The sequence below is a fragment of the Dermacentor variabilis genome, unplaced genomic scaffold (genome assembly GCF_050947875.1).
Source record: "Dermacentor variabilis isolate Ectoservices unplaced genomic scaffold, ASM5094787v1 scaffold_13, whole genome shotgun sequence".
NCBI lineage: Eukaryota > Metazoa > Arthropoda > Arachnida > Ixodida > Ixodidae > Dermacentor > Dermacentor variabilis.
Window position 1 is genome coordinate 34,999,009 of NW_027460291.1, and position 144,179 is coordinate 35,143,187.

The window sequence follows — 144,179 nt, forward strand, 5'->3', positions numbered from 1 at the left end:
TCTTCACGAGAAATTGAGAGTTAGTTAAGATATGCAGAAGTGTTGCCATTATTTTGTGGTCCACTCGCGCGAAACGGGGTGCTCTGTGAAGTGGCAGTACTTTCGACCACTTTTTTTTCCTAAGAGTGAGAGTTCCGCAAATCCTTTGGTTATCCTACTGCGGAAGCTTAACTCGTATGGTTTCAGAGGTGCAGCACAAGGACGTGTGAACTTATTTAGATTCTCCTTATAAACTCACTTATCTCCGGCGTTTACATTCTAGCAAAAGTTCCCTAAAATATGACACTTCACAGAGATCAATACTAGGTCCGCTTTTATTTATGTTATAGAATAAAGGTATAACAAATATTCAAAATAGGGTGATTATACGCTGATAATAGGCGTAATAATGTTTTCTCTAGACATAACTTGAATTAGATTCAAGCAAGGTCATATACCTGGTAATAGTAATGAATTTAATTTGAACTAAATATAGAAAAAGCTATGTTTCTTTTGTACAAATAATAAACAAGTAGATTACAACATTAAAATACGATATAATTGTTTTTCGCGGCACAATTGCGTAGCAAACATTATCATTGGCGGGTTACGTTACAGTCTACATTTAGTTACATTGGTCATTGGACATTATAGACTTTTAATGATCTATAGACGCTCTTCACAAAGTGACGAACATTATATTTGTTATCTGGCCAAATTTGAGAAAAACACGAATATCTTGTAGACTAGACATGAAAAAATTTGGTTAGTGCCGACGCCTAGGGCATATTACACCGAGCAGTCTCTTTCTTATTCTCTTCCAGTATTATTAAATAAATTAAACAAAGAATTGTTTGGCCCCTTTGAGCATTCAAGTGATGTTATTAAGCGATTTTTCTTAGCAAGATTACGTAATATTGCACTCAGTTTAAAGCTATACCTGTTATTATTTTTTTCGTTTCCCCATGACCAGTTATTTTTCTAATACCTATGTTTGTGCTGCAATGCATAGCGCTGCTTTTTACAAAGTGTTTTGTTATTTTATTTCACTGTTTATTTGGAAAATTGAAAATCTCTGCCTGTTACTGTACTGCCAAGTTGATAAAGGGGGCAGGACTTCTGTCAAGCTTACGAGCTTTTAGTCCTGTCCCCTTCTCTGCCCAAGAGAAAAAGAAAGACTGAATTGAATTGAAATTGAATTGAATGTCAACAAGGTTAAAATTACAGTAGCGAAATTAATTGGTTTATTATACCAGCTTCGTGCATGCGTACGTGACTTATAAGACAAACATATTTCTCTTCTATCCAGTCACAGCTTAATTAGTGTCTGTTATTATGAGGAACTTTAAATAAAACTTAGGAGGACACGTTTTTCACTTTACAGGGAAGGGCCATGCGATCACTCATGACTTCGTACGCTGAAGACATAAGGGTGTGTATGCGCGTTCATAATATTCACCTCGTTAGCTAAATTTACGGGATAAAATGTTCAGTGTATGTGTATCAGAAGACAACCAGAAATTATTATGAAGTTACACCTACTTATCTGAACAAGAACGCTGGTCACAAATTGTGTAAAATATCAGTACGGGTAAACTGAACTCGAAAAATATCATGGCAAACAAAACGTTCACAATCACGTTACGTTCTTGTGCAAGAGTATCCTTGTATAATTGATGTAGCGAAAGTGTGCACACGCCGCCGCTTCAAACAATAAATTCGATGCCTCTTTATCATATTGGTTGGTGGTTCTAAAAGTCTAATATTGTATTACTCCTCACTTGTCAAAAATGATATTAAATTTCATGGATATTCACGTGCAAGTGTTATATTGTCTCACTTCTTAATGCTATTGTAAGCAATGTTGTGCCATGTCATTTTCCTTTTTTATTGCACAACAGTTACGAACAAAGACCTTTGCGAATACAGCCCAGGGGTCGAATTCATAAAGGTTTTTATTGGCATGTAGCCTTTACCATTGAATAGCCGCCTCGCTAAGAACTTATCCGGCACCTCGACTGGCCACAATTTCGGTCACAAAGCTAGAGCTTTAAATTCGGGCCCCCATTTAGAGCTTCTCAGCGCCATTCCGACTTTATTTTCCTTCTTTGAACACTCTAGTTTGTCACAAAATATGACTTCGTAGATGTCCCACCAGGTATGTTTGTCATTTTTTAATAGACTGATCAGAGGGAAATGAAGTCCTCGAATTTCTCATCTCAGTCGGCATTAGATACCTAAATGGTTCGTTAGATGACCACCGTGAGAACGTCCTAATAAACACAGTAATAGCCACAAATGCTTCTGTCAGTGAAGAGAAGGCAAGAGGGGGAACTTATTCGCCATCATTGAACTGGTCTTTCTCCCTTCGACTGTGCTACTTTACACCAATATTTCAGGCATAGTTATTGGCGATCATTCTAGCTAAATAAAGCTTCTCATATCTGTTTCTTCAGCAGTAATTATAACTCATTCCTTGTCCACTTGTTCTGCTCTATCTGTGCCAGATTCATGTACCATTCTCCGAAAATTTTTATTAATTGATCCGCCAATGTTTACACCACATACTTTTCGTATGAGTACCAAGGCACACGGGACTCGCATACAAACGAATCAGCTAGCGGCAACATCTCTTAAAGGCCCAGTTTTGTGGATCCTCGGACCGTCGGCATTCATGACTGCTCCAAGATTTAAAAAAAAAACGATAGCGACAGAACGATGGGTATCTAAAGAATCGAGAGTATTATCAGTTTTTATTTGAGATATGCTGGGGAGATGACGGCTGTATTTTTGAGAGATGAAACAAGCGGCACGGTTTTTTATCGCTTCGATCATGGAAATTAGATATTTTTGATGAGGAGACCAGATTGATAATGCGAACTCTAGCTAAGGACGGGCGTATGTTAGGTAGGCAAATTTACGGACATTGGTCGGGCAGTTTCGTAAATTACGACGTAAATAACCCAAAGTTCTGGAAGCCTTGGCGCAAATGGTGGTCATGTGCAAGGCCCAGGAAAGATCATGTATTAGATGCACGCCTAGGTACTTATATGATGGAACTTGGGATACAAGTATAGTATCCAAGACACATGTAAAGTTAGAATTATTGCATTTGCGACGGAAGTTTATGAGCCTGCGTTTGGATAGGTTAAGGGACATAGGCCAGATTTTGCAGCAATAGGAAATAATGTTAAGGTCATTTGCAGAGTGACGTCGTCTTCGACATCCGTAATTGTACGATATATGATACAATCATCCGCAAATGAGCGCATGCATGATGATATGTTAAGCGGTAGGTCACCGAGATACGTCGTTTTGCAAGTAACTTGGCTAGCTCCAGATAGAAAATTTCCTTTCAGAAATTATCGCTCTTCTTGTTTAGATCGGTCTGCAAGAGGTGGTGGATTACTTAGATTAGTCTCAACCAGAATTTACTACAAAGCCAACATAGCACACTTTTCTCCCCTCAATTCAAAATTCTAGCAGGATCCTTAAGTCTTCCTTTATGTCGTTCATTGTCTATCGTGTATGTATACTATTTTAAGGGACTCACAACACGCGTCTACTGTATAGCGCAATTTCTATTAGCGGGAATGATTTTATATCTTAGGGTGGCTTTAGTTCTCTTCACCTGGCATGGGGTTTCAAAACAGATGCATGCGGCCCTCGACTGTGAGATTGGTCACAGGACAATAATATATCATGTGATAACTCAGGACGTCCTACTTTAGTTAGAAGCATATCTGCTTCTACTCTAGATTAGCCATTCCTAGGGTTAAGTCTTCACGTATCCTCTTGGACAACTATTGACTGTCAAAAATAGTGACCACATTCCGGTGATTTCTTAGATTATACGCCCGGTAACATCCTGAGTGTTTCAGCCACGAAGGTACATAAATTACAATAAATTTAAAAGCAATTTTTGGTCTTCATTGGCTTGCCTGTCTGAAGCGAATTCTAATGAAAAAAAATTCCTTTGTTCTCTCTAAAAGGATTCCTATACTACACCTGAATTTGAGCATATTTTAATTTGAGCGCAAGTTAAAAATAAATCCTCTTTGCGCTGGTGGAACCATGACTGCTCGCGTTATTATAGACGAAGAAAAGCCGCCTGGGGGAAACTGCTACATAACCAATGCCGTAAAAATAGCTCAGACTACAAATTATTTCCACGTAAGTTTAGACAAACTGTGTCGAAAGCAAAATATGAATATAACATAAATCATTTTTATTTTCCTTCCAAACCCATAACAAATGCGCTATATTTGGCTTTCTTAGATAGAGGAGAATGTTCCCCCCGTTGCCAGGAAACATATAATCTGCAGTTTTATCGCCACAAGAAATGTTCGACGGATTCATTGGAAGGTATTGTTAAAGGGCTGCAGCATCCCTTTTTTTCTACTGTTCATCTTCCTACCTTGAGTTAGCCTATTGACGAAGATTTTACGGAGTTATCTGTGGCTCAACTGTCCAATGCGTTACAGAAACTTTCGATGGTGGCTCAAAACACTGTGGAGCCACTTAGGGACATGTTAAAGGTCTTATATAGAGAGCCGCAAGAGGAACTACCAAACATAATAAATTATTCCGTCAGAGGGGCGTGGATTCCATCAGAATGGAGATTTGAAAAGATTGTACTCTTGCCTAAAAAAACAAACCGCAAGACGGTTATACCTTAGACATCAGGCCAATCGCCCTAACATCAAATTTTGTAAACTTGATAGAAAGAAAGAAATTATGTACTTGACGTGCCAAAACCACGATCTGATTATGAGGCACGCCGCAGTGAGGGACTCGAATAATTTGGATTACCTGGAGTTCTTTAACGTACACCTAAACCTAAGGACCCTAATGTTTTCGCATTTTTCCCCCGTCGAAATGCTGCAGCTGTGGGCAGGATTTGATGCCGCAACCTCGTGCTTAGCAGCCCAACACATTTGATAGAATGAGGCTTAGATATTCGTGTTACGAATGTTATTAATAATAGAATGCCTCTTAGCCCATGTCAAATTGGTTTCAGGACGGCGTGCTCAATGTGGAAGGCGCATATGGACCTCGAAAGTTGTGTAGAAGTTGCACCGCACCTAGGCTAGTATGCGGCATTGGTTATTCTTAGCATCACCAAGGCATACGATAGATTTGAACACGTTTTATTGGTAAGCCGCTTGGGAGAACTTTCCGAAATATTTACAAGCATGGATTATGGCATTTTGAAGTGGTAGATAATTTTATTGTTTTTGAGCGACTTTTCATCGCGTACACATAAGCAGGCAAAAAGAGTTCGACAGGGGGCTCTGCTATCCACAGTATTATTTAATATTTTACTGAGCTCCATCGCGTTCAAAGAGGACGTGCATACTTACGCGAATTCGGATGTCATAGCATTCTTCTCGCTTCAAACGACATTCACACACATTAGGAAAGCCTGCAAAGGTTTTTGTCTGTTCTAGAAGACTGGCTTAGGATCATTCATCTACCTTTAAACCTGAACAAGTTCTGATTGCTTGTATTTCCTCTGAAGGGCCCATTGCATCGTCGTGCCAGCTTGATATCATTTCACATGTAGATGCTGTCAATTTTCTGGATATATAATAGCTCTCTTCATGGCGTACGTACATAGACGATGTTGCAACAAAAGGTGTTCGAGCGATGGGATTATTACTTAGACTGAGCAACAATCGACCAGGGATGTGCACAGCCACCTTGTTATCAATCTATCTTATGTATGTACCCTCGATCCTGGAATTTTGGTGTTTGCTATATTCTGGGGCGCCGCCCTATAAGCCCCACCCTCTCGTCCATTTGGAAAAGGAAGCATTAAGACTGTGTTTATGGCTACCTAAATTTGTAGCAAATGCCGTTTTGTATCTAGAAGCAAGGATTCCTTATCTTGTCTCTCTGTTTCGAGTACTTACCCTACAAAACTTTGTAAGGGCGTACTGATCACCATTAAGACGTTGCCAAATAGTGTTCATTTCTGAGCCTGGTATTTTTTTCTATGTCGTTGACCTGGATTGTATGCACGTACAGTTAATTTTGTACAAATACTTCGTTATCGGTTGACCTTTACAATCAAGGAGGGGAATCTGATTTGCTGCGGAGAAAATTTTCTTCACATAAAATTTGGCAATATTTTCCCAAGTAATGCGAAACACCTGTCTTACCGAATGTCAAGTGCTATTTTACAGGATTATTTAATGAAATCACTGAAAAATGTGGTGATAGCAACTGCTGCCTCGAAAAACGAAGAGAAATGGGGTTTCGGTATATTCAGCCCTATTCCCGATTTGACATTTTCCCTTTTGCTTAAACACCTTGCACCTTTCTTGCAGAATTTTTAGCAGTAATTCTGGCCCTTCTTAAATTAAACCCATCAATAGATTCTGTAGTCATTGTAAATGATTCTTTGTCCATGTGTACTTCGCTCACAGCACCTAATGACTCTCAGGTTTTGTAAGTGTTAACTTCTTAGTACCTCAACACTTATGCCCATTTGGTCTAGGTACCTGGGCTTACGGGCCTAGCTCTAAATGAAACGGCAGAATCGTTGGCGAAGGCGTTGATAGTTGGCCCACCCATTCAAATTCTCCCTACATCAGCCTTGACCATAGCTGTAAGATTTTGGTGGCAAATGATGCTGCAAGAATTCTTTGTACAGTCTATAACAAATTCCTTGAATTTCAAACACTTATTTTATATATACCTCTGCAAAAATATTCTATGTCAAACGATAATTGAAGCAGCTATTAGTAGGCTACGCCAGCCGCATACCTTTTTTTTTACATTTTTATTCACACAGGACTGATCTAGCACCCTCACCGATTTGTCCTTTGTGTAGGGAAGATGAGACCACAGAACATTTTTTAAAATTTTGCGTCGACGATTCATTCGATTAAGAAAGCGAAAAACTTCTCCACCTCCTTGGATTAGATTTAAGTGCACAAAATTTACTATCTTTGGGTGGATCTACTCTTGGATACTGCGACGGGAAGGCTAGCGCTGCCAGCTAAGACTTTTTTAAGATCAATGAGATTTAAACTTTAAATCCAAAATTTTAAGCTTCCTTTTCTTTCAACCAAATTGAAATTGAACTGTTTCATTTTTATGGTTCTGGTGTATATTTTTTATTTTCTTAACATCGGCCTTTTCAATATCTCTTTTTCGATTCTAACTTCCCTATTAATAAATTTTATTCTTTCATTTTTTACATTGACCTACCTGGTTCTTGGTCAATCGCCCAGACTGGTGACGTGCGATTTCCAAGGATGTACATCTACATGTCCATCTACCATACGCAGGCTACTCTCACTTGAACTTTTACAGCGTGATCCTGTTGAACGTCACGATAAAGAGGGCTGCCAAACAGCATGATGGCAAGTGGGACCCCGCTGTCCCACGGCCAACACCTCGGAAGCGGTATGTCTGCAATAACGTCGTGATGACTCGTCCTGAGCCGGGTCGACCAAATTTTCCGCCGTGTACGCGCTCGAAACGTGAGCGCTTCCAAACACAAATGGCGCAACAAGAGCCACTTCCAGGCCGAAGGGTGGTGCCAGGACCTCGCCGAGCTTTGACAGCACGCCCCTGCATCCTAAAATACACCACTAAGGTTCCGAAGCAGGATTCTATCCCACCTGAGACCGGTCAGCCGTGAAGTCACCAGCGCAAGTAGCAGGTCATCAGTGCTCAAGAGAAATGTAATGCTGACCAAGATAAATATAACGAGTCAAGAGTCCGTGCGAGTCGTATTTTCTATATCTTGTCAGAGGCTTTCTCTGGAATGCCAAGAAGGAAATTTCCGACACATTTTGGGCTTAGGTGTCGGCTGCTGCATGTTGCTGTTTTCGCATCGTCGTTAAGATGCCGCATCTGGCCACGCTCGATCAAAACTTAATGCAAGCAAGATAAAAGCAAATATCAAGAACCATGACATTCACAATGGCGTAACGCGCCGGTAAAAGGCGCGTGGGATGGGATGCAATGCACACACCAGTGAACGTATTCACGAAAACTTCTTGCTCCATAACTATTCTTAAGAAAACATTCATGGGAATCCTGATGGCGGACATATTATTAGCGAAGGCAGCGGGCAAATGGCAGGGGCATTTACGAATGAAAAGCTTTATGAATACGGCCTCACTGCAAGGTAATCAAAAAGATCTTAAAAATAATTCCAGTTAAGGTACTACGCCCCACGTGAAAAAGTATTTGAGTATGCCTATGGAGTACTGCATACTAAATTCAGGACCTCTATAAGTGAGCGATTCCTTTCGCTCGATTTCATTCATTTCTTCAAAATACATAGGTCATGGCTGGCTGATCACTACGATCGGCCGGTTACTTAACGTTCCTTCAAGGTTTCAACGCTTCTTAACAAAAACGTTGGTCATTACAAGCGTGCAACGTCAATAGTGGTGAACAGACCGCGCACAAATTGTGGCAAGGAAACCATCAACTATTAACCTAGTTAAACTGCGCCTGTCTTCGTCTTCCTTTCTGTAGTGCCGTGGCGTTGCGCGCTATTTCAAGTTGGTTCTCATATTAAATTATGGTTTATGTAATTGATATGATAAAAGTCTGTACATGCCGCCGTCTCAAACTACAAACTTGGTCTTTCTTTAGCAGCTAGATTGGCGTTCCTGCAGTCACATATCTGGCACTGCTCCTCGCATGTCTGAAGATAATAATGAATTTCATTAGTTTTCCCGTACGCATCAATGTAATTGCCTCTCATTCTCTACAATGCTTTATGTAAGTGAATCTTTTATCACGCCGTTTGTCTGTAAAAAGTATGAAAGTTGGAAGATAGCTGTTGAATAATTATTGTTAAAGCAAATAATTAAAATACAGCTGTCAAACTTTCTGTACACGTTACCCATAAAGCGGCGCTTTTTTTTTGTACATATGAGGCCTCTGCCGTTATTCGTCCTTTAAGTAAAGCGCCGAACCTCCTTAAGGGTTTAATATAATGCCTCTAAATGCAGCGAGAACGAAAGAAAAATTACCAATTTTTATTTAACTCTTTATCGCACGCAGGCTTCAAGATTGCTCTGCATGTTGCTCCTAACGTTCCTCACATTTGCTTCAGATATAAACTTGGTGAGTATTAGAGTTATTTTTCAGAAAACCGTGAAAACTAGCATATAAATAACCTTTGCGAGCGCATCTAGTCGCAGTGACAGCTTCGGTGTAAAACTTGGAGTTTCCTTCCAGCTGTGGCGCGGAATGAATGCGGTCGGCGCACAAAACAGAATGTACTAAAGCCATTGTAGCGCAAAGAAACACAGACAAAAAGAGGACACCACGGGCGCTAATCCTGTCTTCTTCTTTGTTCATGTCTCTTAGCACTACAATGGCTTCAATACAGATCAACCAACTCGCCCAAGAAGATTTACTGAAGGGAAAATGTTCCACGTTTGAAACTTGAACGCGGCCAATCTGAACACGATAAATCTGAAACATTGCACTGATGCTATGCAGATACCGGCATGCATGTGAACGCTAACAGCGCTTGAGTGTCACCACAAAATTACATTTGATATGGCAACTGCTTCATCCATGGATCTACGCAGCAAGCCCCAGTTGCTTTGCTGTGGTTGGCGTCACGCATTTCCTGCGTGACGCGCAATGTGGAAGCATTCCGGCAAGGCGTTCAAGTACTAAATATACGGACAATCCTCCTTGAATATCAGGAACCGAATTCGCAAAGGTTTATTGTTCGTAAGTATACTTTGCCGCCAGCCCAACGCCTTTGCCAATAATAACATCAGTATCAGGATTGGCTGAGAATTCCTCTTACGAACAGTTCTGTCATGAGAGATTTTTGTGAGCACGGCCGCATATGACTGTATCGGGAAGGAATTGTGTATTGGGAACTCGGGAATTCTGACTGGTGTAAGTTAGTACTTGCAGGAACCTACGGTGCAGTGGTTTTCTAAAGGTATAATGCTTATTGTAGCATTCTTACTCCCGCATTCTAGAACCTTTCTTCACTGAACACTCTACCTTGACTCGAGAATGTAGATACGATAGCCACCCTTCCACAGAAGTGGAACGCGCTTCATGATCACTCACGGCGATTCTTGATAGTCAGTTGAAGGGCGGAGCTGCGCTCAAGTAGTTCGAGTGGAAGAAGAGCTTCGAGTCGAGGAGAATACGGAGCTCCGTCTGCTTTGTTGTGCCGTCTGCTGTCTAGCTCCTTGCCTTTCTCTTCGCTATTGAGCGGACAGAAAGAAAGCATTCATCACAGCAGCTGCTACTGGGTTCCGAACCCGTGTCTCCGCCTCGATATGTGTTTCAGAATCGGGAGCGATTACCAGTGCGCTAACACGCAGTTTTGGCACGCTGCTGCTGTCTGCTATCTAGCCCTTAAAACGTCGCCTTCGCTCACGAAACAATCGCACATGCCCAAGGTCACCTAATACAACACAAAAAAGCTGCGCGTTGCCCCCGCGATGACGTCAGTCACGACTATATATGAAACCGCTTACACAGCCCCCCTTGCTGTTAAGATATGCCACCTAATAGAATTTTATCACCTGTCGAGCTAGAATTAGAACGGAATCGACGCCTGAAGATGCCAGTCATCACAACAGGGGATTTCATAACGATAATCCACGTACTCAAATGTCTCATTTACGGAGTTTATGAAAGAGGCAATCGATGTCGAAAGGGCCTTCGAATAATTTGTACGCGCAGCAGAAAGAGAACGGGTCATCGGCCATGTGTTCGCTATGAAATTTACTGACATTAATGCACCTACATACGTAACACACATCACAATTCACAGATCCCTATGTGCAATTGGTAACAAATCCGAAGCAATGGAGGTCTCAGAAGGACCACTACAGACTGTAAACAAAATTCCCTTCAGCAATACGCTGTTGCTACATTGCTTGAATGCTAGTCGCGCAGACGCATCGAGAATTGGGTTCTGTTGAAATCATGAAGCGAGTCTTTTCTTTCCTACCCTTCTGGACTCGGCGTGGCTCCGTCGGTCGTCCAATCAAGTTCTTGACTCGTTGCTTTAGAACAATCTGCCGCGCAATAAAAAGCCGGCACATCTCACGCCCTGTGCGAATCGTTATGCAGAACAGTGTGCGGGGAGCCCACAAAGTTAACGAAACGACCATGAGAGCACCAGAATGTAGGCGGCTGTTTCATGACCTACATGACACGCATGTCATGACATTCGTGTAATGACCTATCACTTATGTTCGTCATACTCTTTTCATACTGTGCCAATTTTGGTACATACCAAGACGTAGGCGGCTGTTTCATAACCTACATGAAAAGCATGCCATGCCATTCATGTCATGACCTATCATTTGTGTTCGTCATAGCCTCTTGTTATAATATGCCAGTTTTGGTACACGCCAAGTTAACGAAACGACCATGAGAGCACCAAGACGTAGGAAGTTAGATACATATTGTCAAAGTGGCAAACGTTCGCCAAGAAATGCTTCGCATTTAGAACTTACGTGCCGGTTGGTGAGATTTGACCTCGGTTTCCGTAGCTCAGCGGCCCAGTTTTCTACCCATTGTGCCACGGATGCATACACAGAACGACACAACACTACCTTCCTTCGCCAAAGCTAGTGCTTGTAGACATTTTGCGCGTGCGCCGTGTCGTACACCGTTTTGCCTATGAAAGTGAGATTGCGCACTCTTCTATGTAAGGACGGAGTTCTTGCGCCGAAAAGGAAGAGTTAGTGAGGCACTTCAGACTCCTTACGGGCATTGAACGCGCAAGCAGTATAACTCTTTCACGCGATACCTTTCACTTGGACATGTGCTTGAATTGGGCAATGCCAATTTTGAGGATGGACCACTCAAATTTAGGGGGTAGGCCAACTCAATTTTGGAAGTGGGCCAAGTCGGTTTGGAAGGTGAGTGAACTCAATTTTTGAATTGGGTGAAGTCAATTTTGGGGGTGGATTAAGTCAATTTCAGGAGTTTGCCAGGTCGCTTTTGAACATGGGTCAATGGGCAAAATAAATTTTTTGGGTGTGGGCCAACCAAAATTTGGGGGTGGGCCAAGTAAATTTGGAGGTGGGCTAAGTTGGTTTTGAAAGCGGGTCAACTCACTTTTCCAATTGGGCAAAGTGAATTTTTGGAGAATTTGGCCAACCAAATTCTGGAGGGTGAGCCGAGTCAATTTTGTGAGTGGGCAAGGTTGCTTTTGAACGGGGGTCAACTGAATTTTCGACTTGGGCAAGGTCAATTTTTTGTTCACAGTGGGATTACGCAGTGCGAGCCGCAGCTGGTTCAGAGCCGGGAACGTCATCAGTTGGCCCCGCGGGTTTTGGTACCACCGGATGTTGACACCGGACGCTCGCCGGATTTACTGCGTCATGGTGCATGTAATGCTTCCGCATTATTAATCCCGTGCATCCGCCCCTTTATTCATTCACATCTACATATGCTGAGCTCCAATTTTGCAGTTTGAGTGCAACAAAAAAGGGCTGCTTTTAGCATGCCTTGTTTAGTAAAGCTTTCTTTGAGTCATGAGCTAGTTTATGCGCTGCATGTCTCACAATCTTATTGCAGTACAGCGAAATCTTTAACACTAGGCCCATGAGCCAATCAGGGGAGCCAACGTGAGGGGGTGTCAATCTTGTGACGTTAGCAATATAGGAAACGATTTTCAGCAAGTTTCGACCGTGCCGTCTGCCGCAGTAGCTAAGTGGCTGTGCGTTGCGCTGCTGTGTACGATGTCTCCAGCTCGATTCCGGCCGCGGCGACCACGCTCCGATGAGGGCGGAATCCTGTGCCACTCGTGCACCGTGCAATCAGTACATGGTAAAGAAACCCAGGTAGCCAGAATTAATCCGGAGTCCCCCACTAAGGCGTATCTCATATGAGAGATCGTGATTTTGGCAACCGACAATCTAACGTTACTTTTCTTCGAACGTAGATAATACCAACTACATAAATCGCTAAAAGAATCTAGGCGTTCTACTCCTGCAAACATCACTACAGCTCAGTAGGTTAAGCTCTCTTAAAGCACGTAGGCACGCAAAACTATAATCAATGTGCACGATTTACGGCGCCATGCGCACAGTACATAAAAGCTCACCGTCAATATAGGCGAGGAACCTTCCCACGTAAATTGTTAATACGCATCGGAAAATTTCCGCATTGGCTAGAGGTCTGCTGCAGTACTGTACTATAGATGCATATTATTAGATGCATAATACTGTGTATACATGAACATTATTGTCATTGTGGGCCATGCTATTTCAAACATTGCTGACGCACGAAATGAAAGCGCTCAAAAAGAACAACCCCATTGTCGGCATTTCGATGTATTTGCCCTTGCGGGTCATCGGTACGAACTTTGCAAATTTTCGCTATGCGATCACGCCAAGAAATTCATTTTGTAAGTCCCCAAGATGGCATTTACTCACCATTTTCAAGAACGCTGAAGCAGGGAGACGGTCATACAAAGTCTCGCGGCTGCGATACTATGTAGAAATCATGTAGCTGTTTAACACTGCCACAAGTGTTTCTGGAAGGTGCTTGTGCAACAATGAGTAAAGAGAGTAATTAAGTTTTTTTTTTATTTCCTGCTTCCTTGTCGGTGACATAACGCGGCTCCACACAAACCGAGGTAATCTCCCTTCTTTTTCCGCTTTCAAGCGCACAGCACAATAGGAAGGTTATCTGCGGTAATTGGGGCGTGCTCCCCCGTTTCATGGAGCGGCCTTTCCTTGATGTGAGAAAATTGCAGCCTTTGTATACTTTATTTCTTTCTGCGCTTGTGTGGTGGACGTTTTTGAGACATTTCGGTGATAACGCCGGCAGCTCAAAATCTAATGTCGGGCAACGCTTAGCATTAAGTCAGTACACACAGCGTGACCTGTCGAGTGTTTCAATGCCCAACGTATCGCGGGCAGAACGCTGCCTTCGACCCCTCACCAGCTCATGAATTAGCTTTGAGTCATTGTGCGTTCCTGGAAAGCGCACTTTAGTGTAACCTTGAATTGTGAAGAAAGTCCAGTTCAAAATTGTGGTATACCGACAAGCTTTCTATATATACCAAAGTAAAGAGCGCTGCGTGCTGATGCTAATCTGCCAATTTGTGAAAGCACCGCACGTTCGTTTAGAAATACAGTGTACTGAATATTCTACGTGCATACCGGGTCTCCAAAGTTACCCTAACAGTAATTTTATTAAAACTGCTATATGCCAGCTACCCAAAATCTCCTTGAACAGGTGGTCTGAGCGCCTTGCGACACAATTTTCGCGACTAATTACAGTCACCAAACACGTAATTAACAGAAAGCTTATTCAATATTTTTTTTGCGAATATCACCATTGTGGATATAGACATTGGAAAACCCGGCGTGTTTGCTCAGTGGCTATGGTGTTAGGCTGCTGAGCACGAGGTCGCGGGATCGAATCCCGGCCATGGCGGCCGCATTTCGATGGGGGCAAAATGCGAAAACACCCGTGTACTTATATTTAGGTGCACGTTAAAAAACCCCAGGTGGTCGAAATTTCCGGAGTCCTTCACTACGGCGTGCCTCATAATCAGAAAGTGGTTTTGGCACGTAAAACCCCATAATTTCATAGACATTTGAAAGGTTTAAACAATCATGTACGAAGACAACCTAACTTTGATGATGTGTGGACTTTAATGGCGGAACGGCCAGTTATGGCCAAAGAGCGCTAAACCTAACTTTAATTGTACTTGAGTGCTCCCGTTCCGAGATAATCCTCATCGAATTTCACGCTTAGTCAGCAAATTCCGCATTCAGAGGCGTGAATCTCGACACAACGTCAAGACTGACGATTACGCTGTAATGCGTGAGGAAAAGGGGAAAAAAAGCCAGCCGTTGCTTTGTTTTCACCAGTAGAAAGCAAGAGCGCAACTGTTATCAGCTTCGCCCAGCATGCATACGATGTGCCACACGCAATAAGCTTCGTCACAATGGGAGCTTGGCGTTGTGTCGAGATCCGGGTCCCTGAATATAAAATTAGTTGTCCGAGTGGGAAACTTGATGACGAATATCTCGGAACAGGATCAGTCCGGGAGCATCAAACTAAGTGGTGTTGCCTTCAAATATGATTGTACGCGTTTCGAATATAAACATATACTATATTCTTGATGACAGAAAACTTAATTACAATGTTTCTGTTAACTATGCGTTCGATCAGGCACGCATTCAAGGGAGACCCAGCACCCCGCGCCCCCTTGATATGAAATTCTTCACCTATTTTCGTAAAAGGAATACAAATACAACAAGCGATGCGTCCATTTCACAAAGAGCTGTGGGACAATGCCCTCCTCGACGGACCTCCCGAGGTCCTCCGAGCTGTGATACAACGGGCTCGAAACATCGCCGGAATCATCTTAGGGACCCTGTACTGAGGGTTCCTCCCACACTGCTCGCGCCATTCAAATATTATTAATAAAGATGTTTTACTCTCCCTCTCCCGCTAGGGATACGCACCTGCTCGCGGGCAAAAAAACTAATTTCCCTACGATATTGTCACAGGTAGGCATAAATATAGTTTTACCAAGAGGAAGCCGAATGCACCAACGTATGTACAACTATTTACATGCGAAAGGTCAGTGGCAAACATGCAGGCTGGTACACAGGTGTCAGCTCCAGCAAACAGTTTATCATTTCTTCGTCCCTCTCTTGCCCGCACGGCCCTGTCCAAATGCACCGCAACATAAACCGTACGTCCGTACTTCTTTGAATGATAGCGAACTAAATCAACAGTATGATTTTAAATGGGACACATGGACGATGTCACTTCGTAGCTGGTATGAGGACGGGCTGTCTTCAAAAGGGCGATTTCGTAATTTAAGTCACTTAATCTTCCAAATACCCGGCAGGGCCCGGTATAGCGCGGCAGCAGTTTTTCGGACAGGCCGGCGTGGTTACTTGCAGACCACATGAGAACGAGATTTTCGGGAGAGAAGTCAAAATTCCGGTGATGACAGTCGTAGTAATTCTTTTGGGACGCCTGAGACGCTGTAAGTTGGTCACAGGCAACTTGGCGAGCCATACGAGCCCGACCAACGACGTCATGGGCGTATTCCGTGGTGTGACGCGATACCGAAGGTAGTAGGGTGTCGAAAGGCATACTGGATGGCGGCCAACCAAAAGGTAGAAAGCTGAGAAGCCGGTGGTATCATGACGTTAAGAATCGTTCCGTAGGGGCCGATTCAGTCGTTCAGTCAGTCCATTCGTTTATGGGTGATATGCAGTTGTAAGCTTGTGTTCCGTGCGGCAGGAACGAAGTATGTCTTGAACAACTTGCGACAGGAAGTAGAGGTCACGATCTGTCAGCAGCTGCCTTACTGCGCCGTAGTCAAGAATCACGTCCGGAAGTAAGAAGTGTACTACATTTGTAGCACAGCTGATGGGCAGGCAACGTGTAATAGTACAGCGCGTCGCATAGTCTGTTGCAACGGCTATCCATCTGTTCCCTGTTATAGATGTGGGGAAGGGGCCAAAAAAGTTCATGTCGACACGAAGAAAGGCTCCGTGTCGGTATTGACGACATGGAAGAAAGGCGGGTAGGACTGGAATTACCGGCGTCAATCTTACGGGTAACAACAGAAGTCTGTCCCAGCGGGCGATCCTCAGAGTGAAAGACGTCGCGACAAGACGCTAGGACGCTACAAAGATCCGCAGCCTGTTCAGCAAGCAGGTCATGAGCGATCATCTTTGAAAATATGCCGGGATCGGACTTTGCGGAACTGATCTGACCGCAGGTGGGTGCAGACGAGGATGGAACATCTAATACAGAGCCAGCAGCATCCTCGGCGGCAGGAGCCACATGCTTTTCGGGACAAGTTGTGTACATAAACTAAAGTTTAAAACAGGGAGGAATATGTGGTTGTCGGCGATAGTCACAATGATATGAGGAACGGCACTTGTGCGTAGAAAGAGAACATTGACTATAGGAGTCAGCACATAGATGCCGTCAGAAACCAATGGGAAGCACGTCAAGATATATAATGCAGCTTGAGGCGTCAGCGGTACGAAGCCTACGAAACATAAACGGGGCTCAGAATATTTTGGAGGACAGTAGTGCTTAGGCAGCACGAGTTGGACGAGGTCAGCAGCGCCGTCAGTTAGTGCTGGATGGGAAGAAAAATAGTTGAGGCCGGAGATCTAGTCGGAACACCTTTTAAAAACGGCAAATAAAATGGAAGTGGTGAAACCAGCAACGCTTATTCGGGCCAAGAATAATGGTTGTTGCTTCATCGGTGACCCTGATAACACGAGATATGGCAGCTGTAAGTGCTCTCTTCAGCCCGTAACGATGCTGGTTGCTCATTACCGAATTACGGGCTGCAGTATCAACAAGCGCTGGGACATATACGCCGCCAACTGCTACATCGACTATATTGCGTCTAGTCGGCATGGTGAGACGCTTTCGCAGAGATATCGACAATGCTGTGTCACCTCCTTGAGCTGGGTCCTTTAGTTTTCCGAAGGTACGCGCCCAGGTAAGAAAGACGGCAACAAGCGATGAGACTGGGCTGACGTGGACAACTGGTGGCGACTTTGCGGCGAACGGGACTGGTGACTGCTCGGAGATGGCGAATGACGGCACCATGTCTTAGTACCGTCGGTGACATGCAGGTTAGGCTGAGCTTGCAGCTGGAACTGGCAAAAACTGTCATCTGAACAAGGGCTGTTTGAGAACGGCATTGACGACCAGCGGTTGTGACAGTATCGGGTGACGGTGTGATCATTCGGTGTTCGCCGCTCTGTCATGTTGCGAGAACTTCGAGGGAACCGCTGATTTTGGGTATGCACGAGCGAAGGACGTTCGGTCGGCCGGGAATTGGCCACGGTGCAAACTGACTGAAAGCCGACATTGGTGAGTTCTTGGCACACAATAGCGTGAATTAGGGGAACCACAGGAGCGCATGTGCGAAATCATGACTATAAACGCATCGTTTTTTGCTACTTTTCGACGAGCTGCATGCGCAGCTCGTCGCAAACAGGTTGAAATGCCACACTTGCGGTGTGGCATTTCAACTGCCTGTGTGGGAGAAAGGACGCGCATTGGGGTGTTGCACGTTGCGCGAGACACGTTCGCGACGAGCTGCGTGCGCAGCTGCGCTTCTCGCTGTCATGCCCACGCTGGACCGCGAGCCATGTATACACGGCCACGCAACAACCGCACAAGACAACGACGCTTCAAGCAGACAAGAACACATACACTCGCGCACAGTAGGTTTATACGAAACAACTTCGGTTACTTCGATTATCCTTTCCGATCGTTTCCGCACAAATTTCTCGCCCACAATAATATACCTCTTCTTGAACGGTGGTGAGGCGGGGGGAAGTGAACTCACTCATACTTCTATGGAGAGCATAGTGAGTCTAATCAGCCTGGCGCAGAGGCACGAGAGCGCGTCAGCAGGGAGGCCCTGCCATTTCAGAAAACACAGATGGCAGCGAGTGCTGCGCCAGGAGGCACACCAGGCTTTGTGCCAGTCACCGACTTGAATATTGGGCTCTGCTTTTATGCATGACCAAATCTAGACAACTGTAGGTTCATATACAGCACCAACAGCCGCAGTGAAGACTGCATGCAAGCTGTACGCGCTCGCAGTCATAAGCTGTCCATCTCCCCGCTCATCTACTCGGCGTTAAACGCCATGCCTTAAACAGGGCTTACACGTGGGAACCCGGTGGCTAAGGTGATGCGCTGCTGAACGGAAGGCCGCGGGTTCAATCCCAGCCGCATTTCGATGCCATGGTCGAAATGAACAAAGGCTCGTGGACTTAGTTAAAAGAGGCTCTGGTGACAAAGATTACCAAGATTATTCCAAAGTCCTCCACGTCCGCGAATTTCCTCATTTCATCGCTCCACCTAGAGTTCTGCCGTCCTCGACTGCGTTTCCCTTCTCTTCGTACCCATTCTGTAACCCTAATGGTCCAACGGTTATCTAACCGGCGCATTACATGACGTGCCCAGCTCCATTTCTTTCTCTCAATGTTGATTAGAATATCGGCTATACGCGTTTGCTCTCTGATCCAAACCGCCCTCTTTCTGTATTTTAACGTTATGCCTAGCAACCTCCGTTCCATAGCTTTTTGCGCGGTGCTTAATTTGTTCTCAAGCTTTTTTGTCAGTCTCCAAGTCCCTGCCCCATATGTCAGCACTTGTAAAATGCACTGATTGTACACCTTCTTTTTCAGTGATAATGGTAAGCTTCCACTCAAAAGCTGACAATGTCTGCTGTATGCGATCCAACCCATTTTTATTCTTCTATGAATTTCCTTCTCATGATTAGGGTTCCCTGTGAATAATTCACCTAGGTAAACGTACAGACTCTAGAGGCTGACTGGAATCATTCGTCCTAATGCGGTGATATTTTTTTTTACTACTTCGAAGTGTCCGTGGTGTGTTGCGCTGGCTGCAGCTGGTCATTCCATGTGCAGCACAAACAAACAGACAAATAGCACCGGGCGCTGCATATAAATATTTTTATTGAGGAAACCCCCTGTGCCAGCGCCGTCTATACAAAAGCTCATCGTTGACACCCTGCGTCACAAGCATGGCATGACATAGGGCCGCTGACAAGGAAGGCAAGCGAACGTTCGATGCGTGTCGAGACAGCATCATTCAACAAATGCTGCTTATCTCCTTTACTAACTCCAGTAGACAGAGGCGATTTCGCAGCACTGCCGCACACGTCGTGCTGCTGATGTGTGGTTGCTAGCGTAGGCTTGATGCCGAGCCACTCGCTAAAACAGCCGACGAGACCAAATAAACGAAATGCTTGTTGATTCGTACGCAGCCGCACTCAGAGGGCGAGCGACAGATTCAGCAGAAATGGAAGACGTCTGTTCTTCGCCCTTAAGGGCCGTTTATAGTCCGACGTAACGCCCGCGCGCGCGCACGCTACGTCACGCCGGCGAAAACGACCTCTCTATAGTCGGGCGCACCGGCGCAGACAACCGGCGGCTTCCGACGCGCCCCGACGGGCCCTGCGCCGATATGGCTCCTGGGCCATTCGCGCGTCGGGGTCGGCGGAACTCTCGCACCACAATGCATTGCGCGTGAAGAAAAAGGCGCCAACACAACTCCGCACACGGCTTTTGCGGACGACGCGCGACTTGGCGAACGTTCTGCGCATGCTTCGAAGATAGCAGCCGACGGCGCGCGCTTGAAGTATAGAGGGCATGTCATCTCGGCAGGCGCATCAAAGACACATTTGTAGTCCGACGTTATCGGCGCGCGGGCGAGCGTCGTTCGCAGTCAGTCACACCATATGGTCACACTGCGTCGGTTGCGCTGCGCCAGCCGAGATGTCGTGCCCTCTTGAGAAAGAAGCATACGCGCGCAGACGTGGGCGTATCAGAATAGCTTCTGAACTTGGTCGAGCTCCATGCCGACGAGCCGGACGGACGTCTCGAAAGCCCGGCTGGCCTCGCGCTTGTCCAGGGCCCTCCAGTTGACCCAATCTTCCTTGCAGTCGACTAGGTACTTGCCAGTACTTTCCAAGAACCGGTCGTCCACAGCCGCATACAAGACGGTCTGGGCTCCCTCCCAGGGCGTCTGCATAATACGAATTCCACAAAACCAATGTCTCTCAAAATATGAAACCCGCAAGTCTTTAAGAGAGTTCTAAGGTCTAAATAACTTTTCAGTGAGGAACTTATGTATCGCAGTAGCGAAATTTTTGGCCAAGTCTTTTTCAAAAACCAGCAGTTGCTGCGTATTCATGATCACGACAGCGCGAAAAGAAACAGGGCGAGCGTATTCAACTGTCCGTACGAATACGCGTTTTCTACGTCTTCTCAGACCAATCTGAATGAGAATGACAAAGATAATGCTAAACTGGAGTAGCTGCTTCGATTCATTTGGTTAGCCGCTAGTTCCCTCAGACTGCTATGTTTTGTGAAAACAGATTTTCCTAGAAAATGGACGGAAGGCGACAGATACAGGACGAACCGTGACTCTTCTCCAAGCGTAGCTATCCTGAGCACCAATCGCAGCTCGGCTTTCAGTGCAAGACTCGTGACGTTTTTCCGGCCTTTCGCTGCAATCAGTCGTAGTGCCAGGAGCATCTTGGACAGCAGGGCAAGAAGTCTCGAAGCCAGGTGGACTTTTCCTCTCAGTCTGGTCGCCTTACTTGCTACTATGGCTCTCACGTTGCCCTTGCACCGCTCACGTGCCATGCTTGGGGCGCACGTTGAAGAAACTCAGGGGGTCGAAATTAAACCTGACCTCCACCCCACGGCTTCTGTCATAGCCTGTGAGTTGCTGTCGCACTTTCACATTTAGTTACTTCTGTTTCTATTCGAATTCGAAGTATTGTGGGCGTTCATCTATTCCTCGTGGTGAGGTGTGCTGCTATCATGAAGCAGAACAGCAGCACCTGGTCAACTGGTTAACTTTTCATTTTGCGTTTAGGGACGCAGGTTGTATGTGTATGTCATCCCGGTGAAGACAAGCGCACGTGAGTTGAGTTACCAAACAACTTCCAAGAATAATAAAAAGTCTAATTCCAAGGTTTTGTAGTAGGCGTCAAGCAATCTTGTGAATTTTAATAGATGTACCTGGTCGTCGAATTGGAGTTGGACACAATAAAAAATTGGCCGTTCCTCCGTCCCGAATGGCAAAGCATGAAAAGCGATAGAAAAAAATTGGGAAGTAACCGAATTAAGATTCCTACAGATTTACCGGTCGTGTAAATTTCACTTAACGTTCGCTTACTAATTCCGCTAACGATCGTGGTGTCAAACGTGCACAGGCAAACGTGAACAGATCTCACTCGATGAGAGCGAACAATCGCTGTCACAACGCTGGTGTGGTGAAGAGCGGCAGCAGCGGCGAAGGAACGCTTCCTGTTGCCTTTAATTTCAACGCGTTTCCAAAACTCGAGATTATGCGACCTCCAGCCCCACAGAGGGGCACTCTCTGATAAGTGTGCGGAAAGCGACCAGTCGTGTCCGCTTACCTAGCATTTGAACCTGCGGCAGATTACCTCCAAGATAGCGCACGTCATGCGCAGCCATGGTCGGGCTCCCTTTTTACAACTGCTAGTAGGTACAGCGGGGCATGGCGCTTTTGATGGCGCTCGACGTTTCTGCGCAGGCGCGAGAGAGAAAGTCTGGGGGATTTTGCTCCTTGAATACATGACTCAGCCTAGGCACTACGGAGGAGGTTTCTTGGAGCGCGTTGTATTCGTTTGTCCCCTAGACATGCCGGCATTGCGGAGTGCGGTCGAGTTGGTTTATACGCTCCGCCATTGGCTCCCCACGCTGTGAGGCAGTGGGCGCGGACGTCGCTTGGTGATCGCAGTGTCTGAAGGGACAATGTTCTGACTGGCGTTGTATAAGTCGCGGGTTGTATTTTTCGTCGCGACGATAGATCGGATTTTTTGCAAGCACTGCTCCAGGAGGGCACATTTAACCGGCAAACGGAGGCCTCAGGAGAGCACCTGAGGTTATATTAAAGCAGGTAGCGCAGGATCTCCGGGGCACCCAAGTGGTAGCGGGGGGATCAAAGCTGGAAGCAGGGCGGCCCGTGGGCTGGGGCCGCAGAGGCTGAAGCGTGCCAGGGGGTGTTCACATAAAAAATTGGCTTTCCGCGACAGCGGACAGCCGATCTTATACTCGCCTGGCACGCGCAGGCCTCTGCGAGCACCAACCCACGGACCAGCTTCTAGCTTTGATGTTCCCGTTGCCGCTTTGGTGTCCTGGAGGCGCCGCGAATGATGCGAATAATGACACGTTCTTTTCATTAGTAAAAACATGATCGAATAAATATAATTGCGTCGAGCCGTGAACTTGCGATGCTAAGTTCAGCACTACCGCGCCCTGCGACTTCCGCCGGCACAGCTAGGGACAAGCGCATGCAACGCGCGCCAAGAACCTCCTCCGTAGTACCTAGGCAGAGTCGCATTTTCAAGGAGAAAAACTCCCCACATTTTCCCTCTCGCAATCGCTCTTAATCTCGCATGCGGGCAAACGTCCGTCGTTTCCGCAAGTGCCACGCCCCACTGTACCTACTAGCAATTGGAAATATGCGGGCGGGCTAGAGGAGGAGACGCAGGATTACCCGATCCTTATTCCAAGGTGCCCCCTAGCGCGATCTTGATCACGTTACCATAGGCGCTGAGAGGCGCGCCCAAAAGAGCTGAATAAAGTAGCGCCTGGTCCTCTCCCCAATCTCTCTCTCTCTCTCTCTCTCTCTATTTCTTTCTTTTGTTTTTCACTCTCGTTACTGCGTCCCCCCCGTGCCTTTGCACATTGGGCGAGCGGTTAGAAGGCGTGTATCGAAACACCATCCTCCTCGTCAAAATATCACTTTGCCTTACACCCATGTTATTGCAATTCGTCTTTATACAGAACCTCATGGCGATGCCGCTGTCGACGATTCAACGACGGTTTCCGTAAACAGTAACGCGAAAAACAAAGCAGGAACGTGACGAGCGACATGTACCAGAAGGACTCGTTGACTAAACTCTTGTAGCAAACCTGCAGTCATCTCAAGGTAACGTTATAATGTAAAGAATATGAGACCGCTGTACTTGTGCAAGCTCGAGCGATATTGAAAACAACAGGAAACAACAGCAACACCATTACGAGCGTGAGGAAGTATCCATAACGCTCACACCGCTGCCCAAGTTTGTTCATCCCAGTTGAAGAATGAGGTCAGTTTATACCTTTGAAGCCTGGCGTTTTTTGCTCACCATTGCCCGGAAACGTCCAATAATACCGCAAGTAAGCCCATCACTTATCTTGCCTCGATATGTTCTTTTAGGTGGGCTTTATAGCATCCGATGACAGTATAGGTGCAAATACTTTTCCAGACTTGCGTGCGTGCAACGTTTCTAGAGAAAACGCATGTTTATGTGAACAATCACGCCTGGTAAATATAGAATTTGGCACTCACTTTTCCAACGGTGTTGTAGAGGAAGCGAAGAAAGAGCGCCATCAACGATTCCCTGTCAGCGATTGTGGTCTTCACAATTCCCGGATGTACCACGTTCACCGTCACGCCTGCAAGGCAGATAGAAGACCATGACAGAAACATAACTTCTCAAGATGGTCCGAGCTTGATGCCAATAACTTTACGTTCCACGAAAGTCTCCACAAGTTGCAAGTCTTCATTAACGCTTTTTTTGCGTAGCGATACCGGTTTAGGCACCCCAGCAGGAGGGCCGCTCTAACTATTCAGCTTCTGTGACTTCAAAAAAGGTCCAATCCATGCATCCCTACATTGCATCATTTGCGGTTTTACCGTAGGCACCCATAGTCAACCAACCTACCGATCTTTGGTTAACTTCCAACTCCGACAAGATGTCAGATTCTAAGCACAGAATAGCCTTTTCAAACTCCCTATTTATTGTAGCCACAAAGTGCTGTATATTTCATTATTGTTGCATTCCGCTACCCGTTCGTTTTTAGATTATCTTGGAGGACGCTAGTGTAGTACTTTCATTCGTTTACGTATACACAAAGGTATATATATCGATTGACTATGAGATGACTCTCTATTTAATTGATACCACATTATCACTCGTCTCTTCATTAAAGATCATAATTCCATATTTCTCTGTGCTAAACTTAAAGCCTAGATTCGCCGCTGTACTGCCACTTATATTCGCGAGTCTCTATAAAACCCTTGGATTGTCAGCTAGTAGAGACAGAGAGAGAGAGAAGGGATGAAGGACAGGCAGGGAGGTTAACCACACTGAGTTCAATTTGCTAACCTACACGTGGGGTGGAGAATGGGGGAATGAAATAAAGAGAGTGAGAAGACGCGCGTCTATATCGCACTTTCGCATGCACTAAGCTAAGTACAGCAGGTCAGCAGCCGGGCACTCAAGTCTGTCGCCTTTAGCGTCCGCATGCCGACGGAGTCCTTGGCCAACACCGGCACCTCGGAGCAGTCACATGCGCACGCCGCATTGCACTTTTTCTTCTTTGCTGGTGAGCACACCTAATGGGACAGCAGGAGCAAAATCTGCCAGTGCGCGCAATCTCGGAGGCCATGGCTAATCCTTATCCATGGCGGTGTATGTGTGCCTCTCGCTTGTGTGCGTATAACTATTTATGAGGCCTGCGCGCCTCCGACGGTTGTTGTGTGGATGGCTGTGCGGTGGTTGTCCCATGGTTTGCGAATAAAATGTGTTATGTTAGAATAGGTTCTAATTGAGCTAGTTGGTTCGTAGCTAAGACGTGTTTTAAACAGATGAAATCAAAAAAAAGAGTAAGGGATGCAGGCAAGGACGTGGCTATGCTAACAACTGAATTTATTTTCGCGCTACGGTAGACACGCAATCCCCTGAAGATAGGTGGTTACATGTAATGACATCACCCATCACCTCTCTTTACGTAGCCGATACGAGGCGCGGACACTGTGTATATGTCTTTTCCTTTTTGCGCGTGCCCTTCTATACAGGGTGTTTCAGGAAAATTGTGCCAAGGATTTAAAAAGAAAAGTGCTAAGCCGCAGCTGAATGAAAGTAATGGCATATGGTTCGCCATCATGGGGCGCTCCTTAGAGTATCTTTTACATTCTGCTGAATTAGTTAACTAACTAAGATGAATTAGGCAAAAATTTTTATATTCCCTTTAGGGCCAAGCGCGTTTTGTTGTATTCTAGAGGGGGTTCAGAAACGACTGATACAATTTTTTCGTGGCAACATACATGCTGCCTGGTGATTTTTTCCCCCGTTTAAAGAAAGCCCGCGAAATGTGAAATAAAACCACGTGACTGCGCTCGTGCGCTAGCATACTGCAGCGCTTTCGATCGCGTTTCGTGCGAAAGAACCGTGGCGAATTGAGCGGCTGCAGCTCTAGGCATCGGCTTCACAGTGCGTCAGCATCTTTGGCCGTGGCATGCGGAAAGGAAGCGCCGCCGTCTCTGATAAGCGATAGGCTCGACGCACGGTTAAGAACGCTGCAATATGATAGCGCAGGAGCGCAGTCACGTGGTTTTATTTCATGTTTCGAGGGCTTGCTTTAAACGCCGAACAAAATCGCCACGCAGCACGTACACCCGGCGACAAAATATTACGGACCATGAAATCTGAGAAAAAGGTGAATATCTCCGCAACCTCAAAACGCAGTCTGGTATTTGCATTTCGGAACTCGACTAGAATATGCTAAGGACGTTGTCGTGTGCAGTTTTACTGGCTACTGCACAGGCTGCTCGGGAATTGAACGTTTTTGGAGATACCGTGGTCCGTAAACTTTTGTCGCCGGGTGTACGTTGCCACAAAAAAATTGGATCGGTCGTTCCTGAACCCCCTCTACAACACAACGAAATGCATTTGGCACTGAGGTGCATATTAACAACGATGCATAATTCATCTTAATTAATAGCGATCTTTGCTCCTGGCCTCCACCGTTCATGCGCCGAACATCGGTTTGCACGCTTTGCTGGGACTAATGTTCGGAGCATGCACGGTTGAGGCAAAAGACCGCTGCATGCGTCAAATGATCGAAGCCCGGCTGATTCGAAAAAAAGGGAGCAGACTGTGTTAGTACACCGTCAGTTAATCTTTCTGACAAAGAAATCGCGTTCTTGGACGGTAATGACGTGTTCATGCGTAGAGTGTGATTTATCTTTTGTATTGCAGTATCCTTCACACCTGCTTCGCTATATATTTGCCTCTGTGTTTCAATAAACGTCGGTTGCAAGTTAGCGCTGTCCTGTGTCTCTGTCACGTCCCTGTCTTTTTTGAATTGCGCTAAAGGCTTTGTCATTATGAGCATGACGTTCTTTGTTGCTCCGTTGCTCACCAGCATGCTTACCAGCAAGCCGCATGCTTGCTGGTAAGCTTCCTGGTTCTTTTCCTCCACTATCAATCGATGTTATTCCTCCACAAATAGCTTAACACTCTCCCAGCTCATATACCTTCTTCTATATTCCTCAGTTGTTGTTTATAATTAATTTTACTGTGCGCTTGACTCACTTCAAAACTTGTCCAGCCCATATCACCCTGCACAGCTTCATTTGTAGTCTTCCCGTGAGCGCCCAATGCGAGGCGTCCCACTGACCTTTGGTTGCCATCGAGTCCTGATTGTACCCCTGATTTAAAGCAAGCAACCACATTTACAAATGTAATTTCTGGAACCATTACACGTTTCCACATACCCCGGAGCACCTCGTACCTATTGTACCCACAGAGCGCTCTGTGCTTCATTATGGCCGCATTTCTGTTCCCCTTTACTGTTATTATTTTTCCTATGTTTCCATATATATATATATATATATATATATATTCCCTTCGTTTGTAAATATACCAAGGTAGCTACATTATTTTACGCGAGGTATTTGCTGGCGCTGCATTGTCAATGTTGGCTGTTTTCAATGAGTACCATAACACCTGATTTTTAACGCTAAATTTAAGACCTAACTTAACGCCTTCCTGCCCACAGATATTAGCCAGACGTTGCATATCGCTTTGCTTGTTATCTAGCTACACAATGTCGTCCGCAAAAAATCGAACCTGTAAGCTAGTGCTCTACTACTGTATCCGCCTGTTTGTACGATATGAAAGCTCACACCCGATATTATTTCTTTCTAGTGCCCTTTCCCTCCTCACCATGTACATCATAAACAGCAGTGGGGATTAAGGGCACCTCTGGCTCAGTCCATTGTTGATATCAAATTTTACCTCACTCCTCATCCCCTCCCATTCAGCGCAAATGGTATTTTCTGGGTAAATCTATCTCAAAAGCTGTATACAAGCGTCGCCCAAGCCTTCCCCTTCCATAATATCCCACAGAATGTTGCGGTATACGTTGTGATAGGTTCCTGTAATGTCTAAATAGGCCACATATAACGGCCTGCTTCCTCATTTTGATATTTCAATACACTGAGTAAGAACAATAAATTATCATCCAAACGTTTACCTATTCTGAAGCCATCCTGAAGTTCTCCCGAAATGCCATTATTGTCTGTCCATGCTTGCAGCTTTAATTTGATTGCCTGCATTGCTAGCCTTTATCTTACCGATGTAATGGTGAACGGTCTATACGAGTGAATTGTATCTTTCTCCCCCTTACCTTTTTAAATTAAATTCATTCTACTTCGTAGCCAGCTGTCTGGTATCCGTCTATAGTTTAAAGTTTTTTCCATTGCTTTCACCAGAGCTTCCTTACATTTTGGTACTAGTTCAAAAATCAGCCTAACGGGACCTTCGTTTATATCCCTGTGGCTGTGCGCTTAGGAATTTTATCTTCGGTTTTCTTGCGATTGAAATTTATCAGCACCAGCTCCTTTTCCATCTGGATCTTTTTCATGCTCTTTTCCCCCAACTACAGCCTAGTCATTGCCTTGGAAAGATTCGGCTGTAATTTTTCAAATGTAATTTAAAGCTGCTTCCCCTTCCAGCTTGTGTCCATCTTCGTCTAGGATATGTTGTTGTATCGTTGTTGATTTCGTGCCTAATAATGTTATATTGTCCCAAAATATTCTAGGTGCCGCCTTCTTTTTGTCACGTATTTCTGACAACCGACGTTCAGTTTCACCTGTTACCTTTGCTTGCATCACTATTCGACCCATAGACTTTTTCTCACGGTATATTTCCCATTTACTGGCTACTTCATCCTGCAGTAACTGAGCTTTTTTTTTGCCTGCCTGTGCTCTAGGGATGCTTTCTGTCGTTCGGCGATCGATTCTCATACCCGCGTCCCTGGTCCACCAGCTTCTCGGTTTATTTGTGTAGCGCAAAGATGCGCTACGCGGGTTGGAGTCGAGCATAGAGTTTCTCACTATAACACCTAGAGGGTAATCTGGCGCCACCGTCTATGGGAGTTTCTTAAGGGGGCACCGTGCCGTCATGGGAATGCCGGTATATGTGTCTGCGAGGCTCGTGTTGGCTGGTGTTCTAAGAGGCTTCGTCTATAACGTGGATATGGCTACGCAAATAACGCGTTGTCAAAGTAAAATCTTCATAAAATGTTTCCATTCACGCATATTACATCTTTACTCACCCACCGTGCATGACCAAGCGAAGAAAAGCAAGAACAGACGACCAACTGTTTCAAAGCGAGCGCGAACCTTGTCGTTTGTCCTCCAACTTTAGCGGCCCGCTGATACTTTTTACGTAACATGTAGTCATACACACAATAACAAGTTCTCATAGTTAAACAAAACATGTTTTCGCGTAATAATAAAGCTAAAACAGCTTTCTATGTGCTGTTCTAGTAGAAAATGAATCATTGTGACAGACGGAACGGTACTTGCCAAGCGCGTCTTCAAGGTGTCCTGTCTCTACGAGAACGATGCCAATCCGAATCCACAATATACCGGCATTCCCATGCATACCACAGCGCAGCAGCGCCAGATTTCCCTCTAGGCAATGTGGTGAGAAACTCTATGGAGCCGAGCTTCGCGTGCATCTGCGCCTGCCATACTGCGCATGTGGGAGAGCCGCGTGACGCCACGAGAGGCGCAGCTGCGTCGCCCTCGCCGCCGCGGCGGCCGCAGCCAGCGCGCGCTCCTCGCCGCCGCCGACTGCGGCGCATTCCAGAGGTGTGACGTCGCAGTCTCCGTAGGCCCGCCGGCCCCGTGTGCGCCCGCTAGTGCATTTACGATTGCGGCGCCGCGCGGCACTGCGCATGCACGAGGAGGGCTCACCGTCCGTATAAATGCGCGGGAGAGACGGTTGATGCAGCGCGCTCGACATGTAGGTCAAGGAGAGTCGAGCCGCTGCCAGTTGGCGCAAAAGACTGGAAAACCTAAATTCATCAGGCCCCGAGGTTGTCGCTTGGCAGTTGGCCGTCGAGCGTCGAAAGAACGAGCGTACAAAGGCAAAACGTGCGGTCAAGACACCGGAGCAACGCGAAGAACGCCTAGCGAAAAGACGTCGCCAAGAAGCTCAACGCTGTGTTATGGCCTCCCAACAACAGCGGCAGGATTAAGAGTGTCACAGACGATCCCAAGACTCGTCGGTGCACTGAACATGCTATGAAACTCGGTGAAAGTGCGAGTGCGTCTACACTATTCCTCTTGGACTTTGTAACAATCCGTTTGCATACATTTGTGAACAAGGCCATAGCCGGATAAGCTAAGGTTAGCAAGCAAGGCAAGAGATTAACCAAGCATAACCGTACCTTTACGCTACGTATATCCTGGCATAGCTGAGCTAAGCCACTGCCATTTTTTGCCTTTATAACGAACATGTTGCTTCTCTACGTATTTGTGTCGTTATTACACTTAGAAGATGACTAGGTCACTATATTCACACTCATTGCTTGGCCATTAGCCAAGTTCTTCCTCAACTCTTGTGACTATATTTGTTATGTGTTCAGCGTTCAAATTTGGATTGGCTATTTTGCCTTCCTTGCTCTCTTTTGCAACTACATATCCCATTTTCAAAATGATACGTTTATGGTCACTCCCTATGCTGCTATACCCTTCCTCGTCAATGACCATTTTTCTCAACTCATCATGAATTCCTTCGGTCGTCAGCCAAGAATCAATGGTAGATTTACGATTTTCCACTTCCCACATGGTCTGCTCGTCACACTGAGGCCCTCATGTTGCTAACAAAGATCTAGCATTGATTCCCGTTATTGTCGGTAGAGCCATCTAGATCCCGGATGTGGGCATTCGTCTCACCTAATGGGATAATTTCGGCATCATTGCCGAAACCCTTAATATCAGCACTTAGGCATTCCACTAGCTCTTGATTCTTCTCTGTGCAATTATTGCATGTCCATGAATACGTTACTCCCAGCCAAGTTTTCTTTCCAATCATTGTACCTGACAACAATTTTGGTGTACAGCGTCTCTCCCCACTGTGCTCGAATCAGCACAGATCGCTCACACAGAGTCCACAGCACCGAGGCGGCCTCGAATTGGCCTGCCGACCATCAGTTCCTCACCGGTCCTATCTCTGTCATAGGATGCAATGACACAACCAAGCGTACAACCCGCCCTGCGACCGCAACGACAAGCGCATCCAGCAAGTGTTTCAAGACTCGTCGTGCTGGACGCCACATTTTCGCCCGCCTGCGCCAAAGAAGCCACGCGTTCATGCGGCTCTCGTACCATGTGTCTTGAGCTTGTGCGCCAGGGTTCTCGTGAAGCAGACCATGGCCATCTTGGAGTCGCTGTAGGCGAGCGTGGGCGTCACCCAGGGGTGCGTGCCCCTAGCACGTTCCTCTAGCCGCTGCGTGTACCCCAGGTGGTGCAGGCCCGACGTCAGGTTCACCACGCGGCTCGGAGCGCTTTTCTTGAGCAGATCTGCGTGCATCACGGGGCATCAACTTCGCAAGCGCATACACGGGCAAGCCGCCCACAAAGCGTCGCACGTGATAGCTGACACTTGTTCTCGCATGCTTGCTAAAGCCTCGATGGGAAAATTAAAGCCATTTCTGACTGTTGCACCCGCCCCGGTGGCTCAACGTAGCTTGGGGATACGTGCCCACAGATTTTACCTGTACATTCAGGCTAAAATGTGACCTGCGTCTGTACCGCTGTCAGCTCGTTAACTCATGTCGATTTGGCTGTTTTTCGCCTGCCAAGCGGGTTGCCCGATTGTTTCTTTCTTAATTTTATTATTTTACGTGTGCTCTCTAATTGCACATAGCTAGTTTCCGTATGTACTGCTGGCAAAGCTAGGTGCAAGAAATCGGGCCCTCTCCAAAGAAATTCCGCTGGTGAATATATTGCTGTGTGCCACTTTCTCTCCGCCAGCCGTCGTCTCGTGTTGCACCATGCTTGCACGATGGAGGTCTATGTACTACGTCCAAATTCTTGTTCTGTTAAACTCTCAGGATACCGCATTGTAATCGGTACTAGCGTGATTCCCTGCGAATCTTCAGACCAACAACTCCCGTCCACTGACCCAGCTTCAGATTTCCGTACCACAGACACCGTCACCTGGCGTCCTGTTACAGCTGTTCGAGCTCCGACCTTGTTTACAATTCTGTAAGTTGGCAGCCCTGCGCAGCCCCGTTGCCATCAAATTTCTCGCTCACAGGTCCCATCCATCGCTCAAGCGCTATGCTTATGGATGGAATGCGCGTTGAATGTGTGTCGCGTTGTGCTTTTCTTAAGGCCTTCTCTCTTTCATTTTATATTAGGTCGTAAACTTTGCGCTGTCGCTGCTTCGTACTATAGAACATTCTCTATAGAGCAATATCTAAGGCAACTACTTCCTTTCGAGGTGCGCCAACCAAAGCGTAGTAAGTAATTGCGAAGCGGCTTACGCGGAGATAGCCAAATTACATCCTTTTTCTCGCGTTTATTGCAACTTCAGAGAAATGGCACGTCAACAGGAATGTTTTTATGGATGCTGAGCTTTACGAAGCAGACATGTTATAGAACTGTGGAACGTTTCTTTTGTTATGTAATTAAAGTAGAGGTTGGCGCCTTCATAGCTTCGGCTACGCCTTTGCGCAGGGCAATGAAAACTAAAACTACAAGACAAACATTTGCAAGGTTTCCTGCACGAGTAAAGAAAGGCACAGAAGAGACAAAAACGTCTCACATAGTTCCGTATGCAAGGCAGACTGCGCAGAAGAGTCGGAAAACACGCGCATGAGGTAAGTTCTTTGTTCTGGTTATTATTATTATTATTATTATTATTATTGTTGTTGTTGTTGTTGTTGTTGTTGTTGTTGTTGCATGCAACTCTGCATACAAGAGTGGATTCTCTACTTCTCCTGAAGACTGAATTTACTAAGCCTTCCATGAATGCTAAGGTACTAGAAGATTCGGTCTCATTTGTATCGAAGCAGTATGATTCAGTGGTGGAAAAGTTTAAAAGCTAACAAAGAGTGCGAAAGGCCCAGGGAGAAGACATTTTTCACTTGAAGGAAGTAGTCAGGGCCCAAGCGGTACAGCTTGAGCTTCTGCGGGATGTACAAAATGAGAACGAACAATACAGTAGGAAGGCTAACTTGCAAATTGAAGGCCTACCACTAGAGCAAGATTTCAAGTTAAGGCATGCTTTAACAGAGGTACCCATCAAGCTAGATCTATCTCGCTTTTTAAGCACTTATGTAGATGCAGTGTATCGCGTGCCCAACAAACGTCAATGGATCGCTATATTCCTGATATGGTTCACTCCTGTAGCAGCGAAAGAAGCTTACTTTGAATCACGAGGAAAACTGCGGCTTGTTACGTTTCGCCTACGACGCGCGGTTTAGCCGGCGCGGCTGCAACAAAGCGGCAGACATTTTGGCCCGTTCGGCGCCGCCGCTACGCCTCCTCGCCAAGCGCGTCCAGGCATGTTCCGATGCCACGTGTCTTCATGTGCGTGTGTGAGTGTATGTGCATATTGGTGCCCACGCTTGTCGAAGCGCGGCAGCCGGGGAGAGGAGCTCCCAACAACTGTGAAGCGAGGGGGTCTGACAGGCGCCGACACGACAGTATGAGCCACCTTCTCCTCCCCATTGTGCCCGACCGGCGCCGACACGACAGTGTGAGCCACCTTCTCCTCCCCATTGTGCCCGACCGGCGCCGACACGACAGTATGAGCCACCTTCTCCTCCCCATTGTGCCCGAACGGCGCCGGCACGACGGCTGCGTCACCTTATCCCATTGTACTCGAGCGGCACAGTCACGTGCCCGTCTATAGAGGGGTTCCTTCTTGCCCTCAACTGCGAGAGTGTAAAAGCAGCTGCCCCCGGACGCCAAAGAGGGCTCCGATTTCTTCTGTTGAGTAAAGTGCACTCCCGTCTCTCTACTTCGATCAACCTGACCGCCAACTCTTTGCGATGTTAGAATAAACAAGTTGTTTTGTTGTTACCAGTCGACTCATGCTTTGCCGGGACCTTCGGATGCTTCCAGTTGTACCCCAGGCCGCCAGGCCAACGCTACCCTTGGGGCTTGCGACCCAGGTGCAACAACGGGCGTCAACGCCGAGTTCCCAACAACTCGTGCCAGCGGTGCGACCACAACAGGCTATTACACCAGAACGATTCTCTACCCAAGCTGTTTTTCAACGATAACTTGACAAAAGCAAATCGTAGTTTGTTTTGGCGTGCAAGAACCGCGTCTAAGGAGAATGGGTACAAGTTCGCTTGGGTTAAAGGCGGCAGGATCTTTTTAAAGAAGGACTAAGGTGCGCCTTTTATCCGAGTAATTGGGCCAGCTAATATTGCTAAGATTGTGTAAACAGCATGGACTCTAGTTTGTGTGCGGTTCCTGATTTTATAAATTTAAAAGATGCGTTTGGGCGGAAGCCACGACATAATTTTACTCTTATTAATGTAAACGTAAGAAGCCTCCTAAAGTATTGGAATGAATTTAGAGAGATAGCGGAAGGGGCTAGCAATTACGTTAACGCCTTTCTTCTCATTGAAAAAAACACATCACACTCATATGCCCCGACATGTTTATGTTGTGTTTATCGTTCACACATCGTGACTCGGCCTCGAGGGCGAGGGGGTGGTACAGTGATTTTTGTTTGTGAAATAAATATTACATTTGGAGGCGATATTACATTCATTTATGCGGAATGTGTGGTCATATAACTAAATATATCAAATGCCGATTTAATCATTCTTGCGTCATATCGTTCACCATGTCACAGTGTGAGGCGATTTTTCGCAGAGCTCGATCAAATACTCGGCAAATGGAGTTCAGCTGCGCAGTTATGCTTAGCTGGAGATTTGAACATAAATACCCTATGCGTCACGTCAACTAATGTGTCCGATTACTTATCCATTTTGCCTTCTGGTGGTTTGGAATCCATCATAAAGCACCCGGCTAGATAACAGTGCTTGAATAACCGAATAGTAGCGTCCTGCATAGACGACTATTCCTTGGCTAGTTGCGTCATAATCAGAGGTTAGCCGACCACTATTTTGTAGCCTGCGACTTCGTTGCGTTCTCTAGCTGAAGAACACGAGTCGTGTTCGTCAGTGTTGGCTGGGAGCACAGAAATAAATGAAACGGAAATTCAGATCACTAATACAAACGCGTATGAACAACGGATCTCTAATTTCGACTGGTGTGTGCTGATTATTGGCAGTGCAGCTTATAAGGTATGTAAAAAGTATTGCAATCAACTTAAACGCTTTGAGCGCCTAAATACATAAATTTCAATGAAAGAAAGTGCACAAATAATATCAGCTGGCTTAATGGCGATATTATGCGTGCCGTATCCTTTAAGGATTGGCTCTGGAAGGGCAGCGAACGTTCTCCTAAAAAAGAGAGATTAAAAGCTGAATATAAAATGGCAAGAAACAGGTTAGTCGGGCTTTTGCGAGCAGCGAAAGACTGTATTTTTTTAATTAAATTCAACCAATGGTGCTAAAGTTCCGCGATAACGTGGTCATTAATAAATAGTCTTAAGAAAGGAAGTAACGTGCTTTCTAATCCCATTGACAGATTTGGAGATGGCAGAACAGTGGTAGTTAACGCTTTCCACCGTTTCTTTTCACGTGCTTCTGAAAACGCTTTATCTCAACAGGGAAATCATTGTACGTTGAAGGATTCTGTGTCGGCGTCTGCTTTTTTGCCTAACTTATCAATGCCTGACCCAAAATATATTATTCTTAGTTTTTGGCAAAATAAATTACCAGAAATAGATGACATATCAGTAGGCACTCTGCCAAGAAACTTCGATGTGCATTCAAACATCTTGCTTTTTCTAATTAATTACTCTTTAGACAGCGGAGTAATTCCTGAGGCTCTGAATATGGCTATCGTTAAGCCGGTGCAAAGGAGTGGTGCAAAGCCGCTGTGCAAAGGAGGCAGGAAACATAAGGTAGAAAATTAAAGAGCAATCTCAATTTTGCCGGTACTTTCGCAATACTCGAAAAATTCCTGTACAAAAGAATGACGTCTTTTTAAAGTAAGGTTTCGATTTTGTCGCCCAGAGAGTTTAGTTCTATTGCGAATTGAAGTATGCACCACCGCGCTGTAGATCGATGGAAAATAAGCCACAGGAAGACACGCCCGAACAGCCGAGAAAGATGCAGGATAGCTCCTGTCCTTTGTCCTTCTCGGATGATTGCGTGTGTCTTCCTGTGCGCTTATTTTCCGTCGATCTGCAATGCAGCATCTAGCCCGTCTGCAGGTGTTGTTAAACCACAGCGGTATTAGAAGAATTCTCAGATGAAGTATATTCCATATTTGAAAAAAAAACTTATTCACCTTTGCGCTATTCCTAGGCAAAGCCAAAGCTTTTGATGCAGTGAAACACAACATTTTACTGGCGAAACTAATTTTGATGGCATTCAAGGGACAATTTCACAAAGTACTGCGAAACTGCATATGTGTAATAGGTTGCAGATAGTTATGGCCGACAAGGGAACCGTGAGTAGCAAGCAATGGCTTACAGCCGGTATTCCCCAGGGATCAATCTTATCACATGTATTGGTTAATATATTGATAAACGACCTTCTTCTAGTAATTTCTAAAGGCACTATCTATCGATAGTGCCTTTAGAAACCATATAAGTTATGGAAAGGCTGTGGGCGCCCTGCAAAATACAATACATAGTCTAATGCACTGGTTGGCGAAAGTTTGTATTGACGTAAATATCAATAATACAGAGTTCATATGTTTCATAAATCTCTTGAAGACCACAGCAATAAACATCCCAGTATACTTGCATGATTAGCACTGTGCTTCATGTACATCTACCCCTGTTGATTATGTAGACTGCGAGCCATATCTCGGTCTATTTTTTGATAGTAGCATGTCGTGGCAGCATCATTTGACGTATCACATGATAAACTTAGGAATGTCGCTTGGTTGCGTTTTAATATGAAAGGTGTCACCCTATTACCTGTAAAATAAAACAGTAGTGCATAATCTCGCGTGCAGGCTATTACGGTAAGGAATCACCGTATTCGCGGTCTGCGCATTGCGATGGCAAACGAGAATTGACACTTTATTGAAAAATATTGACACGTGTACCTGTTTATTGAGCGACCACGTTTCACCGCCTAACAAATGTTATCGCACAGCGCAGGACGCGCCTGCATGTAACGGAAGCTGCTCGAAAGTTATCAATGGTTTTATTCGCTGTCTGTTGTCACTGAACCTTGCGTAATCTGTTTTCATCGTGCAGAGCGAATGGTGTAGAACTTTCTGGAAGACACGCGGGTCCCAGCGGAACCTTCGACGACTGATGTATAAAAGCCGACACGCTTGACCCGATGATCAGATTTTCGACGATCGCCGACTGTGTTCACCGCTATCGCCATTCTTTGAGTGTATCCTGCTTTTGAGGGCCCATGTCCGCCCAATAAAACGCTAGTATCGTCATTCCCAGTTTTGCTGTTTTCTTTACTGTCAATACTACGTGGCAATATATTGCAAAGTGTTGCGTATATGGCTGTGGCCAGATGACAATTTTTTTGGGCAGTGGGATTTACTTCATTCCAGTCCTTATTCAAGCAACCTGCGGTTCTTGGTTATTTTTGAATTAGCAATTGAGAGAGAAATATGTGGCCCCGTCACTTCTGAGGGACAAGCGTTTTAAAGTTCCACGTTCATTAACTACATAAGCCGAGGCACTACGATGCCTCTGTGTGCAAAAAATGCTTAATGATCTGCCTGATAAATTTTTTGCGGTTCAATCAAAAAAGAACTGAAAGAAATCGTCATCTTCTATTTGAATTTTCCGTTGGTCTGTTGTGCGGGTATTTGTTTTAGTTGATGTAGTTTGGTTGCCTTGACCTGTATATCTATTTAGGCATGAAAAATTTTTCACTTGACGGACGTTGGAATAGCATATATTACACTTATTTTTTATTGTCTTAGTTTCCACAATGTCTTTGTCGGCACTGAGGCAGCGCCTGGACATAGCCTGACTTTCTCGCTGTCGCCTACGCTGCCGGGCCTAGTCACACAAACCATTCAGGCTTCGACAGGCCCACCTACCATGCATTTCTTGTAGTGCTGGAAAATAATAATAATAATAATAATAATAATAATAATAATAATAATAATAATAATAATAATAATAATAATAATAATAATAATAATAATAATAATAATAGTAATAATAATTATTATTATTAACCGACGCTGTGAATATGTGCCGGACATATTTAATTATTTACCAGGTGAAATTTTTGATGCGACATCGAAAAGTACGCTGAAAGAAATATTAAAGCAGTGATGGTGAAAGTAACGTCCAGAACGTTTTTTGCAGCATAATATTTACTTCAACTTCCTTAGTTTTGAGTAGTGTAAACAAATGTTACGTTGTTCTTCTGGATTTTTTCATTCATTTTTTATTCTACATGTATTCATAAATTTATGTATTTTTTTCTCTTCGCCATATGTATCTTATTCATAGGCAGGGTCCTACAAACCAACTGAGGCATAGACCAGCCTGTTTATGTTGTTATATGTTTTTGATGGCAATAAACAATATTATTATTAATATTTTTATTATTATTATTACAGTCGGCTGCGATACATTGGCCTGTTAAACTGATTGCCTGTACTTGCACAAATACATTTTCCTTTGTAATCTTTTGCTTCTCATTGTACGTGAAGTGCTGCCGACTGCCAAGCGTTGCTTTCATAACCTGTCACGATGTCTGAAGACAGCCTTTGTATTGCCTGTCAAGTTCAAGTTCAAGTTCAAGTTTATTCTTCTTCTAGTACAGACTGCCTAGTCTGCCTAGAAGTCTGCCTAGTGATGGACGGATTATGGCATGTTGCGAATGCAAACATTCCTATAATCTCGGACAGACTTGATCGGGTATTGCCCCTAATACCTTTAACACTATGGGACAGGCGAAACGTGAGGGTTGTGTATGCAAGACGTGGAAGAGCGAACAAAAAGCAACCTTCTTCATCCCACTCGGTTTCAGCGCAGGCGGCAGGCAATAATGACGTAATTTTAGCTCTTGTTGCGTAAATCAAGGACGCAAAAAAAAAGCTTTGACGTACTACCGGCACTGCATGCTAAAGTTGGCTCGCTGTTGCTTCTGAAAGCAGAATTCTTAAAGCTGATGAAGACCATCTCTGACCTTGAAGACGCCGTCACTTTCTTGTCAAAGCAGCACCAGACCACACGCGAACAGCTCAAGCTGTCTGAAGATGCCGCAAGGACCAAAGACAGATAAATTCCGAAGCTAAATGAGACTGTCCGTGTTCGTGCTGAGATTTTGCAACGATTGCAGCATGATCAAAATGAATTTGAACAGCACAGCAGAAAGTCAAATTTGGAAATTTGGGGTTTGCTGGTTGCTGATAAAGATTCGACAAAAATGCCGAATGATCTGGCTGGCGAAATCGATTTACCCTAATTTTCTGTTGATGCTGACGTCGTTGCTGCCCACCGACTTTCTGGCAAAACAGACACTGTCCTACAGTCTTGGTTCGTTTCTCAACGGTAAACATAAATGAAAACTGGATCAAAGCTCGTGGAAAACTTCGACAGCTCTAGGAATCCAAACTGCTTCCGAAGCTCTATTTGAATGACAATATAACCAAGGCAAATCCGCATAGGTTCTGGCTTGCCAGGGCCCCAGGCAAACCGAAGTACAAGTTCGTTTGGGTGAGAGCAGGAAAAATCTTCGCTAAGAAGGACGAAGACTCTCCGCTCATTCGCATTACCAATGAAACGGATGTTGAAAGAAATCCAATGAATATGACTTCGTCCATTTTACTTGATTTTCCGAGCTTTCGAACTTTCAAGGACCGCTTCGGTCCGAATTCCGAATTAGACTTTGTTTTGGTCAATATAAGTATTCGCAGTCCACGTAAATACTGGGATGAGTTTAGAAATATTGCAGAATCTCCAACAAATTTTGTAGATGTGTCTGTGGTAACCGAAATAAATATTTCAGAATCAAGTTCGAGTTCTTTGTAATAAAAGGTTACAGTGCAGAATTTATGACTCATTCGCACCGTCGAGCGGGTTTAATTGCAGTTTTTGTGAATGAAAAATACAGTATCATGCACTGATGTAGATCTTGCTCATGCGTAATGCCTGTGTTTAAATGTAAGCTTTTCTCAGACCCCTCTTACTTTGTTAGCGATCTACCGGCCTTCTGCAAACAGTGTCAGCCGCTTCATACCAGAATTAAAAACTGTTTAGAAGCGTTTCAGTTATGAAGGGGTGTTTTGCCCACCGGTGATTTAAATATTGACGTATTCTTCCCAGGCAAAACTCAAGAGTCGGATGATTTATCTGCCCTTTCTGCTTTTGGGCCTTGAAAACATGGTCACCACCTTCAGACCTGAAGAAGTTGCGAATGGCCGAACAACGCATTTTTCCTTAGACCACATCGCCGTACGGCCACCTAATCACGATCTGCATTCATGTGTGGTTACGCAGCGCTGAGCAGACCACTACTTCAATTTCTGTCGTTTTAGCTTGAGGTACCTTTTTAATACACCTCACAGTTAGAATACTAATACTACAGTTAGACACTAAAAAATCCACCGGTCCTGATGGCATACCCAATTCTTTTCTCGTTCGTTATTCATTGTGGTCTGCTCGCTACCTAACCTTCATCTTTCAAAAGTACCTCAATACCGGCATTGTTCCTTCCTCATGGAAGCTGGCCAAAGTACATCCATTATTCAAATCTGCCAATAAACAGCTCTTATCTAACTATAGGCCTATTTCATTAACATAATATTCATGTAAGATGCTGGAGCACATCATTCACAAGCATATAATGGAATTTCTGGAATCTAATATGATGCTTTCTAACTTTCAGCACGGTTTTAGGAAAGGTTTCAGCACCTTAACACAACTACTTGAATTCTCACAGGACATTCTCTGCGTTCTTGATATCGGCAGCCAGGTCGACACTATAATTATAGATTTTTCCAAGGCTTTCGATACTGTACTGCGTTCTAATCTCTTAATAAAGCTTAACATGATCTTGAAAAATTCTCACTTGGTTAGCTTGATTGCCAGTTTCCTTTCTCCTCGGTCACAATTCGTATGTTATAATCCAACTAATTCTTCTTCTGTTGACGTGTCATATGGTGTACCCCAAAGGTCGGTTCTTGGTCCTTTACTATTTCTACTATACATTAATGACTTACCTCAAAACGTCACTTCACACATACGCCTTTATGCGGACGACTGTGTTTTGTATCGCGTGATTAACACACCAGAAGATCATCTTGAACTAAATTCCTCATTAGTTAGCTTCTGCACCTGGTGCAACACTTGGCAAATGAAAATAAAGTTTACTAAAACTGTGATAATGTCATTCTCTAATAGTGCCTTTCCTTCATTGATCAATTACACTTTCAACGACTTATCCTTGCACAGGGTGTCGGAATACAAGTATCTTGGTGTCATATTTACCACTAACATGTCCTGGTCAAAAAACATTAATTTCATTTCCACTAAAGTAATCCGGAAGCTCGGGTATTTGAGGCGGAATTTCAACAATTCTCCAAAGGAAACAAACCTACTAATGTATTAAACTTTAATTCGCCCAATCCTAGATTATGCTTCTCCTGTCTGGAACCGTCATAAGCAGTGTGACATTAACTCCATTGAAAGCATACAACGAAAATCTATTAGGTTCATATATCGTCGCTATGATCACAATTTTTCACCCTCTCGTTCGTTCTCTTCTTTGAACCTAAACCCTTTATCCATACGCCGTCACATTGAGTCATTGAAGTTTCTGCATGGCATCGTCAATTTTTCTTATTGTGTCTCGCATCCCATATATATTCCTTCAGACATTCCTCGGTCAAGTAGGAGTCACCATAGCCTTAATATTAAGCCTTACTTTGCTCGAACTAATAAACTTAAATACAGGTTTTTCCCACGTACTATTCAATTCTGGAACTTAATTCCCGGAACAATTAGGTCACTGCCACTAAACGATTTCATGTTAAAAGTTAACTACACCTGGGGCGCTATAACGTAAAGCTATTCCAAATTTTTCTATCCATTTCTGCTATCAGCCCTCCGCAATTGGGCAAAAACATTTTTGGACCACCCCCACTTCACCTGTCTGTCACGCGACGTCAAGATGGATACCTCCCCATCTGATATGATGTGCACACACTGATTATGCATGATTTGACTGAAAAAAGAGAAACAGCTATTTCTGATTTGACGCCTTTTCAACATTAGCGCCCGGCTATTGCTCAAAAGCTTTCGGGCTGCACCCACTTCACCTGCCTGTCACGCGACGTCACAAAACCGCGAAAACTCACCGCGTCAAAGTGACGTGTACGCATTAAAGATGCATTAATATGCCGAACAAAACTGAATTTTCTTTTGAATAGCCGCAGGCTGCCCCGTGCCGAAAGAAATGAGATGGCTGCCGCCGATCGCTCAGGCGATGGCTACATGCACCTGCCGGAGAACATGGGTTTATTTGCGTATAATAAAACTTCTTGTGTGGCCGTGTAACGTTTTCGAGTACTTTCGGCTAGTTTACGACCTCATTCGGCCAACTCTTCTTTGCTGAGGATCCGTTTTAGCGTCATTTTTAAACTTCCATTGCATGCCGCCGTGATTTTCGACCAGCCACCGCAAGCGAAGTAAGGGAAAGCCGACCAGTCGCAGACGCCGGCACCACCCTCTTCATTCGGTTATCGATTTTCAGTGCACTGGCTCTGCCCCATCGAATCCCTCTCCACTTGAGAGTTCCCCTCGCCTCTTGTCAGCCAATTAGATACGACAAGCGGCTCAGTGGGGGCAATGTTATTTGTTTTTCAAGCGAACAAAAGTGACCTCCTATGAATGAAGAGAGAGTTTGATTGGTCGGTTCAGACAACCCTGCGGGTGACCGCCCGGTGCTTACGTCGGTGGGTACGCAAATTTGACGTCAGGAGATTGGAATAAAAACATATTGGAATAAAAACATATTGGAATAGTTTTACGTTATAGGGCCCCTGATTTTATGTGTTTTCTTGTTGTTACAGTGTACCGACTTATTCTCGTCTTGTACTGACTCTCAGTGTTGCTATTATTTTGAGTTTCATTTGTGTCATCTGCCTTATTTGTTGCGAATTTTTAATATGTTATTGGTTACTAGTTATTTGTATGACTTCTTTTTGTCTAACCCACTCCTGCAATAGCCCCATAAAGGGGCTGTAGTACGAATAAATAGATAAATATATCATTTCGCATTGGCCTAGCAGATCATTATTTAACGGCCTGTCGTTTCTCGCCCCAGTATAGACCGTTTGTAACTGCTTCATCAAGTTTCAGTGATGTTAATAAGATATCCGTGACACTAGCAGACGAAAGAAAGTTGGATGCATAAGTGGTATCTTTTCACTGGGCAAGTTTAATTACAGATGATCCAGCTGAGGTAGTTTACTCAAAATTGTGTCGTAATCTTGTCGAGCTTTTTTAAAGAAACTTGTACGCGAAAAATTATGTCTAAAAAACGGCGGAATCATCATTGGCTAGCCTAGAAATTTTACGGGCAATCGCGAACAGAGACTGGCTTTGGAGACGTTCCAAGCGTGCTCCTAAATACGCAGATCTTTGGTCAGATTACAGAGCCCCCAGAAACAAAGTTTAGGCACTTATTCGATCGGCTCGACGGCTGTACTTTGAGCAGCAGTTCAAACAACCGTTTAAAAATCCTGCAAAGGTGTGGTCACTGATTAAACACCTTGGTGGACAAGACGGGAACGTACTTAGTTCTGATGTTTTAGTAGATGAGCCTGTTTCAAAAGCTGATAGTTGCGACAAGCATTTCACGCTCGCGGCGGAAATGCCAGCAGCTCGACAAGGCGTAAAGGGCACATTAAAAGAATCTTTATCAGCTTCGGCATATTTTCCAAAGTTATCAAAGGGAGATCTTGCCAGACTAGTGTTTATCTTCAAGCGGAGTAAGGCGCAGGGGCGTATCCAGGGGGGGGGGGGGTTATGGGGCTTCGGCCTCCCCCCCCCCACTGAAATTTTTTCGTGCTGTCCATGCACCGTCGACCAAAGCAACCCCCCGGCGTCTGAAATCATTCTGTATTTTGTGTAGAATGTCTTTTTGGCGCTCGAAAAGACATTTCACTGCGAAGATTCCGAACTCGGGCTGGATTTCGCGGCAACGCCCATGTACCGGGAGGCACATACCGCAAGCAGCCCCATTTGAGCACAACGTTTCAAGGGCGTTTTGATGCCGAATGGGCTCTCCGCGACACCTCGCAGAGGCCGCAGAATCTACGGAGCACATGGATGTCAATTCCGAAATTTTTTGGGCATAAATATCAAACTTTTGATGTGAAAGGTGCATTGACATTTGCAAAGTTGTGCTTTAGATCTCCAATTGCGGAACTTTGTGGGTTTAGTGCTGTTATAAACACTTCACGCCAAAGGTGCATTGACGTTTCTAAAGTCGCACATAGGAACATAAACGAGACAAGCGAAATCAGCACACTATCAGACAAGTTGACAAAGCACGCAGCGAGGCCCGATGAGGGAAAGCGTTGTGGTGGATCATTTGTGCCGTCATGTCGCATTAAAAATACCAATATTTTTTTTTCACCTACGCCAAAGCATGCATGTCGAGACACTAAATCTAGCCAAGGTAGCTACATTCTTAGTTATTTTTTCTGCTTTGACTTTTATTCGCGCGAATTGAGCCTCTTCAATTTTTTTTTGTTCTCGTTATACTGCCCGTGGGCTGCCAGGGCCAGCCAGAACGCATGCGTTTTCCTCGTTTTGCCCCTGCCACCGCGCGGCGCACTTCGGTGCGTGTTCGGTTTTCTCTGGCCGAGTGGATTTTCACCGGCAGAGTTTTGGACGCTTTCGGGCTAGCAGTCGAGAAAAAGGAACAATGGTCGCCCACCGTCATCACTTTGAAGACTCAACGGATTGCACCGCGTTCGCTTGAGCGCAACCTCTCCGGAAAGGCTTGTCTCCCCGGTGCAGGATACCGATCAGTATGCGTATGGTTCTCCGTGGACCAAGCGTCTCACGTTTTCGGTAGCCACATTTGGGGCCCAAAGTTGGCATTCTACTGCAGCCAACATACTTTCATTTGCGTTATTTCATTTCGGTGCCCCCGCCGCACACAAGAAAACAAAATACATTGTTGGGGCGCAGTGAATTGTCGCACGGTGAAAGTTCGGTTTTGCGGAAAGTAATGGGTCACGGGACGCTTCAGTTGCCGGATACTCTTATTATATTATTGCGATAGGAATTACATGGACACGCCAGGCGCATTTCTGCCGTATAAAGTGTAAGGGCGATAACATCGTGACCGAGCGCCGCATGCCGTATAGCGAGTGAAAGCGTGGGGGTGGGCGTTGAATGGGTTGGCCGAAGATTCTGACTCAATCTTGTGTGCGCAAGGGAGAAAAGCGGGGAGCAAGCGCGTCGCGCGCGATACATCATGGGGAGTGGAGGGAAGGGGGCTGTGATTTGTGAATCTGTGGTGGCGCAACATGTTTATTTGCCTTGTTTGACGCATCATATATAGGGACGTTTTCTTACATACGTATATTTGTTGAAGACTCATACGTATATTGTTTGCACTGACTGTTGAACTTTGTTTGCACTGACACTTTTTTGCCCTTTATCAAGCTGTACATTCGCATTTGTATATCCCATTCTGTCTTCGCATTTCCAATGTACCAAGGCAAGTCAAATGAAAGTGAGCCTATCCGCCCCACGCAATAACGGTTCGGTTCATTATCTGCGAGGCATGCGTGTAGCAGAAGCATCTCTCATTTACAAAAGTGACACGCAGCTGTGAAGATAAAGGTTATTTAATGCTCTCATACACTGGGTTAAACATGGTTGCGCGACATAAATGACTGTCCAAAAATTGAACAGCGTGGTGCCGTGAAGTTTTTGACAGCTGAAAGTATTTCCCAAAAAGAAAGTTGCCGTATGGGTGCCGTGTAAGTTGAACATTGTACTTCATTGGCCACTGTCAAGCGTTGGAGCAAACGGTTCAAAGGACGTGAAAGTTGCAAAGACGATCCAAGGCCGCACCAAAGCCATCGTGCAATCACCCCTAACAAAATTGCAAAGGTTGATGAGCTGATTAGACAAGAACGGAGGATAAGCATTGATGAACTTGCAGGGTCTGTGAATATCAGTCACGGTTAGCTTCACGCCATAATTCATTAACATCTCGGTTATCGGCTCTTGTGTGCGCAATGAATGCCCAAGATTTTTAACCACCGCCAGAAGACGGAGAAGTTCGGCGCTGCCTTGACTCATCTGATACGGTATCACAATGAGGGTGACGACTTGTCTGCAATTGTCATCGATGACAAACAATGGTGCCACTACTACGAGCCTGACACACGGCGGCAAAGCTTACAGTGGAAACATACGAATTCACCCCGGCCAAAGAAAGCAAAGGCCGCCATTTTCGCCGGAAAGGTGTTGTTGACTTTTGTTTTTCGGTCGTCAGAGGCCATTACTGATAGAATTTGCTAAATCTTGAGAAACTATCAATTGTTTTCCGATATCGTGAAACGCCGGAACGGCTGCGTGTCGCAATCAAGAACAAACGACATAGAAAATTGAGTAATGGAGCCATCTTGCTCCACAACAATGCCCGGCCCCACGTCACTGATGTGGTCAATACAAAACTGGTAAAGTTCAAGTGGGAAACGCTGCAACATCCGCCATGCAGCTCAGACCTGTCGCATTGCGACTTCCACATTGTGGGGCAACCTAAATAACATCTCAAGGGAACCAGATTCGTGTGGGACGATCACGTGAAAGAGTCAGTTGCAGATTTTTCGAAGCAGCAACCCAAGGAGTTTTGTGAGACGGGCATCACACGACTCGTTAGTCAATGGGACAAACATCTAAATGCTCATGGTGACTATTTTAAATCAAGTACCCCGTTTGTCATATATTCGCATTGGCTCACTGTCATTTGTCTCACCCTCGCACATTTTGCAGAACTGCTTTCTATACGTGCTCTCTGGTGCGACTATAATTTCAGTGCAGTTACTCATGATACAGCACCGTTGACAGCTACTCCTGCGTAATACATTGGAACAAATGACAGCGTCATTGAGATTTTTCTCTGGCCATTGCATATGTACTAGAATGTAAACGTGGTTCTTGAGTGGCAAAGTTTCATTAAGATATTTGTCCTCAATTTGTTCATTTCATGGCTTTTGCATTTTTCATATCAACGGCATGCACTGCTCTGCTGGTTTCGAACTGATATAGTTCTAAAGTTCGTGTGATGTTTTCTTTACTCATTAAATAGAGAAAACAGATGGAAGCATTGATGTCAATTATTTTGGACTAAATTATTGGCACCCATACGGGTATATCTTTTATTAAAAAAATACGTATTTTACTTGTTTTCACAGTGCGTAGCGTTCAAGAATTCGCTTGCAGCATCTTTGGCAATGGCAATGCAATTATTATTCGTATATTGGATCCCTCGACAAATTGTTTAAGAGGAAGCTTTAGCTCTGACCCAGCTCCAATGCGACCTATTCAGATACACGTAAAACGCAGAAACGCTTTTCTGAGAAAAACCCTGGATCACTTTTATTAAAATTAGTTGCATTTGCGAGGGAAAGTTAACTTCTAGTGTCTGTTGGAAGCGGAATTTTGATTTAAGGCCTAAATTTTGCTTTATTAAAATTGGAAAAATATAAAAGCACGACGTTTACGATGTAATAGCTCTGCATCAAGAACAGATATCCCGGTTCTGTAAACAACATCTATTATAACAGTCAGAGCGGAAAAATTTGGTATGTCAATTTGTATCTTAGGTGAATTCGTTACGTTGTGTACAAGGGTTCTGCAAAAGCCGTATTTCCATAATAATAAATTTTTGTAAAGTTCATGTGTAGCATATCAATTTTGTCCGCTGTAGATGTACTGTTAGATGCAACTCACAGAATTGTGATATCATTTTTTATTGTTGAATTACAGAATTTTAAACTTGATAGTTTTGTTTTCTGGAAATTTATGATTTTGGCCTATATTCAATAAGGAATTGACAGCGTAAATGAAAAACTTGAAACCAACAGTCCGTGGAATTTAAGTTTTTCTTTTAAGTGCAACAAACCGCGTGAAATTTGGTGCAGTGGTTGTCGAGAAAAAGGAATTCCTCTTCTAGATGTATTTAGATCGCAGCACCCGAGCTATAGCTTCCTCTTAAGGAGGAGGCCGAGCTGCAACGTGAGCCGCCCCCCCCCCCCCCCCCCCCGAACGATATTTCTGGCTACGCCACTGGCTGGATTAAATGGCATATCGGCGGCACTGGTGCAACGGAATTTTGAAGCTCTTTCTATTAACGCATTATGCTCATTTTTATTAACGGTTTCTTAGAACACGCAGTCATGCCAGAAAGTTTGAACACCGCTATTGTAAGGACAATGTTCGAGGGAGGTCATAAGAACGCTGTTGAGAACTATCGAACGATCTCTGTTTTGCGAATCCTATTCCAAATATTGAAGAAATTTCTATTTGAATGCATCATGTCCTTCTTAAACAAACTCGCTTTCCTTTCAAACCGTTAATATGGTTTTATTACAGGAAGCGCACCATACATCTTCTGGAGGAATTTGCAGACGCGGCATTTGTAGCCAGCATTTGAGGAAAACTCATTTACCTGTGCTCTCTTTTTAAATGTTAAGAAAGCATTTGGTACAATTAACCATAGTATTTTTTTACAAAAACTGTACTTACTAGGCTTTCGAGGTGCCTTTTATGCCATTATCAAGAATTTTTTGAGCGGCCGTTCTCAAATTGTTAGTTCAAATAGCCAATCAGAGTATAGTAGCAAGCCGCCTGTGAAGGCTGGTGTACCACAGGGATCCATTTTATCCCCATTACTCTTTAATATATTTACATATGACTTGAGCACAATAACTTCTAAGTGTTTAATATTTCAGTACGCGGACAACACTGTTTTGCTCACAAGACATATTAACTACGAGACAGCAGTTAATGTGTTGCAGGAAAACAAATTATGTAATGAAATCGTTTGCTGAGAACGGAATTTCAGTGAACACAAAGAAACTCAAAATAATATATTTCAGAAATCCTTTCAAGACAGCCCTTATAGGACACACAAGTATTTTTACACGATCCCGATTCACTCTCTTGTCGTTGCGATTCCGCTGTATATGTAAATTCGTTCAAATATCTCGGTGTGGTTTTCGATAGCAGTTTACCATGGCATGACCATTTGGCTTACGTTTCTGCCAGGCTACGGAAGGTTTCATGGTTACTCTTTAATATGAGATCTTTCGCACCAATGTCCGTGAAGAAAACTATAATTTGTGCATTTACCGTGTAGTGTTCTTAGATATGGAATCACCTTATTTGCGTCATGTCCTTCTCGGTGGCGTTGCCGAATCGATAGCATCTTAAAAAACATGTTAAAAAGCGTTGCGTATAATTGTAACATGCCATCCGGGGCGGATATTTTCCGGTTCTTACGTCTTCCCTCATTACATTCTTTCTTCGTACAAACTGTTGTTCATCGCCACTTTTGGAATTCAGGCTCTTTAGTTGAATATAAAACTTATCGGAAGTTGCGAAAAATCATTCGATACCGCGCAGCTTAACAAGGTGTGGAAAGGCAAGGTGTGCTTATGTGCCTGTTATTTTTAAAGGGTTACCAGAAGAACTTTTTGCTGTAGCCTCCATACGTAACCTAAAGATGCATTTGAGAACATTGTGTTGATTGTTGTATTCGTTTATAGTTGTGCTTTAGAGTACGACATAAATTTTGTTGTTTTTTTCCTTAGAGTTGTCACTGGTGTCCTTGATACTAGTTTTGTGACTGCTTTGTTTTTCTACTTCTTCACGGGAAGATATCGTTCGTTTCAATCTGTTCTGTTTGTTGTTGCCATTTTGTTACATCTGCCGTAACTGCTGGGCCCAGTCTCTCAAGCCTCCTTTTGGCTTTGACGGGCCTGAACCTCTCTGTTCCTCTAGAAAGTGGCAATTATTATTATTATTATTATTATTATTATTATTATTATTATTATTATTATTATTATTATTATTATTATTATTATTATTATTATTATTAAAAACATGCCGCATGGGTTACCTGCCTCTGCTAGCACTCTGCTTTTGGCGCGGGACAGCGCGCAGTTTCGGCAAGCTTCACGCGACGCGGCAAGATAAAGCGCCCACCCAGCCGGCGGGCTTCGAAATTGCAAGCGCTACGCTTGTTCGCCGGTGAACTTCACCGCGTCGAGGTGCCGGCGGCGTGGCCCTCCTGGCAAAGTGATTACTCCACTCGCCTTCTTGACGGCTCTGGAGTCAACGGCGGTAAACAGTTCGGGCACTGTTTACCGGGCACTTTGGCGGGTACAGCGGTATTGGCTGACATTTTGCTCAAATAACAGGTTCTCATATTGTTCCTTGCCAGCTTTTCAATATTGTCTAAGATGTCTAACGACAACTTCAAAAGATGTCAAAATCAATTGCCTGGCGAAAGGAAAATGCAGACCTGTGCTGAACGCGAATGTTCTTACCATCTACGTCAAGCTTGCTCAGGTATCGCGTGTAACACTTTTTCTACCAGTGGGATAGCCGAAGCGTGACGCTTCCATGTGTAAAAGGTGCTGAGTGAGCACAAAACAGGCAGGTTCCGCCTCTCAGTCAGACGTGCCAGTTCAAGGCGGAACTAGCCAAACGCTTTTGGCCCTAATCGACGAAATTAGGGACGTAAAAGGAAACTTGGAATCACTGCCCGCTCGTCATGCTCAGGTCGATTATTGGCTGCTGTGTAATGCTGCATGTGTGAAGGCGTCGAAAACTGTCTCCCACCTCGAAGGTTCAATAACGTTTTTGTATAAATAGTACGACGTAACAAGAGAACGATTGAAATCTTCGGAGGTGGTCATGCTGGCTCGAGACAAAGAAAATCATGAGCTCAAGACAACGGCTCACACACGCAGCACTTCTGAAGCAGTTACGCCAAAAACAAGATGGTTCGGAACAATGCAGAAGAAAAAACTTAGAAATTCATGTTTTGCCAGCGCAGCGAAATGAGGATCTTAAATCTGAGCTATGTTGTCTTGCTTAGACGTTGGAACTGCGTCACTTCTCAAGTGGCGATGTCATCGCCATACACCACCTCCCTGTGAGGTCTGAGTCAATTCCCATGGTCCTGGTCTGCTTCGCGACCAGGACCATGGGAAATAGCCGGGAAAGCTGGTTCAAGGCACGTGACAAACTTCGGTAGTTCTATGAAGCTAACTTGCTCCCAATGCTGTTTTTAAATCATAACCTTACCCAAGACAGCCGCGAGTGGTTTTAGCTTGCAAGTTCTTGCAAGCCAAAAAGTTTGAGTTTGTCTGGGTGACGGATGGCAAAGCCTACGCAAAAAAGAAAGAATAAACCTCGTTCCTTATTCGCTTGAAGTTTGAAGAGGACGTTGAGAAAACTGAATTAACCAATTCCTAGTGACTCCAACTGTTTCAATTGAATTTCCAAACTGAAAGATGTCAAAGCCAATTTTGGCCCAAACTTCGGGTCAAACATTTCTTTGGTTAATATAAATATTCGCAGCTTACGCAAGTATTAAGATGAATTTAAACCTATTGCAGAGGATGAAGTTGGATTCGTTGATGTTTTTGTAGTCACTGAATTTTTTGTTCCTTGTTCACGTATTGATTTTTTTTTGTGTTGAACGGTTGCAGTGCTAGTTTCACGGCGCATTCGCAACGCCAAGGTAGTGAAATCGCTGTTTTTCTAAATGACCGGTGTTCCTCGTTCTGAGCATATCAATAACAAAGTTGAAGTTATTGATGTTACAAAATATAATGTCCTGGCAGCTGGCGATTTCAATGTTCCATCTATTGTTTGGGATTCTTCTCGCCCGACATCCGTGCCTTTATCATCCCCTCGCTGTGATGTGCTGTTCTTCGTTATCGAATTTCTTGGAATAAAGCAGTTTAATACGGTTCCAAATTCTGCTGGCAATGTTTTAGATCTGATTGTGGCTATTTTCTGCGTTGCTCACTTTTCTGTTGCTATTAGCGGTTTGGTTCCTGTTCACCATTGGCATGCTCCGCTCAAATTCGCAATTTTTCTAGAGGCGATCCATGGGTTGGGCGAGCATGTTCGCTCATTTGTATTTCCAAACGGCCACTATCTAGGTGTTTACCACTACTTGAATGATGCCGACTGGTCTGAATTGCCACAGATATCAACAAAGCAGTTAGCATCCTTACTGATAATGTAAAATGTGCTTTGGAAGCATTTATTCCCTGCAAAGAGTTTTGTCCTGCTCGCTATCCTACGTGGTTTTCTAAGGAATTACCTGTTCCACTCCATAAAAAGCTAAGGTGCCATAGGAAGTTCAAGAAAACAGAATAATCGGAGTGGTACAAAAAATTTAGTTTCTTGCGAAGCCAGGTGAAATGCGTAATGCGTAGAGACAGTGATGCGTACGTGAAGTCTGCCAGAGAGCGCATAGAATGGGGGGGAGGCGATCTAAAACGTTTCTGATCCTACGTAAAAGATTACAGTTGTGAGTGGGCTGAGAGTAATGTCATAAATCATCCATCTCGTGGCATTCTTATAAACTTGCGCCAATGCATTCGCTGAACATTTTCCCTCAGTTTTCCTAAATAGAGCGCATGCCCCTAGCTCTGGTGACTGTCTGGATAGCTTCAGTGGCCACTTGAGCATTTCAAGTTTTACAGAACATGATATCGCTGCGGCCACAAATAACTTGGAACGAAAGCATTCTCTTGCTTGCGACCGCATACCAAGTTTTGTTATCAAAGGCTGTTCTTCTATCTTTGTTCCTCTCTTTACATACATATTTAATCTTGCTTTGCGTACAAGTGTCTCCTTCTTCTTGGAAGAATGCAATAGTCGTGCCAGTTGACAAAAGTGTCAGCATGAGCGACATGAAAAATTATCACCCCGTGTCACTCTTGTCTCCGTTTGCCAAAGTGTTCGAAATAGCTATGTTTACACATCTGTCGTTTTTTTAAGCATGACAATAGTGTATACAAACATGGATTTGTTCATAGTAGGTCTGTGGAAACAAACCTTGTTTCTTTTCTTGATGCTGCAGGAATGGCTGTTGCGAACCGAAGACAATAAGACACCATATACGTCGACTTGTCAAAAGAATTTGATGTTGTGTCTCATGATCTTCTTATCCATAAACTTCAGTTACGCCGTTAGTACTAGCCTATGCACGCTTATTAATGACTAACTGTCAATTCGGTTAAATAATGTTCGCGTTGGTGCTAAGTACTCTTTGCCTTATGAATCGACTTCCGGTGTCCCGCAAGGGTCGATCTTAGGTCCATTATTTTTCAATATCTTTGTTAATAACCCTGAAGAATGTGTGCGTTATTCATGCCTCCTTTTATACGCTGAGGATATTAAACTTCACCGTGAAATAGAATCAGAGCAGGATTGTGAATTACTACAGGAAGATGTTAATTCTGTTGCGGAGTGGTGTTCTTCCAACTTTTTACGCAATAATCCAACTGACACAGTTGTCGTTTCCTTTTATCGCAATATGTGCCCTTTATTACACTAATACTCACTTGATAACATTTCTTTGAAAGTATCGAGTTGTACGAGCGACTTAGGAACACTGGTTGACTCCCGACTAGCCTTCGAAGAACATGGTTCGAGCATCGTTAATGTATCCTACAGGAAGTTAGGCCTCATATCAAGGATATGAGGCCTAACTAAGAAGTGTACAAATGTAAACTGCGTTATTCTCTTGTATGCTTCTTTTGTCCAATCAAAGTTACAGTTTAGTTTTGTTGTATTGAACTGTATTAATTTGACCAATGTTGCTTAAATTGAATGTGTTCAGCGAGTTTCATTCGTATTCTGTACGATCGATTTCTCGGACGCCGTGTATTTTATTATTTTATTGTTATTTTAATATTAGACCCTTAGAAATAAGGCAGGAATACCGTGATGACTTATTTTTGTACCAGCTAATCCACAACCACTTCTCCTGTCCACTGTCTGCTGTGACGTTTTGCGTGCCTCGCCCTAACCTGCCTAAGCCTAGCATTTTTCACGTGAATTCCTCTTGCGCTTCTAGCACTATAAGACGTCTTGTAACACAAAAAAATAACCTGTGTGATGATCTCAACATATTCAGTTCTACTATTTGCCCATTATCTGACTTCTGTCTCTGAATAATTCAATTTTTGTTGCACTTTGTACTAGCGTTGTTTAAGATATTCTGTTTTGTTTTTCGGTTTTATGTTCTTTATGCAACACAAGTGCACCAATATTAAGGCGTAAAGCTGTTCTTGGGCACATTAGCAAAAATAAATAAGTAAATAAAAAACTTGCTATAACGATTTACACATGCTGAATGCCTATGTTTAAGAATCGATGCTTCACAATTTCCTCATAATCTGCTGGCCATCTACCGCCCGCCATTGCACTGTGCAGGCCGTTGTGTACTAGAATTAGATGTTTTACGCCAATTTATCGGTGAAGAGCACATGAGCATTGCCAGCGATCTGAATATCGATACTCATTGTCCAGGTCGAGTTCTGGTATCAGATTACTTATCAGATACGTATCAGATTACTTACTGTCAGTGTTTGGTTTGAAAGACACAATAACGATACCCTCGCGCTAAGAAATCGTTAATGGTAAAATGGACCCATGCTTGTTTTGACCACATTGCTCTACGGGCTCCAAATTGCAACACACCTTCATGTGTGATTGTACAACGTCTGGGTAAGCGCGATTTTACGGCATGCGGTTTTTCTCAAAGCATCACACCTTCTGAATCTCGAAGTACCACACCAGGTATTCCAGCTAAGAAATCACGGGTGAATATGGTGGATCACCGCAAGTTGGACGATATAGTTGAACCATTTGATTGGTCGTCGATATAATCTCTGGTTGTGCAATTGGAACTAACAAGAGAGCTCTGGGATATGATAAATAGTTTCGAAAAATCTTGTACAAAAGTTGTTACGTGCAAGCTCTGAAAGAATTACAACTGGTTAACCCAAGAAGTCCTGCAGGCAATGGCTGCTCGAGACACACTTTGAAAGCGGTTAAGGCATACGAAAGATAATTCTGCACTTCGAGCTGAATACACAATTGCCACAAGCAAGGTGGTCGCTCGAAAAACAATACGCGATACTTCCAACAACAGTGAAAATTATGTAGTAAAAGCGCAGCTAAAAGGTTAGTTCCTTTCGCGAAATGCGAACCTTATTGTGTAATTGTAATTGCAAGACTTGCTAATAAAATTATTATTATTATTATTATTATTATTATTTCCTTGCACACCGCACAAATCTGCTGAAAGGAAACGGACAGCGCAATATCCCTGACTAATGATTGCGAACCGTTGGCTCAACGCGAAAATAAAATGAAAATTAGAAAAATACTACAAGCTAGAGATGACAAGTACAGAAGCGGTCAAAGCTCGCTATCAATTTTCCAGAGAGAACATGCACTTAATAAAACATCCTACAGAAAGTGTGTTCTTGTATGTGTTTTGCGGGCTTCATTCAGGTCTGGAATATGTATGTAGCGTGCATTGAGCAACTGAAAGCTGCAACGAGAATTTCGCAGCGTGGTCTACGTTTCTTTTCTTTCACAATTTGTCGCTGAATATTATATCTCAGAAGTTAAATAATTAAAAGTCATTAATTACGTGTTTAGGTGACATACAAAAAATAGCGTGACTGGCTCCAAGCGATGGAAAACATTGTCTTTGTTCTATGCAACTACGTGGCGCTCGCATACATTTAAACTATGAAACAAGTTGCGTGGGACACCCTGCACGTGCAGAGAGGCAATGCGAGTTGTACCCATGACTCCTTCTAACTCGTTATATGCGGTTTTTGCAGCCATGTGCGAACTAGAAGGCGCGATGCAACTTTTCGAACGCTAAAAAAAAAACTGTTTTTAAGAAGCGCTTAATCTGCATGCTCAAGCTCATGCTTATCTTGGGCACACACAATTTGGTGAAAGCGAAAGTACGAAACGCTGGGTTAGTCGGCATTAAGAAAGGCGCGAGCGCATAATAACGACTGGAGTTTACACTCCAGTTTACACTCCAGTCGTTAGTATGCATATTACCATATATTACACTGCACACACATCTGTAAAAGAAAATAAAAAATAAGCAGTCGAGCAATTAACTTGTGCAGCATCACAGATGGCCTCGCAACACGTATGTCGCCGGGCCTGCGAATAAAGAAAGTTTCGGCGATCTCCGGTGCAGTACTTATCTTCGTCACTCGATCAGATGTTCCTGCCTGACAGCTACGGCTTCCATTGGCACTCTTTGCAATGCAGGGATAAACGAGAAGACGGCTGCGCTTTCGAGGAAGCTCTGCGATCCGTTAAACGGTTTTTCGAACATCACCCGATGTGAACGATGTACCGCTTCCGAAAGGGGCTGTGGTACACTGCACCTTTCCCGCTTGCGGCCAACCGGTGTTTTGCATTAGTGCCAATCTGGCGCGCCCACTTCAGCCTTTCTTCCTGCTGCTGTGCAGATCCGACTTATTCCTTGCTGAGAAGACATCTACGCCGTGCCAGTTTCCTACCTTCTTGATGTTGTGTGACTGCGGCACTGTGTGCAAGTAAGCGATTTCCAGCAACGAACTGGCTTATCGACAGCGATGCTTGTGTCAACGGTTACTTGTGTGCAATATCGATCTGTTCATTAAGGAAATGAATAACTCAGCATAAATAAATACAGGTTCAGTCATTTTGGCACTGCAGCAACTTATTTGTTGTGCCCAACAATATTTGTGTCCAATAAATTACTCTAACCCGCCATTTCACCACTGCGCCAGAATAGACCAACTTCTACATAGCCTACCTGTAAGTAGAAGTGTCAGGAGGAAGTGGCCCAAGTAGTTTGCTTGGAAGCATTCTTCATAGCCGTCATCGGTAAGCTGCATCCTGTCTGTGAATAAAGCACAAGTGTTTGCCCGGTTTATGGAGTGTAGATAATTTTTGCTATATTTCTCAAGAGTTTAGCAAAGCGTGGTTATTTCATGCACTCAGTTTGTCGGTTTCTTGTTGACCAACTTCAGTTTATTCGCGTCTTATATAAGTCCATATAATATCGCTCAAACTTGCCCTTTAAGCACATTTATTTGTTTGTCCTGCAATTCGTTTGCACCCTCGCTGTAGCACTAGGTGTGTTCTTGCCCGTTTAGCATGGCGTTTTTTCATAACCTGCTCCGCTTTTCGAGCACATAAACGGTTGGTTATTAGGTAAGTGAATTAGGCACATCGAGGGCGCTTGCTGTACGTGAGCTAGCATTCTTGGATATGAACAGCTAGATGCGCAACTATCCATATGGAAGGACGCGCTCAACAAGAAGTTGTTTAAAACTCAATATCCTTCGTCAACTTTATAACTGCAAATTTTGTCGTTAAATACCAGTAGTCCCAGCCATGTGCTCGATCATCGCCGATCGTATTAGAAATATATACACGATCATGAGAATGACAGGAAAGAATTTGCTCAAAATATTTTAAATGAAAGAACATTTTTTGTACTTTAGAGAGCCATTTGAATTTTCCCAAACGGCGCCACACCAGGTGGAAGAAAGAACTTGGCAAAAATCGACTATGTCTTTCGTTGCCACAAAACTTGCATTATTATAGCTAACAGACATGATGTTTTATTGGAAAATATTTCAGACACCACTTTATAATTTTATTTTTCTAATTTTATCATAAAATGAAAGGAATGTCGCATTTTAAAACGTTATATGCAAAAGAAATAGTTTGATACGAAAGCCCAAACATACGTTCATAGAAATGAGCACAAAGCATATTCATTTATCTATATTTATTACGATACCCTCATGGCTTCGGGACGTCATAGAGGGGTATTGTCTATACAGGGTGTCCCAACTTTCATGCACAAAGGTTGAAAAAATATGCCGCACAGCTCGACAGAAGTGAAGTAACGTTCTTTGCCGTAGCTTGGAGATACTCAGGCTATTTTTTGCATTCTGGTTAATTACATAATTAGTCTAAGTTCATCATCTTCTCAAATGGTATATTTAAATGAAACGTGCCAATGAGAAAATTGTAGAGCAAGTTGAAAAACTCCCGATAAAGCTTTTTTGTTGCTCAATACGTGCAGCGCAAATGTGTTTTTCCCCAAGCATGAAATAAGCCCGCGAATACATGCAGAGTGCTTCGAGTGGCCAGTCGCGCTACAGTTTTGCGTGAATTTTACGCGCTTTTTTCACGTTTGGAAAAACACTTTTATGTAGCAGGTATTGAGCAACAGAAAGCTGTACCGGGAGTTTTTCTTGTTGCTCAACAATTTTCTCATTGATACTTTTCCTCTAATTATACTATTTGAGAAGTTGATTAATTAATTTTGGCTGAATATGTAATTAGGCGGAATGTAAAAAAATAATCAGAGTATCTCAAAGCGACATTATCTTGGTTCTGTCCAGCTACGTGACCTTTGCGTATTTTGCAATCTTGGTGGTTGCGTATATTCTGCCAAAATTGTGCCTCAATTTTACTCAACCGCCGCGCAATACCACACTCAACTTGGAAAACAGCATTTTGGCCTATGCTCACGCATCCTATACTTACGCGTCCAGCCTTTATTTTATACGCTACTTCCTGCGCTAGATTCCGCCTAACCGCCATGCAGGCAGCAACCTCCAAGCAAAGCCTCACCAGCTTCTACAGCGTCGAAGCAGTTGAAATCCGGATCAGCGTACGTTGCAGAACGCGTTCGCGCATGGCTGAAAATCTCCACTTGTCCGCTCACGAGCGCGTAACTTCATACCAAGCGAAATAACGTGAGAAATACTTGCACAAGATACCGGTTTTAGTTAATGAACCAAGAAGCTGTTGAAGTTGTGAACCAGGTAACCGCACGCAGATTACCCGTTAAAATTTTGAACCGCGGAGGCCGAGGTCGCGTAGGGGGTCCGACATGCTGAACATTATCTTGCGTTTAGAAACGCTAAAAGACAGACTTGATACTGCAGAGTATTATATATAATTCAAAATAATTTCGTGCTCTTTGTCATGTAAAAGAAAAGCACTCTGATAAAGGAGGGAGAAAGATTGTCGGTTAAAATTGAAGTTAATATGGCATCTCTATTTATTTTTTATTTGCGATGCTGCCAGTCTCAGTGACACCAAAGCATGTGGGCATTGTATTAGACAGTTTTACAAAAAGAAACAAACAGGTCATGCTAAATGGTACAGTAAAAGAAAAAAAAAGAAAAGAGAAGCAGCTTCCTGAACTGCTGCAGAAATAACCAATGACGATGTGAAATACAATGCTTTTGGTTGGAATAGCAATATTGCTCTAACAAATATAGCATATTACTAAAATTTATATAAAATTAGCGAATAAATGACTCATGTAAGGTTAGAGAAGATATACAGCTAACAGATAACAGCGCAGAAGTGACAAATTTGGGGCTTGAAATGCAAAAATTCCACGCGCAGAAATGAGTATTACAGTTGAGATGTTTGGGTGTGTTAAGTGGCGTCTTCTTTGTTTGGTGTCTCCAGTAGGTTGATCTACGATGAAAGTAATGGAGAGGAAACTATGTCTGAGTGGAGCAGATTTAATTCGTTGATCGCACGTGGGAAAAGTGAAAACTTGAACGTGTCATTGCGAACACTGGTACTGGTTTAGTGTAAATGGGTGCTTTTTTCGTGATAGGCCTGACGCAGACAAAGTAACGTACTTAGGCGGGCCTATCTTACAACTGCCGGGCATTAGTTGGTAGATGAACCTCACAGCTTTTCTTTGCACCTTTTCTAGTTTTGATATGTTAGTTGATGTGTGCGGAAACCATAGGCCCTATAACGTAAAACTATTCCAATCTCCTGACGTCAAACTTGCGTAACCACCGACGCAAGCACCGGGTGGTCACCCGCAGGGTTGTCTGAACAGACCAATCAAACGCTCTCCTCGTTCACAGGAGGTCACTTTTGTTTGCTTGAAAAACGAATAACATTGCCTGCACACGCGGCTTGTCGTATCTAATTGGCTGACAAGAGGCGAGGAGAATGCTCAAGTGAAGAGGGATTCACTGGGGCAGAGCCAGTGCACTGAAAATCGATAACCGGATGAAGAGGGTGGTGCCTGCGTCTGCGATTGGTCGACTTTCCCTTACTTAGCTTGTAGTGGCTGGTCGAAAATCACGGCGGCATGCAACGGAACCTTAAGAATGACGCTTAAACTGACCCTCAGCAAAGAAGAGGTGGCAGAATGAGGTGGTAAACGTGCTGAAAGGGCTCGAAAACGTTACACGGCCACGCAAGAAGTTTTATTATACGTAAATACATCCATGCTCTCCGGCAGGTGCGAGTAGCCAGCGTCTCAGCGATCGGCGGCAGCTATCTTTTATTCCTTTCGGGACGGGACAGCCTGCGGCTATTCCGAAGAAAATTCAATTTTGTTCGGCATATTAATGCTTCTTTATCGCGTACACGTCACTTTGACGCGGTGAGTTTGTGCGCTTTTGTGATGTCGCGTGACAGGCAGGTGAAGTGGGTGCAGCCCGAAAACGTTTTACCAATAGCCGAGGGCTAATGGCGAAAAGTGGTCGAATCAGAAATAACTGTTTTTCTTTTTTCTGTCAAATCACGCATTATCAGTGTGTACACATCATATCAGATGGGGAGGTATCGCGGTTTTCGTTACGTCGCGTGACAGACAGGTGAAGTGGGCGTGGTCGAAAAAGTTTTTGACCACTCGAGGAGGGCTGATAGCAGAATTGCAATAGAAAAGTTTGGAATAGTTTTACGCTATAGCGCCCCAGATGATGTGAGCGTATTCTAAGACGGTGCGAACAAAAGTTACATAGGCTAGTAGTCTGGTGTGCTTCGGTGCAAGGCGTAAACATCGTCTAAGAAAAAAAAGTTTGCGTAATGTGACTGAGGTAAAACTCAATATGTAAGTTCCATGAAAGGTCAGAAGAGAATGTGAAACCTGGGTATTTGTGGTTATTTACTTTATTCAGGCAAGTGCCACCGTGAGCGTAAGAAAATTCCGAGGGCTTGTTGTTTGTTGTAAAGGACATGCATACAGATTTACTGGTGTTAACTGACATTTGCCATTCTTTACACCAATTGGACTTTAGAAGGAGACAGTGGGCTGACGACAGCATTTCTTGCAGGGCAGGTACTATTCTTGTTTTCCTTAGAAGCACCGCGGTGGATTTCGTCGCCCTCTGTGGCGATTTGCTGAACTCGAGAGTGTTCGCAACTACGGGGCTGGCGGATTCTGCGGGCACGGAAATACACGGATTACTAAAATACGAATAGAGAGCGATCAGCCGGGAAAAATCCCCTGCATCGAGGGAATGCAGCAAACGGAACCATCAGAGAATCATCAGAAGAGAATCATCTAATTGCACGGTGCTTCAGCAAAATCTCACGCATGCAGTGGTGCCTCGAGTCCGTTGGCGCTCCGTGCATATTTTTTCTTTCTCTTCGCTCAGCGCCCTGTGCCAGATATCAAAACTTCTCACATGCACAGTGTTTTCACTTTCTTTTCGTTTTGAAGCAAAGCAAGCGTGCAAGGAACTAAATTCTTTATGTTTGTGACAGCTAAATATGAAGTCCGAAGAAGTGGATTCACAAGACTGAGAACATTTCTGCTTCACTCGAACGATGTCTTGCACCTCCGGCAGAGCTCATAATTTTTTACGATTGCCGCATGTCGGAGTGCTGTTCACTTGTGCGTACCTAGTTGGTGAGCCATATAGGGCACGACACCGCATGCAACACCATGCTTACCCCACGTCTATTTCTGAAGGTGCTCATGTGCTGCCTATCGCCTGGTTCGTGCTCTTCCCTTGAGCTTCTGCCACAGCCCAGCACCCTATGCCTTCACGAGGCAGGCGACTGCATCGTTGGATGGCCTACGGACCCGCCGACACCCCCGGAAATCCCATACCCAGCCCGGATTCTTCTCCTGGCCTGGCAACCCCTATCATCGATTACGTCACCGATCACGCATTCAGAGCACAGGCTACTTAAGGCGCAGCAACTAATCGACCACTTGGGGTACGACAGCGCATGCAACACCATGCTTACCCCACGTCTATTTCTGCATTTGCTCATGTGCTGCCTATCGCCTGGTTCGTGCTCTTCCCTTGAGCTTCTGCCACAGGCCAGCACCCTATGCCTTCACGAGGCAGGCGACTGCATCGTTGGATGGCCTACGGACCCGCCGACACCCCCGGAAATCCCAGACCCAGCCCGGATTCTTCACCTGGCCTGGCAACCCCTATCATCGATTACGTCACCGATCACGCATTCCGAGCACAGGCTACTTAAGGCGCAGCAATGAATCGACCACTTGGGGCACGACACCGCATGCAACACCATGCTTACCCCACGTCTATTTCTGCAGGTTAGTTACCTCCGCTACTCAGCCGAGTACCGGAGTGACAACCGTTATCTTGTTGCGGTGTCGTGCCCCTACGACCCCGATTGGAACCGTGCTATTCGCATGTGTACGGATGCTGTTGCCTTCAATTTGCTATACCACCTGCTATTGATTATTTCTGGTGTCGTTGAGCTGAACCCCGGTCCTACCAAAGAAATTCTGGCTGTCATAACTAAACTCAAAGAATGCCAAGATAATATGCGGACCGAACTTAATGAACTAAAGACCGCTCAGTTAACACAGGACAAAACGCTCACAGAAATTAGCAACCGGCTAGCCGCACTGGAAATCGCACACCCGAAAACCAATCCCGACCCAGCTGCCCACGAGGCAATTCAAATCAGGCGTGACATCGCGGTTCTTAAAGCGGCTAGCAACGACACTAACAATCGAATGCGCAGGAACAACCTTCTGTTTCTTGGTTTCGATGACACAGAAAAAGAAACTTGGCAAGAGTCTGAAAAAAAGATCCTAAAACTTTGCGCTGACACTTTTAAACTGCAATTGGACTGAAACGCCATTGAACGTGCGCACCGCTTAGGCAAATATGGTAACGAAAAGAAGAGACCAATTATTGTAAAGCTAAATCACTACAAGACTAAAGAAAACATTCTTGCTTGCGGCCGCCAACTGAAAGGAACTGACTATGCTATCAGAGAAGATTTCGCTCCCTCTACTCGCAACGCGCGCTCCAAATTAATCCAGTTCATACGCCCTCAAAAATGTGCCTTTAAACTTTCCGTTGACAAACTTCACGTAGGCAATAAGTCATATTTTTATGACACTGCAACCGATGCTGTCCTAGAATGCGCAAAACCCCCTGCATTACTACCTTACGCACATCAGTCGCGTGATAAGGCTGATACGTACAGCGAATGACACAGACTAAACAACTAAGGTCGTTCAAGCAACCGTTCATCTTTGTCAGTAAATGTAAACATTGGTTTCACGAACATCAGAAGTGTAATTCCGAAACGTGAGCAGCTACATGGTTTTATCACAGACATCGACGCAGACCTAATTCTTCTCACCGAGACATGGCTGACTGACAACATCAAAGATTGTGAAATTTTCCCCTTAAATCAGAATTTCACGCAATACCGTCATGACCGCAAGGAAAGGAGAGGAGGCGGCGTCCTTATAGCAGTGAACAACAACCTATCGTCCTCACTCATCTGCCATGATTCCAATTTAGAACTAACAAGGGTATGTGTACATAATTCCTCGATTAAATCAGTATACGGCATTTGCTATAGACCACCAGGCAGTCATCCGCTTTTTTGTGATCACCTTCGCAGTTCCCTTACAAACATAAAAGATAAATTCCCCGATGCGCCTATTTTTTCTTTTCGGTGATTTTAACTACCCTCACATCAATTGGGCCCTCCTTTCAGTAACTAATGAGTCGCCATTGAATGAATCCAAACAATTCCTAGACTTGGAACTAGACTTCAACCTCCATCAAACAATAACCAACCCCACTAGAGGCGATAACACAATTGATCTTTTACTCACCAGCTGCCCTGATGACATATCAAGTGTGAAAATACTGCCCGGGATTAGCGACCACAACCTTCTTCATGTATCCCTTTCTATACCACTAAAAAGAAGATCACCTACGAAGAAATTAATCACCGACTATAATAGAGGAAACTTTCAGCTAATCAATCATGAACTCACTCGCGTTTATGAACACTTCGAAAAGTCCTACGCTACCCGTTCTGTGAATGCGAATTGGGAACTCTATAAAAACACGTTGCTGAGCTTAAAAAACAAATATATCCCTACAATCATTATTAAGTCTGACTCAAATAACCCATGGTTTAACAAACACTTAAAATCACTACTTAACCGAAAAAAACGCGTCTACAGAACCGCCAAAAGTAAAAATAGTCCTGAAGCATGTGAGCGACATCGCCTCTGTGAGACTGAATATATTAAAGCAATAAATGAGGCCAAGTACAAATTCTTCTCTGTTGACCTGATTACAATGCTTCGCTCAAACCCAAATAAATTCTGGCGTGTCATCTCCACGAAACAACAAACTAACGAAATAAATCTCGTTGACTCAGATGATGAATTAAGAAGCCCTAATAATTCCGCAGCAGCCCTAAATCAATTCTTCACGTCAGTATTTCACGTCCCTAATCCCTGCACTATGGAACCTTTACCAAGCTTCTCGGCAAAAACAATGCCTAAAGTGCAAATAAACCCGGATGGCATATCTAATCTAATTCGCTCTCTTAAAATATCATCCTCGGCTGGCTGCGACGAGATAAACACCAAATTACTTAAAGGTACTATAACTCTTTCTACAAAATTTTTGTACCTTATATTTAATCAATCTTTAAACACAGGAAACGTTCCCGACGATTGGAAAAAAGCGAAGGTAATCCCCATTTTTAAAGCAGGAAGGCGCGATAACCCTACTAATTACGGTCCGATCTCTCTAACCAGTGTCCCATCTAAGCTCCTTGAGCACATTATAGCATCTAACTTAATGGATTACCTAGAATCAATCAATTTTTTTTACCCCTTACAACACGGTTTTCGTAAATGTTTGTCTTGCGAAACTCAACTTGCCGAATTTACCCACGACCTACTACTACACATGGACGATCACCTCCAAATAGATGCAATTTTTCTAGATTTTTCTAAGGCCTTTGACCGCGTGTCTCATAACCATCTCCTTGCAAAATTATCCTCCCTCGGTATCCGCCCCGAGATTATCGAATGGATTGAAAATTTTTTAACGAGATGCGTTCAGTTTACGTATGCTAACAATTTTCAGTCAACCCTTACCAGTGTAACTTCCGGGGTTCCCCAAGGCGCAGGTTTATCTCCTCTATTGTTTTTGATTTATATAAATGACCTTCCCACTAACATATCAACGAAGCTGCGGCTTTTTGCAGACGATTGCGTTCTTTATAACCCCCTTCATACATCTAACGACACAGTCGCCCTACAACACGACCTTGACACTATCGCTTCTTGGTGCGAAAAATGGCACATGCCTCTTAACCTCACTAAATGCAAGGTAATATCCTTCACGCGCAAACACACCACAGCACACCACACTTATCGCATTAACTCTGTTCCAATTGACCACACGTGTACTTACAAATATCTAGGAGTTCATATGACGCCAACACTTTCATGGGTGAAACATATTCAAACAATTCGCTGCGAAGCTTCACGCACACTAGGGTATTTACGACGTAACTTAAAATCCGCATCGTCTGAAATAAAAAAAAACTAGCATATTTAACGTATGTGCGACCCAAACTTGAGTACGCATCATCCATCTGGCATCCCTCACAAGCTTATCTCGCCGATGACTTAGAAGCCATACAAAACCGCGCTGCTCGCTTCATTACGTCACAATATTCAAGACATATCAGCGTAACCACCTTAAAACAAACTTTGTCTCTTCCACTGCTTGCTTCACGGCGCGTAACTTCTCGTCTTTGCCTTCTTCACACTTTCTTTTACTTCACCCATTCAGGACACGCCCTCTTAAAACGCTCGTTCAGAACATCATCCCGCTTATCTCACACTCACCCCCTGGCGGCGATAAAGTGCCGGACGACAGCGATGAGCAGCTCATTTTTCCCCCATGCCATAACACTTTGGAACGCACTCCCGGATGACATTGTCTCGTGCAGCGACCACAAAACATTTCGCGAAAAACTAAACGATTTTGATAATGCCAACATAACCACATGAACACCACATCTATTTATTTATTGCCTTGTTGGTACTGTGTATATGTTCCGTTTTCTTCTTTTTTGATATTTTCTTTTTTGTACCTATTACAACCAATGTGCACTTTATTATGTAACTTTCTTATGAAGCTTTTCGACTTTAATGCACGCCCCCCCTTATGTAATACCTTCGGGCCCTTAAGGTTGAATAAATGAAATGAAATGAAAGTGATGCGCAAGGTGTGACATCTCAGTGTGCGTTTTCTGCCAAGGTATCGGTGTCATGAACCATGTGCGCTGCGTTTTTAATCTGCCGTCGCTCTTCAAAACATTCTACGGTTCGTGGAGTTGAGACGCGAGTCAACTTGCGCGTGTTGTAGAGTACTTCCCGCGAATGCTCTGCAGTCTCTTACTCCGCCATTACAAAAACATTGGAAAAAAAATAATAAACACGTTTCCTGTGGTGTAGACGCTGCACCTACATACCTGCATGCAGATGCACATGACGCCTTTACTTTTTAGTGAGTATAATCCAACAATTGTAAAGCCTGTCATACGGAAAGTTTATAACGCTTTCAGACATGCAAAAGTTGACACTCTTAACATAAGCAGCTTAATGAGTTCCGTCGAATAGCACTAGGAAAATCTAAACTGAACTGACAAAGAACGCAAATGTTATATCTTCAGCTGACGGCCATGAGTAACGTGGCGATACGCCTCACCGTCGAGCTTCCCCACCGAGCCTGGCATGATAATAATTTAGCCTAATTCGCAATATTCCTTGTTTGATTACAAGTCATTTTAGAATTTAGGTCTCCGTGCTTAGTTCAATGTCGAAAAGTCGCTTCCTCATTGCATCTTTCCCATTTTTACCATATTCTGAACGTATTTTCTGAACTACCCTGCTAAGCTAAACATTATTATGCGGCACAAGCGCGTCTTTTTGCCTTAATTTCGACCACAGCTGCGACCATTCACTACTCTGTGCATCCTTAAAACAAAATTACCTTTTTGCAAACTTTCTGTACGAATAGTTGATGTCCACTTCTATGATGGCCCTTATTTGGCAGACTTCTACAAGGATCACTACGGTGTCCTATGGACGCGAAAACATAGACCATGCAACATGCTGTGTTTGCCAAGTTCAGCGTGGCTTTGCGAGGCTGCTGCGTGACACTGAGGTGAAAATTAAGCATTTGGAAGATAATGTGCTTTTTGTAAATTTGTATGATTGTATTTTTGGGCTTCTGTATATAAGAATTTTTGCACATAGGTTCTAGAAAACGCTATATTTTTGTCATTCTTAGAAGAAAACTACAGAAAGAAAAATAACGCTGCGCCTAAATAATATTACAATGAAAAGACATGTCTATCGACTATAATAATGTCAGTTCTACGGCGATGAGGAATATACTCGATTTCTGGCTACTTTATGCTCCTGCCTGGTTTGGCACCGTCTGAAAAAAAATTATGCGGATTCCACGCACTGTGGGAATCGATGTAAGCGAAGGTTTCTGTGCTGTTTTCCTTGATTGACGATAATTAGCGCTGATGTCGATGGCTAATATTCACTTTTATCATCGTTTAGTCCAACACGATAGTGGCGAGTTGATGTTAAACATTACCTTGCGTGGACCACTGCTGTTTGTTTGCGTAGTACACAGAACACACAGGGGGAGGTGTTTGCTTGAGGCGTTGCTGTGCGCAATAGTTCATAACGTAAGAGAGGCTTGAGCATATTTATTGCCTTACGTGGCACATCGCTTCGTGGCAGAAGTATTAAACTTTAATTGAATTATGGGGCTCTACGTGCCAAAACCACAATAGGATTATGAGGCAGGCTATGGTGGCGCACTCCGGAAAATTTTAGCACTGTGATGTTCTTTAACGTGTCCCAATTCTAAGTGCACGAGCGTTTTTTGTTTCGCCCCCGTTGAAATGCGGCTGCAGCGGTGTGGATCAAACCCGTGACTTCGAGCAATGGCACAGCCGCAAAGCTGCAGTGGCCGGCACAAAAGTGCTGATTTGACGTGTGACCGCTTCCGTAGTGTCTCCTGGACCCTGCGGTTCGCTTTAATGCGGCTCCGCATCTGCACGCCCTGCGTAAGTTGACCGCGCGGCCAATTTGCATGGCGTTCATTTTTCAGAAATAGCAGAAAAGCACCGTACCGTGCCTTGAACTTAAATTAATACGTTTGCCCGCAACCGCTGTCGCGCACTCACGTCACCTTTTCCCTATCCTCCCTTCACCCCCCTCCCCACTCCTTATATGGGAATTACGAGCGAAGAGTGGCAAAGCAGTTATTCGGAAGCACGTTATTTTCAGTCGTTTCGCGACTGCGTCTGTTCTACCCATTCTTTGCCTCCTCGCTATCATTCTATCTAGTTTCCCTCTGGACTTGCATATGAGTAGAAAGGTAAGCGCTACAATTCCTGCAATGCTTTTGCGGGGGGTCCCGGATAATTACATCTGTCAAGTAGATAATGTGGCGGCGCCGAGGGAGCTCCAGAGGGCCCTGTGCACATTCGACGCGCTGCTAAGGTCCAAACGAACTATCCTGAAAATGTTTTTAAAATAAAATCGAAGATGGTCGAGCGTACGGCCGGAAGAGCTGACGCGGAATAACCCAACTAGAAGCCGCACATGCGCCTGTGGCCGCAAACTTCACGGTCCGACTCAGTGTATGAAAAAATACAAAATCAGAAGCCGCGAGCAAACGCTTTGCGGAGACCTCTGCTGCCTATGTCCCTTTCGGGTGCCCATTCGACGAGGACATCAAGTCCAGTGTCTCTTCCTTGTTTGATCAGTAAACGCACCTGGGAAAATTCCGGCATTGTTGATGAGTACGTCGAGCCGCCGCTCATTCAGAACGATGTCACCGGCAAACTGGCGCACCGACTTGAGCGAGCACAGGTCGAGCTGGCGCACGACGACGGAGCAGCCGGTCTCCACCAGGATGTCCTCGGCTGCCCGCTGGCCCTTGGCCGTGCTGCGGCAAGCCAGGATGACGCGGGCGCCTCGCCGCGCGAGTTCCTTGGCTGTCTCTTTGCCGATCCCTGGACGCAGGCGATACGCTTGACCGCCGGTCTATGCACTCCACGCTACAGCGGTAGCGTGGAGTGCAAGAGAGATTCACCGAAAACAGAGTCCGGCCTCTTAAAGTAGTCACGCGCAAGGCACCGTGTGGTTTAAATAAGGGAGGCGCCCGCAATGTTTAAAAGCCAGCGTAAGAAAAATTACCAGCCCAAGACACTGCTTTTACAACGCAGACAATAAAGTTTCGTTCCAAGGCTTTTTTAACGTACAAGAGAGCACCACAGTTGGAGGGTGCTGTAGCAACTATCGCCTGCCAATAATATGCCAGGTTGACTGCGATTCACGCACAACATGCACAGCTATCGGTCGGGGACGGGAGACTCAATTTTTGGTACAGAACTTTCCCAGTCTTTCTTTTTTCTGTTGGACCAACTTGCCAAAACTATACGTATATTTCAAGACGAAATAAACGTTTTTGTTAGTATCGTTATTTACGGCACGTCACCACCGGTTACAAAGATAACCGTTCCTCCTAACCTAACGTGACACCTCGAACTTCCCATCCAGAGTCAGCCTTTCCCTCAAGTTTCTCGTATTCGATCCTTAATCCATGCTGCTCTGTGTCTGCCGTTTAGTGCTGCACATATTGTTTTTCACACCATCGCTAGTGGCTCTTTGCCTATCTCTCTCTTTCAAACTAGGAGAGGGTATATAAAGTGTAGTCTTGAACTGTTCTGGTAAAGAGTTACAGCGAAGCGGGAATCATATTCCGGTATTTCCCATTTTTCCAGCGGTAATAATGAGCGCATGCAGCGTCACTCGTAAACCAGCGGTATTCGGGGTACACCTTCCCGCAGTATACATATAAGAAGTATACACAGTGTTATATAGGGAATTAGCCGCTGTGAACAAAAAGTTGGGGAAGTATTTAATGTTACACAACGTGTTTATTGAACGCAGTAGGCTTCATTGCAAACAAAAGTACAATAATTCTTTGCACATGAGCCTCATTGGCTGAAAGAACTAGAACAGTCTCAATCGAAGCATCAATAAGTTTACCCCCGACTCACCTGCATTTCCTCCTGTAACTATAACGGTCTTGCCGTCCATCCGGTTCATGCCATTGTAAATGCCCTTGGTCCAGCGCAGGTACAGGTTAGTGCCCACAAGAGCAGCGAAGATCACCGAGACCACCTTGAATCCATAACTACATAACGCCACCACGATCGAAGCAATGAATCCCAGTGAAAGGAACCAGGCGTCGGAATCTATGACTGCCTCGTTTGTGCCCATATGTCTTCTGAAAAATTGAATCGTGGCAGGGAGATAAAAAACGACGTGTTAGTTTTTCTAGTACTCAGCAAGGGGTGACCATTATGGAAGACTCGCCAACAAGCGACTTAGTCGGGAGACTTAGTTGTTCCTCAATACTTGAGTCTGGGCATTACGCGTTGCTCCTACTTTGACACTCAGTACTCCCACCAAGGATGTGTTATAGGCAGATCGACAAGTTATGTCGGTAATGCGCTCATTTTTGGGCGTTATTCGTCTCTCTTTAAACAAATATACCACTCTACGTCGGCTCAAAGTGCTGCACAAGTACTTATGCGGACTGCAACAGGTACCTCACGGGTAGAAGAATGCTCCATAGGCTACAATCATTTCTTGTACACAAGATATGCATCGCAAAACGACCCAACACAGAAGATGGCGCACGTCCTACGAACTGCTTTAATATGTCAACAACTACAGCCCTACAACACAGTACGACTACAACACAGTACAACACTACAACTACAACACAGTATAATTTTTTTTTGAAGAGAAGCTTGCTTAGGGGGGGGGGGGGGCTCCTCTCCCCAATTTGCGGATGCCGGCAGCTCGCTGCTGCTGTCTTGTAAGCTATACTTGTTCGGCCACTGGGTATTATGTGCAAGTGGGTAGGTTTCCCAATAGAAAACTTGGGTCACTGGATATTCGCCACGGGGTATTCCCATAAACAACTTCGGCCACTGCAAACGTGCGTTGTTTATTTGCCACTAACTCGATCTCCCAACATACAAATAGAAAAGGCGAGAAGCGAAGGAGTTGGAAACAAATGTGAAGTGTGGAAATAAAGGTTGCAATATCGAAGCTTTTCTTAATTTTAGTAATATTGTCACTAAGCAGTAGGACGTAGTACTGAAGACGCAGCTGACTGTCAACAAAGAAGGGGAAGAACGCGCCGTTGGTTCGGCAGCCATCTTGCGTATGCAGCGTGGCAGCAGCTTGTAAGTAATCTGTAGATACATTTTCTTACGTAAATGCTTCACTAATTTGTCACCGAGGAATTTTTGTGAAGGTTCGGCCTGCCCTATGATACCACGGAGCGGTCGTCACCTCGGCATTAACATTGTGACGTAGGTGGGGCCAGCGCTGACAATCCCAGCCGTTCGCCTGGCCTATCTAACAGATTCAAGAGCGTTCTGTGGTACCGATAGCATCGACGTGGAAGACTGGATTGCCCCGTATGAGCGCGTGACTACCCACAACAAATGGGATGCGAAAGTATGAAATATTGGTAAACTTGATGTTCTACCTCCAATGCACGGTGAGGGTATGGTGTAAGAAACCACGACGATGAGCTTACTGACCGGGACATATGTAAGCTGGGGCCTTATAACGTAAAACTATTCCAATACGTTTTATTCCAATCTCCTGCAGTCAAATTTACGTAACCACTGACGCAAGCATCGGGCGGTAACCCACGGCGTAGTTTGAAAAGTCCAATCAAACGCTCTCCTCGTTTATAGTAGGTGTGACGAAGAAGATCGGCATGCTAAAAAGCCCTGTTGCCATCGCGTGGCTCATACCCAGTTCGCTCTCTGGCTTCGCCCTACCTGCTGGTGCTGCGTTGGTCGCTGCTGCTCTACGACCCGAATAAACCTCCTTTACAATTGGTGGAGCTGCTGGGTACAGCAGGAATTCTGGAACTTTGCAACCGGACACTGCAGCCTGTCTTCGTTATGCCGGAATAAGGACCACCGCAACCACAATCCGCTGTCCCGGTGACTACCGTGGTCTGCCCGGCCCGTTGCGTCAACGTGACCCACCCATCTTCAGCGGTAGTGAAGACTATGACGTAGAAGAATGGCTCGCTGAATATGACCGGGTGTCGTATTCCGCGAGCCATTATTATTGGTGTCGTCCACAACCACTCGGACGACACCAAAAAGCTGAATTACGTCTCGTATTATTTGAGCAGTGTCGCCAGCGTGTGGCACGACAACCACGAACGTGATGTCACGACGTGGACAGCCTTCAAAACTAACGTGACGGAGGTATTCGGGCGCCCCGCTGTTCGCAAGCTTCGCGCCGAGCAACATTTGCGCGGTCGTGCACAACAGTGCGGGGAGACATTTACCAGTTATATAGGATATGTTGTCGACCTCTGTAGCCGCGTTCACGTCACAATGGCTGATCCCGAGAAGATCCACCATATGTTAAAAGGCATTGAAGACGATGCCTTTCAAATGCTGTTGGCGAAAAATCCGGCGATAGTCTCTGATCTCGTCAGTCTATGTCTAAGCTTAGACGAACTACGCAAATAACGCATAGCCACCCGCCAATCTCCTCCTCGGGCGACTTCAATGTCGACCTTGGCTGTTGCTTCGGATAGCACGTCGCTGCTGCTACAGATCAAGGAGTTCGTCCGTGATGAGGTGGCTCGTCAGCTTTCGCTTATTCCACTTACACACGGCCAGTCCAGTTCTCCGTTGGCGCCCGCTCTCCTATCTGTCATCAAGGAGCAGGTAGCCGACCACATTTCTCCTTCTCTCCAGCAGGCTCAGACTGCCGCTCCCCTGACGTACGCCGAAGTTGCTACGAGGCCTGCACCATAGACCTACGGTCCCCTTCGCCCGCCATTGCACCCGCCAGTATCATTTCCAGTCCGGTAAGTGGTGCAGTATGCACGACTTCAAGGCCATTGGCGCACGAAAGACAATCGTCCGATTTGCTTTTATTGTGGCCGGGCTGGACACGTAGCACGTCACTGTCGCCTCCTTACATCGGACGTCCCCAACAATGTGCGTCCATATGCGCCACGTTTGCAACAATGCCGCAACAATTCGGACACCTTTGCATCTCATCCTGCCGTCGAGACCGCCTTCTCCACTCGCCGTTCACCTTCTCCTTGCCGTCGCTCCCTTTCCCCCATGCACCTTCAGCGGAGCCCTATGCGCCAGGAAAACTAAAAATCGCAGTTCAGGAGGCGAGAACTGCGGTGTCAGCGAAATGTATAAGGCCTCACACTTCCCCGAAAAACGTTACTGAAGTCGAAATAGAAGGAACATTAACGCTAGCACTTGACACAACGGCGCTGCACTTTCAGCGATAGATGCCCGGATTTACCGCAACATAGGAAAAGTGACGACGCCGTTTTCTGGACTGTCCCTTCGGACTACCAACGCGCAGCACGTCGAGCCATCCGGCGCCTGCATCGCTCGTGTAGTCATTCAGGAGGTCCTCTATATCATAGAATTCATCGTGTTGCCATCAGGTTCGCACGACGTCATACTGGGTTGGGACTTTCTCTCCCCACATAACGCGATCATTGACTGCTCCCGCGCCGAAATCGAGCTGTTTCAATTTTCGAGCGATATTATCACTCACCACAAGGACCCTTGTCGCGAAATCACCGTTTCTGAAGACGCCGTTATACCTGCCTGGTCTTCCGCTCTTGTCAGTATGTCTTGTGACGCTGTAGATGACGGAACAGTATTCTTCGCTCCGTATGAACTCTTAGTTCGCCCTGTTCACTACCACTGCCGTTCGCCTTCCTCGAGTTAAAAACTGGCGTCTTTCTAATGTGTCTGAGTCAAACCCATCAGCTGAACCAATTACTTTACATAGCCGTGAAAGCCTTGGCAAAGTAGAGCCACTGGCCTCATCTTCAATATTTGACAATTTGAACGACTCCACTTACCTTGCCACTCTCGAGGCATCGCCTCCTCTGTCACTGCCGCGTTCTTTGACGCCAGCTATCGCCAGTGACCTTACGACGACGCAGCGCGACGAACTTCTTCACTTGCTCGAAGGCTTCTGTTCTTCTTTTGACTGCCAAGCAACATCACACGGCCGCACAACGACTGTTTCGCACACTATCGACACTGGGAGCCATGCACCCATTCGGCAGCGTCCCTACCGAGTATCGGTAACTGAAAGACGCGTTATCAATGACCAGGTGAACGATATGCTAAAACACGGTGTCATCCAGCCTTCTATAGCCTCTGGGCATCACCAGTCATCCTAGTTAAAAAAAAGACAGCACCATACGATTTTGGGTTGATTATGGAAGGCTTAACAACATTACCCGAAAGGATGTATACCCGCTGCCACGTATCGACGACGCCCTTGACTGCTTGCAAGGAGCGGAGTTTTTTTCCTCCTTAGATCTCCACTTTGGCTACTGACAGGTGCCCATGGCTGACGCTGACTGTTCTAAAACCGCGTTTGTAACACCAAATGGCTTGTATGAATTCACTGTGATGCCGTTCGGTCTGTGCAATGCGCCCGCCACCTTCGAACGCATGATGGACGGGATCCTGCGCGGCCTGAAGTGGCATACTTGCCTCTGCTACGTCGACGACGTTGTCGTCTTTTCCCCTGATTTTCCGACCCATCTTCGCCGTTTACATCATGTTTTTACCTGTCTCCGGAATGCTGGTCTCCGACTTAACTTAAAGAAGTGCCTATTTGCCGCTCGTAAACTGACTATATTAGGCCTTGTTTTCTCCAAAGAAGGCATTATTCCTGCTCCTGCTAAACTTCGCGCCGTATCCGAATTCCTGAAGCCCACTAACATAAAAGCACTACCCAGCTTCATTGGCCTATGCTCCTATTTTCGACGTTTCGTTCGCAATTTCGCTACTGTGATCGCACCACTAAACCAACTCCTACAAGGCGACCATGAACATTCTACTTGGTCGGAAGCCTCCCATGATGCCTTTACGACTCTGCGTCGCCTACTCACGCCTCCGCCGATCTTGCGCCATTTTGATTAAAGTGCACCTACAGAACTTCACACTCATGCCAGTGGTGTCGGCCTTGGTGCCGTACTCGCACAACGTAAGAACACTAATGCCGAATACGTGGTTGCTTATGCCAGTCGTGCCCTCACAAAACCTGAGGCTAATTACTCAGTAACAGAAAAAGAGAGCCTGGCTATCCTATGGGCTCTTCAGAAATTTGGCCCATATCACTACGGTCGACCCTTTGACGTGATGACGGATCATTACGCTTTTTGCTGGTTGTCTAACCTCAAAGACCCGTCGGGCCGCACGCTCGGTGGGCCCTCCAAATCCAGGAATATGATATCCGTGTCGTCTATCAGTCTGGACGCAAACACTCTGACGCCGATTCTCCATCGCGTTTCCTAGTTCCTTCAGACAGCAGTACTCCTACATACCGACATGACATCTCACCACTTGATATCCTGGACATGGCCTCGGAGCAACGAACAAACCCATAGATCGTATGATATTCGACTTTTTGTCAAATCCTACGGCAGCTTCGGCACCTCGAGCATTACACCGACAGGCACAGCATTTCACCATCCTCGAAGGACTTTTATACCTCCACAACTACCACAATGACGGCCGCACATGGCTCTTAGTAGCGCCCCGCCACCTTCGAAAAGATTTATGCTCCGTTTTTCACGCTGACCCGCAGCGTGATCACGGTGGAGTGTCAAAAACCTACACACGGCTTCACCTACGATATTATTGGCGACGGATGTACACCTTCGTCCACAAATACGTACGCTCCTGCATTGCCTGCCAACGCCGCAAATGTGTTCCGCAATTCTCCACCGCACCTCTGCAGCCACGTTCCTGCCCAGCACAGCCATTCGACCGTGTCGGCATTGATTTATACGGGCCTCTTCCACTTATTGGCGCTGGCAACCGATGGATTGTTGTCGCCGTAGATCATCTGACACGACATGCTGAAACCGCCGCCTTGTCAGCCGCGTCAGCAAAAGACGTTGCCTCATTCATTCTAAGCAACTTTGTTCTTCGCCATGGCGTACCTCGTGAACTGCTGAGCGATCGGGGTCGCGTATTCCTCTCGGACGTCCTGCAGTCACTCCTATCTGAATGCCAAATTATTCACCGCACTACTACAGCAAGGTGCGCTGCAGTGACCATAGGATGGTAAGAACTCGAATTAGCCTAGACCTGAGGAGGGGACGGAAGAAACTGGCACATAGGAAGGCGATCAATGAGTTAACGGTAAGAGGGAAAATAGAGGGATTCCAGATCAAGCTACAGAACAGGTATTCGGCTTTGACTCAGGAAGAGGACCTTAGTGTTGAAGCAATGAACGACAATCTTGTGGGCATCATTAAGGAGTGTGCAATAGAAGTCGGTGGTAACCCCGTTAGACAGGATACCAGTAAGCTATCGCAGGAGACGAAAGATATGATCAAGAAACGCCAATGTATGAAAGCCTCTAACCCTACAGCTAGAATAGAACTGGCAGAACTCTCGAAGTTAATCAACAAGCGTAAGACAGCTGACATAAGGAAGCATAATATGGATAGAATTGAGCATGCTCACAGGAACGGAGGAAGCCTAAAAGCAGTGAAGAAGAAACTAGGAATAGGTGAGAATCAGATGTATGCGTTAAGAGTCAAAGCCGGCAATATCATTACTAATATGTATGAGATAGTTCAAGTGGCTGAGGAGTTCTATAGATATATATAGTACCCACAGCACCCACGACGATAATGGAAGAGAGAATAGTCTAGAGGAATTTGAAATCCCACAGGTAACACCAGAAGAAGTAAAGAAAGCCTAGGGAGCTATGCAAAGGGGGAAGGCAGCTGGGGAGGATCAGGTAACAGCAGATTTGTTGAAGGATGGTGGGCAGATTGTTCTAGAGAAACTGGCCACCCTGTATACGCAATGCCTCATGACTTCGAGCGTACCGGAATCTTGGAAAAACGCTAACATAATCCTAATCCATAAGAAAGGGGACGCCAAAGACTTGAAAAATTATAGACCGATCAGTTTACTGTCCGTTGCCTACAAAGTATTTACTAAGACAATCGCAAATAGAATCAGGTACACCTTAGACTTCTGTCAACCAAAGGACCAGGCAGGATTCCGTAAAGGTTACTCAACAATAGACTATATTCACACTATCAATCAGGTGATAGAAAAATGTGCAGAATATAACGAACCTTTATATATAGCTTTCATTGATTACGAGAAAGCGTTTGATTCAGTAGAAACCTCAGCAGTCATGGAGGCACTGCGGAATCAGGGTGTAGACGAGCTGTATGTAAAAATACTGAAAGACATCTATAGCGGCACCACAGCCACCGTAGTCCTCCATAAAGAAAGCAACAAAATCCCAATAAAGAAAGGCGTCAGGAAGGGAAATACGATCTCTCCGATGCTATTCACAGCGTGTTTACAGGAGGTATTCAGAGACCTGGATTGGGAAGAATTTGGGATAAGAGTGAATGGAGAATACCTTAGTAACTTGCGATTCGCTGATGATATTGCCTTGCTTAGTAACTCAGGGGACCAATTGCAATGCATGCTCACTGACCTGGTGAGGCAAAGCCGAAGGGTGGGTCTAAAAATTAATCTGCAGAAAACTAAAGTAATGTTTAACAGTCTCGGAAGGGAACAGCAGTTTACAATAGGTAGTGAGGCACTGGAAGTGGTAAGGGAATACATCTACTTAGGACAGGTAGTGACTGCGGATCCGGATCATGAGACTGAAATAATCAGAAGAATAAGAATGGGCTGGGGTGCGTTTGACAGGCATTCTCAGGTCATGAACAGCAGGTTGCCATTATCCCTCAAGAGAAAAGTTTATAACAGCTGTATCTTACCAGTACTCACGTACGGGGCAGAAACCTGGAGGCTTCCGAAAAGGGTTCTGCTGAAATTGAGGACGACGCAACGAGCTATGGAAAGAAGAATGATGGGTGTGACGTTAAGGGATAAAAAAAGAGCAGATTGGGTGAGGGAACAAACGCGAGTTAATGACATGTTAGTTGAAATCAAGAAAAAGAAATGGGGGGGGGGCATGGGCAGGACATCTATTGAGGAGGGAAGATAACCGATGGTCATTAAGAGTTACGGAATGGATTCCAAGGGAAGGAAAGCGTAGCAGAGGGCGGCAGAAAGTTAGGTGGGCGGATGAGATTAAGAAGTTTGCAGGGACAACATGGCCACAATTAGCACATGACCGGGGTAGTTGGAGAAGTATGGGAGAGGCCTTTGCCTTGCAGTGGGCATAACCAGGCTGATGATGATGATGACTACTGCTTATCATCCACAGACCAATGGCTTAACCGAACAATTCAACAGAACTCTTGGTGACATGTTATCGATGTATGTTGCGTCTGACCACTCCAACTGGGATCTTGTACTTACATTCGTCGCATACGCCTATAACACTGCCTCTCAAGCCACTACCGGATTCTCAATATTCTTTCTGCTTTACGACCGCCATCGCTCCAGCACCATTGATACAGTTCTCCCGTACCGGCCGGACCCTGCTGAATGCTCACCTGTTTCTACGATGGCTTAGTAAGCCGAGAAATACCGATAACTGACCTGTTGTTTGACGCCTGCTCAACAGTGCCGCCAAAAAGAGCTCTATTACCTCAGCCCACCCCCTCATGCCGTCCCCAACGACTCACTCGTGTGGCTTTGGGCCCCCGCCTGTTGGTTTCTGCTGCTGGCCTTTCGTCCAAGCTCCTCCCGAAGTTTCACGGGCCTTACCGCGTGCTTGCGCAACCATGACCAGGTAATTACGTGGTCGAACCCGTATCACCATCTCCCGATATGCGTCGGCGGGGTCGAGAGACTGCACATTGACCGGCTGAAGGCGTATTACGATCCCCTCACCTTTCCTAAGTCTCCAGGATGGCTACCCTTCAATTCCGGGGGTGATTTGTGACGAAGAAGATCGGCATGCTAAAAAAGTCCTGCTGCCATCGCATCGCTCATACCCAGTTAGCTCTCTGGCTGCGCCCTACCTGCTGGTGCTGCGTTGGTCGCTGCTGCTCTACGACCCGAATAAACCCCCTTTATAGAGGTCACTTTTTTTTGCTTTCAAAACAAATAACATTGCCTACATTGAGCAGATTTTCTTATCGAATTGGCGGACAAGAGGCGACGAGTACGCTCAAATGGAGAGGGATTCGATGGGGCAGAGCCAGAATAGTGAAAGTATATATAACCGGCTGAAGAGGGAAGAGCCGGCATCTGTGATTGACCCGCTTCCCTTTACTTAGCTTGCGGTGGATGTTCGAAAATCGCGGCGGCCTGCAACGGAACGTTAAAAAATGCCACCAGAACGGATCCTCAGCAAAGAAGAGATGGCAGAGTGATGTCGTATACGTACCGAAAGGGCGTGATAACGTTATAGCACCACGGGAAAATATTTACTATACGCAAGTAAACGCATGCTCCGTGGCCGCTCCCGGTATCTAGTGCCAGAGCAATCGGTGGGCAGCCATCTTCTATGCCTTTCGGAACGGGCAGTCTCCGGCTATTCAGAAAAGGATTCAGTTTTGTTCGGCATACTAATGTGTGTTTTATGCGCACACGTCACTTTGACGCCATGAGTTTTCGCGGTTTTGTGACGTCGCGTGACAGACAGGCGAAGTGGGCGCAGCCCGAAAACGTTGGACCAATGGCAGTGTATTCAAGCGAAAAAGGCATCGAATGAGAAATAATGATTTTCCTTTAGTTCTGTCTAATCATGATGATAATCAGTGTGCACACATCATATCAGATGGGGTGTTTTCGCTGTTTTCTGACGTCGCGTGAGAGACAGGCATAGCGGGGGGGGGAGGGGGATGGCTTGAACATTTTTGACCAATGATGGAGGGCTGATTGAAGAATTGGAATATGAAAGTTTGTAATAACTTTACGTTATTGGAGGGCGCCACCGAAGCCGAAAGACTTGTTTGGCCATCGGATGGAAGAACGCCGCTAAGGAATACCTAGTGACCGCTCCCAGACATGCACGGAATCATACGCCGCTTATATCCGGGACTCACTTATATTGCCACAGTGCTGACAGTGACATGTCTGATTTGGACGAGGTTGCACATATCTTGAAAGCAATCGTTGACGACGCTTTCAACCTGCTGTTGGGTAAGAATTTTGCGACATTAAGCGATATTATCAAGTAGTGTCAACGCTTTGAGTAGGCAAAGAGCGGCTGCGCTGCAACGTCTTTGACCGAACACAGCCGTGACATCCTCATGCGAGGACAGCAAAATGCAGCGACCATCAACTTTAGCAGATCGGACACGAATTGTTCGTCGCAAAATTGAAGCAATGTTAGCTGCCACCTTTCTAGACGCTCCAGTGATCCCAACAGCTTGCCCGGGGTACCAATTGTCTTGTGCGCAAGTTTCCCTCGGGCCGAAAACGCAGGAACGAAATGGACGAACTTATAGCAACTCATTAACCATTTACGAAACCTTCGCTTTGCGTAGATTTCAAAATGTGCATTGCATTATGCGCAATCACACTTGAGTTGATTTTGTTCTCATCAATGCGTCATGTGCAGCGCACATGCGTCTAAAGAATGCTCGAAACCTGCTGATACGAGGCCACAATATCTATAAGTAATAAGTGTGTAAAGTAAAATCTTGCGCTTACCTTTCGCGGTACAAATGGCTCACAACGACCGTGATCCTGTGCACGGCGACGCAGTGGCTCAAAGTGAAACAGCACGAAAACCCGGCCGTACAGCCGACTTGAACGTCGCGCTTTTACTCTCCCCATTTGTCCAAAAACTGCGCTACACTTTGTTTCGAAACACCTCTTTTGTCAAAGAAGAGTGCGCGACCGACCACTGGAATGAACGTGCCTCGAATTGAAGAAAGCTCGGCGAGCGTCACATCAGACTCATTGTCTCGCACCATGACGAAAGAAGTGAGGCTTTTCCCGTGGAGCTGACGAGGCGCATCTGTTGAAATGGGCTCATAGACCACGTGACCAGTTCACACTGCGGCTACGTGGAGACTACGCTCATTTTCCTTCCTGCAAGCAGCACGTAGTCATCATTGTGTTTGTAGAAGCCAGAGATGGTTGAAACAGCTTAGAGTTGAAAAAAAATTGTATTCATCCAAATGAATGGTAAGAAATCTCGTATTTCTTGCCTAAACTTCAGAAAATGAACGCTGCAAAAGAAGATATGTGCGTGCTAAGAACAAGTACGGATGTCCTATATGGACCTGTAATTGCTTTTTGTATTTCCATTCAACAATCTCCAATAGCTGTATTTCTTCTCTAATTCGAAATGCGCATTCTGTTAAATATTTCGGGATATTCTTTGATGCTTGTATGCGCTGCAAAGGTGACCTAGCTCATGTATGTGCGACACTCCGTAGGGTTACTTGTATGTCGTATTCTATTAACCCTTCGGACTCTGTACAAGTTCGTAGACAGTTTTTCAATACATTAATCTGTAGTGGATTAACTTTGTTATATGTTATTTTCATTCCTGTTCAAAAGCTTAATGTTCTAAAATAGACAATGTATCAAGAAGCACATTAAAACGGGTATTGTACGGAAGTACTCGTGATGATTGTAATATTGTGCATATACTGTGTGTGCCAGACTTTGGATTACTCTTTACAGAAACTCAAACAAGGCAGCAGTTCAAAGGAAGGTTGAAACTTGAAGTGATGAGCACTAGTCGAACAAGGAATGTCGCTACACTCCTTGTTGCGCTACTGCTCATCTTTTTTCTTTTTTTTTGTAGGAACTGTTGTATTAAATCACACTTGTACAAAAAAGATCTGCGGATCTAACACGTATGCTGGAAAAGCTTTAGTAAAGCGGTTAATCAAATGCTTTAGAAATAACGGCGATGAGCGCAATTTTTTTTGCTTTCAAGCCATGCAGTGTGTATTCTCATTAGATGTTTATGCTTATTTACCCCAAAGTCGCAACATTATGTCGTGTATTTTTTGTGTCTATGCACTGCATCGTTCACAAGCTATGCCGAAGTGCAAAACAAATGAAGGCGAGTGCGTAGTGTACGTGAGACACATGTGCAGCGATGTCACAAGGACGAAGGCAATGTAGTTTTGACAGGTGTGTGTGCACAGTAAAAGTACGACACCTATCAAACAACATTTAGGGATTCTGTACCTCTGCTGTCACAGTGGGACATGCCCCATTGCGGAAGATTGCCCAAGAACCGGCACATCACTAGACGGCACAAAATAAATGGCTAAATCAAATATTATATGGTATGTCCAGGAATCCGTCAAATATAATTCACCATTCTATCAACAGATTCTATCAACAGTCCATTAGAGATATCTGTGAGCTCACATTATATGTTCAGGTTTCATGCCGGAAGTTTTTCCTTGGTGTTGCTGCACAGAAAAGAGGTGCGCGTGCTTGGTCAACACGCAAGGGTTATATGGGGTGTCCCAACTATCATGCACCAAGCTTTAAAGACATGCAGATGCCCCGTAGCTGAACATAACCAATGTAATGTTGCTCGCCATCGCTTCGAGATACCCAGATTATTTTTTGCATAACGCATAATTACATAATTAGCCTTATTTTTTATCAACTTCTCAAATATTGTAATTAGAAGTGTCAATGAGAAAATTGCAGAGCCACATGAGAAAACTCACAATACAGCTTTTTCTTGCTCAATGCGTGCTACATAAAAGTGTTCTTCCAAGGACGAAAGGAGCCCGCGGACACGCGAAAAATTGCTGCGCGACGGCCGCTCGAGGCACTTTGCGTGTATTCGCAGGCTTCTTTCACGCTCGGAGGAATCCGTCAAAAATAATTCACCATTCTATTAACAGATAGGTGTCCTTTAGAGATATCTGTGAGCTTGCATTTAATGTTCAGGTTTTATGCCGGAAGGTCTTTTTGTTATAGGTTTTGTTGGATAGGTGTTGTTATATATATATATATATATATAATAGGTGAGGAAATGAAAGAGCACACTTACGAAAATGGCATTTTTAATGTTGCAACGTTTCGTCCGTGGCACGGCCTTCGTCAGAATAACCACAGATACAAGTGCGCACCCGCTTTAATGGACATGCACACGTGGGCATAATCAGCAGCAGTACATGCACGTGTACACTTTCAAATAATAACAGAAAAAGTGCAGCAGTAAGTATAACGGAAGCACGATAAATGATATGTATTAAATATCATTATGGTAATTATCATTATTATTTCATACATGCGTCTGTATAGTACGGGTCCCGGTTGCATTTTCGCAATAGCTATTAGCTACAGCGGGGCGTGACGTTTCTCGCAGCGCTCGACGTTTCTGCGCAGGCGCGAGCAAAAGCGGGTGCGAGAGAGAAAATCTGGGTGGCTTTGCTCCTTGAATATGTGACTGCCTAGGCACTACGGAGAAAGTTTCTTAGCGCTTCTTGTATGCGTTTGTCCCCTAGGCACGCCGGCTTTACGGAGTGCGGTCGAGTTTACGCTCCGCCGCTTTGCTACCCGCGCTGAGGCGGTGGGCACGGACGCCCATTTGGTGATCGCTGTGTCTGAAGGGGCAAGGTTCTGACTGGTGTTGTGTAAGTCGGTGGTCCCTTTTTTCGTCGCGACGATAGATTGCATTTTTTACAAGCACTGCTCCATGAGGGCACATGTAACCGGCAAACGGATGCCTCAGGAGAGCACCTGAGGCTATAATAAAGCAGGTGGCTTCGCATCTGAGGGACACCCAAGGGGTAGCAGGGGGATCAAAGCTAGAAGCAGGGCAGCCCTTTGGTTGGGGCCGCGGAGGCGAAAGCGTGCCAGGGGGTGTTTGCAGAAAACATTGGCCGTCCGCGATAGCGGACAACCGATCTTATACACCTCTGGCACGCGCAGGCCTCGGCGAGACCCAATCCACGGGCCAGTCCTGGTTCTAGCTTTTGTGTCCCCGTTACCGCATTGGTGTCCTGGAGGCGCCGCCAATAATGCCAAATAATGACACGTTATTTCAATTAGTAAGAAACACGGTTCAATACATATAATTACGTCCAGCCATCAGCTTGCGACGCTAAGTTCAGCACTACCGCGTCCCGCGACTTGTGTTGGCACACCTAGGGACAAACGCACACAACACGCGCTAATAAACACCTCCGTAGCGTCTAGGCAGAGTCATAAATTTCAAATTAGTCAAATTTCCTCTCTCGCATCCACTCTTACTCGCGCATGTGCTCTAACATCCGGCGCCTCCGCAAGTGCCACACCCCGCTGTACGTACTAGCAATTGTAAATACGCGTTGCAGTAGCGACCGTACTTTGTAGAGCTCTAGTCCTGACCTCCCGTTTGTCTGTATATTTTGCGCTCATGTTTTTTTTTTTGGAATGGGAGGTGCTATAATGTGTTCTCTCACCTCTGTGGGTGTATCAGGTATATAAGCCGTAGGGATACGTGCCTGCGTGTAGAAGCTTCGGCGCATGCTCGCCACTTGTGTGCATTTTCCTGTACTGGGTATAAAACGAGCACCAATAAACGCTGGGGTGTCTTCGTTTGCTGAGAACTGGTCCAGGCTGTTACTCTGTCGACACTACTAGCGATACATGGTGTCAGAAGTCACGACCATAGTGAACGGGCTCGGTAAAGAAGCATGGAACTAGTGAAGCCACCCGAGCCGCTATACTTCACCGGCGAAATCAATAAGATATGGAAGCTTTTCAAAACAAAAGTTTGAACTTTTCTTGGTTGCCTCCGGGCCCGACAAGAAGCCTCGACCGGATGCCTTAAAAAGATTGCTTTACTGCTTACTGTGGCAGGCGACGACGCACTAGAAGTTTACAACTTCAATTACGGGGACCGTGAGAGCCGGGAAAGTTACGCAACCGTCATCGCCAAGTTCCAAACCGACTGCGCAGAACAGCTGAATGAAGTGCACGAGCGCTACATGTTTAGGCAACGCGTCCAAGCTCAAGGTGAGCTGGTCGAACAGTTTGTCAGGGACCTCAGGAAAATGTCTCGTTTCTGCAACTTTGGCACCATGGCAGAGTCGTTCATACGTGACCAAATAAACTTTGGTACAAGTGATGACAAAGTAAGACAAAAGCTGCGGCAGGATAAAAAGTTGACCTTGGCTAAAGCGGGAGGAGTGTGCAAGGCTGCGAAAATGACTGCCGCGCAAAACAAAACCTGGTCTCGAGAACAGTGGCAGATTGATGCTGTCGAACTACGGCAGCATGCGAAGCAGCAGCAGTGCGATGAACAGCCTGCAATGTTGAAGTGCCGAAGATGTGGACGGACGCACGGTCCGCGAAGCTGCCCTGCATTTGGCAAAGTGTGCAGAAAATGCAAGGGGTAGAATCGTTTTGCTCTCCGTTGCAAGGTGAATAGACAAGTACGGGAAGTGAGGAGCACCGAAAATAGTGCAGAGTAATTTGACATCCTTGACGTATCTGTCAACAGCGTTGGAAGATCGTGTGACCGTGACTGGGTTGTCAGAGCGCAAGTTGCGGACATGACACTAGAATTCAAAGTTGACGCAGAATCGCAAGCCAACCTCGTGCCATTCTCTGCCTACAAAAAGCTGCAGCCGAGGGTACCCTTGGCTAGAAGCAACTGTATCCTACGATCTTACAACGGAGGAGTCATCAAACATCTCGGAATCAAGATTAACACGGTGGCCGTCGGAAGCAAGACGGCAAAGATTAATTTCTTCGTCGTGAAGGAGAACCGACATGCCATACTTGGACTGCGAGCCAGCGAACTGCTTGGAATGTTCTCGCGCACCGTGAACGACGTCGGAATAAGCAGCGGCGACGCAGTTGTCCAACAGTTTCAACGACTTTTTTCTGGGACTTGATGTATCAAGCGACGATACCGCATGGTTCTTCGAGAAGATGCGGTGCTAGTTGTCCAGACAGCCCGCCGTGTGCCCCTTTCCTTGAAGGAGCCTCTGGACGAAGAACTTGCCCGCATGGTCAAAGCCGGCATTATAACCAAGCAAGACCAGCCGACGGACTGGGTGAGTCCTCTAGTTATTGTCAGAAAAAAGGACGGAAAACTGCGGTTATGCATGGACCCGAGGAACATTAATGACAGCCTCAAGCACGAGCACTATGAGATGCCGCGTCGAGGAGATATTGAATTGGAACTAGCTGGAGCAAGTTTTTTTCGCGTCTTGACACCAACTCGCGGTTTCAGGAGATACCACTGCATGATGAAATGTCAACAATTTGTACGTTCGCCACTCCCTTCGGGCGTTACCGCTTTTTGAGGCTGCCTTTCGGTGTATCCTCCACCCCAGAAGTGTTTCAAAAGGCTGTTAACGAAATATTCGAGACACTGCCAGGAGTGCGAGTGTATATTGATGACGTCATCGTGTGGGGTGCTGCAAGACAAGAGCACGATGAGAGGTTAAGAGCAGTACCAGAAGCAGCACAGAAAGCTGGCCTAATGTTTAATGCAGACAAGTGCTGCATTGGTGTGCGCAAGATTTTTTGTTTGCGACGTTATTGCGGCAGACGGCATACGCCCAAATCCTACCTTGGTTAGCTCTCTGCTAAGTCTGCCACCGTCGACCGACGAGCAAGCAGTGCAGCGCATGCTTGTCTTCCTCTCCACAGTTTTGCTGTCTTTGGGGTACCTTAGCTTTCATAGTACAGTTCTGCCTTATTCTGATGAGTTTAGCCTTTCTCGCTACGTGAATATCGCTGACATTGCGTCTTCTGTACGTGTTCTGTATTGTTCTGTACTGGTATTCTGTATTTATTTTTATTTACAGAACTTATATTTTTATTGCGAAGTCTTGGAGTTTTTCAGGGCTTGTATTGCGCGGTCGTCCTAAGGCTACTTTGTATGCTGTGCATAATAAAGCTTTTACCTGCATTGTCTCTTTGTTTGGGAGTTTCTGGAAGTGGACGCCGCAGGTTACGCGGCAGATGAAAAAAACTGCTTGCGTGAAACCTTTTTTTTTTCTGGTAACCCGGTGGATAATGCGCGCAACGCTTGTCGTTGTTTTCCTTAGGCTAGCTAAGGTGCGATCTGCTTTGCCATTCTCCTGAATCCATAGACCGAGTGTGCGTAGTGTTTTCACCTCGTTTATGGACCGGCTGTTTAGATGTAGCTCGATATGTGGTCGTTGCTGACTTCACGACTATGGGGCTTGGACCCTTAGGAATTCTAACTTTTCTTGCGAGCATTGCATCCGTGCTTTTTTAATGAATCTTTCTACTCTAGGGATAGTTCTCTGTAGAGAATTCAGCTTGTTTTTGTTTGATTCTTTATGTGCCCAGGAGAGCTATGCAGGATGCGCCGAGTTTGGCGAAACTCGGGGTCTTCACGATCTCTGGCGACACCCCAAGATGAAAGCACAAATGGTACTGAGACACAGTTTATCTTTCGACAAGCCTCCAGTTTCATTGGTTAATCTAGATTCACTCTGGGTGGCTAACATTCCTTGGGCGTTGCCTTCTGGGCGGTCGACAAATTGGGGCTCACGTGATCATACCCTCGGTGCATGGTCATGCCTTCTTTCATTTGTTTGTCGTTCCACCGAAAGCATTACATGCACAAGCAAGTTATAAAACAAATGCATTTAGCACAATATTATTAGTTACTTTAACGTGGTTTAGAAGCATTTTAAAGCTTACGAGATGTACACTGAATGTGTATTAGATTAATTTCTAATTTAGTACGTTCGCATTATACCACGAGGGAACGCTGTGGTGGCGTCATCACATCCATTCACCGGGCGAGCATGGCGGCTAAACATCGAAGAGGCCCAGTGTAAACAAACTCGTTGAACGAGCTTGCAGTGCGCGACGTAGTGATCAGGCTCAACGATGACCACTATTTCTTGGATGGTTCTGTCCCTCCGTGAGCAATGTTTCCGTGCACCCCGTAAGACTGGCAATAGCTTCACGGATTTTACAGATCGCAACGCGCACCTACTGTTCACGGTGCAATGCTGAAGAAACGACTTGTCCGGTGACGCTTCTGCGAGTGCGCTGAGTTCCTCCACTCTGCCTGACTGCGAGCGTCACGAATATTACATCGTGTGTTCAAAAGGAAGACAGCCTATATAGCTACGATACGACAAGGTGGTGCCGACAATGAATCTCGCTACCAACACCGTGAAGGAGACATTGACAAACTGCGGATCAGTATATTTCTACTGTCTCATACTTATCATAATGATAATGCACGGTTAAGTCACTTTTAAATAATGCATTGAGAACCAATGAGTGTTCGTGTTTTTACACGCGCGTGGGCCCGCGAAAAAATGAAAAAGATGTAGGTAACCTTCACTAACTTGGTGAGATAACAGAAATTCATGAGTGACGTTAAGCCCGAAGAATCTATGGAAGAGTATCTTTATCCAGGCGAAATATCAATAGCAGGCACTGATATAAAGCAGGAAACTGTCGGGCGCTTAGGCCCTCTCTGTAGCGCGCACGCGGGAAGCCTTTGAAACGCGCGCCACAACGGCACTCGTCGCATGGAGCATGCGCACCGATCGTGTTATCGTAAGAACTCGCGCGGGGACTGCCGGGAAGGGAGCTGCCCGATAAGAAGGCAGCGAAGACGGCACTCGAGGTTTTTTGCGGGGCGCGGGCCTGGGGAGGCGCTGGTGGGGCGTGGCCCGTCTAGGTTTCTGTCCGAGCGTGCTACAGAGCAGGGGGAAAAGCGTCTTTGTATTGTGTCTGCATGAAAGAGTGCTCTTGTTGTTCGCTTTTGGGACTATCTGCGCGCCTGGTTCGGTGCTTGCTTGCTTTCTGCGCTTTATGCATTCTGTTATCGCCCGAAAGATTGTGTTGGTTGATGGTTTGTAGCGGCCGTTCTTTCGTCGCTCCCTTTGGCTTGTATATTTTGTTGCCTCGCTGTTTTGCTGCTTGCTTCTTTGCTTTTGCTGCTTTTTGCTGCTTTGCTTCTTTACTGCTTGCTTCTTTGCCTTGTTCTTTTCTGCTATTGGCCGCGAGGCTGCGGTAATTTTGAGTGTTACATTCTATCGTAAATTAAAGCGGTTCTTGTTCCTTGCGCCTTTGGTCCTTTGTCGTGCTGGTCGCGGCTCGCGGACCCCCTGAGCGAAGGCGAGGGGCCTTCATCTGGCGCCCAACGTGGCTTTCTTCTTTCTCGTTGCTTTTTTTGTTTGTTCTGGAGTACGCTTCCTCACCGCAGGGACCACGAGCACGGGAACAAGGGAACCGCCCCCATCTCGAGGCAGCTGGCAATCCCCCCTAGGCCTACTTGTTTCGCTTAGACATCGGGTCCCACAGCTCACGCATCTGCACCCAACCCCTCTGACCCGCGTAAGCTCACTGAACGTTTTTATACTACCTGTCGCTCTCCTTGCGCCCCGCTATTCGGCGCCATCCTGCCTCCGCACAACCGCTTGACCATTCCGTCGGACCGCTTTACCCGTCCAATTTCAACACGAAAGATGCACCGCCGGCATTTTAATGCACCTACGTTCCGGTAAAGTCAAGAAGGGCGCGGCTGAAAATCATACTCTCGAAACCACTAGTACGATGCCTGATAAAAAGGACCAGGGCGCGCCAGCACAAGACATGTCCAGCATTATTGCCCAGCTGACCGCGCTGCTCGAGCATCAGACAAACATAACTCCAGCAGCCAGTTTCCGTTTGCAGCTCTCTGTGCCTACATATGACGGCCACACAGATAAGAAATCGGTGGCAGACTTCCTTCAGGAAATGCAAGATTACCGCGATACGGAAGCCAATACGGATGACTTTCTTCTTCAGCGCGTCTTGCCCGTCGCCCTGACTGGGTCCGCCGCCCGCTGGCGTCGTCGCCAGTCATTCCAAAGTTGGGCGCACTTTGAGCAGCTACTGCGAGCAGAGTTCCTCCCCCCCGACTACGTTGTCCGCATGAAAGACGAGCTTCGGGCCCGTAGTCAGGCGGAGGACGAAAGCCTCCAAGAATACATACGGTCCCTTCAGGAGCTTTACGAGCGCGCAGACCCTTCAGCACCCGAAACGGAAAGAGTCACCCGGGCAATCCGGCAATCTCATCCACGCTTCCAGGCTTTTCTAAGGGGCCCCACCTTCTCTTCGCTTGACGATCTCGCTAAAGCGGCATCCGATATTCAGGCGGCGATGTTGGCAGAGCTAACTTACCAGCCTCCACCCCCGCCTCAAGCCTCCCTCGAGCCGTCTTGCGCGTGGCGCGGTTCTCTATTTGCAAGCCCGGGGGATATGGTACCGCCTCCTAGGGCGCTGGATCCATTCATTCACCGCACCTTTGCCACCCAGGTACCTTGCCGGCCTCCGGCCCCGGAACCTGCCACAACGTTGCGAGACACTCGGGGCCGCAGCAGGCCTGTAGTGGCTGCCGCCCAATCAGGCGCAGCAGATACACGCAGGAGCATCCCAGTCTGCTTTCAGTGTGGAGGACGAGGCCACTACAAGAGCCAGTGTCCGAGCCCCCCTGGCTCCCGCCAGCAGGGAAACGACGAGGGCCGGCGGTGGTGAGCAGCTCCCAGTCGCCGGCCAACGACCTACCGCGCCCCGACGTCCCCTCGGAACATGCAGGCTCCGGAACGACCTCTCCGGCAGCAGCCGACCCTCACGCGGTGTTACTCGCAACATCGAAGCATCTTGCAGCGGCTGGCAAGCACCGAGAGGGGGCAGTCGTTTCCAAGACTACGAAAAGCCGGGTGTTTTGGTCGTCTCACCATCCTGCTGTCACGGCGCTGAGCCGCGGACAACCTCGGCAGGGGGAAAGAAACGGCTCTTCACACTCGAATCACCACCGGCATCAACGGTAGTAGCTGTACCGGAAAGGTGTCACCCCCCCCCCCAGATCGAAGGCCCAGGATCTTGGACAAATGGTGAGCTCTTTGCCGTCCACGTTGTCTTCTTGACGACCACCTTGAGAGAACACCATTGGTAGTGGTCAGAATGGCCGGAATAGAAGTACCTGCTATTTTAGACACCGGCTCTGCTGTTTCCGTTTTCGGCGATCGTGTCAAAAGCGCCTGCGAGACGAAACGTCTACAGTTACGAAGTGTAAACACGACCCTTCGCATGGCATCCGCTCACGTTGCGTCCGCTACGTCAGCAGCCCGGTTAACGGTTACCATGAATGATAAAAAATTCCGGCAACTCTTCCTATACCTGCCAGGACTTTCTTGTCCTGTGATCTTGGGCCGTAACTTCATAGCGAAAGCAGGAATCGTTCTCGACCTCTCTAATGGCACCTACCAGTACGGCATGCATGCACATCCTCTCAAGTTCATGACTAAGCCAAGAGATCCACAGTCAAATCTGTTTACCGCCAATATCTCTGCTGTTCCGAGACTGGTAGTGGTATTCTCACTGTTCTGAAGTCTTTCACAGGATCTCCGGCGGAGAAGACCAAAATCGAGACAGCGCTTAAACCATTTGTCGAAATGTTCACGGAAGCTCCTGGCAGCGTTAATGTGCTGACTCATAGAATAGACACCGGATGCGCCCGCCCAATTCGTTTCAACCCGCGGCCCCTGAGCATCCACAAGCGAGCACTTCTTGGTAGTGCGCTAGACGAAATGATCGCTACCGGTGCAGTAAGACCGTCTAAGAGCCCCTGGGCATTCCAAGTTGTACTAGCAACTAAGAAAGGTGGCACGGCGCGGTTGTGTGTCGACTACCGTCGGTTGAACGCTGTCACAGTTCGAGACTCGTACCCCTTCCCATCAATCGATTCAGTGATGTATTCACTTGGGTCCGCAAAGTTCTTTACTACTTTAGACTGCAGCAGGGGCTTCCTGCAAATTCCGATCGCCCCCTGCGATATTGCAAAGACTGCATTCACTTGCCATCGGGGACTGTTCGAATTTGTCCGATTGCCTTTCGGTTTGTGCAATTCACCGGCAACTTTTCAGCGTGTAATAGATATTGTGCTTCAAGACGCCAAATTCAATTATGCGATGGCTTACATGGATGACGTGGTAGTGTTCTCGAATACCCTGGAGGAGCATCTCCTTCTAACCACCGTTTTACAACGAATGCAGGCCGCAGGCATCACCATTAACCCCCGGAAGGTTCAACTGGTTTCGCCCAGAATCAACCTCCTAGGTTTCATTGTCGAGCAAGGCACATTCCGGCCTGACGAGGAGAAACTCCGGGCCATACTGCAGCTTCCCCCACCAACAGACTTCAAGAGCCTGCAGCGGTATTTGGGCATGGTGGGCTTCTACCGCCACTTTATCCCCAATTGCGCTGACCTGGCAAGACCTCTCCACCAGCTCTTACGGAAAGGTGCCAGTTGGTACTGGACTGACGTGGAGCAGGGATTATTTCGGGCTCTGTCATCGGCTATCGCCGATACCGCACGTCTGCTGCGTCCCGACCTCAACCTGCCATTCACCGTGCAGACCGATGCAAGTGAGTATGGCAACGGCGCAGTCTTGCTTCAGAAGCACCAAGGGAAGCTTCACCCTCTGGCTTTTGCAAGTCGCACTCTCACAGGAGCAGAGCGGAACTATACCGTAACAGAGAAAGAGTGCCTAGCAATTGTATTTGCACTAAAGAAATTTGACGTGTACCTGGATGGGGCTGACTTTACTATTCAGACTGACCACCAGGCGCTGACGTGGCTGTCAAAGCTACAAAACCCAGCCGGCCGTTTAGCCCGTTGGGCCCTCTCTCTTCAGAAGTACAATTACAGAATAGAATACAGGAAAGGTGCCTTCAACAAGGTAGCTGACGCCCTGTCCCGAGCACCACTCTCCGGGGATGGCGAGCCGGCACCCGAAGTCCTGGCGGCGGCCGTGCCTGTGGACGCCTGGGGAATTCTGATCTCCCGCCAGCAGCGACTGGACGCCCAGCTAAGCGACGACCAGTGCAACTTGATACGCAAGGCACTGGACGGCGCCAACCCTGCCGGTAGCGGCAACTACGAGTGCTACATGCAAGCAGAAGATGGCCTGCTCTTGCGGTATATACATGCTGCCGATACGGATTGCGGTGAGTCTCCATTCCGTGTCGTTGTGCCTAGGAAGTTGCGCAAGCCTTTTTCTAGAGTACTTTCATGACACCCGGCTCGCCGGTCATAGCGACGGCAAGAAAACATTTGAGAAGTTGTTTCGCGTCGCGACATGGCCGCACATGAGAAAGCATGTCTTCAGAAACGTTCGCACATGTCCTACCTGCCAGACCGTGAAACCGAGGGGAGGGAAGCCACCAGGCTTCATGCAACCTGTTGAGAGCCGATACCCATGGGAAATTGTGGCATGTGATGTTATGGGCCCATAACCCAGGTCAGCTAAAGGGAATCGATACTTGTTAGTGGTCACTGACCATTTCTCCAAATGGGTAGAGCTGTACCCGCTACGCAAGCTGGATTCTAAGATAATCTGGGATAGGCTGTTGGAAGCATTCACCCGTTTCGGTTTCCCAGCGCAGCTAATCACAGACAATGCCACATATTTCACCGGCAGGATATTCGTTGACACTTGCAAAGCTCTTGGCGTGCAGCACAAAAGGACGACACCCTACCACCCTCAAGCCAACATCACGGAGCGTGTCAACAGAAACCTTAAGAGAATTTCATTAAAACTTCTTTCTGGGCGAGTTGGTGCATACTTGACATGAAAACTGTTTACAGCGCAAACACATGCAACCACAAAGTATAAGGGACAGGACACAAGCGCTGACTGTCAACTAACTTTTATTAACGACAGACGGGTGCCTTATATAAGGGGAAAGGCAGAAGTGAAGGGGGAAGGGAGTGATACAAGGGAGTGATATGATGCGCATCGATCAACGAACGTGCCGGCAGTCAACGCATTCAGACGCGAAGAAACAAGAAAACGAAAAAAGTAGACAAACACTAACAAAAGGCGAGGGATACTAAGATACAATGAAATCAGTAAGCAGCCGCTTCCAAAAAATGAAGCTCTGCCGCAAAAAGCGATACAGAAGGGGTGCTTACGCACTTGCTGCCATATTTGTGTATGTAGAACGCTTCCAAACTGAGGCGCGCCGTCGCGTCGGCACTTTTGCCGAGTATCTTCGTCTCTTCCAAACGAGCCTCGCATCCTGTGCATCCAATTACATGCGCGACCAAATGTGCGTACTTGTCCTTTAAGTTGCTTAAATTTCGGGCATGTTCCCCCAAGCGTTCATTAATGCAGCGGCCGGTTTGGCCGACATAAGCCTTGCCACACTTCAAGGGAATGGCATAGACCACTCCTGTGGCACACTTCATGAACGGCTTCTCATGTTTTAGCTGGCAACCTCTTTTTTTAGAGTTGCAGATGCGTGGGCACAACTGTGCCAGCTTGTTGGGTGCCGAAAAAACAACAGAAACACCATGCCTGTTGGCTACCTTCTTAAGACTGTGCGAAGTCTTGTGCAGGTACGGCACAACCAAAGGCCTGTCGGTCTTCCGACGGTCATCTTTTACTCGTGTTCCCAGTTTTAGCTTCTGAAAGAGGGTCTCAGCCACTGCAATCAAAACCGAATGGGGGAACCCCGCCGCCACAAGTCGGCTGGCCTGATTTTCAAAACTTGTCTGCATCAGGTGCGGGCACGACTTCTGAAGAGACGATTCCAAACAGTGCGACGCTATAGCTCTTTTTACAGTTTTGGAATGCGCTGAATCATATGGCAGCAAGTCCTTTTTTGCGCGAGGGAAGTAGCCCCAGCAAACGTGCTCTTCATCAAAGGTTAGTCTCAGGTCTAAAAACTGTAAGGCGTTTGCGTCAGGTAGTTCGTGGGTAAAATTTAGCCCAAGTGCATGCTTGTCAAATGCGTTTAAAACTTCACCTACTGTAGAGAGGTAGGTGAAGGCCGTCTGCTTTTTTAAAAGCACTAAAAAGTCATCTACATATCTAAAAACCTTTAAAACGAACCCCCCCAAAAAAGACCTATCTAAAAATCTATCTACCTTTGCTAAAAAAATATCGCAAAGAATTGGAGCCACGCAGGACCCAATGCAGATACCGTTGCGCTGCAAAAAAGGCAGGTTGTCATAAACAATAAAAGTAGATTTGAGGTAAAACTGCAATAACGATATAAAATTATCTACTGACAAGCCTGTTGAATTCCGGAATGACACTTCGCCGTTTGCTTCTACGCATTCTCTAACAGCCAACAAAAGCTGATCTTGAGGCACAGAATAAAACAAGTCTTGTACATCTACGGAAAAGCCAAAGCCAATGTTGTCTGTGCTCTCAAGAAACAGCGCGACATCCGTAGATTTCTTTGTTAAGAACGGATCATCCAAAGCAAGCGTTTTGAGATGCTTTTGCAGAAACCGACTAACGTTTATTTGCCACGAACCTTCTTCACTAACGATAGTCCGGAATGGAATATCTGGTTTGTGGGTCTTGGCTGTAAAAAATGCGTTTAGGCTACTACCTCTGCTATTAGCAATATCCCTCGCAAGTTTGTCAAGATTTAATTCCCTGCAGAAGTTAATAAACTTGGTCTTGACCCTAACGGCACTCTTCTTAATGGGCTCAAAATTCTTATTGATTGCCACTTGCGCTTTTTCATTGAACATTCCCTTTGGTAAAACAACAAACCCTGTCTCTTTGTCTGCTTGAACAAGCATAAGGTTCTTTCTTTTAAACAAAGAAACCACACCATTTAACACATTTCTATGATTCTGCGCGTCAAGAACGTTTGGTGAGCACTTTCGCAGACAGTCTACACCCTCAAGAAGGCAGCGGTCCCGGTCCTCTTCATTTCTTGCTTTCATGGCTAATTTCCTGTTCGTTGCAATCAGCTCATGGGCTGAGACACCAGGCTCCAAACCATATTTTGGGCCCTTCTGCAGGAGACGTGTTACATTCTCAGGCAGGGAAACATTTCCAAGGACGGTTACACTTCTTTTACTCCCTTGTGTAGTGTCCCTGTTGCCTAGACAAGACAGCAACAGGTTCAGAAGGCACCTCCAATGGTACTCCGTTAGTTGAGCAGCTGTTTTCATCAGTGACGCTAGCTTTCTTGCGGCGAGCCATCCGGGGTGGTCAACGTAGCAAAGCAATCGAAGCCAATCTTGAAACAGACGAACTTGCCGCCACAGTTCTGACCGCATTAATCTGCACAGTCTTTTAACGTGTCCCCACGACGGTTTTACAGGGCCAAAGAGAGCACTTACTTCATCTGGGACGAGGCCCTTGCGGATACAGAAGGCGTAGCGTCTTGCCCGGCATGTAGCGTTCACGATGTGGGTCAGTAAAAGGTCAGTGATGCAAGAAGAGGGAAGAACACAGAAGGAAGGGCCCACTGAACAAGAAAGGTACTTCATTAAAACTTCTTTCTGGGCGAGTTGGTGCATACTTGACATGAAAACTGTTTACAGCGCAAACACATGCAACCACAAAGTATAAGGGACAGGACACAAGCGCTGACTGTCAACTAACTTTTATTAACGACAGACGGGTGCCTTATATAAGGGGAAAGGCAGAAGTGAAGGGGGAAGGGAGTGATACAAGGGAGTGATATGATGCGCATCGATCAACGAACGTGCCGGCAGTCAACGCATTCAGACGCGAAGAAACAAGAAAACGAAAAAAGTAGACAAACACTAACAAAAGGCGAGGGATACTAAGATACAATGAAATCAGTAAGCAGCCGCTTCCAAAAAATGAAGCTCTGCCGCAAAAAGCGATACAGAAGGGGTGCTTACGCACTTGCTGCCATATTTGTGTATGTAGAACGCTTCCAAACTGAGGCGCGCCGTCGCGTCGGCACTTTTGCCGAGTATCTTCGTCTCTTCCAAACGAGCCTCGCATCCTGTGCATCCAATTACATGCGCGACCAAATGTGCGTACTTGTCCTTTAAGTTGCTTAAATTTCGGGCATGTTCCCCCAAGCGTTCATTAATGCAGCGGCCGGTTTGGCCGACATAAGCCTTGCCACACTTCAAGGGAATGGCATAGACCACTCCTGTGGCACACTTCATGAACGGCTTCTCATGTTTTAGCTGGCAACCTCTTTTTTTAGAGTTTCAGATGCGTGGGCACAACTGTGCCAGCTTGTTGGGTGCCGAAAAAACAACAGAAACACCATGCCTGTTGGCTACCTTCTTAAGACTGTGCGAAGTCTTGTGCAGGTACGGCACAACCAAAGGCCTGTCGGTCTTCCGACGGTCATCTTTTACTCGTGTTCCCAGTTTTAGCTTCTGAAAGAGGGTCTCAGCCACTGCAATCAAAACCGGCCGCTGCATTAATGAACGCTTGGGGGAACATGCCCGAAATTTAAGCAACTTAAAGGACAAGTACGCACATTTGGTCGCGCATGTAATTGGATGCACAGGATGCGAGGCTCGTTTGGAAGAGACGAAGATACTCGGCAAAAGTGCCGACGCGACGGCGCGCCTCAGTTTGGAAGCGTTCTACATACACAAATATGGCAGCAAGTGCGTAAGCACCCCTTCTGTATCGCTTTTTGCGGCAGAGCTTCATTTTTTGGAAGCGGCTGCTTACTGATTTCATTGTATCTTAGTATCCCTCGCCTTTTGTTAGTGTTTGTCTACTTTTTTCGTTTTCTTGTTTCTTCGCGTCTGAATGCGTTGACTGCCGGCACGTTCGTTGATCGATGCGCATCATATCACTCCCTTGTATCACTCCCTTCCCCCTTCACTTCTGCCTTTCCCCTTATATAAGGCACCCGTCTGTCGTTAATAAAAGTTAGTTGACAGTCAGCGCTTGTGTCCTGTCCCTTATACTTTGTGGTTGCATGTGTTTGCGCTGTAAACAGTTTTCATGTCAAGTATGCACCAACTCGCCCAGAAAGAAGTTTTAATGAAGTACCTTTCTTGTTCAGTGGGCCCTTCCTTCTGTGTTCTTCCCTCTTCTTGCATCACTGACCTTTTACTGACCCACATCGTGAACGCTACATGCCGGGCAAGACGCTACGCCTTCTGTATCCGCAAGGGCCTCGTCCCAGATGAAGTAAGTGCTCTCTTTGGCCCTGTAAAACCGTCGTGGGGACACGTTAAAAGACTGTGCAGATTAATGCGGTCAGAACTGTGGCGGCAAGTTCGTCTGTTTCAAGATTGGCTTCGATTGCTTTGCTACGTTGACCACCCCGGATGGCTCGCCGCAAGAAAGCTAGCGTCACTGATGAAAACAGCTGCTCAACTAACGGAGTACCATTGGAGGTGCCTTCTGAACCTGTTGCTGTCTTGTCTAGGCAACAGGGACACTACACAAGGGAGTAAAAGAAGTGTAACCGTCCTTGGAAATGTTTCCCTGCCTGAGAATGTAACACGTCTCCTGCAGAAGGGCCCAAAATATGGTTTGGAGCCTGGTGTCTCAGCCCATGAGCTGATTGCAACGAACAGGAAATTAGCCATGAAAGCAAGAAATGAAGAGGACCGGGACCGCTGCCTTCTTGAGGGTGTAGACTGTCTGCGAAAGTGCTCACCAAACGTTCTTGACGCGCAGAATCATAGAAATGTGTTAAATGGTGTGGTTTCTTTGTTTAAAAGAAAGAACCTTATGCTTGTTCAAGCAGACAAAGAGACAGGGTTTGTTGTTTTACCAAAGGGAATGTTCAATGAAAAAGCGCAAGTGGCAATCAATAAGAATTTTGAGCCCATTAAGAAGAGTGCCGTTAGGGTCAAGACCAAGTTTATTAACTTCTGCAGGGAATTAAATCTTGACAAACTTGCGAGGGATATTGCTAATAGCAGAGGTAGTAGCCTAAACGCATTTTTTACAGCCAAGACCCACAAACCAGATATTCCATTCCGGACTATCGTTAGTGAAGAAGGTTCGTGGCAAATAAACGTTAGTCGGTTTCTGCAAAAGCATCTCAAAACGCTTGCTTTGGATGATCCGTTCTTAACAAAGAAATCTACGGATGTCGCGCTGTTTCTTGAGAGCACAGACAACATTGGCTTTGGCTTTTCCGTAGATGTACAAGACTTGTTTTATTCTGTGCCTCAAGATCAGCTTTTGTTGGCTGTTAGAGAATGCGTAGAAGCAAACGGCGAAGTGTCATTCCGGAATTCAACAGGCTTGTCAGTAGATAATTTTATATCGTTATTGCAGTTTTACCTCAAATCTACTTTTATTGTTTATGACAACCTGCCTTTTTTGCAGCGCAACGGTATCTGCATTGGGTCCTGCGTGGCTCCAATTCTTTGCGATATTTTTTTAGCAAAGGTAGATAGATTTTTAGATAGGTCTTTTTTGGGGGGGTTCGTTTTAAAGGTTTTTAGATATGTAGATGACTTTTTAGTGCTTTTAAAAAAGCAGACGGCCTTCACCTACCTCTCTACAGTAGGTGAAGTTTTAAACGCATTTGACAAGCATGCACTTGGGCTAAATTTTACCCACGAACTACCTGACGCAAACGCCTTACAGTTTTTAGACCTGAGACTAACCTTTGATGAAGAGCACGTTTGCTGGGGCTACTTCCCTCGCGCAAAAAAGGACTTGCTGCCATATGATTCAGCGCATTCCAAAACTGTAAAAAGAGCTATAGCGTCGCACTGTTTGGAATCGTCTCTTCAGAAGTCGTGCCCGCACCTGATGCAGACAAGTTTTGAAAATCAGGCCAGCCGACTTGTGGCGGCGGGGTTCCCCCATTCGGTTTTGATTGCAGTGGCTGAGACCCTCTTTCAGAAGCTAAAACTGGGAACACGAGTAAAAGATGACCGTCGGAAGACCGACAGGCCTTTGGTTGTGCCGTACCTGCACAAGACTTCGCACAGTCTTAAGAAGGTAGCCAACAGGCATGGTGTTTCTGTTGTTTTTTCGGCACCCAACAAGCTGGCACAGTTGTGCCCACGCATCTGAAACTCTAAAAAAAGAGGTTGCCAGCTAAAACATGAGAAGCCGTTCATGAAGTGTGCCACAGGAGTGGTCTATGCCATTCCCTTGAAGTGTGGCAAGGCTTATGTCGGCCAAACCGGCCGCTGCATTAATGAACGCTTGGGGGAACATGCCCGAAATTTAAGCAACTTAAAGGACAAGTACGCACATTTGGTCGCGCATGTAATTGGATGCACAGGATGCGAGGCTCGTTTGGAAGAGACGAAGATGCTCGGCAAAAGTGCCGACGCGACGGCGCGCCTCAGTTTGGAAGCGTTCTACATACACAAATATGGCAGCAAGTGCGTAAGCACCCCTTCTGTATCGCTTTTTGCGGCAGAGCTTCATTTTTTGGAAGCGGCTGCTTACTGATTTCATTGTATCTTAGTATCCCTCGCCTTTTGTTAGTGTTTGTCTACTTTTTTCGTTTTCTTGTTTCTTCGCGTCTGAATGCGTTGACTGCCGGCACGTTCGTTGATCGATGCGCATCATATCACTCCCTTGTATCACTCCCTTCCCCCTTCACTTCTGCCTTTCCCCTTATATAAGGCACCCGTCTGTCGTTAATAAAAGTTAGTTGACAGTCAGCGCTTGTGTCCTGTCCCTTATACTTTGTGGTTGCATGTGTTTGCGCTGTAAACAGTTTTCATGCCTTAAGAGAATGCTGGTGGCTTTCACCGAGCGGCACAAGGACTGGGACGTTCGTATCCAGGAGATGGCTTTCGCCACAAGGACCACAGTAAACCGTTCGACAGGGTTTACGCCAGCGGCTATTCTTCTCGGTCGCGAGCTCCGTTTTCCTATTGAGCATGCATTCACCAACGGCTCTGAATTACCAACTTGTAATTACTCCACGTTCACACAGAAACTTTCCAGCCGCCTGGCCCACACTCTGAAGGAGGCCAGGGAAAACTTGGACGTTGCCCGCCTGGAACATGGGAACCAATACAACAAAGGCAGGCGGCCCCTGGAGTTCGCGGTCGGCGACGAAGTGCTCCGCCGCACGCACCCACTCAGCGATGCTGCAAAAGGGTTTGCTGCTTCCCTCGCTCCAAATGGGATGGCCCTTACGCTATCACGAAACGTATTTCTAGCTTGGTGTACCTACTACGGGAAAAACATGGCAGCAGAGTAATAGGGCCCGTAAGCTTGCACGACCTCAAAGCGTACTACGAGCGCCCATCAGACAGCAAACCGTGCTTCAGTCATTATACGAGTTCAGCAGTTAACGTGGCTGTGCCCTACATCCAGTATCTGTTAATCGCGACGTTTTTACATATGCTGTCTTTGGATATGCTCGCCTTACGCAGAATGCCACGCTACCACTCCAACGGGCGTAACCAGCCTGGCTGCCACGGCGGCCCATCGAAACATCACCTGCGTCATCGGCCTCTCACCCAGGCGACCGATGTGCGCTAACGTCGGTTGGGCGAAAAGTGCATTGTCTCTGAAAGAGCGCACGCCTTGAGCGCATGCCAATTGGAGCAGTCACGTGCAGCTCCGAACGACGCCAGACAGCATTCCAACCCTTCGCGTGCCAACTGCCCCGAACATTTCGCTTCGCAACAGCCGTGATATAACTCGACTAGGACGATGCATGGTGCTGTTGGACATAGTGTTGGACATAGTGTTGGACATGGCGTTGGACATGGCGTTGGACATGGCGTTGGACATGGCGTTGGACATGGCGTTGGACATGGCGTTGTTGCATAGCGTTGGACATGGCGTTGGACATGGCGTTGTTGCATAGCGTTGGACATGGCGTTGTTGCATAGCGTTGGACATGGCGTTGTTGCATAGCGTTGTTGCATAGTTTCTTGCATAGTGCTGTTGCATAGTTTCTTGCATAGTGCTGTTGCATAGTTTCTTGCATAGTGCTGTTGGACACCCAGGCGGGTATGCGGTCTTGTACGGGGGGGAGTGTCGGGCCCTTAGGCCCTCTCTGTAGCGCGCACGAGGGAAGCCTTTGAAACGCGCGCCACAACGGCACTCGTCGCATGGAGCATGCGCACTGATCGCGTTATCGTAAGAACTCGCACGGGGACTGCCGGGAAGGGAGCTGCCCGATAAGAAGGCAGCGAAGACGGCACTCGGGGCTTTTTGCGGGGCGCGGGCCTGGGGAGGCGCTGGTGGGGCGTGGCCCGTCTAGGTTTCTGTCCGAGCGTGCTACAGAGCAGGGGGAAAAGAGTCTTTGTATTGTGTCTGCATGAAAGAGTGCTCTTGTTGTTCGCTTTTGGGACTATCTGCGCGCCTGGTTCGGTGCTTGCTTGCTTTCTGCGCTTTATGCATTCTGTTATCGCCCGAAAGATTGTGTTGGTTGATGGTTTGTAGCGGCCGTTCTTTCGTCGCTCCCTTTGGCTTGTATATTTTGTTGCCTCGCTGTTTTGCTGCTTGCTTCTTTGCTTTTGCTGCTTTTTGCTGTTTTGCTTCTTTACTGCTTGCTTCTTTGCCTTGTTCTTTTCTGCTATTGGCCGCGAGGCTGCGGTAATTTTGAGTGTTATATTCTATCGTAAATTAAAGCGGTTCTTGTTCCTTGCGCCTTTGGTCCTTTGTCGTGCTGGTCGCGGCTCGCGGACCCCCTGAGCGAAGGCGAGGGGCCTTCAAAACTTATACAAAAATTTCATGGGTTGAACGGCACATGGAAGGAATTACCGAATCATGATCGCCACGTTACGGATATCCTTGAAAAAAAGTTTGGAATCATTGCATTCTACCGGTTATGCAATATGGGACAAAAACCTGGAGGTGAACAAGGAAACTTGAGAAGTCGACGACTGTGTAGATAGCGAAGTAACAAAAATTGTTGGAGATAGCATTAAGGCAGGAAGACAGTGGCGTGGTAAACCATGGCAACTGATATGCTAGTTGAGATTAAGAAAAAAAATGGAATCGGTAGGCAGGCCATGCACGTCTTCAATCACTTGTTGCCAATTCATAACAGGTGATTACATAAGCGTGACAGAATGGATGTCAAGGAGAGAGAACTGCAGTCGAGGATGGTAGAAAATTGCGTAATGGAACAAAAATATGTTTGCAGGCATAGGATGCAATCAGCTCGTATAAGACAGGATTGTAGGAAGAGGCATTTGTTTTGCAGTGAACAGAAATAGGTTTGTGGAGCTGACAGTAGAGACTCGTGAAGGTGCGGGCACACCTCAGCTGCTGGCACACTAATCAACATGACAATTGGCTCTGAAAAAGCCAACCCCAGTTATGAAAAATAAAGCAACATTGTCCCAACACATTGTTTTATTATGCATACTACACTAAAAGCTTCCACAGTTAAGGGCACTTAGTACCAATAGTGCAACAAGCATTTTTCTTTGTAAATAATGGTTTATATGCGGTTGATTCATTCCAATAATCCACTTTTTTGCAGCAAGACATTCTGCTGCTGGAGGCACTCAACCGCCTGGTGGCTGAAGGCGAGCGCCAGGCACGTGCTCTTGAGAGTGTGGCAGAGGTCCAGAGGGCTGCTCTGCCGCAGTAGTATCGGTGCCCTCACTGCTCTCCAGTCGAGCCCCCAGAAGGCACCTTATAAAGGAGCTTTCAGTTTATTATTTTGTTTGTTATTCAAGAAAATGAATAAAATTATTGCAGTAAACATTGCGCTGTCAATATCAGGACACTTGTAACATGCACTTGGTGTGTTCAAAATCGGCAAAAATGTAAGACAACCTGTGCCACTCTAGGGCCATGTAATTGAAGAATACACTAATGCAACATACACGTCATTGTGCTGTTTGTTCTTTCTATGTGCAAGAATACAGTGCGTGTTGATTAGCCACAAGATGAACGGTGTGTGTAATTCACAATGAAAAGACAAGAAACAGCAGGAGCCTAACGATGCTATCACCTATAGACTGTGCATATTACTGCAACATTCCCCGTTTCAAACGTTCCATGACATGCATGTTCGATACCACATATTCTTTAACAATGTAATATATCTGCATGTACTAATTTTCACACAGCTTAAGACCTTGCATAGCTCACTTCTGATGCAGCCATTTCATAGGCCAAATAATTGTACACTTTATCCTTTTGTGTTGTATGAAAACGGCATCCTCTACAGTCGGATATAACTTCAGAAGACAGGACAGGCCCCGCCCAGATGACCAAAGCGCAGCAGCCGATTGCCTCCACGTCTAAAGAAATAGTCCCTCTCCAACAAGCGGATATTAGTGCGTCCGGTGGCATGACGTCAGTCTAGAGTGCGTGCCCATTGGTGCAGGCTAGTGTTCACCTGCCTTTAAAGTGCAGATTCCGCGGCCTCCTAAAGTTGTATCCGACTATAGAATCACGTAATGCCTTGCACCAGTTGCATACACTTTAGCAACCTGATAGCACACAATGACCAGGAACATAAATCTACAAAGGCATCCAAGCAAAGCTGGCTGGCCACACTTCCATTATGAGGGGCTCTAAAAAGGTCTCGCCAAATATTCCCATGACGTGCTTGACAAAGAGGTGGTGTTTGGCACTTCTTTAGAATCAAAAACAGATTACAGTGAATGTTCTCTACCACGTCAAAACAAACTGAGCTTGGCTATCTGCACAGCATGTAATGGAAGCTTGTGTTTCACATAGGAAACAAACTGCTCTGTCCAGTACAATTTTGAGGCTGGTATGGCACCTATTATGTCAACACTGTCAATATACAAATAACACTTTTCACAGGCCATTGATTTTCACCATTATTTTTGTATGACGGTTTTTTCAATCAGTGCTTGTATTACATGAGCAGGTAGATTTGGAAGCAAAGCTTTGTTTTCAAACCTTCAGACTTCCATAATTGTGTGACAAGGCACTGGCATGTTGTCGAATAGCTCACACTTCCTCGGTCCTGCACCAAAGAAGCCTTATGCTCTATTTTAAGTTGGACTGCACAACAATTCGATGGCACACAAGTAAGAGTAACACACACAGCAGAGCGTTCTGCTGTGTGTATTTCTCTTTGTGTCCCGTCGAATTGTTGTGAAATTCAACTTCAAGCTTCTATACCAATACACCCAGTCTTCAACCTCACGAATGCTCTAGTTATTAGGCCACAATGGCGCACATCTTTGAAATGTCCCAACACAAATTAGCTCTAAAAAATCACAACTGTTAAATTTTGCAGCACAAGTGTACACACGTGCCATATTCTTTACCACTAAACTTACAGCAATCAAACTGGCAAGCATTAACCAGCCTTACTGCAGCCGTTACCATCATCATCACGACACCAATGGAAATACAGTGCCACGTTTTAGTAAAGGGAGTGCCGGAGGGAAAGGTGTGACAGCAAGGCTTGCAATAAAAATAGCCGTTACAAGACGTGTTCAATGCCAAAATATACTGCATGTCGCTCATCCTACTTTGGCATTGCGGCAAGCTTTTACTCGTTTGAGCATATCGCGTTTTGTGTAATCATGGCTCTAAAGCTGTACAAAAGGTCTATTTGCTCTGCAATTTTTATTTTTATCATGGCGGGTTAAAGACCCACTTTTCATTAGCATCTGCACCACATTTCTCCCGATATGTAATTTTTTCTTCATGGTTCATGACATCTTCCCGCACACTGAGTTCTGCAGAGCATTGGATCTGCATTGTTCTACTGCTTAAGAATTAGAGCGTCATTATGAGACGAAAATATATGATTTATCTATCCAGAATAACGCTGCCCCCCCCCCCAAAGAAAGAGAAATATACACTGAACCTCTGGCACATGCATCAACACAGAAAAGAGCAAACAATCTGAAGTATTTTCTTCATGCAAGCCAGATTCACACTAAGATTCTCAATGCATTTTCATTTCGGCACAAATGCATAGGCACAACCGGCTTGGCGCAACATCCACATCTCGCACTGCAACAAATTGTGCAATGCCTCGCTGATTCATAGGGCGGCCGATAGATGACGCATGACCAAAATTCAGCATTATACACACTAACTTCACCAATGAAGTAGCCCAAGTTCTTTCTGAGATTAGCATTCATAGGTTACTTCACACAACTTGTGATATCCATTTATCTATTTAAACTTAATTAAGCTCTTTCCCAAGAAAGTGAGCCATTTGGAAGGCACCCAGACATACAAGTAGAACAATCGGCAAAAAGTCAGCAACCAGCGAAAAAGTCAGTATCATAGGCAGTCGCATGCGAGGTGTCGGTAACACAAAATTTAAGTCGGCTACACAGAAGTGACAAATTTGGCAATAACGCGTGTCTAGACATTGCTTCAATGCTAATCACAGTAACGCTGACGTTGAAAGCGCCTTAATTCCTACGTACTTTCCGTCGACACACTCGACTACTTTAGTAATGTTCCCGCGAAGTAGGAAGCATTCTTTTATATATGCCTGCTCAGCCGCAGTCTTCGGGAAAGCTAGCCACCGCTTACGCACTGCCGCATCGATAAGCGCGTCAGACACATCTCTCACGCAGCGGCTAACAGTAGTTTGATGACGTCCAATGTAACGCTCGGCGCCGACGCTTCCCTGAAAACTCCCAGTCCCGTAGAAACGGAGGGCGCAGAGGACTTGCTCTACGACGGTGAGCGAATGAAGCCCGCCACGCTGTCTAGCTCGTCACACAGCCAGCGCACTGATGTCTTCGACAGGCGAAAATGACGCTGAAACTCCACGTCGGTCATGTAGGTGAACGGGTCCAGACGGTTATACTGACGCTTGCTGCCGCTGGATGCAATGGCACAGGCTGCTGCTGCCGCTGCCATGTTCCCCAGTTGAACTCGGAGGGGGTTTCGCGATGTACGAGTTTAGGACGAGTTCGCCTGTCAATGAAAACCAGAGGTCACGCCCCGCGCGAGGCATGTAACTCTTGTGCGCGCACCCACCACGGTTGGGCCACGCCCAACTCTCGGCAACAGCGATGCGGTGTCGAGCTGAGAGGCATCCACAATCTTGACCGCCGACATAAAACACGCGCAACGCACTGTCATCGGTGATGTACTGAGCACCACTATGAAAAACAAAGCGTTGGCTGTCGCTGGCGTATGCATACACCTTCTCGGGCCGAGATGGCCCCACAACGCTACTTCATCGCCTGCATTGTGGCGACGTCGCGCACAGTAAATAATTATCGGCACGTCACTGTAGCTGCTTGTAAGGCATCGATGCGCCGAGGGGGACGACGATGCTGAGGAGTGCGTATCGCAGCAGTCGTTTGAGATGGCTGCTCTGTCATCCTTGATGTATCGGAGCCACAGCGTCGTAAACACGATCAGCGTCCGAAAATCGCTCGCTCTTCTAGACCCAGTGCAATGGCATTTCTTCATCCCAAGCACTGCGCACTCAACTGTTCCAACACCTTTCTCCGTTCAAAGTCTCATTTCATAACTGCACACAAGAGCCCTCACCTGCCAAAATGCGATTGCTGCGGTGTCGTTACGATATCCATCTCCGATCGCTGCTGGCTCCAGCAGAGGTAATCCGCAAGCACCTTGAACTGCACACACACTCAAATACTGCGTACATGCGCTCAGAGGCACCTTCACTGAGCAAGCGATGACAAGCGATGAATTATTGTGTCGCTGGGAAGCACGCACTTCTTCGCAACGTATCGCAGAGGCTTCGGGTACAAAGAAAAACTGGTACATTTTCACTGAACTGCGTCACTATGGACCCTAAAATAACGTACCGCCATTTTGCAGCGACAGCCGTAGCTCCCGTATCTATGACTAATGTGTCATTTTTAGTTGGTAAAGCGGGCGCCTTAATCATAGAGTTAGTAAAACAATTCTAGAGGAAAAGCTGGGCCGGAGAAGTGGGAACCTCTAGGGCGCCGCCCTGTTGCTACTGGTCAATGTGGCCAGCGCAATTACTATTGAAAGAGCTGAAAACAAGTACAAGTCACCTTATGTTTTGTCATCTAAAACGCATACCTGATGGCTTTATGAAGGTGGTGCGTTAATATTAAGTTTACAGAAAGGGATCGCTAAGTCTGTGACTTACGTAAATCACGATGTACGCATTCATGCAATAAAGGATGACGCGAATTTCGGTTTCGAATCTGTTTTTTGGATGCGTAGTAGTTTCATACAGTTTAGGTTTGACATGCGATCGCGCGTCGGCATCGGACGCTATGGCACACTCGTGCCTTATGTGCCACCGAAGCCCCGAAGGCCTCTGGCATATACCTTCACATGTACGTAAACGAATGTATCTCCTTGTTGAGAATATCACGTGAGTAGGCAGCTCTTGTGGTGCATCACAATCGTTTGAGAAGCGTCACAGTAGAGCATTTTTCTACATGCGGAGCAGTGTTTTCATTTGCAGGTTTCTCTTCAGTAAGAAATTGCTGGACAGGCGGACCAGCGCACCGGAATTGTACTGGCGAAGCCACAAGCAACTCAAAGAATCTGTTTAATTGTTGCATTTTGAACAATCATGCTTCTACACAGGCCACAGCAGAAAAACAGCCTGATGCCGAGTATTTCTGTGCCACGAAGTAATCAAGAGGCGAGTGCCTAATGCGGACGAAATCAAGTGCATCGAGACTTAGAACGACAGAAAGCTGAGCTAGTTCGTGAGGATTCGCTATACAAAACAGAGGTCAGGCGTGCAGACAGGACACAAGAGTAGACAAGTGGGCGGCGCTCGTGTTGTTTGCTTGTAAATACTCTATAGTACTCTCTACTCTATATAATATTTTCCTGTCTGCACGCCTCACCTCCGTTTTGCATAACGAGGGTATAAACCCACATATTAATAGCTTAGGCGTTTTATTAACTGTGCAACATTTTCAACACTTCCTTGCATGCCATTTCATGTGGAATATCTTTTCTGGTCACAAATTTGTGCAGCGAATCTATTTGCATGATCGACTCCGGGCCTGTGGGACCGTTCACTTGCACTTGATGCTGAGTCTTTTACATGTATCCATAAACTGCAGATATGCACATCAGATCCCTGCGAGCATTTTCAAAATTCAATTATTTTAGACAACAGGCACCATATGCAATACTGACATAATCTCAAGTACCACTAAGCAGCTGGGACATATTTTTGTTGACCATACTCGCAGGTAAAATATGCAGATCATGTGGACAGCTCCAGCTCATTTTCCTCAAATCAGTGTGTACAAGGGGTATGCAAAAATAATTTTTTTCTCGCGCACCGATTATTCTGCTGTATAAGCAAGAGAACCCACCACGTTAGTGTAACGTATCTTGTGCATCACACTAATACGTGCTTTAATTTACCAAGTGAGATGAGTTACTTTTATGGCTCATTCAGTCATATCACACTGCAAGCTGCATTCATCAATCTTCAATTGGATTTTGCAAATGTTTAATGAAACATGTTTCCCTTTTATGCAGATATGCAATGGCAAGCCCTTCCGTGTGTACCAAAGGTAAAATTTAAGCTCTCAATTAAAGAAGACATTTCTAGTCAGAAACAACAAGCAAATATGGTGAATGCAGAGTATCAGAAGCCCAAGGTACAGAAATTATGAGAAGTGTCGAACGATTTTAAGGAAAGAGTCATATTTGAAAATGCAAGACTCTTTAGTGGAGGTCAAGCAAGTCAATATAGGTAGAATACTCTGCAAAATTATGCGCGTGAAGGGATGTCAAACAATGGGTCAGGAAATGCGTTGTTTTTCCGCAAAAAAAAAGCTGATTGCTATTGCATAAGTCACTTTAGTATCATGGGACTGCTGCTTGATAAATTCAGAAATAAACCAAAAAACAAGACACGCCGAAATAAAAAAAAAACAATTTAATGATGCTTTCTCCACACTGGAATAAATAAAAACAAACACATCACATCTAATGTGGACATATCAGACGCCTTGTGAAACACTAAAGGAAAAATTCAGTTTCGATCTATGGCACTTGCCGCATAGATGTAGGGGGCCTTGCACTAATAGTGGTAGTTACCACTGCATTTAGAAATTGAAAGCATTCATGCAGACAAGGATGATTCTATATATTTTTGGCTACGACTTCAAATGCCTCCACCAAGTGTTACAATGCTGCACGCAGCCATACTAAGGATCTCGCAGCAACACCTGCAGGTAAAAAGCAGAAGCAGTCAGAGTGCTGGTGTGTACTGGACACTATGTTTGAAAACTTTTAGGTAAGGAGAGTGCAAGAAGCAGACATAACAGCTGCATTTATTTTCACAATTCCTCATTTAAATGGCCTTTTCTTTTTGCTTAGACAATGCCTACGCCTAGCCACAGCAGATCCCTCACACAGACTCCGCAAGCCAAGAGATCGGGGAGGCAAATGCAGGTAAGAGGCAAGAAGCAATAGCACTGGTATCGACAATCATCTAATTTCTTTCTTTTTCTTTCGTTTAGGCAGCCAGCACACCTCGAACAGCCACCTTGACGGCGGGTGTGTCAGCCTAGACGCCAAGGAAACATTTGAGGGAAAGCGACAGGCAATGTGAAAAGCCACATCTCCATGTAAACGATACTCTTTCTCTCGGATGACTCCTACGCCTCGCCACGCTAGCACACTTGTGCACAAAGATGCCGCGGAGGCACGTGCAGGTCAGAGGCAAGAAGCAGTGGCACTGGTGTCGACATTCACCCAATTTCTTTTTCTTACACTGAGGCAGCCAACATACCTCGAACAGCCAGCCACCTTGACTGCAGGTGTGTCAGTAGATTCCTGCTGTACATATGCTCATAATAAACTTCAGTAAACTTGAACTTGATAATAAACTTGAAGGCAAATGGGACATTGATGCATTGTTTTTTTGAACATTTATTGTACACATACAATATATGTTATACTTTGCAGTGCTACAGAGCGTATTTTGAAGCTTCCCCCTATATTTCGCACCTTTAATTACTTATGTGTTGTGTGGCCCTCAATGCAGTTCGTGTTGTAGCAGCTGGTTTGTCTGTGTACCGCACATTGGCTTAAGCTCGTGATATCCACATACTTCTCTCACATATACAAAATAAAGTTCTATGTAGTCCTCAGTGTTACAACAAACAATGAAAGTAAACAACCCGATCGTGGAATTGTGTTTATTACAGTGGTTCCTATGACAGTTACTGACAAGTTGACAACTTGAACTGGTGAATCCGTCGATAGCCTCCTCTATTTTTCAAAACTAAAGGAGGCTATGATCCGTCAGGGCAAGGAATTGTATGTATACATAATAAAATGGGGGGGGGGGGGGTGTATGTGTGTGTTTGTAGTGGAGGGTATAGGATTAGGGCGGTACGAAAAAATGTACCAACACCGTCCTCTAGACCCATTCCGTTAAGGTACCGTAACAAAGCCTATTATGCATAAAGTTTACACAACCAACTCTGATATTACTACACACGCCAGGCTACACGAGCTACATTTGCCATGACACATTTGCGACTGCACCAGATGCCCTCCATTTTATTCTCGTTAATCGTGCTCACTGCACCGAGGCAAAAGAAAGATCATGGGCGCAGGTGCCTTTAAAGTATCTCGACCTTGCGAGGCACTGCTGCGCTTGCCAGGGGAGCTGTCTGTACGAACACTCCCTGGCACACACCTGCCTCGGCGGCCCCAACGTACGTACTGTTCTGCTTCGTGCTTTGATTCCGCCTATGTCCCTTGGGTGCCCTTGAGTTCCTGCGCCGCCTGCTTTATGATAATCCCAGGTGCTCTCCTGAGACTTCCGTTTGTCGGTTACACGTGCCCTACAGCTCGATCAGTACTTATAATAATAAAAAAACCCGATCTATCGTCCCGACGATAGATCGCGAAAGCGGCTTTTGCAACATTCCGCGCCCGTGCGAAGAGAATTACGGAACGCCAACGAAGAATTTGACCACAGCTTCGAGCTCGTAATCTCGTCGAGCGACACTCCTGCAACAGGCGTGACCGCTGAAAACCGCATACCGCCGGAAACTTCAACAGGATCATCCTTCGGTTGCATAACTGCCACCTCTACGGCCAACATGGACCACACCCACACCGTCCCGCAACATAGAATAAAGAACCAACTTATAAAGCCCAAACACACGGCTGCAGGCACACATCACGACACTACAAGCGAGACGCCATGCTGCTACGCTGCTACGGTGGCCGGATTAAAACTGACTACTGTCACCAAGTCTAGCAAGCGTCTCAGGAGCTGGCAACCTCGGCAAGTAGCAACATGGCGGCGCTCTTGCGGCTCCCAATTTCTACGCATGTGCCCTATGGGTAGCTTGTCCTCTAGAGTCAGTACAGTAACTCTATGCGGAAAAGTTGGAACATCTAGGGCGCCGCCCTGTTGCTACTGGTCAATGTGGCCAGCCCTATTACTATTGAAAGTGCTGAAAACAAGCACAGGTCACCTTATGCTTTGTCATCTAAAAACGCATACCTGATGGCTTTATGAAGGTGGTGCGTTAATATTGAGTTTACAGAAAGCGATCGCTAAGTCCGTGACTTATGTAAATCACGATGTACGCATTCATGCAATAAAGGATGACGCGAATTTCGGTTTAGAATCTGATTTTTGGATGCGTAGTAGTGTCGTACAGTTTAGGTTTGACAGGCGATCGCGCGTCGACATCGGACGCTATGGCACACTCGTGCCTTATGTGCCACCGAAGTCCCGGAGTGCTCTGGCATATACCTTCACATGTAAGTAAACGAATGTATCTCCTTGTTGAGAATATCACGCGAGTAGGCAGCTCTTGTGGTGCACACAATCGTTTGAGAAGCGTCACAGAATTTTTCTACATGCAGAGCGGTGTATTTATTTGCAGGTTTCCCTTCAGTAGGAAATTGCTGGACAGGCGGACCAGCACACCGTAATTGTACTGGCGAAGCCACAAGCAACTCAAAGAATCTGTTTAATTGTTGCACTTTGAACAATCATGCTTCTACAAAGGCCACAGCAGAAAAACAGCCTGATGGCGAGTATTTCTGTGCCACGAAGTAATCAAGACGCGAGTGCCTAATGCGGACGAAATCGAGTGCATCGAGACTTAGAACGACAGAAAGCTGAGCTACTTGGTAAGGATTCATTATGCAAAACAGAGGTGAGGCGTGCAGACAGGACACAAGAGTAGAGAAGTGGGCGGTGCTCGTGTTGTTTGCTTGTAAATACTCTACTCTTGTGTCCTGTCTGCGCGCCTCACCTCCATTTTGCATAACGAGTGCATCAACGCACATATAAATAGTGTAAGCGTTTTATTAACTAAGCAATATTTTCAACACATCCTTGCATGCCATTTCATGTGGAATATCTTTTCTGGTCACAAATTTGTGCAGCGAATCTATTTGCATGATCGACTCCGGGACTGTGGGACCGTTCACTTGTACTTGATGCCGAGTCTTTTACATGTATCCATAAACGGCAGATATGCACATCAGATCCCTGCGAGCATTTTCAAAATTCAAATTTTTTAAACAACAGGCACATATGCAATACTGACATAATCTCAAATACCACTAAGCAGCTGGGACACATTTTTGTTGACCATACTCGCCGGTTAAATAAGTAGGTCATGTGGACAGCTCCAGCTCATTTTCCTTAAATCAGTGTGTACAAGGGGTATGCAAAAATAATTTTTTTCTCGCGCACCGAATATTTTGCTGTATAAGCAAGAGAACCCACCACGTTAGTGTAACGTATCTTGTACATCACACTAATATGTACTTTAATTTACCAAGTGCGATAAGTTACGTTTATGGCTCATTCAGTCATATCACACTGCAAGCTGCATTCATCAATCTTCAATTGGATTTTGCAAATGTTTAATGAAACATGTTTCCCTTTTATGCAGATATGCAATGGCAAGCCCTTCCGTGAGTTCCAAAGGTAAAATTTAAGCTCTAAATTAAAGAAGGCATTTCTAGTCAGAAACAAACCAAAATGGTGAATGCAGAGCATCAGAAGCCCAAGTTCCAGAAATTATGAGAAGTGTCGAACGATTTTAAGGAAAGAGTCATATTTGAAAATGCAAGACTCTTTAGTGGAGGCCAAGCAAGTCAATATAGGTAGAATACTCTGCAAAATTATGCGCGTGAGGGGATGTCAAACAATGGGTCAGGAAATGCGCTGTTTTTCTGCAAAACAAAAGCTGATTGCTATTACATAAGTCACTTTAGTATCATGGGACTGCTGCTTGATAAATTCAGAAATAAACCAAAAAACAAGACACGCCGAAATAAAAAAAAACAATTTAATGATGCTTTCTCCACACTGGAATAAATAAAAACAAACACATCACATCTAATGTGGACATATCAGACGCCTTGTGAAACACTTAAGGAAAAATTCAGTTTCGAGCTATGGCACTTGCCGCATAGATGTGGGGGGCCTTGCACTAATTGTGATAGTTACCACTGCATTTAGAAATTGAAAGCATTCATGCAGACGGGGATGATTCTTTATATTTTTGGCTACCACTTCAAATGCCTCCACCAAGTGTTACAATGCGACACGCAGCCATACTAAGGATCTCACAGCAACACCTGCAGGTAAAAAGCAGAAGCAGTCAGAGTGCTGGTGTGTACTGGACACTATGTTTGAAAACTTTTAGGCAAGGAGAGTGCAAGAAGCAGACATAACAACTGCATTTATTTCCATAATTCCCCATTTTAATGGCCTTTTCTTTTTGCTTAGACAATGCCTATGCCTAGCTACAGCAGCTCCCTCATACAGACTCCGCAAGCCAAGAGGCCGTGGAGGCAAATGCAGTTAAGAGGCAAGAAGGAATAGCACTAGTATCGACATTCATCTAATTTCTTTCTTTTTCTTTAGTTTAGGCAGCCAGCACACGCCGAACAGCCACCTTGACTGCGGGTGTGTCACCCTAGTCACCAAGGAAACATTTGAGGGAAAGCGACAGGCAATGTGAACAGCCAGTTCTCCATGCAAACGATACTCTTTCTCTCGGATGACTCCTACGTCTCGCCAGACCAGCACACTTGTGCACAAAGATGCCGCGGAGGCACGTGCAGGTGAGAGGCAAGAAGCTGTGGCACTGGTGTCGACATTCACCCAATTTCTTTTTCTTACACTGAGGCAGCCAGCACACCTCGAACAGCCACCTTGACTGCAGGTGTGTTAGTAGATTTCGGTTGTACATATGCTCACAATAAACTTCAGCAAAATTGAACTTGATAATAAACTTGAAGGCAAATGGGACATTGATGCAATGTTTTTTTGAACATTTATTGTACACATACAATATATGTTATATTTTGCAGTACTACAGAGCGTATTTTGAAGCTTCCCCCTATATTTTGCACATTTAATTACGTATGTGTTGTGTGGTCCTCAATGCAGTTCATGTTGTAGCAGCTGCTTTGTCTGTGTATCGCACATTGGCTTAAGCTCGTGATATCCACATACTTCTCTCACATATACAAAATAAAGTTCTATGTATAGTCCTCAGTCTTACAACAAAAAATGAAAGTAAACAATCCAATCGTGGAATTGTGTTTATTACAGTGGTTCCTATGGCAGTTACTGACAAGTTGACAACTTGAACCGGTCAATCTGTCCACAGCCTCCTCTATTTTTCAAAAATAAAGGAGGCTATGATCCGTCATGGCAAGGAATTGAATGTATACATAAAAAAGGGGGTATGTGTGTGTGTTTGTAGTGGGGGGTATAGGATTAGGGCGGTACGAAAAAATGTGCCAACACCGTCCTCTAGACCCATTTCGTTAAGGTACCGTAACAAAGCCTATTATGCATAAAGTTCACACAACCAACTCTGATATTACTACACACGCCTGGCGACGCGAGCTACATTTGTCATGACGCATTCGCGATTGCACCGGATGCCCTCCATATTATTCTCGTTAGTCGTGCTCACTGCACCGAGGCAAAAGAAAGATCATGGGCGCAGGTGCCTTTAATGTATCTCGACCGTGCGAGGCACTGCCGCGCGTGCCAGGGGAGCTGTCCGTGCGAACACTTCCTGGCACACACCTGCCTCGGCGGCCCCAACCTACGTACCGTTTTGCTTCGACCTTTGATCCCCCCACTGTCCCTTGGGTGCCCTGCAGTTCCTGCGCCGCCTGCTTTGTTATAATCTCAGGTGCTCTCCTGAGACTTCCGCTTGTCGGTCACATGTGCCCTAGAGCTCGATCAGTACTTATAATAATAAAAAAACCCGATCTATCGTCGCGACGATAGATCGCGAAAGCGGCTTTTGCAACATTCCGCGCCCGTGCGAAGAGAATTACGGAACGCCAACGAGGAATTTGACCACAGCTTCGAGCTCGTAATCTCGTCGAGCGACACTCCTGCAACAGGCGTGACCGCTGAAAACCGCATACCGCCGGAAACTTCAACAGGATCACCCTTCGGTTGCATAACTGCCACCTCTACGGCCAACATGGACCACACCCACACCGTCCCGCAACATAGAATAAAAAACCAACTTATAAAGCCCAAACACACGGCTGCACGAACACATCACGACCCTACAAGCGAGACGCCATGCTGCTACGCTGCTACGGTTGCCGGATTAAAACTGACTACTGTCACGAAGTCTAGCAAGCGTCTCAGGAGCTGGCAACCTCGGCGCGTAGCAACATGGCGGCGCTCTTGCGGTTCCCGATTTCTATGCACGGGCCTTATGTGTAGCTTGTCCTCTAGAGTCATTATAGTAACTCTATGACCTTAATAGCCAGTGAAACGCCTGCGATGAACAGCCGTACCATGGCGCTGCGTTTCTATTCCCCTAATAGAGAAAGATTGATCATGACCCTCCATGGGTCATGAGTGACTTTATTGAGAATAGCACCGTAGCGCCCCTAGGCGACTTCTCACCGTACGAACTCCATCGTGCGTGCGACCTCATTCAATGTATCCCCTTTAAGCTCTCTCCTGACTGTCGCCACTCGCGGCGAGAAGTGCAAAATTTAATAATTTGCTCGATCTCCGTTTGTCATCAGAAATTTCTAGCATTCAAAACGAAAAACAGATACCTAAAGAAAGAAAAATTTTTCAAATTTTATTTGTTGTATTTTGACGTATTCGTTTGAGCGAAAGTGTAGGTGCAAGTGTGCGCCGCATCTACCCTGTTCGCATTCGATGGAGGATAGAAAGATAGTGCCCGAAAGAGGAGGCACGCCTTTGACGAGCCCGGGAAAGGCGTGGCAAGCGGCTCACGCAGGAGGAAGGAAGCTGAGGAGAGGCCCTACCTACCCTTCCGCGCGCTAGGAGAAAAGTGTGGTGGAAATGACGTAGTAGGTTCTCCTTTGTTTTGCTGTTTCTTTTATTTCTTTGCTGTAGTGGCCCCGCCTTTCGGGCCACAATGGCGGCTTTCTTATTGTTCTGTGCGCTCACACGTGTTGCTTCGTAGGTTTCGTACCGTGGTAAAGGCGCCGTGCGGGCAGGTTTGCGTTGGTCTCTGTGTTTTGTTGTGCTGCGTTACCTGGACCGTGCTCTACCGGATGTTGTGGTGGCGAAGTGGGACAGGAGGAACTAAAGTTTGTGAAGTGAACGCGCATGCAACGCTGTACGCAATGTACCGCGCCACGGCAATGGCAACGGGCGAAGGAATATCCACGGGAAATTTTGCCCTCTTTGGCGGAATCATGCTAACGTGCTAACGATTGTCTGGTATTGCTGCGGAGCGCGCGGGTCTGAGCAGCACGGTTGCACGCAGCGCGGCGTGGTTTTGCGAGAAATGTAAACAGGAGAAGAGAGCTGGCCCGATAGGCGGAGCAACGCCATGAGCAACGCCAACCTCCGGCTTCACTTTAGCTTTACAAAGGGTGACGTCCGGACCTCTCCTGAGTTTCCTTCCTCCGTGGGCTCACGGCAAGTGTGCAGAAAGACAGCGGGACAGTCACGGTATTGCTAAGTTGCGATAATCCGTTGATAACAATACGCGGCGCTGGCGCGTTTCGTTGTGCAGCCTTCTGCGCTTGAAACGCGGAAGCAGCGTGCCGCGCAGGGTGCGCTCATGTTGTCATACGCGGCTTTTTGTCTACATACTTTTTTGCCTGTAGCTTTTTTGTGTTCCGCGCTATTTCCGTTCACTGACTGCCGTCGAGCAAACTCGGGTAAAACTCGGGTGAACGAGAAACTCGGCGCATCCTGCATATCACCCAAGGTCGTCATGTCACCGGCGTAAATTGCATGTCCCAGGTCCTTCTCTTCCCCTAGCTCTATCGCTAGCTTCCTTATTCCTATGTTGAAGAGTAGCGGGTGAGTATCGAGCCCTGCGGAGTTCCTCTGTTTGGTATTCTGAAAGGTTCTGACCTAGTCGACCTCATGCCTGTTGATGCCGTTCTATTGCTTATGAAAAAATGTACGTATTTGTATACTCACTCTCCGCATGCAATTTTCTTGAGTTCTTCGAGATTGAGGCTGTGTGCTATTGTGTCAAAGGCTTTCTTTATGTCGAGCGCTAAGACGATCTTGTCGTCACTGTCGTTTGGTGGGTTTAGTGCTTCCTCCTTTGATAGGAGGAATACGTTTTGTGCTGAGACGTGTGGTCGGAACCCGAACATGGATTCCGGGAAGAGCCAGTGGTTTTCTGCGTGGTTACTTATGCTCATTTGTATTACTTTCTCAAGCAACTTTCCCACGCACGAAGTAAGATAAGCAAGTAAGATTATGTAGGTTTCTGGCTTTTCCTAATCTCGGTATTAATATGTTGTTTGGCTCTTTCCGCTTTTATGGGACTGCAGCTCCTTTCATTCAGAACTGTTAGTTTAGCAATTTTGTGATATGGGCGAGGGACTGAGGTTGTGGATCATTGCATTCGTGATCCGAACGGTTCCCGGGGCCGTATTTTTCTTAAACGATTGTGCTGCTCGTACACCTCTGCTGCCGTTATTGACTGGTCTAGCCGGGTTTGGTGTCACTTCGTAGTTGGTTTTTCTGTACGGTTGGTTCGCTGCTGCGCCAACGGAGATTTATTTAAGAAGTTTTTCTGTAAGCTGGGTGTTTGTTCCCGTGTGTTCGCTCTGTAGCCGTTTGAGCTTTCTGTTTGTGGCAGTTTTCGTAGCTGTGGGGTCCATCATGCTACGAAATGTTGCCCACGCCAAGGTGTGTGGTGCTGCCTGCATCGAGTCGCAGAATTGTCTCCAGTTGTCACGGTATATTGTTTCAACTTAATCGATTGCTTCCTGCGCTAGCTCTGCGGTGCGTTCTGCGATGCCTTCTGTTGTGGTCTTTGTTTTTTCAATCTCTTAGTTAGACTGCGTCGAGCTTCTCATAATTCTAAGAGATTTCCGTCTACCGCCGGTGTTTCTGTTGTGGTCGTTATCTTTTTTGTTGTTTTGACATGTATATCCCTAGTGTATAAGGCCTAGGATTTTGTGTTTTCCTCCGTTTGGGGTCGGTCCTGTTTTGCCCTAAAGGCCGTCCAGTCCGTCTTCATGGCGGAGCCCGTCGTTCTCCCTAATTTCGGGGAGATTATTGCTAACGTTACTTGAAGAAAAGAGCCCTACAAAGACGCGGACTAAAAGAGGAACTTGTACTTCGGACAAGGCGCTACTTGTACATGTTCCTCTTTTAGTACGCGTTTTCGTATCGCTCTTTTCTTCAAGTATGCAAAACCAACTCGCCCACATCAAACTTCTGCTGCTAAGGTTATTATGCTGTGATCGCTGCCTAAATTTTCTTCCGTGCTTGTCCACCTGACTCGGTTTGGGTCGTTGGGGAACGTTAAGTCCGGTGTCGTGCTTCTTGCTGCGCTATTTCCCATGCGAGTGGGCATGCCTGTGAGTGTTATTATTTCTACGCCCTTTTGTTCTATTGATTCCAGTAGTGCCTTCGTTTTACAAGTATCGTTCGGGTAACCCAGTGCGAGTGGAGTACACTTAAGTCACATAGTATTATATTTTTGTCCCCCCTCAAAGCTTCTTCCGTCGAAAATTCGCGGGGCGGCTGAAATCTACTTGTTTCTCGCGGGGTAGACTGTATACGTTCGTTGTAATGGTTTTTGCTTTGTTTCTCTTGTATGGCCAGATCGGGATTATCTGGTGTTGTATCTCGCCTTACGGCATGTGCTTAACACGTAGCGCAACATGCCTTTTGGCAAAAGTAACGATTTGCGGGAAAGCGGGTTTCCAATGAGTCTAGTAACATCTCAGCTTCGGTATCGTATTGATAATATCTTGGATGCATAAAATGTCTGGTAGGCTTCGTGCCTACTCTGTGTATTATGTTAGAACTGCATGTCTGTTTATCGAGTGTGCGAGTGTTCCACTGCCACACCTCAAGGTTGTCCGGTAATCTGTTTTCGTGACTAGCCATGATTGGTGCCTTCGCTATCCGTCGTGTCCAGAGCTTTGAGACGGCCGGTCGGAGCCAACGGGCTGTCGCTAGTGCTTTTGCGGACAGCTGTTTTTTGTGGAATTAATCGATTCGTGCAGCTGTTGCTTCAGTCTACGCTTTTCTGCGAACATGAGCTGAATCTGTTGTGTTATCTTAGCAAGCTATTTGCTATTGTCGGTTGGTTCTGACTGTTCCGGGGTTTTTGTTATTGACCTGGTTGCGGCTAACTCTGTTGTTTAACGTGATTTGAAAGCGGCAAGCTCCTGCTTAATCTCGACCAGGCTAGCTTTTAGGAGGTGGTTTTCCTCAATTATTGTTTGATATTCTGGATTTTGAGTAATTGCTTTGAAAATGGGAGATATGACGTGAACCCAGCTTAACTGCAGTTGTGCCTCCGATATCTGTTGGTCAGCAGCTCCCTTGGACTGTGGCATGTTTTGTAGGATGCCGTTGGGTAGGGGTGGGGTCTCGGTGTTTTTTTGGAGGACTTGGAATCATCGGCAGTGTAATCAAATCCTATCAACGGATTATGTTTCTATCCAACTGCAGCCAAAACTTCCACACTCCCGTTTTACCTAACCGACTTATACCCTCAGGACAAAAGGAGATAGACGCCAGGAAATTGTTACGTACACGCACATTTATAGGCCTATATTTTCGCAATTGCGATAATGACAGGCATCCGTGAGCATGAGCTTTTGTTGTGTATCAGAGTGTAGGTTAGCGGTAAGAAACACATCAGTATAACACGCGAAATAAGGCGCACTGGTTGCTGTAGTGCTTGACTGGGGCAGTGGTGAAGTGCTAAAAACTTGGTTGACCTTGCCCGCCCACTTATTCTTTTACGCTGATGACGGCCGTTGTCGTTGTGACCGCTTTCTTCACAACCACCGCCACCGGTATTCGAGCCCATGTAACTGCTGCATTGCGCATTTGGAAGCTGGGCAAGCTAACGAGTACGCTACCGCCTCCCTCCGCGACCTTCGATTTAGCTACCTTCCCACTTCTCGTTTTCGTCGCAGACGCAGGCAGAACGAAAGCAGAAACGAAAGAAAAAATTGAGGAGTCATTCCTCTCTGTGAAGGTGGATGACTAGCGAAGCTGTAGCACATCACACAGGTTTAGACAAGGGTGCATGTATTTGTTTTCAGCATTTGATAATTGTGATTAATATGATTTACACTGATTGATTCTGTTAGCATATACAGAATCTTGTCCAAAGTTAAATCCATACAGGACAGTTATTGAGTAGTTGAGTGACTTGCATTGTGTCGCACTTCAAACCGAACAGCTCAGACTAAATGCACAATTTCTTTTCTGGCTTTGAAATTGAATTCACAGTTGAACTCCTCATTGAAGAGTCCAACGATGATCACAGGGGTAGGATCATCAGAACCAGCCCATGCAAAGTTCTTGGTCATGAACTTCTCGATATTATAGTTGGGTGTGCCTGGATCAGTGGCGTAGCCAGAAATTTCGTTCGGTGGGGGCTCATGTTGCATCTCGGCCTCCTTCTTAAGAGGTAGCTTTAGCTCGGGTGCTGCGATTTAAATACATATAGAAGGGTAATTCAATTTCCTCGCAACAACTGCACCAAATATGACGATGTTTGTAGAATTTAAAAGAAAAACTTCAATTCTAGTGGCTGTTGGTTTCCAATTTTTCATTTAGGCGGTCAATTCTTTATTAAAAATTGTCCAAAATCGCAAATTTTCAGAAAACGGCACTATCGAGTTTAAAACTCAGTAACTCAACAATGAAAAATGATAGCACAATTCTGTGAATTGCATCTAATAGTACATCTACAGCAGACAAAATAGATATGTTAAACATGAAATTCAAAAAACTTGTATTATGGAAATACCACTTTTGAAGAACCCTTGTACATAACGTAACCAATTTACGCAACATACAAATTGACACACCAAATTTGTCCGCATTGACTTTCCTAATAGTTGCCGTTCACAGAACCGAGATATCTGTTCTTGGTAAATAGCTATTATTTTGTAAACGTCGTGCTTCTATTTTTCCGAAATTTCAAATTTTTCAACATATTTTATACAAAATTCAGGCCGTAAATCGAAATTCCGTTTCCAACAGACACTATAATTTACCTTCTCTCTCAAATGCAACTAATTTCATTAAAAGCGATTAGCGGGATTTTCTCAGAAAAGCGTTTCTGCGTTTTACATGTATTTGAATAGGCCGCGTCGGATTGGGCCCCATCTAAAGCTTCCTCTTAAACAATTTGCCGAGGGATCAAATACATGAATAATAACTGCATTACCATTGTCAAAAATGCTGCAAACGAATTCTTGAACGCTCCGCACTGTCCAAACAAGTAAAATGTGTATTTTTTTCCTAAAAGAATATTCTCGTATGTGCCAAAAATTGTGCCCGAAGTAACTGATATCAATGCTGCTATGTTTTTGTCTATTTAATAAGTAAATAAAATATCACACGAATTTTAGAACTATATCAGTTCGAAACCAGGAAAGCAGCGCATGCCGCTGATATGAAAAATGAGAAGTCCATGAAATGAACAAGTTGAGGACAAATATGTTAATGAAACTTAGTCATTCAAGAACCGTGTTTACATTCTTGTATATATGCAATGGCCAGTGAAGAATCTCTATGACGCTGTCATTTGTTCCAATGTATTACGGATGAGAAGCTGTCACCGGTCGTGAGTCGTGAGTAATTTTACCGAAATTATAGACGCAACAGAGAGCACGTATAAAAAGCAGGAGTTCTGCAGGCTGTACGAGGGTCAGTCAAATGAGTGTGAGCCAATGCGAATATATGACAAACGGGGTACCTTATTAAAAGGTAGTCTTCATGAGAATTTAGACATTTGACCCATTGACTAAGGAGTCGCGTGATTCCCGTCTCATTAAACTCCTTAGGTTGCTGCTTCAAAAAGTCTGTAACTGACTCTTTCACGTCATCGTCCGGCACGAATCTAGTTCTGCTGAGCTGTTTTTCCTGTTGCCTCAAAATGCGGAAGTCGCAATGGGACAGATCTGAGCTGTATGACGGATGTTGCAGGGTTTCCCACTTGAACTTTGCCACTTTTGTATTAACCGCATCGGCGACGTGGGGACGGGCATTGTCGTTGAACAAGATACCCAATTCGTCAATTTTCCACGTCGTTTGCTCTTGATTGCGACACCGCAGCCGTTTCGGCGTTTCACCATATCAGAAACAATTGATAGACTCTCAAGATTTAGCAAATCCTATCAGTAATGGCCGGTGATGATCGAAAAAAAATTCAACAACACTTTTCCGACGAAAATGACCGAATTGGCTTTCTTTGGGCGTGGTGAATTCGAATGTATTCCCTGTAAGCTTTGCCATCGTGTTTCAGGCTTGTAGGCTCGTGTTTCAGGCACCATGGTTTGTCCCCGATTACAATTGCAGACAAGAAGTCATCATCCTCATTGCGATGCCGGATCAGATGAGTCAAGGCAGCGCTGAACCTCTCCGTCTTCTGGCGGTGGTTCAAAATCTTGAGCATTCCTTGCGCACACAAGAGCCGATAACCGAGGTGCTCATGAATTATGGCGTGAACCGAGGCGTGACTGATTTTCACACGCTCTGCCAGTTCATTGATGCTTGTCCTCCATTCTTGTCTCATCAGCTCATCAACCTTTGAAATTGTGCGGGATGTGATTGCACGATGGCATTGGGCCGGTCTTGGAATGTCTTTGCAACTTGCCCATTCTTCTTCGAACCGTTTGCTCCCACGCTTTACAGTGGCCAATGAAATGCAATGTTCAACGTACATGGCAGCCATACGGTGTTTAATTTCTTTTTGGGAAACACCTTTAGCTGTCAAAAACTTAGCAACACCACGCTGTTCCGCTTTTGGGGTGTCCATTATGTCAGGCAACCATGTTCATACCAGTGTATGAGAGCATTAAAGAACATTTATACTCCCACCTGCGTTCATTTTTTGTAAGTGACAGATGCCTGTGTGCTACGGGCATGCCTCGCAGATAATGAACCAAACCATTATTGCGACTCGCACTCGTGCATTAGAAATGCGAAGATGCAATGGGATATAGAAATGCGAAGATGCAGCTTGATAAAGGGCAAAAAGTGCGACTGGAAACAAAGTTCACTGCACGTATACACAAAACCTCGCAACAATATATTTAAATACACGTATAAGTCTCCAATAAATCTACGTATCTAGAAAAAGTCGCTGTATATAAGGCGTCAAACAAGGCAAATAAACATGTTGCGCGATCACAGATTCACAGAATCCTAGATTGCGCCCCAATTCCATCCACTGCCACCCATGTATCGCGCGCGAAGCGGCGCACTTGCTCCCCGCTTTTCTCCTTTGCGCACACATGACTGAGCCACCATCGTCGGCTCAGCCATTCCACCCCCCCCCCTCTACGCTTTCACTCGCACATACAGCATGCGGCCCGCGGTCACGATGTTATCACCCTTGGACGTTATACGAAACATGAGAGCGATGGCGACGGCAGGAATGCGCCTGGAGTGTCCATATAATCGCTATCGCAATAGTATAATAAGAGTATCTGGCAACTGAAGCGTCCCGTGGCTCATTACTTTCCACAAAAGAAGAAGTAACAAAATCGAACTTTCCCCATGCGACAATTCGCTGCGCGGAACCATGTATTTTTTTTTCCTTCTGTGCGGCGGGGGCACCGAAATGAAAAAAAACGCACAGGAAAGTATGGTGGCCACAATCGAATGCCTACTTTGGGCACCTAATGTGGCTACGGAAGGAATATCGAAGAAAACATGAGACGCTTGGTCCACTGAGAACCAACCATACGAATACTGCTCGGTATCCTACACCGGCGAGACAAGACTTTCCAGAGAAGTTCTGCAAAAGCGAACGCGGTGCAATCCGTCGAGTCCCCACAGTGATGGCGGCGAGCGACCATTGAGCGACCAGCCAGAAAGTGTCCAAAACTCTGGCAGGCGGAAATCCACTCGGCCAGAGAAAACCGAACGTGCAGCGAAGTGCGCCGCGCGGTCGTCTGGGCCACGCGAGAAAGACGTATGCGCTCTGGCTGGCTCTGGCCACCCGCGGGTATGGTAGCGAGAACAACACCAAAAAAAAAAAAATTGAAGAGGCTCAATGTGTCCTCGCGAATAAAATTCAAAATAGAAAAAATAAATAAGAACGTAGGTAGCTTGGCTGGCTTTAGTGTTTTGACCTGGATGTTTTGGCGTAGGTTAAAAAAGATGTTGATAGTTCTTTTATGTGACATGGCGGCACAAATGAAGCACCACAACGCTTCGTCTCATTGAACCTCGCTACGTGCTTTGTCAACTTGTCTGCTAGTGTGTTGATTTTACTTGTCTCGTTGTGTGTTCCGATGTAAAACTTTAGAAAAGTCAATGGACCTTTGGCGTCAAATGTTTATAACGACATTAAACCCACAAAGTTCCGCAATTGAAAATCTAAAGCACAACTTTGGAAATGTCAATTAACCTTTCACATCAAGAATTTATGAGATTTACACCCATAAGTTTTCGGAATTGACATCCATGCGCTCCATAGATTCCGCGGCCTCAGCGAGATGCCGTGGCGAGCCCGCTCACCATCAAAACGCCCTTGAAACTTTGTGGTCGGATGAGGCTGCTTGGCGTTATGTGACTCTTGGTGCATGGACATTGCCGCGAAATCCAGCCCGAATTCGCGATCTTCGCGGTTAAATGTCTTCTCGCGCCAAAAAGACTTTCTAGACAAAATCCAGAATGATTTCCGGCGCCGGGGTTTGCTTTCGTCTGCGGTGCATGGACAGCTTGAAAAAATTGGCCTGGATATATATACACACTGGCCTGGATATGTATACACAGTGGATATCACAAGTCCATCTTTCGTTTCTACGACACAGACATCCCCAAAGTCGGTGGCATTGCCCTCTTGCGAGTCAAGGGTGTATGGTTGTACATACATGTTTCCTTTGCATATATGGCAAAACCTCCTGTTCGTGAGTCGATGTCCTGTTCACAAACAATTCCACTATACCCATTGACTTGAAACAATGAATCGTCACTGATTTATTTCATTTATTATTACTTATGATTATTGTTATCAGGGGCGGAGTGCTTGCAGCCTGCTTCACGCCCGCCACATGTCGGCTTGGTATTGCACGATCTCCAGGATCGGCACACGTTCACTTTTTTATTTATTACGCACAAACACAAGAAATAAATAGAAATTCTGATTGATTTATTTCATTTATTATTATTAATTACTAGTATTATTAGGGGCGGAGCACTTGAAGCCTGCTTCACATCCGCTGCCGGTCGGCCCCACAGCGTATAAGGATATCATATCCCACGCAGGGTCGGCGGTCAGAGCTGCACGCCTATTGGCTGTCGACGCAGACCACTTCCACCAGCATGGCGGCACCCAGGGCCGCGGTCTCCGAAGCTGCCTCTGAGGGTGCGCGCACTGGCCACGCCCCAGGTGCGCGTTTGTTTGCGTTCCGACGCTGCGTAGACGCGGTGAAGCAGCGGACACTGCGACCATTTGGCGATAAAAATACGCATCGCTTCCACTGCGGTGAGTCCAAGGCAGGTAAAGAAACTTGAAGTGCTTCAAGAAACGGTGCATGGATGCCTTTATTAACCCTACGCTTCGCTGCCGAAAGTCACGTCGCTTTGTTTTCAACTACGCAGGGAAAGTCAACATGGCCACAACTAAAACGGAGAACACGGCCAGAAGATGCTGCCATGATTCGAGGTCGCCCCATTAACGACGACACGGCAAGTCGGTAAGGCCTTGTTTCCGTTAAAAACACAGAAATTAGGGTATATTTCCGAGAGTGTCAGTAGGGCCGCATCGGTTACCCGGCTATACGCTTGCTTCGGTTATAGGAGCAGCCTTTGTGCAAAATTATTCTGGGCAACGCATAGTGACTGGGGATATCTGAAGCGAAATGAGACGCACGTATATTAGCAGCGATGCGTCCATAAGCATGCAAGCAAACAAAATATTGCGCTGCCACTTAAAAACTCGCGAAGAACAAGAGGACGCGCTGTCGTTAAAAGACAACCCAGCGGCCAACAGGGTAGTGGGGCATCTTATTGGAATAAACGTAAAACAAGGATGAAATGCCAATAAAACATGGAGCTTTGTTTGTTACGAAAAAAAGGCAAAACAAGAATCTTTTAAGAGTGTTCATATTGGCTTAACCGCAACACGGCTCTGTAATGCGGCGAAGCATACGCATTGTATTGCAATGAACTGAAAATTTACGTAACTAATTGTAGGCCACGGGTCATTATTCCGTACCCACCGGCGGCGCCTCCAGGACACTAAAAGTGAAACCTGGGCTGGTCCATTGTTCTAACTTTGATCTAGCGGTTATAATCTAAGATGCGCTCCTGAGGCCTCCATTGCCCGCATTTTTACTTTCCCATGCTTTAATGCCTCTAAGGTGCTTTTGGTGTCCTCGTTTGCATCAAGCTATCGAGAGATGCTTTTTACCGGGAGCTCATCGGCTATCATGTATATATGTGATGGTGAAATAAAATTAAAACGATCTTATTGCAACACATTACTGTATCGCGGTGAAGCTTACTGAAGCACAACCACCATTATGGAACGCATATAAGACTCTCGCCACAAAAAAACAAAAACAAAAACAACCCTAACAGGCCACAAATGACACAAAGCGTTTCATGAAATGGGAGCACAAGCAGCAGCACACTCCTCACAGATCACCGCTCATCTTGTAAATATACAATCAAATCTTGGTTTTATTGGCATAGGGTATAGACAAATTTTTACAAGCAATGTTTATTCAAACAAGACAAATGATCTGCAAACGTTTGCTGAGCCTTGTATAAATCCTTGACGATATCACGTCACAGGTGAAAGTACTTAAGCTGCTCGCCATCTGATAAAAAACAATTTAACAAAAGACCTCAGAGAAACCACCCGACAAAACAAAGCAAGTGGAGAGGTCATCAAATTCGTATCAGCATAAAGCTTCCACATATTTCTGAGACCGCTCAACTAGTCTAGGAACAAACTGTGTATGGACAAAGAAGCAATTTTTAATTTGTCAAGTTCTGAAGGCATGCCGAAGCAAACTGCATCAAGTGTCCCCCAAGCCATGAAATTTACATGTATAGGAACGAAGAGGTGCGAGAAATAAGAAAAAAAATGCTTTCATCAAAATATATCACTTGTTAGAAAAAGTGTTGCAGAGCATTGTCCTTACCAGACACAGCAGACTAAGAATCAGACTTGTGAACAGTTATTGTTCCATTAAGCCCGCTCCATGATTTACAATAGGAAGAGAAGGAGACAAAGAAATAGTAGAGATGGCTAGAGCATATTTATTGCACTGCAAATCATGAATCTGTTCTAACTGGCCAGAAGTGCACTCTTATCAAGCCTGCTGCAGTGCACAGGATAATTACCAACGTATTTTTAGCAGGAAGGAAAACACGCACCAAAAAGAACAACTCAACTCCAGAACTTTTGCAAAACAGTTCCGTATCTGATAATGTAGCTACAGGTTCTCGAATTATTTATTATCTATACTTTGGCCTGTGTAAATGTCAGCTGCCTTGTCTTCGCAACATTCATTCTTGAAGGACCAAAGGAAACGACAGAATTGGTTAGTGACAATTAGCGAACAGGTTGGCATGTTGCCATGGCCTCTCGGCGATGGCAACATGCCAACCTGTTCGCGAATCAGAATTGGTTAGTGACGACAGAATTGGTTAGTGACGATTAGCGAACAGGTTGGCATGTTGCCATCGCCTCTCGGCGATGGCAACAAGCCAGATAGTCAGATATCAGAGAACCTTGCCACATAGCAGTATAATGGAGCCGCTTGGCAAATAGTCCATATCATTGTGCAAACCCTTTTGTATGAACAACTGTCATGTTTCCTTGTGAAGCTGTTGCTTCAGAAATCTTGGCAAGGGCTTGTTTTAGCAACACGAGGCTAAGACAGTCCATGACTCTACTCCTAGTGGTGGCATGCTGGCAGCCATAGTTATACCTGGCCAAGCTTGGCGCCCCACGCCGCCTGTTGTGGTCTAGTATTTAACGGGTCACCGATAGGAATCGCCATACAATAGAGAAGGGCTTGTGTACTGTGAATTCAATTGCAGGACTTTAGTGCCATTCAGTTAATTTGCGACCAGACAAGCATATACTGCCTTACATATTACTCGCAATGGCTGTTAGCACATGCGAACATATAACAAATGTGTCTAATTACCTTCTTTCGCTATGCACACAAAGTTGCAAGACAATAATGTGTAAACGGGGTTGGATGCATGCACTAGACCAGGATGGAGATCCTGCAGGTTAAATTTGCACATGGCTGGCAGTGTTTGGCACATGATTTCTTAGCACGCATTGTGCACAGCTTCCGGATAGCACTACATAATTATGCTCTCCTCGTTGTCACAGAGGTTGAGTGTGCTGCAATGAGAATACGGTGGGCATGCTGTGCACTAGTCGCATTCCTTTTGTCAATGATGCTGCCCGAAGTGTTTATATTTTTGCATTACACACTCTTTAGCTTTATTTATTGTCTCACGGCGTATTTTCCAGTCAGGTCAACTTGCTCGGGCTGCTGTCATGTTTGGCCATTGTAATACAGGCCAAGTTTGCTTTGTACAGAAGAAAGATGCGCTTTAAATTGTCAAAATTTTTTTCTTTCCAAATACATTCTTTGCTCTTCCACGCAGTACAAGGGTTGGTGTCCTCTAAATAATGCCTATTGAGTACATTGATTTCGTATGTTCGACTTTTAAGATTTTTTTCAGTTGCTGTTCTCTGAAGGACATTTGCATTAGAATTGCCAAATAATTTTCCGGCTCTTTTTCTTCACTGCACGTCATTTCTCTTCTAAAAGCACTAACTCTTGCCACTTATTTTTTTTATATTCTTCATTTATTTTAGAGCGAAGTTGTTAGCCACTCGTTGGTCGGCATTTTCCATGTCCGCGTCTGTGGACAAAAATGTGGGCCGATCCCGGAGGTTGTGCAATACCGGGTCGACCCGTGGCGGAGGTAAAGCAGGCTTCAAGCACTCAGCAATGTGAAGCCAAAAGTATATAATTCTTTCGAATCACGCATGTAACATACATAAATGCATTCGTTTCAGAACAAGCATCCGAACCAGATATCGATGACACGCCCGCAGGAAATTCATAACGGCGTTCTATGCCGATTCTCGATGTATGCATCCATGGCATAATGATTTCAATATTGGGCTTCCGTACTAGAGGTCCTGTGCTCGAATCCTGCCGTCGGATAGTTTTAATAATGTTTATTTACTTATTATATAGTACTTTGTTGAATATGATATTATGAGAAGCCAACAAACAAAGACACCAAGGACAAAGTAGGAGAAATTACCTGTACTTACTAACTGAATTGCCTTCACCCAAAAAAAGACCACGTACTCGTGGCGTGTGCGATATAAAGGGTGTTCCACATCCGCCGACAAGGTTTGTGAGTAGTGGCGCTGGCTAGCACTCCCAAGGTTCGTTATAGTAGTAAAAACATAAATACCAAAGAAAGTGTATGGCGAAACGGTGCCGCGGTAGCTCTATTGGTTACAGCATCCCACGCGTAATGCGAAGACGTAGGATCGTTCCCCACCTGCGGGAAGTGCTTTCTTAATCCACTTTCATCCCCATTATTGCCATTAATTTATCATTTCCTTAATTCAAATAGTAAGTAGGAGTAATTTCCCCTATATTGTCCTTGGTGTCTTTGTTGGCTTCTCATGATATGATTAATAAAAAAATCGGGCCCCTTGGTTAACCCCCCGTTCTTCTCGTTGAAAATGACGAGTTTACAATGTGACGAAGCCGTTTTAAGCCAGATGGACGAAGTTTAGGCACATACATGTACTTCCCATAATTACCATGCTGGCTGAACCGGCCCGATTGCAGCTCCCGTGAACAATCCCGCTGCAGCACTGCTTTGGATATGCCACGCAGAGGTAGGGCTCCCGAAGAACAGCGTGAATACGATGAGAGTCGTCGGCAACAGAAAACGTGAATGTCAGCAACGGCGTCGTCCATATGCCACAGATAAAGATCGTGCCCGAGAAGCCGAGCGCAAGGGACAAGCCCACCAATACCCCGATGAACGCCGGCAAGCTGCGAAGGCTGCGAAACAACAGAGGTACCACGTGGATTATCACCACCATCCCTGTAAAGTAGTGAAACATTGCATACCCCCATCAGCAGGTTCTGTGATTTTTAACCGCTTTGCTGGACATCCACTGTCGCAGGGCCGTGATGCTGAGCCAATTTTCTTTTTCGGAACAGATTTTGCTCAGAATTCGTATGGTTCAGTGGATGACTCGGTCTCACCTTCTGTGTTGCTTCACTTAATTTTTGTAGCCTTAGTGCTTATCTAGAGCACTGATTAATCACCAGTCCCAATTTTACTCTGCATTTTTAATGCTAACCGCGATTCCAAGTGAAAGATTTCGCACTCCTTCAGCTACTTTCTACGTGTCATTTGCCCATAGCTCTCTGTTCCTATGACATCAGTTGACTTACCTTTCAATTGGATTACGTATGTCCACGTTGTCCCATATAACTGTTACCATTTTCCTTCGGTACTCTTAGGTGTTTGTATTTTCATCAATACTCCTAGGTGTTTGTAATTGTCTACTCTTACTGTTTCATTTCCCTTTATAGTGACTGTCAGATCACTGATATCATTAGGCACTAAGAAACCCACTTTCTTTTCGTTCACAATCACCCTAGGTGTCTAAAGCAGCCTTATCTTGAGCCATCTTTTCTTCCGAATGACTGCAGCATAAGTACTTCAAGAAACTCACATCTCAACAAACAGCATAGCACAGTTGTCTTGGCCGAAATTGTCTCCGTGACCTACTGCAATGTTTAAACGTCTAGGCATCTGAGCAAGTGAATAATTGCTAGGCCTCACTAACTTAGACCCAGTGCAGTATTCATGGTGATGCTGAACATTGGGTGCTGTCTATGCTCCCAGTCTATGTTACCGTGGCATCATGTGTATTGCCAGAACATCCACAGGTCGCCACCACAGGCCATAGAGCATTGAGTGTCGTAATACTAGGTAAATCACAGCTCGTTTAGACAAGTCATCACTGTAGAAACGAGGCATTTAGGGCACTGACTTGCAAATTGATTTATTGGCACAGGAAACTCTAATGAGACTCATGTACTGGATGAAAAAGAGAAAACAATACAACATTCTTAACGCTTGTGTATAGAAGCAAATTCTTCATCAAGTAGGGAATCGGCGAGGGTAATGTCAATTTGCTCTGCTACTAGGTCTACGATATCTGCTTCAATTATCTCTCTCGTAAGTTGTTTCGTTGCTCTCCCTCTAATTCTGCATTCGCCATACAGTGGAACGCAACCACAATGTGTGCAATGACATTATAAGCTTCCTTGTTTATACCTCTCAATTATATACCTGTGCGAGAGGTTAATATAGCTGGCCGAGCGTCGTACACACCAGTCTCAGTGACTTACTGCATCATTAAGGCATCCAGCTATCTGAACAAGTAAGTGTTGTATTTCAGTAACTTCCGCAGGATAGCTATTACGCTATTATAGTTGATGTCCTCAGCTTCAAGCTTTTAAAAACACACTGGCGCAGGATTTTCAGTGGTGCAGCAATCGGCTTCGGCGAGCACTGTGTAGTGCGTTGTTTTAATCCTGTGGAGATAAACAAATCAAGCAATGCTTGACTCTAAGGTAGGCATAGAGGTGTTCGTGGTTAATATTCGGCAGTTAATGCAACTTGATACCGTTCCCAGGTCAGTCATGGAGCCCTTCAACGGAGCCTTGCACTCTGGTGTGAATGGTGCCTCTTCCTTGGCCTCTTGGCGAACGGTTCAGGAGCAGCATTGCCAGACATCGACCAGGGCTTCAAAGAGGCTTTAAGAAGGTGCCAGTTAGACGCTCAGCTGCTGAGCATCTCGCTGGCCTTCCTGGAGCCTCCTTTAAGCCATGGTCGATGTCTGGCGATGTTGCTTAGTTGCAGCCATATTTGACGTACCAGGCGCCTTCTTTCTGCGGAAGTTGCCTCGAAAGCCAGCATGAGCTCACTTGCACCACCTCCACTCTGTACTTGATCCAACTCATCCTGAGGCACCGCAGGATCTCAAGGTATGCAGAGTTGAGTTCATTCATGGCATGCAAGTGCCATTGGTGTAGTCTCAGGCCCTGGTAGGCACCTGCTTGGACCTGCGCAAAAGGTGTTAGAATAAAGCAAATTATCCACAGCATGTTTCTAACCTATAAGAACGGCACATTTCTTTTTGTGCACTTATACGGAGGCAAATGTTCTTATATACAGGTAAGCTGAAGCGATCAGGAGTTCCTTTTTTTTTCTTTTCTGCATGTTTTTGGTGCATACACATTTAAGTTTACAGCAACTATTGCACAAACGGTTCTATTTACTATTCATCTTTACTTTGGTAAGCGGCAACATCAAATAACTTGGCTAGACAGTGAACAGTTGCTTTGCATCTGCTTTATTTTCTTTGCCGAGCATAAGGTGCTTTTCCGTATGAGAATGGGAATTTTCTGCTTATGTATTCTGCCGCTTGCACCTGGAATCGATATTTGTGAAAACATTGCTGTAGAGAAAGCATTATCACTGTGAATTGTAATGAGACATGAGTAATAATATTACCTTTATAGGCTAAGCAAGAACGGCGGTCTAAAAGACTCAGCTTTGTTGCTGCAGCACTTCGCAGGAACGCGCTGCCCATTTTCTCCAGTGATGTCATCGCTCGCATCTCCAAAAGCTTAAGATCATACAAAATCCGCAAAATTGTTTTAATAACCAGATTTCTTTCAAATTTTCTGGGGATTTTTTTCTAAGCCTACAAAAACGCTGTCAGGCATCTTACTAGATTTTATTCACGAAGGAGAAATAATACCCGGAGGTGCACAAGAGGATGCAACGTGCACCCTTGGCAACCACAAAATGGACATACCAACGAAGCAGGAACCGAGTTCCAAAAAGTAGTAAGCTCGAATCGCCGTACGAACGAAACTTACGAAACAGCATCTGTTACTACAAGAGTAACATTGGTCACCGCCATGTAATGTGAAATGAAGAAGGAAATAAGCAGATGACGCACAATAGTAGCCCCCGTCACCGCCTCAATGGCGCCACTAAATATTTTTTTATTTTTCTTTCGAATTTTGCTTTCTGGCGGCCACCACTTCTTCGTGCAGCACAGTGGAAGTTTTTAAATATTTCGTCTTCTATTATTCTAACATACGCTGCTTCCCATAGCGTGGCTTCATGTGTCAGGTGCTGACGAGAGTGCGCTAGTGGCACGTAAGGTTGCATGTGACGTGATATGGCCTGGAGATGGCGCTGGGTGGTGCAGAAGAGTAATACCACCGTACCGGCTTACAAGGCCCATTTTAACTATGTGTAATGTGTAGCGATGTAGTATTACGCATTGAACTTTCCAAATCTGCTGATATTGTGTTACTGTGTCAGTCATTCCATTGTCCTGGTACTTCGAGTTTTTTTTCGCGAGTTCTTGAGTTGACTAGAAGTCCAGTGGCATTTCATGTATCAGATGAATATAAACAAGCTATATTATTTCACCACGCAGGCTCTATGCTACCTTTATGTTTGATTTCGTCTGTAAATAAGATATAATTCTCTAATGACGCTATATTAAAAGGCCATTTTTCTTGAATATTCGTATAGAATTTCATTGGAAGTTTCGCAATTTGAAGGCGCTTAATATTTTCTTTTAAACTCTTTGATAACCTTTTTTCTCCTTTCACTGACAGACAAGAACTTCTTTTTACACGGGATCTAAAGGTAGTAATACCCGTTATTTTGGAGTGACAACCATTTTTGTGTCACTGCGAATTTCCCTTTGGCTTTATTTTCAACACAGCTGTTTGTACTACTTACAAACGCACTTTTACTGTGCCCGAGCTAAACCAGAATAGATGTTTTTGGAAGCAATTACAAAGGTTTCATCGGGGAGTTGATTTCTGTTGGCAGATTCAGCATGAAATAATTGTATACGTCATACTAAGTGAAGATACATCCTCAACAACGGCCTACACACATTTTTTTAATGGTTGGGTTAATGGTAAGTCTACGTTAGTAGCCTAACAATAAATCAAATGGAAAGGGGCAGATTTTTTTGTTGTGTAGTCACCGGACAGCGAGTCGCTGCACACAAAATTAATGAACATTTCCAAATCTTCTCCCTCACAGGTGGACCTCCAGAGCAGAGTGGATGGGTGTCCTCGAGGAGCTAGAATGCTGCCGGGTAGCCATCGGTGCTTTGCTGATTGTGTACCAGTGGTGCAGCAGGGACAGAACCCGCTTTTTCCCCAACCGACACCATGCGCACGGTCACATCGCAAGAGGTTGTCGAATCCACGAATACATTGTCCCTTGCAAGCTCAATCTTTTGCGCCTGCTGCTGTATAATAGGGTAACCACAATAACTGCCAAGCAGGTACTGCTTGGCAGTTATTGCTTGGCAGTTCTACCTCTACGCCACCGCTGCACCACTAGCGGTGCAGCGGTGGCGTAGAGGTAGAACACCCGCCTCGCGTGCAAGAGGTCCGTGGTTCGAATCCCGGTGCCGGCAATTTTCCACCGGATCGAAAAAAATCCGTGTGTTGATAAAATTGCACAAACAGGCCTGGAGTGTGGCCTGATCCCGGTGACCAAAACCGGTAACGCACTCCCTCACCAGAGCAGGATTGGCCACCCTGGTGCAGTACTTGGCCCACAACCTCCTATGAACACAACAATCAAACCCCGGCCCTCAGTCCCCAGCAGCTGCAAAGCAACTGACCACGGCGACGGTCAGACCTGCGATGCCGCAGAGGGTGCTAAGAATCACTGGCTCCGGACAGGCAGCCAATGGAATATGAATCTGGCAACGTTTAACGCTATAACGTTATCTAGTGAGGCGAGTCTAGCAGTGCTATTGGAGGAATTAGAGGGCAGTAAATGGGATATAGTAGGGCTCAGTGAAGTTAGGAGGCCAAAAAGAAGCATATACAGTGCTAAATAGCGGGCACGTCCTGTGCTACCGGGGCTTAGCGGGGAGAAGAGAACTAGGAGTCGGATTCCTGGTTAATAAGAATATAGCTGGTAACATACAGGAATTCTATAGCATTAATGAGAGGGTGGCAGGTCTTGTTGTGAAACTTAATAAGAGGTACAAAATGAAGATTGTACAGGTCTACGCCCCTACATCCAATCATGATGACCAGCAAGTCGAAAGCTTCTATGAAGACGTGGAATCGGCGATGGGGAGAGTGAAAACTAAATACACTATACTAATGGGTGACTTTAATGCCAAGGTAGGCAAGAAGCAGGCTGGAGACAAGGCAGTGGGGGAATATGGCATAAGCACTAGGAATAGCAGGGGGGAGTTATTAGTAGAGTTTGCGGAACAGAATAATATGAGGATAATGAATACCTTCTTCCGCAAGCGGGATAGCCGAAAGTGGACGTGGAGGAGCCCGAACGACGAGACTAGAAATGAAATAGACTTCATACTCTGCGCTAACCCTGGCATCATACAAGATGTGGACGTGCTCATCAAGGTGTGCTACAGTGACCATAGGATGGTAAGAACTTGAATTAGCCTAGACTTGAGGGGGGAACGGAAGAAACTGGTACATAAGAATCTGATCAATGAGTTTGTGGTAAGAGGGAAAATAGAGGAAATACGGATCTAGCTACAGAACAGGTATTCGGCCTTAACTCGGGAAGAGGACCTTAGTGTTAACGATATGAACGACAATCTTATGGGCATCATTAAGGAAGGTGCAATAGAAGTCGGTGATAACTCCGTCAGACAGGATACCAGCAAACTATCGCAGGAGACGAAAGATCTGATCAAGAAACGCCAATGTATGAAAGCATCTAACCCTACAGCTAGAATAGAACTGGCAGAACTTTCGAAGTTAATCAGCAAGCGTAAGACAGCTGACATAAGGAAGTATAATATGGATAGAATTGAACATGCTCTCAGGAACGGAGGAAGCCTAAAAACAGTGAAGAAGAAACTAGGAATTGGCAAGAATCAGATGTATGCGTTAAGAGACAAAGCCGGCAATATCATTACTAATATGGATGAGATAGTTCAAGTGGCTGAGGAGTTCTATAGAGATTTATACAGTACCAGTGGCACCCACGACGATAATCGAAGAGAAAATAGTCTAGAGGAATTCGAAATCCCGAAGGTAACGCCGGAAGAAGTAAAGAAAGCCTTAGGAGATATGCAAAGGGGGAAGGCAGCTGGGGAGGATCAGGTAACAGCAGATTTGTTGAAGGATGGTGGGCAGATTGTTCTATAGAAACTGGCAACCCTGTATACGCAATGCCTCATGACCTCGAGCGTACCGGAATCTTGGAAGAACGCTAACATAATCCTAATCCATAAGAAAGGGGACGCCAAAGACTTGAAAAATTATAGACCGACCAGCTTACTGTCCGTTGCCTACAAAGTATTTACTAAGGTAATTGCAAATAGAATCGGGAACACCTTAGACTTCTGTCAACCAAAGGACCAGGCAGGATTCCGTAAAGGCTACTCAACAATAGACCATATTCACACTATAAATCAAGTGATAGAGAAATGTGCAGAATATAACCAACCCTTATATATAGCTTTCATTGATTACGAGAAAGCGCTTGATTCAGTCGAAACCTCAGCAGTCATGGAGGCATTACGGAATCAGGGTGTAGATGAGCCATATGTAAAAATACTGGAAGATATCTATAGCGGCTCCACAGCCACCGTAGTCCTCCATAAAGCAAGCAACAAAATCCCAATAAAGAAAGGCGTCAGGCAGGGAGATACGATATCTCCAATGCTATTCACAGCGTGTTTACAGGAGGTATTCAGAGACCTGGATTGGGAAGAATTGGGGATAAAAGTTAATGGAGAATACCTTAGTAACTTGCGATTCGCTCATGATATTGCCTTGCTTAGTAACTCTGGGGACCAATTGCAATGCATGCTCACTGACCTGGAGAGGCAAAGCAGAAGAGTGGGTCTAAAAATTAATCTGCAGAAAACTAAAGTAATGCTTAACAGTCTCGGGAGAGAACAGCAATTTACAATAGGCAGCGAGGCACTGGACGTCGTAAGGGAATACATCTACTTAGGGCAGGTAGTGACGGCGGATCCGGATCATGAGACGGAAATAATCAGAAGAATAGGAATGGGCTGGGGTGCGTTTGGCAGGCATTACCAAATCATGAACAGCAGGTTGCCATTATCCCTCAAGAGAAAAGTATATAATATGTGTGTCTTACCAGTACTAACCTACGGGGCAGAAACCTGGAGGCTTACGAAAAGGGTTCTACTCAAATTGAGGACGACACAACGAGCTATGGAAAGAAGAATGATAGGTGTAACGTTAAGGGATAAGAAAAGAGCAGATTGCGTGAGGGAACAAACGCGAGTTAATGACATCTTAGTTGAAATCAAGAAAAAGAAATGGGCATGGGCAGGACATGTAATGAGGAGGGAAGATAACCGATGGTCATTAAGGGTTACGGACTGGATCCCAAGGGAAGGGGAGCGTAGCAGGGGGCGGCAGAAAGTTAGGTGGGCGGATGAGATTAAGAAGTTTGCAGGGACGGCATGGCCACAATTAGTACATGACCGTGGTTGTTGGAGAAGCATGGGAGAGGCCTTTGCCCTGCAGTGGGCGCAACCAGGCTGATGATGATGATGAGGTACTGCTGGCACTGTGCTGCAGTGACACGAGTGCGAGAAAAGAAGTTTCCTTGAGTTTGAGTTCCTCGAGTTTGACACGAGTTTGCTCTGAATACTTTGAGTACGTGCCTTTCATCATTCTGTACAGGCATAAACTGCTCTGCAAAATCATATTTGGGTGCATCCAAAAAAGAAAACAATGAACTCGAACGTTGCCAGAGCAAACGTGCCAGTTTTGTGACTTCATAAATCTTATGCAGCCGAAAAAAGAAACGTAGTCAATAAATGTTCTTACATGAATAAGTAAGCTATCTTCACTCATTCGCTGCAATTTGCTACCTACATGGGTAATATTTATATTTATTTCATATAGCGTTTCTTTCTCGCTCCCAAACAAGATGCAAATAAAAATAATTATTAGTGTCACGATGACAATAAACGAGTCACTAAAGCTATGGTGTTTTGCGAAAATATGTAAAACTTGGCTAGTATGGTGGAGCAAGAGATGCATATTTAACATACGACGGCTCCAGCTCGCAAAAAGATGTTACTTTTGGCATAAACCAAATTAAAGATGTCCTTATGGGGCGAAAATTAGCTATGGCAACACGCAATGACGTTTAGCTTACCTTAAGCTGCTTATAATTGCGATTTTTCCTCGACGGTGGACAATGCGTCGATGCCAGCTCCACTAAAGCGTGCCGCTCTGCACACATTGCGCCAGTGAGAGATGGTCTTACGTTGAGGACGCAAGAACTCCATTCGCCAACTTTTCAGGATTGTTCTCGTCCAAGCACAGCTTGCTCTCATGCAGGAATGTATCTATCGTAGAGCAAGTGCTACGAACCGAGCACCCCCTGACTGCGTGCCTTCTGACTGTCTGGCGTCGATCTGTATTGCAGGCTACCAAAGGCACTACTCTGTGCAAGTACATGTTCCTACCGGGGCCGTGGGTTAACAATTCGATCTTCATGTTGAGCCGCACCATGCATTTGGCGTTGCGGCCGTCAGCCACTTTGCTTCTTCTGTACTGCTGGCAGCGCGAAACCAGCAACTGATGTGGTAGGCCCGGGAGATCGCAAGAGCCGCAGCAGCCCTGGTCTGAGGGCGCCTCCCCGCACAAGCAGGAAGACACCTGCTTGTGCCTTTTTTTTGTCAATATATGTTTTTCCTCGCACACCACAGGTACGCTGAAGTTTCGGAGCATAGGGCGTTAACTTTGTTTTCCACGTTTCCTCTCAGTGTCAATGGCACAATGCGTTGCCCGGAATTGCGCACGCTTACCCCCATATTCAGAAATGCATCATAACTTGAAGCCCATGCTTGGCTTGATCTAAATGACGCAAGTCGTGAACGCACCAAAAGAAAGGCAGTGAGCGTCTGGGGGACGGTCGCACCAGGCGTCGTTTATATAAAGTCAAGCATGAGCTTTGTATTAATATACATTTCTGAATACGGGGGTTAGTCATCTACTTCTCACAGAAAATGTCTAAGAAACGCCCGCCAAAACCAGGCACATTCGTAAACTTAACTAGGCAATACGAAGCTCCATAGAAAAAGAGTGGTATTAAAAGCTTTCAGTATTTTTCTTTACTCCAAAATGGTTGCGTTCTCGTGGCTTCAATGTACAGAGATAGTGCAGCGTTAGCTAAAAAGCATGAATTTCCGAACTCCATGCCAAAATAAGCTTGTAAAATTATTTAGGTGCGAGAATTCAGGGTTTGTAGCGATCCTTGAAAACCCTTTATTTCTAAAATGCCATTTTCAAGGCATTGAAAACCCTGGAATTTTTAGTACTGGAAAGTCCTCAAATTTGTACACTTCGCTAGACTTAGCAGACATTGCCAAGCGAAGAGTGTCCCTTCTGTGACACTCTTCGCATGTCACAGAGAATTGTCTGTGGAGGTAATAGAAGGAAAGCGACATCCTTAAAGTTGAAATTACAAAGCAGCTGCAGATACCAGTTTTAGGCACATGGAACCGGCGACAAATGTACTTGGAGGAGCAGAAGCAGGAAGCTCAACAGTTGAGGCATTCAAAGAAAAGCCGTGATGAGTAAATTGAGAGCTACAGACACAATAAAAGGAAATTACAAATGACTATTGCTTATTTGGTGGTGAAAAGCTGAGGCAACAGATGAACAGATGACATCCCATACACTGTCAATCCAAACAGTATTCAAAAACTGCAAATGTTGCAGCTCCAAGTTGTTAATTGTGCTATTGCAGAAAAACTTTGAGCGCTTTCTTGAAATGCTTCCTTGTGTGCGTTTAGTGATGGGCGGTGAAAGACAAATTAGCAGTCTTTCAAATGTTTGAAATCAGTGAAATGGGACTTGTTTTTTATTCTTTTGTTTGCATTAAAGTTAACGATGTTGTTGAACAAGTTATTGCCTGTCCAAACTACTAAAAAAAATCGCACGAGGTCCTTGAAGTTACTGTGTCGGGGCCTCGAAAGTTCTTGAAAACCATTGCATTTTTTTCTTCAATATTGCTACGAACCCAGTAGAACAACTGTCATGGAGTAAAAACCTTGGCTTAACAGGGGCTTATACGAAGAGCACAGGAAGACTAGAAATGCAGTAGTAGGCATGGAGGGCCCTGAAAAAAATGTGCCACATCTGCTCGTCTGCCTTATGTTTCTGCATTCACTGTCGCATTTTTAATAGAAGTGCACTTACTGTTCTACTCCAATAAACGCAACATTACCAACTCCAGTGTGGGGCAGTCCTTCAGCCAGTGCAAACTCTTTCTGTACATCCCTGTTAGCTCTGTCATTTTTCCAGCATTGTAGTACAAGATTTGTTAAACTGGTTTCGCAGAATATGAGCAGTATACTCTTAAATTAGCTGTTTATTTGTATGCACAAGTTGAGGTCCTCAGTTTGGTTGCGTGACAAATTGCCATACCTCAATAGATACAAGAAAAAATGTTATTAGAGTTTAATAAAATCCAAACAGTAATAATCACAACAATATAATGACATACATTTCTTTTGGTACGTATACAGCCCATGTCTTTGCACTGTATAAATTCAACTATACATGGCAAGTACTGTGTTCTGACCACTATTATTCACATGTGTAAAAGCATCACAGCAATTCTTCAACAAATATCACAGTGACTAGTGACATACACTTTGTAACTGCTTTACATGAGCATAATGTATACAAATGGTCCATGTGTACCTACACATGACTAGTGCCACCCGAGTACTATTACTCACAGGTCTAAAACCAACAAAGCAGTTCTTTAAAAATATCACAGCGCTTAGTGACGTACATGCTGTAACTCCCTTGTAAAAGCTTAATACAAACCCGTGAGCACACAGAAAGCTAGCAGTGGGCCTACATGGAAATACCACCGCCTCAATACTAATTCACAAGTGTAAAACCAACCAAGCAGTTCTTTAAAGAATATCACAATGCTTAGAGACATACATATTGTAACTAGCTTATATAAGCTTTATACAAACATGAGAACATACACAAAGCTATCGGTGCACCTACATAGAAGTGCGGCCATCTGAACACTATTATTTGCAAGTGTAAGCTCAACAGAACAGTTCGTTATAGTGGCGCACATTTTTTAACTGCCTTATACAAGCTTAGTGCAAGCACAAGAATGCGGAAAAAAATAAATTAAAACCTTGCTCTATGAATACACAAACAGATCAACACAAATGGTAAACACCGCTTTGAAGACACGTGACCGTGACAAAGCGCAGTGCTGTGCCGGTTGAAACTGCCTTTCACAAAAGTATTGAGCAATGCTTAAACCACACGCAATAAAGTGCTGAAAGACTGCATCTCTAACATACCTATTTTAATTCAAATTTCTTGAATATAGGGCTCTCTTGCAGATAAGGCATCTGATCCAACTGACCTGATTTTACACCTGCTAAATGCATCCAATGCACTCAGATATAACTGGTAATAATAATTATAAAAGGCATTTAAAAACTTGATAGTATGATGAAGATGCATGACTAGAAAAGTTCTGTCCCCCTCGTACGTGTTGAAAAGGTGTAAGTACGACACATGTTCTTTTTTTCCGCAATTTTTGCATTAAAGGACACTCGGGAACCTCGAACTCATAAAAAAAAAGAAGATACTGCTCTGTTAATAGTGTTATGAATAATTTTTTGTGAAAGCTTTTTACAGACAAGTTGCAGGCTCGTTTCTGGAGGTTGAGCTGTATCATGCAAAATAACATGGAAAGTGGTCACATGGGAGCATGACACTATGCCATAATGTTCGTTTCAGTTGACTCTCTTGCCCCAGAAGTCACTGCTCACTGTGACCAGTGATGGAACAGCAGTGTCTGTGTGATTTTCATCACACTTCTGTCCTATGCCATCCTTACCAGAGTTGGCGGCACATAGATACCCAAATTTCGATAGTGTTGCTTTCTCAGGTGGTTGTTTTTGATTTGCTCAATATCAATTGGCACTTCAGCTGCATCAAACTTCTTTTTTACCTCTTCAACAACAACATAAACAACAATCTTATGACACCTGTGTTGTCCTTCTAGTTGCCTACTAAGACCAGTTAATCTAACAACAACACTGACAGTTTCTACTATATTCTAATGGAGAAGAGGTGTGTCCCACCATGTGTTCCACATTGTTGTCGCTATGTGGGCTGGCGGGGGAGGCAACAACTGTAATATGTTTTCATATCTTTAAAGTGATGCTTGTACTGTGTTATAACACTTAACTTAGTCTTGCACTTGCTGCACAAGAACACTGGCTCACAGTCGTGGTGAAAAGCTTTTGTATGTTGAGCAAATGAGTTGTATGCACTACAAAAAAAGTCACAGTGATAGCACACATGTTGCTCTACCAGGCCTGGTGCGGTTCCTTCTGACACTGCTGCTGATGCTGACACACTGCTGCTTGCCTCGTACACTGTTGCAGTTGCAGTAGACATGGCCGTCTCTGTATCTATTGCTGCCGTGCCACCTGTCATGGTAACTTCAGGTGGTATCGGGCTCACTTCTGCAGCAGAGATGTCATTTGCCCCTTGAGGGCTCTCGTCATCAGGGCCAATAATTTCGTAGGCATTGTCTCCTGCATCGAAGAACCAATAAGAACAGCCTGAATTAATAAACATAGCTCTAAAAAGTACGGACATCAAAACTTAACCACGAGCTTTGCACATCAGTGACCAGGCTTATTGAATAATACTTGTAGGAGGAGTTACACAATTGTGTGTTTACATTACAGTTAGGCCTCATTAGAAGAGATACTCAAGCGGCACGGGAAACATGTCTCTCGAAACCAAAAATTTTAGAACACTGAGGAGCTAGACTAGATCACTTTATTATGCATCATCACTAAAGTATGTTTAGATATATCTGAAGGAATAATTGCTCAGGGTGGCTTAAAGGGCCCCTAAACCACTTCTCGACATTTTTTGAACATTTCAAGTAAACACGCGCATCAAAATCAGAATGCCGTCACAATTGACGATGCCAAACGCCACAGTGCGTAGCACTGTGGGAGCGCCACAATATGAAGAAAACGACCCCGTGCGCCTCTCTGTACCTATCCTGCACCCCCCAG

At 45.5% G+C, this 144,179-nt stretch overlaps 2 protein-coding genes across 2 annotated transcripts; one reads left to right on the forward strand and one right to left on the reverse strand.

Annotated features, from left to right (window-relative positions):
* Nucleotides 1-19,441: 19,441 nt before the first annotated feature.
* LOC142566675 (retinol dehydrogenase 12-like) lies at nucleotides 19,442-80,740 on the reverse strand. The gene is made up of 7 exons (XM_075677506.1): nucleotides 80,618-80,740; nucleotides 70,007-70,236; nucleotides 68,717-68,956; nucleotides 56,613-56,699; nucleotides 30,991-31,185; nucleotides 23,872-23,978; nucleotides 19,442-20,526 (listed from the first exon to the last, which is right to left on the reverse strand). The coding sequence occupies exons 2-7, from the start codon at nucleotides 70,227-70,229 to the stop codon at nucleotides 20,326-20,328; spliced, it is 1,053 nt and encodes a 350-aa protein (XP_075533621.1). The 5' UTR covers nucleotides 70,230-70,236; nucleotides 80,618-80,740; the 3' UTR covers nucleotides 19,442-20,325.
* An 8,706-nt stretch (nucleotides 80,741-89,446) lies between these two features.
* Nucleotides 89,447-90,409, forward strand: LOC142566640 (uncharacterized). The gene has a single exon (XM_075677474.1). The coding sequence runs from the start codon at nucleotides 89,447-89,449 to the stop codon at nucleotides 90,407-90,409; it is 963 nt and encodes a 320-aa protein (XP_075533589.1).
* Nucleotides 90,410-144,179: the final 53,770 nt, after the last annotated feature.

What these genes read in the sequence shown, in the direction of transcription:
- LOC142566640 (XM_075677474.1), top strand. Translation starts at nt 89,447, where the DNA reads ATGCCTGATAAAAAGGACCAGGGCGCGCCAGCACAAGACATGTCCAGC.
- LOC142566675 (XM_075677506.1), bottom strand. Translation starts at nt 70,229, where the DNA reads ATGGGCACAAACGAGGCAGTCATAGATTCCGACGCCTGGTTCCTTTCA. An exon ending in CAATGCCGGAATTTTCCCAG is followed by an intron (nt 56,700 to 68,716) that starts GTGCGTTTACTG and finishes CTTTATTCACAG; the next exon opens with ACAGGATGCAGCTTACCGAT. An exon ending in TCTACAACACCGTTGGAAAA is followed by an intron (nt 20,527 to 23,871) that starts GTGAGTGCCAAA and finishes CGTATTATGCAG; the next exon opens with ACGCCCTGGGAGGGAGCCCA.